This window comes from Pseudopodoces humilis, chromosome 7 (genome assembly GCF_049639895.1).
Source record: "Pseudopodoces humilis isolate 2021_Gansu_Grassland_sample_001 chromosome 7, ASM4963989v1, whole genome shotgun sequence".
NCBI classification, from domain to species: Eukaryota; Metazoa; Chordata; class Aves; order Passeriformes; family Paridae; genus Pseudopodoces; species Pseudopodoces humilis.
This window is the reverse complement of record NC_142206.1, coordinates 25,403,887-25,525,782: the sequence shown is the minus strand read 5'-3', so window position 1 is coordinate 25,525,782 and position 121,896 is coordinate 25,403,887. Positions and strand designations below refer to the sequence as shown.

At 41.5% G+C, this 121,896-nt stretch overlaps 3 protein-coding genes across 5 annotated transcripts in view; 1 reads left to right on the top strand and 2 right to left on the bottom strand.

The window, feature by feature from the left end:
* Nucleotides 1-13,085: 13,085 nt before the first annotated feature.
* Nucleotides 13,086-77,982, top strand: INO80 (INO80 complex ATPase subunit). 3 transcript variants are annotated; one of them, XM_088057674.1, is made up of 37 exons: nucleotides 14,248-14,355; nucleotides 16,403-16,557; nucleotides 20,660-20,845; nucleotides 22,112-22,278; nucleotides 22,375-22,442; nucleotides 24,539-24,700; nucleotides 26,458-26,578; nucleotides 27,814-28,028; nucleotides 29,051-29,104; nucleotides 30,572-30,775; nucleotides 32,064-32,259; nucleotides 32,441-32,508; nucleotides 32,824-33,033; nucleotides 33,617-33,697; nucleotides 34,861-34,956; nucleotides 37,541-37,600; nucleotides 38,191-38,333; nucleotides 39,411-39,495; nucleotides 39,961-40,078; nucleotides 40,446-40,531; nucleotides 41,483-41,650; nucleotides 42,104-42,237; nucleotides 43,028-43,095; nucleotides 44,235-44,328; nucleotides 45,447-45,624; nucleotides 50,967-51,107; nucleotides 55,999-56,224; nucleotides 61,408-61,535; nucleotides 65,867-65,961; nucleotides 68,204-68,276; nucleotides 69,665-69,823; nucleotides 71,090-71,192; nucleotides 71,757-71,845; nucleotides 72,629-72,784; nucleotides 73,854-74,013; nucleotides 74,813-75,022; nucleotides 75,975-77,982. In XM_088057674.1, exons 3-37 carry the CDS (start codon nucleotides 20,703-20,705, stop codon nucleotides 76,190-76,192), a joined length of 4,677 nt encoding a protein of 1,558 aa, XP_087913800.1. In that variant the 5' UTR covers nucleotides 14,248-14,355; nucleotides 16,403-16,557; nucleotides 20,660-20,702; the 3' UTR covers nucleotides 76,193-77,982. The 3 variants fall into 3 exon arrangements, with proteins under 3 accessions (XP_005522536.2, XP_087913800.1, XP_014107583.2); XM_005522479.3 differs by lacking the exons at nucleotides 14,248-14,355; nucleotides 16,403-16,557 and adding an exon at nucleotides 13,086-13,504; XM_014252108.2 differs by lacking the exon at nucleotides 14,248-14,355 and having other exon boundaries at nucleotides 16,203-16,557.
* Nucleotides 77,983-90,051: 12,069 nt separating this feature from the next.
* On the bottom strand, nucleotides 90,052-92,551 carry CHAC1 (ChaC glutathione specific gamma-glutamylcyclotransferase 1). The gene is made up of 3 exons (XM_005522588.3): nucleotides 92,262-92,551; nucleotides 92,135-92,170; nucleotides 90,052-91,873 (listed from the first exon to the last, which is right to left on the bottom strand). Exons 1-3 carry the CDS (start codon nucleotides 92,514-92,516, stop codon nucleotides 91,442-91,444), a joined length of 723 nt encoding a protein of 240 aa, XP_005522645.3. The 5' UTR covers nucleotides 92,517-92,551; the 3' UTR covers nucleotides 90,052-91,441.
* Nucleotides 92,552-119,811: 27,260 nt separating this feature from the next.
* DLL4 (delta like canonical Notch ligand 4) overlaps nucleotides 119,812-121,896 on the bottom strand; it is a 12,024-nt gene continuing 9,939 nt past the window's right edge. The window contains exon 11 of the mRNA XM_005522478.3: nucleotides 119,812-121,684. Within this exon, the coding sequence (XP_005522535.1) occupies nucleotides 121,679-121,684 (6 nt within the window). The 3' untranslated portion in view covers nucleotides 119,812-121,678. The remainder of the gene's footprint in view (nucleotides 121,685-121,896) is intronic.

Here is a 121,896-nt window from a genome sequence, read left to right as displayed (position 1 = left end):
CCAAGGCTTCTTGGAAGAACAAAGCTTCTTCCAAGGTAAAAGGTTCGTCCAAGGTATTATTTACAATTTTTCTCCCTCTCTTTTTTGTTTATTTGTTTGTTTTGGTTTTGGTTGGTTGGTTTTGGTTTTGGTTTTGGTTTTTTCTTTCCCAGTAGTATTCCTAGGTAGAAGAATTTCCTTGGTTTGTTTCCTTGTCAGCTTGTGGTTTCAGGGAGAATTTCCTATGAGCATTTCACCTGTGGTAGAACAGTTCCAGAACAATTGCACAGGGAAGTTAGAGTCATATAGATGCTCTCAAAACATTTATAAGTGTGTCTTGGGAAAGCTAGTAAAAATATATTTCAAACCCCTGCAGACCCATGCTCCTAGATGGCTTTGCTTTGAGTCTTCTCACAAGAACACATTTGAATAGTTTATTCTTCCTTATGGTCCTGTGATGTTACCATTTTTTATTATTTTGATAACTTCTGTTTGGCTACAGTAAAGTTTCAGTGATGCAACTGTTTTTTCATATTGGTGAGTTTGTATAAATTGCCCTCCAATTACAGTACCTAACTAATGAATTAAATATTATTGATTCAGGGTAAAGACTTACAGATACTTAATTTGCATGGATCTTAGGCTCCGGTTAGGTACTTCATTCTTTGTACTTTGAACTCCAGTTTACCTTAAGACTGTTGCTGATCTTTGCAGCGAACATTTGTTCAGGTTCTGCTTTCACCTTATATTTTCAGAATAAATGTGAAATTTTATCTGAGATAAGAGCTTTTTTGTGGAAAATAAGCTTATTGTTGGATAGCTTCTGGATCTTCTGTAAGAACCATGCAGGCTAAATTAAGGAGTTGCTTCATATGCAGCTGTTAATTTTCTGAACAGAGGCAGAGGTTATTGCATGAAATATTTCTCTTTCACATTTCACCAGCATGGACATTTTAATAATGTTTTGACTTCTGTGTTAGGTTTGGTCGTCTTGCTTGCTCAGGTGCACTTTAAGCTGTTGAACAAACAAGCAGAATTGTAGCCCATGGAGTTCTCCCTGTGTTTCCTTAGAGAGCCATCTCAGGGCCTCAGCCCAAAATATTCCCTCTGAGGTAATGTGGATATTAGCCAAGCAATGGACTTAGTCTTTGTCAGACAACATTTTTCCCAGAGATTCTTATCTGTTGGTTTGTCAGTATCAGAACAGGATGTATTTGAGAGAACAATGGTAACAGAAAGGTAGGTACTGAGCTTGTTATCTGCAGACATGGGAAGGAAACTGGCCTGCTTTCCAAAATGTTTATCCTGTAGCTCTTACCAACTGTAAAAGTGGCTGAGAAGCACAACTGACCTTTTGGAGAAATCAAAATACTTCAGCCAGTGAGCACTCCTCTTGGTCACTATTTTAATCTCATACTTGTTCCTGAAATGTACACGATGTGATAGATAACTCGAAGCTCAGTAAGACTATTGCTCTTTGGGTTTGTGCTGGCTCTCAGGCGCTGATATGGTTGTGTGGTTCCTACTCTGACATATATACAGGTGTATACCTATACAGGCACAGATCCAAAATCAGCTCATTCTGTTCTTAGAGAATGGTGACAACAGTGCAAGGCCTGTATAGGCTAAAGAAAAGTTAGTTGCATTTACTGGGGTAGTGGGAGAGAAAATAGAATCATAGAATGGTTTGGGTTGGAAGGTACCTTAAAGATCATCTTGTTCTAGAGAAACCTTGAATTAGACCAGGTTGCTCAGAGCCTCAGCCCAGCTTTGATTGGATAGGAATCCACGTCTCCTTTTATGTAAAATATATACTTTGGTCATTTTACAGTAGTCTGCTGTTTGTATATTCTCCACAGCTGAGATGCTAAGTGTCTCAGCTATTTCACTGTCCGTTCACTTTTATATTTAACAATTCAAATACCAAAGTACGGGAGTAAAAAAAAAAGAAAGAACAAGGGTTAGTGTGATCTGTCTGTTAGTTTTGTTTTTGCAACAATCTTTTCCCTTCCCTAGCCAAGCCTGGAAATAAGGGTGCACTCTTTTTAGTGCATGTAACATTTTAAGGTGAAACCTTTTGGTTCATTGAGCATCATAATGACAAAAAGTAGTGCTGCAGTTAACTTTTTTAAATAGACAGGTTTTTTTGTCAAATAATAGAGTTGGGGTCATGCTCTAGACTGTAGGCATTTAAATCAGACAGTTCATGCTTCAAGTCATGCATGGCTGCCACTGTGTCTCAGGCTGTCTCTTTTACTAGTACAGTGTCCTTCAGTGTCTTGGATACACAGGTAAACTTCAAAGGTATTCTGGTTGGGGACAAAAATTTAACCAAGAGAACCTTCAGGGCATTCTCTCAGAGAAGGTCAACATGACTAGAACGTGACAGTTGTTGAACCATGTAAATGTTGTGGCTTTGTTCTAGCTGGAAAGAAACTGCAGGCAAGGCTGATAGAATCTTGTGTAGACACATTTTAAAAGGTAGTTACTACCCAATAATAGCAGCAGGGTTAATGTGCTTTTTTTTTTAAAGGTGTATTAGCTGTTCTTGATCAAACTTGGAACAACCTGAGGCTACTGTGACTTAAGCAGGAGCCAGGTCAGCTTGTGCATTATGTTCTTTGTTCTTTCTGCCCCTTGCACAAGTGTAGAAATAGGTTCAAATATAGGCATCCAGCACTGGGAAACAGCTTCTGGTAAAAGCAGAGCTGAAAATGAGGGAACAGCCCAAGTTATCACAAAAATCTGATTTTGCTGGTGCTGGCCCTGGTGCTGGTTAATATGTGACTAGCAGGAGAATTAAGAGCCTTTTGAAGAGAAGAAAGCAACACAATGGCTATGATCCTTCATAATGGGCATAGATATGTTTTACATAGTTATGTATGACTTGTGCTTGCATACATGCTAACTTTTCATGTCATAGATATGACTGCCTGTAGTAACTCCTCAAAGCCTTAACCTGGACTATGTAGTAAGCTTTTTATAGCACAGGTTTCTCTCAATTACTTTCTAATCTTAGTTTGGCCTTTTGCCCTTAAAAATTATGTTATTTCATTTCAGATCAAATATCAGTCAGTGTTAAGTCTTAACTGTATGAAAAAGGTAGAGCTGAAAATTCCCACCAGCACTCCCGAAGGTACTGGCTAGAACATGTAACAGAAACAGTGGAAATAATTAACCAGAACTACCCACACTAGGCTCCAAGGTACACAGAATTGCACTCATTGTTCTGTTCTCTTGGTATGAGCTGCCATGCCTGCTTTCCTTGCACTGATAGTTCTCTAGGCTTGGAGAGTCAATTACTCTGATTCCTTGGCCTGAATCCTACTTCTAATGGAAGTAAGTGACTGACGTAGTCTGATTTTGGGTACCCTGTAGTGTACCTGATATTGTGGAATTAAACTGTCTTGTCTTCTACTCTGTACTGCTGGAAAAATAACTGTCAGGTACTTCTGAATAAATTCTCACAGATGCTTTTTGTGAAGCATTTCCCAGAGACAGCTTCTCAGTGTTGTTAAAATGGAAACAGCCTGGATGCACAAATGATAGTCTGCACAAAAAATGCAGCAGTGGAATTAAGAACTCTGGTTTACATGGAATCCTGCCTGCATAATTTGAAAAATAATATTCCTGGTTTTGGCCAGTGGCTGCAACAGTTTATTCTTACAATAAGTATACTAATATAATTAACACACCATTTAGAGTGTAGCGGTGTTCTGATGTTCACTGTCTTCCCTGCTGATGTTCTTATAATACTTTAAAAATCACCTGTTGAAGTAACTTTTAATAAAGTTTGTGGAAGTTTGATACTGTTATTTCACGTTTGACTTCCTTGGGGGCAGAGGTTGTGTACCTGTTGGGCTCTAGCAGCCTGAAGAGCTGCGCAGTGAGCAGGCAACTGGTTGTTGTTAGTGCTTACATCCCTAATCTTGCTTTCTGGGTATCCTCACACTCTGAAACTTCTGCCTATTGTAAAATGTGGGTTGCCTATCTGTGTACTACCAAAATAAATACTGCAATTCTGCCTAAAGATGTGTGCTGAAAAAAATACAGAAAATTTGACAGCTTGAGAGATACTTTCCATAAGACAGAAGTCCATGAGTCTATGAGTTAAGGTTTAACCATAAAATGTTCAAGTGATGAACTCACTGCTGCTATCTGATTCCACAGATCAATGCAAAGAGGTAAAAAGGATGAAACCAGGAATAGAAACAAGCAAACATTAGAACTGCCATGTAGTTGCTGCTGAAGGCTGTTGCCTGTTTTCCTTCTGACTCTATGTGTTGTCAAAGATGAGTCATGCTGGCAAAATCAGTTTATAGGCAAAAGGTTTATGACAACTTACCTATCCTTTCATCATATTTTCCTTTTCTAGCATCATTAGTTTAGGTTTTGGATAAAAGGTAAAACTGTAAGTATCCTGAGAAACTATCACTGTATGTTTACTCTCTCCCGATACTAAGAGTGCTGGGCTAGAAGGAGCCATAGGAGAATGCAACATAAAACTTATATAAGTCACTCTTAAAACCTAATCTGCCCTTTAACAGTTTTAAGGAGTCAGATTGCTAGCTCTGCAGCTGCATGCAATCAGAATGGTGATTAATTTGCTCATAGCATACTTCACTTCTAATGTTCAACCCCACTGTCAAACCTCCACATTCTTTGCCTTAGATTAATGGACATTGGTCATGGCATATTGATCCCTTCCATCACAGGTTGTTGATGCTCTGCAGCTGTTCAGTTTTCAGTGACAACTCGTGGCTTCCTTCTGCACCATGTCTGCACATTGCAGGTGAAGATACCTTCCAGTGGGATGCAATCCTGAAGTGCAGACAGCAGGTGACTTCAGTGAGTGATTCAATGAGGCACCTTCTGAAGACTCAGTCGTGAGCTGTCCTTTGTCCATCTTGAGATGCTTCTGTGAGGTTCTTTTTTAAGAGCAAAGCAGTAAGCAGTGCTTAAATTGCTGTAGTTAAGGATATTTTTTAACACTGCCTTGAGAGACAGGTGCAAGCGTTAGTTGGCATCAGTGCATATGCTGGTATTTCCTAATAGCTCACTTGAAATTCAGGTTTTGAAGAACCACAAAGATTGTACAATACAGGCTATATATAACTTGGGTGGAAAAATGTTCTGGGTATCTTAGTATTTTTGGCTAATTCTGAAACCTAGTTTCAACAGAACAAATTGCTTAAAATGAATCCTGGGTCAGATGGGGAAAAGGGGAACTTTTATTGACAGCACTATTAGAATGAAATAATTCTTGTGCAGCTCAGCAGCCAGTTATCATTCTCTATTTTCCTTGGTTTTGTTCATCTTTCAGATGGGAACAAGCAAGGAAAAACTTGATGGGTTAAGAACTTCTAAGATTTGGGGAACATAAGTTTGATAAAATAGATTATTTCATATGGAAGGAACTTACAATGAGCCTGTAATACAACTGCCTGACCAGTTCATGGCCGGCCACGTTAAAGTCTGGTACTAAGGTGTTGGGGGTTAGGTGTCCTTCTTTTAGTTCTGGCTTGCCTGTGGAATTTTTACCCATTAGCTGGGGGAAAACCTAACTGCGGGTACTTGGTGGGTACTTGAAGAACACGAAGAGTTTGGCTGGCCCGAGGGCTGAAGGGGGCAGGAAAAGGGGAGGGTGGGGACAGTTTGGCGGCTTCTTCAGCTTCAGAGAAGGACACTTTGGGCACAGAGCTGTTGCGGTGGGGAGAAGGGAATTTCGCCATCACCCAGACGGAGCTGCTGCTTCTTCTCCTCCTTCCCTCTTCGTTGGTGGCCTCGCACCCCCTGTCCTGCCGGGATGTGTGGCAGTGCCAGGCACCGCCGCGGAGCTGCTGATGCACCTCAGCCACCAGCCCAGGATCTCAGCTCATTCCTGCTGTTCCAGCCGACTGTACCTCAGAGCCCTGCACGAGCACCGGGACTGCCCGCCCGAGGGGGCTTGTGAAGCAAAGCCTCTCCTCCTTCCCTTCCCGTCTCGGCCGAGAAAGCTGTCACAGGGTCCCTGGTTCTGTTTTCTTGCTAACGCTGTAGTTATTGCTTGTTTGCCTTGTTATACGTATTAGTAAAGAACTGTTATTCCTATCCCCAGATCTCTGCCTGAGAGCCCCTTGATTTCAGAATCATAATAATTCGGAGGGAGGGAGTCTACATTTTTCATTCCAAGGGAGGCTCCCGCCCTCCCTAGCAGACACCTGTCTTCCAAAACCAAGACATAAGGACATTGTCCAAATGCCTCTTAAATACTTAAATACTGTCAGGCTTGGGGCATTAACCACCTCTCTAGGAAGTCTGTTCCAGTGTTTGACCACCCTCTCAGCCAAGAAATATTTCCTGATATCCAGACTAAACCTTCCCTGGTGCAGCTCTGAACCATTCCCACATGTCCTGTCACTGGATACCTGGGAGAAGAGCTCAGCACCTTCTTCTCCACTGACCAGCTGGTGATGCTGTGTTTGATGCATCCCAAGATGCCAGGGCATACTGCTGATTCCCACTAAGCCTGCTAGCAATCAGGTTCCTGTCTGCAGGGCTGCTTTCCAGCCACTCTCCCAATATATACCTGCGTCCAATCTTATTCCATCCTAAATGCAGAATTTGGCATTCCAACTTGGAAAATTTCATCCTGTTGTAGCCCAATGCTTCAATCTACATAAATCCCTCTCCAAGGCCTCTTGTCCATCAAGAGTCAGGAACATCTCCCAGTTTGGTACCATCAGCAAACTTGCTAATGCTGCACTCAATTCTTGCATCCTGATTGTTGATAAATATACTGAACAGAACAGGCTCTGGAATTGAACCACAAAGAATACCAGTGGTATCCTTCAGCTGGTGCCAGTTGCCCCCTAGACAGATGTAGCTCCATTCACTAGAACCCTTTGAGCTCTGTCCTTCAGCCAGTTTTTCACCCAGAGCACCATGAACCTGCATACCCCACAGCAGGGCAATTCTTGTCCAGAAGGATGCTCTGAGGGACAGTATTAAAAGCCTTACCAAAATCAAAAAGAATGTGACCAGCAGGACCAGGGCATTGATTGTCCCCCTGTACTCAGCACTGGTGATGTCATACCTCAAACCCTGCATTCAGTTTTGGGCTCCTCACTATAAGAACATTGAGGTGCTGCAGCAGGTCCAGAGAAGGGCAAGTGAGCTGGTGAAGGGTCTGGAGCACAAGTCTATGAGGAGCAGCTGAGGGAGCTGGAGTTGTTTAGTGTGGAGAAAAGGAAGCTCAGAGGGGACTTTATTGCTCTCTACAAGTACCTGAAAGGAGGTTGTAGTGAGGTGGGGATTGATCTCTTTACTCTGCTAACAAGCAACAGGACAAGAGGAAATGGCCTCAGGTTGTGCTAGGGGAGGATATGAGGAATGGATATGAGGAAAAGCTGCTTCACTGAAAGGGTGGTCATGATGGAACAGACTGTCTGGGAAAGTGGTATAGTCACCATTCCTAAAGGTAAAAATGTGTGGTTACTGGTGGACTTGTCAGTGATGGCTTAACAGTCAGACTTGATGATCTTTGAGGTTTTTTCCAAGCTAAATGATTCTATGATTCTATCATTTCCCGGAGCTTTTAATCACATGACCTTGCTTTTTTGTGATGGGGAGGTGTTGAAGTGGGGTGAGAAGACTTCCAAAGAAGCTATTAAATAAGGATATTAGATACTTAATGAGACCTCACCAAACAAGCAGTAGTATTGGTGTGGTCTTTTTCTGTCTGCTCAATGAAATAATCTTGTGAGGGCTTGCACTAACTGTGTAAGATATTGTTGGTATTAAATTTGGGTGAAAAGTGCGTGGTCAAACATCCTTATTCACCAGAAAGAGACCGAATTAACATGATTAAATCCTTTTAGTGCCTCAATTTTGCAATTGTAAATCTTGAAGTATTTATTAGGAAAAGAGAATGCAGCTCTATCTTCATGAAAAGAATGGTATTTTTCTTTGCCCTAGTTTAACAAAGCACTGAAGCACAGACTTGAACCCTCTGGGAATTACTTAAGGGCTCAGAGCCGTAAATCCCATTATTGAGGATTTAGGAGTAGATTAGATAACCACAAGAGGTCATAGTTGCTTCACAGATATAAGAGAGGAGGTCATATTTGAAAATATTTTCTCTTTAGAGGAAAGCTGCCAAAAAAAGAAGGTTGTTCCTACTTAGTTCATGGGGAAAAAAAATGAGCTTGACATGTAAATTTCCAATGTGAAATGCATGTGAAAGTAGGCATGACACAAGAGAAAAAAACAGTTTGTTAAAGGGAAGAGAGTACAAATTCTGCTTTTTATTAGGCTACTTGTAGAATTTTTAAAGTGGTTCTCAGCTTGCTGAAGACAATCCTTTTGTAAATCCATCTATTCCATAAGACTAGCCAAGGAATTAATTTGATCCTGGGTATTTCAAATGGTATTTTGAAAATCTATTTGATATCTCATCTGGTTGTCATACTTCCTGCATTTAAAGCAGTTGCCTTCTGAAGCAACTGCTTTAGAATCTAGTATGGGTAGTAAAAGTAGCCATTTTCACTGTCATTTCACTGTTAATAATTTTCTGCAATTTCTGTATCTTGAGTAGATTACAAAATAAGAAGTTTCTTCTACTTTATTTGAAATCTGCTTGCAATACATATTTAAACTCCAAATATGAAGTGGCAAAAAGCCATAATCACTTTCTGACTAAATGTACACAGCTCCTACTAGGGTGAGATTATCCTTGTGATCTTCAACATATTCAGGAGTTCTCGATTTCAGACTTATGCATGATTGCATGTACCTTTGTATGATTTACTAGCAACAGTAAATTATTGCCAGTAGATCACAGAAGCCAAAAGAGATAATGCAATATTCTTGTTAATGTAGAGAGTAGCTCTACATCTTGTTGATGTAGTACTAGCAGAAGAGGATGAAGAATAAAATAGAGAAAAAAAATAATGAAAATGAAGGAAATGAAGAAAAAAAGAAAGGCATCTCATCAATCCTGATGTTTTTGGAAAGGTATGGTTTCCTGTGTCATCACCTGCAAGTGGTAGTTGAGTTTTCTGAGTGGTGCATGCTCCATGCTAAGCAAGGGGTGGACGCTCGCTGACTTTTTACCCACAAACCAGATGCAAAGCAGTGACCTCTGATCCTCAATGCTTCATTATCGAAATTCTCAGCTTCCCTCTTCCGTGTCTTTCAGAAACTGATTATCTTCCTGTTGAGGGGGAGGAGTGAACACAAACTTGCCACACTGAAAGTCTTGGCAGTTCCTGCATTTTCAGTGTAACTGCCAGCAGTAATTGTTCTTCTTGTTGATGCAGACACCTAGGAGAAGTGTTCCTGTTTCTCTGCAGCTCTGTCACTAGAAAAGAGCTAGTAAAGGAGCTACACGCGCTACATTTTTAACCTCCTTGTGGATTCATATTGATGGTTGTTAGATACTTGAAAATGCAGACATGTTCTCGTGTTTAGGGCTTAGATTCAAAGAAGCAGACGCCTGGGAACCCTTCAGTCTACAGAAGCAAATATTTTCCTAGAAGTGCAGAGTCCTCTTGCTTAAGAGGTGCCAGTTCACATGCAGAGCTCTGGTACCACAGAGCCATGTGCAGCACTGTTGATATTCTGAGCGCACTCACGGTAAAGCTGCAGTAGATAAGGTGCTGTGCTGTATGTGATAGCAGGATTGTTTGTGTGCCATTGGCTAATTACAGAGGGAGCTTGTCCCTGGTTCTAACAAAACTAAGTATGCTTTTTCTTATGTATTGTTTTGATTTCTATTTTTCTTTATTATCCCACTTGCATGGAGCTGCCAGAGGAGCTGTGTCAGCTGGCAGACATGCAGAAACTGAGAAGGGAGCAAGCAAGAGAAGACTACTGAATGAATGAGAATGGTCTTTTGATCAAATAGCCATAGAATTTAATAGAGAGAAATAATCCACAGAAGGATAGAAACTACAGTGATGATGGGGATTGCTTTCCCACAAAAATTAAAAAAGCAGGGTCTCAAACCACATCCTTCAACAATCAAGGATGTACTTTATCAAAGCAGAGCTCGAAAATCAAATTTATGTGGTAAAATCTGTGGGAAGACCTTAAACTGAACTTAAGCAGACTGTATGAATTTAATTTCTGACACAGTTGATTTGACGGGCTTAGATTGGATGTTTGGAGACATCCAAGTGAAAAAAATGGGCTATTCCCCTTGCAGAGGTGTCAAACAAAAGCTCCTGACTTACAATGAATGACAGGTAATTCAACATTCCATTGTTGAATGGAAATAATGATGGTCTGTCTTTTGGAGGAAATTCCTGCTGTGTCTGACTGAGCTAAGAGTGACTTTTATTTTTCTTGCATTGTCAACAGACCACTTTCTTAAACTGTATAGGTTCTTTTGTTACCTGTTGCAGGTATATAAAATTCTCATTAGAGCAGCTTCCTGCTGGAAGTTGCAAACCACCACCACCCACCATTTTTTGCCAGTGCTGCCACCTCCAACTTATGGGTAAGGCTGTAACACCACTGTGCTGTGTGTCTATAGACAAGTGTGTGTGAAAAGCAGTTTAGGAGGTGTAGAGCAGTCCCTCCCCAAGCAAAATCAGGTTTTAAGGCAAAACTCTGCTCTACCACAGGACAAAATTAATGTAGGCTGTGCCTCAGCCTCAGAACAAGTTTTCTGACATATCGGTAAACACTGATGCATGTAGAATAGGGAAGAGTGGAAAAGGTCAAAGGTCACTGTGCCAACCAGATTGCAGTCCAAGAACAACCTAGGCATCAGGCTGCAAAGGTGGGAATAATAATGACACCAGCTTGGAAGGGATGTGACAGCTGCATGTGAGTACATGTTTGAGTTGGTTTTCTTTGGATGTAAATTGGTATGACTGTATTTCTGATGTAGCTGCACATTTTAAAAAATATTTTTAGGGGAAACGTTGGTTTTCTGGTGTGTTGTGTTTTTTTACCTCTCCCCACAAAGTACTAGATCAGCAGTATTTAAATAGGTCTTTATTTGCAACTGTAAGTCAGACTTGCTCACTTCACAGAGTGACAGAAAAACTGCCAAGGTTTTCTCTTCATCACTTAACTGAAGGAAGATTTTTCCAAGCAGTCATGGGTTACCACAGATCAGTGGGGTACAATGTGCAACATGCAGGCTCTTCTGTCAGAGAGATCAAGAGCTCTTAGGTTATATTTCCACAACCAAAATCATCTGGGTCCATCAAGTCCTATTACCAGACAGAAAATGGTGATACGTCAGGTAAGGGAAGGAGGGAGGGAAGAGAAGCTGAGAGATGAAGGCACCATGTCTGGGATATAGAACAGTGGAATGTCTCTACAGGATACAAAGTAATTGCTGAGGCTCCCCTTCTTGGTAAGAGACTGAGCTGCTTTCTCAGCCTCTTCCAAGCACGCTGAATCTCTGACTGGAACGGCATTATCACGGAATAAGGATTTCCAGAGAGAGACTTCACAGTCAAATTGCATCTGTGCCACTATAATGATGCAGGCAGCAAAACTTCCTTGAGTAAATGCAAGTATCAGTTTCCCTTTGGTTTTCTTTCGGGAACAGCATAAAGAAAATAAATAGACTGAAATGGAGTCGTCACTCAATGGTGCACAAGATTGAAAATTACTATTTTCTTAAAGAAAAAAAAAAGGAGTTAGTTTTTTAATGGTCCATCAGCCACAGTAATGCTGCTCAGTGCCAGCTCTGTTTGTCTGAGCATGGTACTAACACATAACCAAATAATGCACACTTCCTAAACAACCCTATTCCCAGCTGTACTTAGAGATACAATTAACATCACCAGTTAAGAGTAACTCTAGGGAAATTTTACTGGAGCAGTAGCAATGGTCTTATTTTTATATCCTAGCAATTGTGCCCAGCTGGCAACTAAGCCCTATGAAGCTGCTCCCTCCTGCCCTACCCCAGTGGAATGGGGCAGAGAATCAAAAGTAAAACTCCTAGCTTAAGAGTAGTTTGATAGTTGAAAACAAAGTAAAATATAGTAATAGAGTAAATAATAAGAATGATAAAAAGAGAAAGAAAACCTAGTGATGCACAGTACAATTGCTCACCCCACGCTGACCAATGCCAGATTCCCTTCCTGAATCCAGATCGGCCTCACTTCCAGGTAGCTCCCCAGAGTTATACTGAGCATGTTCTTATAGTATGGAATATCCCTCTGGTCAGTTCAGGTCAGCTGTCATGGCTGTGCACCCTCCCAAGATGTTTTTTCGTTCTCAGCAGCAGAGGATGAGATACAACAAAAAAGTCCTTGATTCAGGATAAACGCAACTTAGCAAAACTCAGAACATCAGTTTTTTTATTCTGAATGCAAAACTCAGCACTGTCCTAGCTACTGAGGAATTAACTCCATCCCAGCCAAAACCAGGACACTGGTACCTACTGAGCACTGGAGTGACACAGCTTAGTCATGAAATAGATTTTCATCGTTATGCAGTAGGTGATCTGGATTAATCATCCATTTAAGGATTTGCTCTAAGTGTACTAGTTAATGGGTTTTGGGAAGCAGCGGTGCTGAACAGCTTATGGCCACACCGTGTTTACGGTGCAAAGCATCTTCGCAATTAACCTTTCAGGCCTGTTTCGTCCAGAGCTCCTCTGATGCAACTCTTAGTGCATAACAAAGCGGTAGAAGGCACGTAACCTCACCAAATGCCCCCACGTGTTAACCCTGACGGCGCCCAGCCTTCTTGCGCCGCCAGCCCCTCACCACTCTCGTTAGTTGTGGGGGCTACCAGGCCAGCACAAGCTGCCTGGCTGCCATGGGCGGCCTCCGCGACACCCACACGCGCACGGCTCCGGCTCCCCGCCCGCTCCAGCCCCGGGGGTGACAGCGAGCGGACCCCGCAGACAGAACGGACAGGGCCCACCCCGCGCCCCCCGCGGCGCCTCAAGGGCGAGCGCGCGTCACTTCCGGGACGCACCCGCCTCCTCGCGCGAGCATCGCGAGACCCCGCCCCGCCTCGCGCGAGACTCGTTGGCTCACCCGGCCGCCTAGCCGAGTCCCTTCGGCAATTTCCGTCACCGCCAGACCCTACCAATCGGCCGCTGGAGCGCATCGATGAGCAAGGGCCCCCCGCGGGGTCCCTGCAGGGTCGAGCCCCGCGGTGCGGGCGTGGGGTTCGTGCGACGGCCACGACGGCGCGGCCGGAGCGGCGGAGCCCAAGCGCGGGACCGGAGCGGCGGGGAGGCATGCGGGGTTCGATTGATCAGGCCTGGGCATGGCGCCTCTCCTCCCCCCCGCCATGGCTCCCCGTGTCCCTGCTCCTCTACTCTCAGTGAGCGAAAGTGGCCGCCGCCGCCGTCCCAGCGCCCGCAGCCGCCGCCTCCTCCTCAGCACCAGCGCGGGCGCCATCTTGGCGAGGCAGGAGCCGGGAGCGCCCCGCGGCAGGAGACAGGCAACGCCAGCCCCGGCAACGTGGGGCGAGAGGCCGGGTGGAGCAAGCGGGGGAGCCAGCCCGGGAGACACCCCCAGCCCCCCGCCGCCGCCGCCGCGTCGCCGCCGGGCCCGCTACCTAGGTGAGCCACCGCGGCCACTGCACAAGGGCACGCCGGGCCGGGGCTACTGGAGGCGGCAGCGAGGGCACGGGCCGGGCAGGCCGCGGCTTCACCCCCCGCGCCGACCGGCGGCCGCAGCAGCCGGGCCTCTTCTTAAAGAGACAGGCCCCTCCCCCCCCCTGCCCGCGGGATGCGCCCCGCGGTACCGGCGGCGGTGCAGCCGCCGTTCCCCCCCAGCCCCCGTCCAGAGCGGCGGCCGGGCCCCGCCGGGGGGGGGTGGGGGGCAGAGGGGGAGTTGTTCGGGGGGGGCGGCGGGGGGGGCGGGGGCGGCGGCGCGCGCCCGCGGCGGCACGTGCGGGCGGTGGCGCGTGCGCGGGGTGCGGGCGGGGGCTGCGGGGGGGCGGGGGGGGGCACGCGGCGAGGGTGGCGGCGCGGCCGGGCCGGGAGCGCCGCGTCACCGGCGGGAGCGCGCGGCCGCCGCCGCCTGTGGGGGCGCACCTGCGGGGACGCGCCCGCCTTGTCCCCCCCCCCGGTGCCGTCAGAGCGCGGCCTCCGCCCCGCGGCCGCCCCGGGAGCCGCGGCAGGGCCGGGCCCGGCCTGGCCGAGCCGAGCCGAGCCGCCCCAGGGCGTGAGGCCGCGTGGCGTGGTGCTGCCCGCAGAGCCCGGCGGGGCGGGGGCCGGGGCTGCCCCAGCGTCCCCGGAATAGCCACCGGCACCTGCAGGAAGGGGCCGCCTGCCAGACTCGTGGCTTTGTTGATAGAAAGTGTCTCCCGGGTGCCCATGAAACGTAGTTCGGTGCTGTGTTCCCGCTGGTGAATGCGCAGTTGTCTAAAGCTGCGCTGTAAAGTCTGGTCCTGTTTGATTGCAAACAGGTAGCCTGGTGCAGTTTCTCTGCGTGACTCAATCCAATTTCTGTTCAAGATTTAGCGTTATGTGTTCTTAACGCTGTTGCCGGTCTTCTGTGGAAGATTTCCCCCTCTGCGGTGTTGTAGATAATAATAAATTCCTTTAGTTTATTTTCACCTTTGCGTGAAGAAAATGGTGCTAGTCAAGTTAGTTTCTTATAGTGAAATGTGTATAATTGGGATTTTAGTTTCCTCTCTTATAAACAAAACTGCACGGATTTGTACAGCCCATCTGGTCTGCCTGTATGTATGTGACCGACACATTTTTTAACTTCCACGAATCATTTGTGTTGTCACTCCTTTAGTGCATATGTACGAGTGTCGTGACACTGGTGAGATATTGAGGGAAAAGCACAAAAACAGAACTGTAACTTTAACCTTTTACCAGGGCTAAAGGATGTTGCCTGTAATTCTTGTCTATTACTCACAAGTATATTGTTAAAGTTGCTGAAAATACTCGCATCAATTCTTGTTGGTTCAAGTGAGCAACTTTCATTCCATTTGGGTATAATGTAATAAACTGTAAATTCTGTAATAAGCATGCTCTTTGACAGGATAGACAACATGCTAGAAATTGGTTTAGATGACAAGTCCTCTTACAGATTTTTTTTGGTCATAGTTCCCTTTTCGTGGTCTGGGGTGGAGGGAGTAAAAACCAGACAAAACTGAAAATATCTATGCAGTTGGTATTTTGTGTGCACAGAATGGCAAAGTGTGAGGGTAACTGTTGGTGCTGCTGAGCAGAGAGTATAAATGCATTGTCAGAGGCCTCCATAAATACTATTAATTGCTCTTTTGGGACAAGAATTACTCTTAATTGAACAATTAAATAGTTAGGTTTGTTTTTCTGCTAGTTTAAAAATGGAAGCACAGCTCTGACATGCCAACTTTTGTGTTCAGTATGTTTGAAGGTATTCTGCTGTTTACTATGTATATGCTTCTGATACACGGTGTATAGTTTTTCTTTTAAATAATAAATTAGGCCCTGTCTGTAACTGGTTTTTTTTGGGAATTGGAAAATCCAGAGCCAGTGCCCCACTGGCTCTTCACTGTATTTGAAAGTGATTAAAAGGTGGAACACAGATCACTGAAATACTGTCTCGTTCCTTGGAAAACAATATGAAACCTTATGACAAAAGCAGAACAGCAAAGTAAAGCATCTAGTTTACCTAGATTTCATTACTCAGAAAAGCAATTAAAATGGCTTTTTTAAATTTCAATCTCAAATGGTGTGAACTCAAGAATTCAGATGTATATATGTGAATTTTATTTGTTTAACTTGAGGTTAGTGGAGTGCTTTAGGTTAATATGAAATATCATTGAAAAGCCATAGTGTCTTACATATCCCAGTTATATTTAAGACACTGCCATAAAAAAACCCATATGGGAATTATGTTTTGCTTTAAAATGTGGGCTATAGCTCTGGGAAATTGTTATTAGTGTAACTGTATATTTACCAAAGCAAGCAAAAATGTCAGTGGGGAAAGGAGAGCATGTAATTCTCCTTCAAGCAAAATAGTTCTTAAAGTTTTTTTTATACCACCACAATTTTCTCTACTGGAGATCATATGCATATAAAGAAGTCTGACAAAATTCTGTCTAGCTGCTATTACTGTGCTAGTCTACATTTTCCACACAAACCTTGACTGTGTGACTCTTCTGTTTGGAGATGTATATCTATTTGTGTCAGGATTTATTCTGGAGATATTACTACTGGAAAATCTCACAGCATTAACTGTTCTGCTGCTCCAATGAGACCTGTATGTCTCAATTCTAAATTTCTTCAAGAAGGAAAAGTATTTCAGAGGTTTGCATAAGTTTAGAAAATCTGTCTCAGTAAGTTGGTGTCAAATTGCAAAGCATGAAAAACCCATGTGTGGGAAAAACTCAGAAAACTGCTAAAATTGCAAGGCAACTAAGGTGGCATAGAAGATTGTGGGTTTTGCCCAGTTTTAAATCCTGCTATGGATAAAATTTCAAATAAATGAGGAATATATATTTTCTGTGATTTCAGGTTTTTGTCCACATGGATGTTTTGTCAGTGTGCTTACAGTGATGGGATGGAGTAGAGAAAAGAAGCTACTTCTGTGGGCTGAAATACTGGAACATGTATTGGTGCTCACCTGCCAGCTGGTCACACTTCATATCCGTGCATTTAGTGTGTGGCTGGTGAGACTGAATTACTTTTACCTCCCTGATTTGCCTTGCTAGGAAGAGGTACTGTGTATCAGCTGCAATCCGGTACCTTTTACTTGCATGACAGCTTGTGTTTGTGTATGTGCCCTTAGCTAGAGGTGGAGTTGTTATCATTATTTGCTATGATGGTTGATGTTAGTCATAAAGAGTAGAAAAACTAATTCTCTGGGCCTTATCTGAGGTGTAGAGGTGGCAGCAGCTCAAGGAGAAAAAACACAAGAAGCTCATGGATGAAAAAGTACTGCTTCAAACAGCTCTACACAGCGAACCTCATTCAGCTTGCAGCTAGGCACAAGAGCCAGATTTTGCATTTATGGGGTTCCTGTTTGATACCAGTCAGAAAAGCTTGTTGGACTCCTGTTCAGAAATATGCACTAGGTATTTGTTTAAACTGGGAGAATCTGCTTTTAAAGCTAAGCTGCTTCAGGAGACCATGGTTTTGCTGTTTGGTTGGTGTAGGTCAGTGAGCATAAAATTTAGAAACCTTGTTATAAAACCTAACTGCTCTCAGAAGATGTCCTTGGAGGATTCTTCTCCAGGGTGTTTACTTATTGACTGGATGCTATAAATGGGCAGACTTGAAAAAACAAGAGGGAAGAAACCCTATACCTATATTAACATTGAACTAAGCAATGTAATTTAAAACAGGATAAGGAGGGCTCTTTCAGAACTGAACTTAGATATTAAACAAATACAATTATTATGAAAGTTATTTTCATGAAGTTATTACATTCCTTCTGATATTTTACCTGTACTTTTAATAATTTTGTGATCCATATGTTACAATTAAATGGTTTAAATGTGAACTTCTAATTAAGAATGCTAGAAGATTCAAAGTGCCAGCCTGGCAGTGCAGAAGCTATTTATTTCCAAATGCTGTTTTTCTGAACTGTTAGAACTCTAGGGGAGAGGAAGGGAGAAAGCAAATAGCTATTGAATTTGATACTGGAACTTAACATAAAGTTGGTGTATATCAGTAAGAAAGTCATGATGGCGCAAGGATTACTCTGCAGCTTTTGCTTATTGTACCCCTGTAACATGAGTATTTAACTAAATGTTACCATCAGTAATGAATTCTTTTTGAAGATCTGAGTAGGCAAAAGGATAGATTTATTTCAAAAATGTCAGAGAAAGGTGGATTGAGTATCATCACCATGTAAATCCACTGAAACAGTATGATGGTGATGTTGTAAGCAGTTATGTACAGCAGTGGATCAGGCTGTGTGCCTCTCATTTGTTTGTTCCTATCTTCTCTCACTTCAACGTTCAGTTTTTGCCATTGGAAATATTTGTTTGTTTGTTAAAACCTAGAGTGGAAATGAAAGAATGGAGAGTGAATTAACTGTCACTTAGCCTTCTGTATTACTACTTTGATCAGCAGAGAAGCACTCTGTGACTGTCAGCATATAAATAAATGAAAGGCTGAATTAAATCTCTGAGTTATTCACTATTCAGTATGCTTGTGTAACACTTACTAAATTTCTTTTGGGCATTGTAAATATGTTTTAAGGATATTGTTAAGCTCTCCCTGTGCTTATTTGTTTATTTGGTAGGCAGGATACAGGCTAGTAACTGTTTTGAGGAGAAGAGTAATTAATGCTGTATGTACAGGAGCCTTGTGGAGCAATTAAATGGGAGGACAAGCAAAAGCATGTCATTTTATATGGCTGAAATGCAGAGTAGTTATACTATGTCAGGTCAAGGAGGACTTTATTAAATGTGGAAATGCAAGGTTGAGTTTTGGGAATGTGGTTTTCTGCAAAGAGCAGACAGGTGAAAGATGCCACGTTGTTCCGAGTTAACTGTGTTAATATAATACATGCCCATTTGAAATGGAATGAGAAAAGGAATCGCCATACTTTTTTTGCTATGTTAGCAAGGAGAGATTTTTGCTCTTTTAATATATGTAATATGTAATTTTTATTGGTGCTCATAAGGCAAGGAAAACCCCTTTCACCTTCAAGGTGTTCTTTTCTACCACCTCATCAATGATCTCTTCCATTAGAGGCACAAGTTTCATGTTTCCTCTCATTTTTTTAACCCTTTTACTTAATTTCTCCAAAAAAAAAAAAGGGTTGCCAAGCATTGGAGCAGGCTGCCCAGGTAAAAGGTTGAGTCACTGTCCCTGGAGGTATTTGAAAGGTGTATGGATGTGGTATTCGGAGACATGGTTTAGTGGTGGACTTGGCAATGTTGGATTAGCAGCTGGACTTGATGGTCCTAGAGGTCTTTCTCAGCCTAAATGATTTTGTGGTTCATAGCCCTCTCTCTTGGAAGACAATTCTTGATTTTAGTTTTTTTGTTGGTTTGGTTTGGTTTCAAATGCCTGTTAAGCACTAAGATATAAGTAGATGAAAGTTGCTTGGAAAATGTACATCTTACTACCCTTATCAGAGGGAAAGCTTTCAGGTGTTCCTAAGTTCTGCTGGAAATGAGTATTTGGTGACAGAGGTCAGTCATTCAATTGCTGTCTGGTATGCAAGGACCTAATATGTAGAAAGCCTCAGTCTAAAAATATTTTTTATCACAGAGCTCTTACCTTGTCTAACAAATTCTGGTGTGTTAATGGTTATTCTCTGTGGGTAAGGATGTTAAATCAAGACCCAGTATTTATTAAGAAATAATACAATTTGCTCTTGTTCTTTGAAGTTCTGAATCTGTTCTGTAATTTTTGGAGGATAAAAGGCTTAGAGAAAGTTAGATGCTGGGTTTTGGATCTGTATGTGTGAAGGGAGAACAACTTGAAGATTAGATACTCAATCTGTATGTTCACTTACGTAAGCTTAAAATGGTTTAGTCACTGATTTAATAATTGAACAAATATAAAATGTCTTTGAATAAATTAATGTGAAGTTTGCTTCAGGTTTTGTTGTATTTTTAAGAAGTGATAGAAACCAGAAGAATCCTTCAGAAGAAAAATTAATCTGAAGTCTGACTGGTTTTAATTTGAGGAACCTGCTCTAGTGAGACATGGCCCTGCCTATGGCAGGGGTTGGAACTAGATGTTCCCTAAGGGCCTTTCCAGCCTAAACCATTCTTTGATTTTTGTTCTCTACCAAAAGCAAAAGCTTAAGATATTTATTTGTAAATATTTAAATCTTGACGGCGCTTTCACTTATACAGTAACAGCTCTAGCTTTGGAAATCATGTACCTTTCTTACTATTATACTAACAGTGATGACATCTTTTGTAGTCAAAGAAAAGTAAAATTTGAGTTGACAGAGCTATTACTGTAAGAGTTGTTATGACATCCTTTGTAGTTGAAGGAAAACTGCAGTTGACAGAGCAATAAAATTTTTTGATACCTTTGTTTCTAGAGTATGTAGTATGCAAATACTGCAGGGGGGTACATTTGGCCTTACTAAGAATCTTAAATCCAGAGAACAAATAAAATCAGATGGACAGTTTTTACTAGTTGAAAAACATAATGCTAGAATATGTTCTAAAATTGTAAATATTAAAAAGTATGTTACAAATTGCTTTGTATGTGTTACTTTTCTTTAATAAAATAACAGTTGCACTTTAGAATGAAAGGGGTTTTGGTCAAGTATTTGTAGCTTGTTTGCCAGTGGGTAACAGCTATATTTTCAGTGCTGAAAGAGTAGCATTGCTTTCAGGTAAAAGAGAAATATTACAAGTATTTGGTAGACTACAGCTGTGAACTGAATGGTAAAAACAACAGAGAATAATATTTTTAGTAGTTCTTTCTTTTTTGAGTCAGTGATTTTTAATATACATATATATATATATATATATATGCCCTCTGTTCAGGGTTAAACATGTTATCTTTAATAATGATGAAAGATTACTTTACATGCTTGAGGACTATCTTCCTAATGCTTTGAATTTCTGTGTCACCACCTGGATTATCATACTTGGTTAAAACAGTGCTTGTTCCTATCAAACAGCAACCACAAAGTCATAAACCAGAAAACTAACTTTTCTGTTTTTTTACTATACCTCTTAACTGCAACCTAAGCTTTTGCCCAGAATGGCCTTGGTAGATCTGTCTGCTCCCCAGGTTTGCTCCTTTCAGAGGAGTTGTGGTGCTGATGGCCATTGTTTCCTTTTACAGCTGTGTGTTCAGAGGCACCTGTGCATGAGGAGAAGTTTGTTCTATGGCCTCAGAGCTGGGTGACAGGGAGGATGGCAGCTGCTCAGAGCTGGCAAAACCCCTCTATCTGCAGTACCTGGAGAAAGCTCTGCAACTGGATCAGTTCTTACGACAGACGTCTGCCATCTTTAACAGGAGTATATCCAGGTACCAAAAGCTTTTCTACTTTCCATTGGAAGTGCCCAGGAAAGACGGGCATGTGTATTATATTGTTTCCAACCAACACCATATTAAGAATGTTTCAGTGACTTGTTCGTTAGAAACTCTTCTGCTTTAAAGGAGGAGAGGTCACTTGGATTGTTCAGCCTAGAGAAGAGGAAATCTAAAAAATACTTTTAAATTTAATAATAAATCTAGCATTAGCTTTGAGTTCTGAAACAAAGCCTTTCTGATTTCTTCCCTCTGGTGACCAATGACAGGATCTGAGGGAATGGCATGAAATTTTGTCAGGGAAGATTTAGGTGGGATATTAGGGAAACGTTCTTTATCCAAAGTGTGGCTGGGCACTGGAACAGGCTCCCCAGGGAAGTGCTCACAGCACCAGCCTGATAGAGTTCAAGAAACATTTAGGCATCATGCTCAAGCATATGGTGTGATCCTTGGTGATTCCCCTGTTCAGGACATGGAGTTGGACTTAAAGATTTTTGTGACTTCTTTCCAACTTGGGATATTCTATGATTGTATGAAAGATATTTGGACTCTGCTTCTCTCAGTTCATAGTGATAATACAGCGTGTTACCGGCTTGTGTACAAATTAGTACAATGTTTTAAAGCTCTCTTTTTAGGTGAGTGGCCAAAACTTTCTTTGTCTGCAAAAAGTGAGATGAGGAAGCCCTAAGTAGATTTTCAGGGATACTTACAGCCTTTAGTCATAAAGAAAATGGGAAGACTTTTGTCAGATGCAGAATTTGTGTCAGTTGTAGCAATGAGGCATCATCAGTGTGTGTTTTTGTCCGAAAACAATTACATACTTAATTTCATCAGTGTTTTGGAAATGTAGAGTTGCAGAACTGGTATCTGAATGGGCAACAGACAACAGCTATATTTACAAGCATGTAACAAGACCCACAAAAGGATTAGAAAAAGTACATCTACATTTCTCACATGTCCCAATGAGTATGACAATACTGTGCTTCGGTTTGACTTTCATAGTTCATGTTCTAAAACTAGATACCTAGTTGAAGACTGAAGGTGCAGGTTGATAGCACAGTCAGGCTGATCTCATGATTAACTGTTGCTAAGGGATTAATTGGAAATTATTAACAGCAGTATTTCGAATGTGTAAAATTACATCTGAAGCTGTCTCAGTTCTCCAACCTTTGGATGAATGCCCATATGTAAGAAAGCTGGATGGGCGTCTTCTCTTTTGAATATTTTCCTGTCATTGTCACTGTATTATGGATCTTCTTGCAGTGACGAAAGTGAAGATGGATTGGATGACAATCCTTTGCTGCCTCAGTCTGGGGATCCCCTGATTCAAGTTAAGGAAGAGCCTCCAGACTCCTTGCTTGGAGAGTCTTCTGGAGCAGGGAATTCTGGGATGTTGAACACACATTCCCTGAATGGAGTACTCCAGCCAGGTAGGCATGTAATAGGTTGAATCTCTGCTTTCTTTGGGTTAGTCTGGAAAAGCATTATTTCTTAAGAACTTTATTTTTTGTTTTTTTTCTAAACAGAACCAAAGTCTGAAAAAGGGAGTTTGTATAATTTTTCCAAACTGAAGAAAAGCAGAAAGTGGCTGAAGGTAAGAATATTAGAAAGAAATGTAGCTTTTGTGGAATCTGTGAGTAGAGTTACCCACCTAGCCCTTCTCAGTCATTTACCAGCAGTCCTGGCCAACCAGGGACGTCCCAGTTGACTGAAAGTTGTTGCAAACATGACAACCATTTACAAGAAAAGCTGACAGGACGACCTAGGAAGCTACAGAACTGTCAGCCTGTCCTTGGTGCTCATGAATGATTATGGAGCAGATCATCTTGAGTGTCATCACACAGCATGTGCAGGACAACCAGGGGATCAGGCCCAGCCAAACTAGGTTTATGAAATTCAGGTCCTGCTTGACCAACCTGATCATGTTCTGTGACGAGGTGACCTGCCTAATGGATGAAGGAAAGGCTGTGGATGTCTATCTAGACTTCAGTAAAGCCTTTGACACCATCTCCCACAGCATTTTCCTTGATGAGGTGGCTGCTCACGTTTGGGTGGGTGCATGGTTTACCTGGTGAAAAACTGTCTGGATGGCCGGGCCTAGAGAGTGGTGGAGCTGGTGGCAGCTCCAGTGGTGGTCCCCAGGGCTCAGTAGTGGGCCTGGTCCTGCTGCTTTTCTTTATCAGTGATCTGAATGAAGGGATCAAGTGCACTCTCAGTCACTTGCAGACAAGTTGGGTGGGAGTGTTGATCTGCTGGAGGGCAGGAAGGCACTGCAGAGGGATCTGGACAAGCTGGTTCATGGGCCAAGGCCAGTTGCACGAGGTTCAACGAAGTGAATGTCCTGCCCTTGGGTCACAACCACCCAACCTGCAGTGCTGCAGGCTGGAGGAAGCGTGGGTGGAAAGTTGCCCAGCAGAAAAGGACCTGGGAGTGCTGGTTGACAGCAGCTAAATGTGATCCAGCAGTGTCCTGATGGTCAAGAAGGTCAATGGCATCCTGGCCTGTATCAGCAATAGTGTGGCCAGCAGGACCAGGGCAGTGATTGTCTCCCTGTACTTGGTGTCCTGGTGAGGCCACACCTCAAACCACATGTCCAGTTTAGGCCTCTCACTATGAGAAAGACATTCAGGTGCTGGAGCATGTCCAGAGAAGGGCAACAGAGCTGGGTAAGGCTATGGAGCACAAGTCTTAGGAGAAGCAGCTGAGGGAGCTGTAGGTATTAAGCCTGAAGAAAAGGAGGTTTGAGGGGGACTCTATTGCTCTCTACAACTCCCTGAAGGGAGATTGTAGTGAGGTGAGGATGAGTCTTTTCTCCCAAGCAACAAGGAATAGGGCAAAAGAAATGGCCTCAAGTTGTGCCAGGGGAGGTTTAGATTTTATATTAGTAAAATTTTCTTCACTGGGAAGGATGGTCAGGCACTAGAACAGGATGCCCAGGGAAATGTTGGAATCACCATCCCTGGAGGTGTCCAAAAGGCATGTGGATGTGGCACATGGGAATGCAGTTTAGTGGTGGACTTGGCAGTTAGTTTACCTTTTGAATCTGAATTTTAGTACACTGTCCAAATTAAACTAATCTATTATAAAATGCGTTAAATGGAGATTTGTGACTCGACTGAAAGTTTGTTTTTAAGTTGAACTCGGTACATGGTCTCAGTGAGGATGGCAGAAGAGAGGGGAATGGTGGCTTTATGCCGTCTTTGCATTTTCACTATATTATAGCCATCTCAAGTTAGCAAAAATATTGCCAAGAGATCGAACAAGAGCCAAACTTGCAGAAACTGATGCAGGTAGAAGTGGTAGAGTAGCGGGACAAACTACAATTGGGGTGGGGAAGCACCTGAAAACCACATATCATAAAATACTTCGGCTGTTATCCTGGCTTTTCTCACTGCTGCTTTTCTGAGACCACAAACAAAGTGGACTAAAATGATTTAACTATCACAAATGAACAAAATTATTTTCCTCCAAATCAGAAAATCTGTATTGAATTCACTGCTACACAGGTCTGCTCCTCAGAAAACTATTTTCTATGAGTCATTTTAGATGGACACTGTAAGAGCTAAGTATCATTGTTGGGCTAGACCCACACCCCTTTTTTAGATAAAGGCTCAGGAGTGCTTTGCATAAATAAACAATTCAGCACAGGGATTTGAGATTATTAAATTAGTTTCCATTTATTCGTGTTAGAGTATCCTTCTGAGTGATGATTCCAGTGATACAGAATCACCAAGTGATGAGGATGGAGACGAGGAAGAAGAATTTACTCTTTCAAGGGAAGAACTTCATGATATGCTGCGATTACACAAGTATAAAAAATTGCATCAAAGTAAATATAGCAAAGACAAAGAGGTAAAAAGTCAGAATTTTTACATTTCCTTGATTTTTATTCTTTCCTTTAACTGCATTATTTTAACTGTTCTTATGTTTTCATCAAAACTCATAATTTTGTGGACTGGAAAATACACTGTTTGGTAGACAGTAACTGTCTTAACATCACTTGAGATAAGGGTTATTTAATCAGTTACATATATAGAATGAAAGATGCTGTGAATCTGTCAGTAATATATGTAACTAGTACTGGCACATGTTATATATAGCTTCCACAGTGCTCTGTCCCAATCACTAGAGCAAATATTGGGTGTTAGAGTCCAAGATTTGGATTATATATATGCAATGTATATGAAAATGGAGATGCTGTGAGTTAAATTCTAATACAGGTAGTAGCTGCTATTCGAGTGTATTTATGTCATCATTGAAGTGATGAATAGCAAGATGATGTTTACAATCTTGAAAGGGAGTGCTTATTTATTATCTTGTCATTTTCTGTCATGATTTGAGGTTTCACTTAACTATTTTTCTTTCTTTTTACCTTTTTTGTTTATTTGTTTTGGGTTTTCTTTTGATACTCTCTTTCCCTTTAGAAGAAAATAGTCTGCTGCATTTTTGCATTTTTCTTAATATGAAGCCAAATTCTATGGCTGCTTTGATTCTAGTAATGTATTTCTTCGAATCATAAGGGCTTTTGCAGAAATGTTCACTGCTGATTTGAATTGCAGCAGAAAGTCTTAGATGAAGGAGGTAATCCTGCTCTGTTATCAGAGAATGTGTCTGAAGTTTAAATTTGTCTTCCTGTTTTATATTCTTTTTGAATTTCACCAGAAGAGTGAAGAAATATTTTCCCACACAGGCCTTTGCTTCTTTCTACTTCTTTCCTTTGTTTAGTTGTAAAGCTCTGAACCAATATTGTGTTAGCTTCTTGAAATACTGCATAGCTACACAAATATTCATACACTCCATTTTTACACAGGTCATAATTTTGTTAGATTTTACACAAATACTTATTTCTAGACTAGTAAGAAATAATACCCAGTGAAAGTAACCAGTGAGTGTATTGTTAGATCAACAGTACACAGTTATAGGGGGAGGGAAACATATATCAGAAAGATTTGTGCTCACGTCTCACTTTTCAAAAATCTTCTATTAACTTCCAAGTATGCTTAGGTTTAAAATAGTTAATATCTGAGCGGTACTGCCTTTGATTTGCCCATTTATGTGTAACCTGTGATGAGTTCTTCAGTACTTCATTTGAGTAATGATGGGAATATACTGGCATTTTTCATCTTTTAGGGTAAAAATTGCTAAGGAAGCTATATTTTTACTTGATAATCTGAGTGTTCAAGTTCTTTGTGGAAATCTTTTAAATGCCTTTTCTTTAAGCTCATCCTTTTACATCCTTTGGAATGATAAAGTAGAACATGTATGTAATTTGGGAATGCAAGCAAAACAAATATTAGGTTCACAGTTGGACCTCTTCATGTAATGTGTTGCCTTGCTGGGCAGCACCTGTATGGAAAAGACAGAGCAGTATGTTTTGAAAGTGTGATCTTCACTGCCTGCTCTTCCCTCTTAGTTAACCAGGTGGGCTCAGTTCCCAGTGCAGAACTTGGAGGCTACACCTGGGAGCAGTGGTTTCACTTTGAACACTCTGATAGTTGATAACAAATGCAAGATATGGAGAAGGGCATGCTTCCTGATCTCTTCTTTATGTTCAGGATCTGAGCTTGTTTAGGGGCTGTCTCTGTTACCTGCTCATTTTCACCCTTCAGTTGCAGCAGTATCAGTACTACAGTGCGGGGCTGCTCTCTACCTACGACCCCTACTACGAGCAGCAGCGCCACCTGCTAGGGCCCAAGAAAAAGAAGTTTAAAGAAGAGAAAAAAATAAAAGGTAAAGTCACTAACCTCATGCTTTTAAATGGCTACTGTGGTTTAACTTCTTTCCTATGTTGTTTCATTTGATTAAACATAAATGTTCAAGACTTGTGGGTTTTGCAGGGAAATACCAAGTTCTGACAAACGTTTTCAGAAAATATTGTGCTTTATTGTCTGGCTTCTAGAAAGCTAGGGTGGAAAAAAGGTGTGGGACTGGAGAGTTAATGGCTTAAGATTTTCTTTGTGCACCTTATTCAGTGGTTTGGAATCCATAAACGTTGTTTCATATCATGGTCCATTCACTCAAGATTATTTTGAAAACACGGTAAGTCCTTGAACAGTATAAGAACTTACACAGTAGCTGTCACAGTTATTCCAGAATATGTAGTTTTACTGATCAGGAAGTTACAGGGAGTCAGAGTGTTTTCTGGAAAATAGAGGGAACTCAGAGCTGATGTTTGATATCAGTTAGAATAGAATTATATCTGACATAACAGTTGGAGTTCCTGAGATGCACATTTGCCAGGAAGTACAGTTTTCTTGTTTGGGCTGGCAGTTGTAAATCTGTAAGGAAGCAGAGAAGGCTATGAACTGTCAGTGTAAGGTGAATTCTCCTAGTGCAAGTACTTAAGTTCAAGCTGTGTTTTAAGGGGTTATTTCAGACTGTCTTCCTTCCTTTTGCAAGTTCTTTAACTGTGGTGGTTTTTTCTCCACTAATCTTGCAGCATCCATAAGTTTGCATACTCACAGTGAACATTTTTAATATCTGATACCAGTATCAGTTTCCTCTGAAAGGTATGACATGACAACATGCCAGTCTCTTTAAATGCAATCTTTTCTTTGCTGAGAAGTTTGCTTTGAGACTTATTGTACCAAATGATAAATGTTGTCAGCTTTAAATGTCGTATCTTTAAGTAGAATTTTGCCACAAAGCGAGAAACACTGCACCAAGTCCTAGACATTTTAATTCTCAAGGTATGTTTTCCTAGGTGGAAGTAATTGCATTTCACACCTCTATTAAACAGGAAAATCTTTCCATTATAACGTAATGAGTAAAGGATATGTGCAGTGAGAGAGATCATATCTAATAGCATAAATTAATTGTACAAGAATTGGCAGACACGGATGAGTTTGGCTTTTTTGTTGGTTCCACATATAAATTGACTAGGAGAATTTACTCGGCAAAGGTGCCTAATTAAATGTGCGCCAAGAATAGAAATTTTTATTTTTGTGATTGTTGTTGCCATGCAGGCAAGTTGAAAAAAGTAAAGAAAAAGAGAAGACGGGATGAGGAAGTCTCTTCAGAGGAGTCACCACGACGCCACCATCATCAGACCAAAGTTTTTGCCAAGTTTTCCCATGATACACCACCACCTGGGCCCAAGAAAAAGCATTTGTCTATTGAGCAACTTAATGCACGTCGGCGGAAAGTGTGGCTTAGCATTGTTAAGAAGGAGTTGCCTAAGGTGAGCTTGGCTAATGGCTGTAGATCAGTGATGATACAAGAAAGTGAAATAGAAAATTAACTTAGTGGGGACTTGACACTTAGGAAAAACAAAGTAAAGTAAGACCTGATTTTTCTGGTGGTCATTAATGACCTAACTGGAATTCTGTAATCCGTAAGCAATGTGTAGTTGAAATATCACCAGTGGTACCTAAATGGATCATGCAGTGCTTTGCCATGGCTGTTGAACCCTCGGCAATGAAAAGTGCACTAAGCTCTAGCAGGTACTCACACTGATCTACAGGATGGCAGTATAGGGCAAACCAGTGTCAAGGTTTACAATAAAGTTCAGAAAAGGGGTGTTTCAGCCACAGTGTCTGTGTTTTTCAAACCTTGCCTCAGAAACAGACTAGGGAAAAGTGTTTGTGTCATTTACAGGACAAGCTTCAGGCACATTTGAAACAGAAGTCTGGGTTCACTGTTGATAGTTTTCTGAGATGGTCAGAGTGGACCTTAGAACCTGCTTTTTGAAGTTCACAGTTAACAGACTTGGAATTCTAGGAAGTTAAAACAAGTCATGACTGTACCTTCCTTTATGAACTTAAAAGCCAAATTAAGGATATGTGCAGTGAGAGAGATCATATTTTTTCAACAGATTAATTTTGATCATGTGAAGAACATAAGATCTGCATAAATTCTTAACATCTTTGGGAAACAGTGGAAGATGTTTGTCTCAGTGATAAAAATGGAATAGGAGAACCCTGCTTTGCAACAGTAGTAATTTAAAGAAACAATTGTGAAAAAGGGGGTGTTTTGCATGCTTCTTTCAGGATTCGGAATATATTTATATATGCCTTCAGTATTTTAAGGATGAAAAGTGGTTTCAGTTAAAATGAAGAATACTTACAGTACCTATTCTCAATTATACAGTAATGTGCATGACTGAAGTTGGCACATGTACCTGCTGAAGACTAGATAGTGTTTTTTTGAAATACTGTGAAGTCATTACCCTTTAACTAATTTACAGGTTGTGCTCTTTTACAGGCATACAAACAGAAAGCTTCAGCTCGTAACCTCTTTCTAACCAACAGCAAAAAGGTAGGTGGTGTTTAGTTTCATACTGTTCCTTGTACTAGATGTAATAACCAAACTGTGACCTCTTTATGTTTCTTCTATTTCTTACAATACTGACTATAGTCGCAGGGCAGTATAGGAGAAAGCACTGTATACAAGTATATTTTTATATATTATATATAATATATATAAGGATTTTCAATTTTTAGTTGCGTAGTTTTGTCTTGTTTCATAAGCAGCAGATAAAACAAGCAACATGAGTTCCTTTCATGACATCTTTCTGGCTTTTGAAAGACTCAGTTTGTACGTTTTAAATTTACTGATCATGAATGCTGTGCCTTAGTGGCTTTGGTATGCTTCGACTTTTGAGTTGCCCATCTATCCACTACTTAAAACTTTATGATTTTAAGCATTCTGGTTGAAATCAAAGGGACTCTTGAATACTAAGTGCTTTAATTTAGATAAATATGTAGAGGACCTGAGATTAAAAATAGATCAGTTTCCAGCTTAAGTGATTGCAAAAGCAATCCATCTTCTCATCAGAGTCTTCTCTGAGAATCAGCATTGTTTCTACTTAGAGAACTTTACTTACAAACACTAAGAGCTTTCTGAGCACTTTTCAAGGGTTATGCTCAAGTGTCTCATCCATTTATATGGTTCATGATGAAAAGGTAATCAAGTATATGACTGAGAATTGTTAGAGACAAGGTGATGTAGGAAATTTCCTGTTCTGTATATACATTATCGAGAAAGGGAGCATTTTCTGTGTAAGGGATGCAGAAAATGAGACTTGGTTGTATGTTTAAGAAATTTGGCTAGTAGGATTTACATTTTTTAAAGTTCCACTTTTTTTGGCCTACATTTTGTTTTATCATTTGAAATCTGTATGTTTGAATTGTTGATGTGCAGATTTTAGTGGAAGAAAAAACTGTCACAAACTAAAAACCCAGCAATTTTGATCGTTATTACAATGACATCAAATTATTTCTACTAGAACAAAAAAATTACATTTTCCTATGCTTCATGAAACAGTATCAAAACTGTAGAATGCTCCCTCACTTTTCTGTGTATTAATGTGAACAGGATTGTGTTCAACCAATACTGCTATTGCAGTATTCTTAAGTATATTCTTATTGAAAAGTCAGAAAATAAGCTCAGAAAAGTGTCAAGAAATAGGTGAATCAGAGCTTTGAGGCAAGCCTTGAATTTTGTTCTTCTGAGTCCCTTTCAAGGACCTGTCCATCAATCTTTTAAGTAGTATGCCATACTGAAACTGTCTGCAGATTCTGTCTTCTCCACCATCTCAGAATTTTTTTGGAAAATTCCATTCTCTCATGCCATTTTAGAAGCATTGCTGCTGAGTAAAGTATCACAGATTTTTCTCTTTTGAAGTATCAGACTTGGTTATAACGAAATCTGATATTGTTTATTGCTGGCTTTGTTTACAATCTGCTCATTTTACCACTGTTCCCAAATCTTATTTCCCTCTAGCTTGCCCACCAATGCATGAGGGAAGTCCGTAGAGCTGCTATCCAAGCGCAGAAAAACTGTAAGGAAACTCTACCACGAGCGCGTCGTCTCACCAAGGAGATGCTTCTCTATTGGAAAAAGTATGAAAAGGTGGAAAAAGAGCATCGGAAACGTGCTGAGAAGGAGGCTCTGGAGCAACGCAAGCTGGATGAGGAGATGAGAGAGGTACAGCAGAATCACAGATTGCTGATACTTAATATGATGAGGAGACACAGAAGTGACTGCATAATTTGAGTTTCTAAATTCATACCATGAAATCTCTAGTTATTTGGTCTGTTCAGTGCTATTCCACATATTTCTTCTACTATCTTATTTTTCTTCACATAATTATTCTAATGTTGTTAGCAAGCGGTGATTAAAAAAAACACGTTCAAACTGCATAAATTCTTTATAATTGAGTGAAATTGAGGAAGGAATTAGAGAAGCAGTGCATGTCTCACAGGCATACACAGCTCAGTGTTGTAAGGGCCAATGTTTTGTGATGGTTTGTACATCTTTCTGGGTCCAGAATGGAAGGCACTTTCATTGACACTGAATTTTTTTCCTGTCCTCTTTTTCCCTTGCTGTAAGCTGATATTGTGATTTACTTATGGGGCACAAAATTTTTCCGTGCTTGCTTTTCTGTTGGACAACTAGCAACTTCCTGAACTCCATTACAGAGTAAAAGGGATTGAATTTAAGAAAGTTTCATTGTAAAAGCTCTCTAGTGAATCTGGGGTTGTTACTTCAGGTGTGTATACCTTATATGAGGAAAGGTTGATCTTCAGAATGCCTTATATTTAGTTTTGTGCTTAAATTAGGCTTGCATTTTTTTGTGTTCCTCTCTTTCTTGCAAATTCATAAGGATTTTGTGAAGTTTTCTGCTGACTTAGGTTTATAGGCAGATTTTAACTGTTGCATTTTTTGCCAGAGCCTAAGGGTGAACAGAGCTTCTGCAAGGTCTTGCTGAGTGCTGAGTAATGATAATATTTCAGCTATATTACCTATTGATATATTTCATGTATACTACCATAATTCCCTCTACTAATAAGTAAAAGAATGTGGGAGTGAGGTTGCCATGAGAGCGTTCGTTAACTGCTGAGTTTCTTTACTATAGACCAATAAAGTTGTGTTATTTTTACTGATCTTTTAATTTTTCAGTGTAAACAAAACTTCTAAACTTTCTTTTATTAGATTATGGTGTTTTTTGTCATGATTACTGGATTTTAAAAAACTTTTCATTTACAACAATTTTATATTTTAATATAGATATTTATGGAGTTGGTCAGTGTTCTTATGTGCAACTAATAATGTAGCACTTAGCAAAGTGATGTGCTTAACATAATCTAGATAGATTAGTTGTTGATATATTATTGAATTAATTTTTTTGTTTAATTGTATTTTTAATGCTGAACACTTGTCCTTTCTCTTTTTCCCCTTCTTTTGTTTTTGGTAAATGCTCTTCTTCTCTTAGGCTAAGAGACAGCAGCGAAAACTTAACTTCCTGATAACACAAACTGAATTATATGCCCATTTTATGAGTCGTAAACGAGATATTGGACATGATGGGATACAGGAGGAAATCCTGCGTAAACTGGAGGACAGCTCTACCCAAAGGCAGATTGATATTGGTGGAGGAGTAGTTGTCAACATCACCCAAGAGGATTATGGTAAGAGATTAATCTACATACTCTTTTGAAATTTACTGTACTCCGTGTGTTATCATACAAACTTAACAATTTAAAGCACAATATCCTTCTCTCCCAGAGGGACTACTGCAATTATTGGAATTTGTCTGTGTGTTTGGGTGGTTATTGCTGCAGAGCTCTAACATGGGTATGGTATTTTCAGATAGCAACTATTACAAGGCCCAAGCTCTGAAGAATGCTGAGGATGCTTACCAGATTCATCAAGCCCGGGTATGTATTTTTTGGATCCACGAAGTAGAAGAGCAAGCAAAGTAATTGGCAGAGACCACAGTATCAGGATCTTTCATAGCAGCCAAGTCAAATAGGTTATTCCAGGGGCCGGATTTGAATTTAATCCCATTGACATGTTTTGTGCTAAACAACTAGAAAACCAGAGTATAAAGATTTGGGCTATAGGAACAGGCTAATTTTCTCTTAGTTTCTGGTGAGTATCGTGCTTTAATGTGAATTGTAAAGCCTTTTACACTGCAGGTTCTTGATAAGTTAATGTATCCACTATCTTATGCATACCTTCTTTCTATTCAGACCAGATCATTTGATGAAGATGCAAAAGAGAGTCGGGTAGCTGCTCTACGGGCTGCTAACAAGTCCGGTACTGGGTTTGGAGAGAGCTACAGTTTAGCAAACCCATCTATCCGAGCAGGAGAAGATATTCCACAGCCTACCATTTTCAATGGAAAACTGAAAGGTTATCAACTGAAGGGCATGAATTGGCTGGCCAACCTATATGAGCAGGTACATTAGTACATCTTGCAAATTTTTATCACTTCTGGAATTATTTAAGTCATTAAAGATGGCCAAAGGAATCTGCTGTTTTTAAAAATGGACTATAGTTGATCTTTAATGTATTTGGAAAAAAGAAAAATATTAGGTAGGCCACATACCAGTGTTCTTGATTATTTAGGACATAACAACTTTGAATGGGGCACTGAGTTCAGTACACTTTATGTGGTTTATACAACTGTTTATCATTTAGATCATACATGGAGGAGGCCTTTCCTGCTTGGCATTACATACTGTTTCAGGCTTGGGTCAGCTCATAAACTGTGGGCAGTCTTGTCCTTGTGAGTGTGCCCAAGTCACAATGGGATCATGAAGTGCAGAGAAGCTTAGGGGGAACATTAGACTGAGACATCAATGAAATACAGTTGAGATCAATTATCTCTCCGGAGCAGATGTAAAAGATTATAAAGTTTCAGAGTGTCAGAGTTGTTACAGTGGGGCTGTTCTCACTCAATTCAGTAGCAACTATTCTGACAGTTCTTTGTAGATTAAAAAGTAATAAAGCAAAGGTGTTCATTTTATGGTTCTTTTGCAGGGCATCAATGGAATCCTGGCAGATGAAATGGGTCTGGGTAAAACAGTACAAAGTATTGCTCTCCTTGCACATCTGGCTGAGGTAGGTGGATTATAGCTTGTTCCTGGGTAGTATGCTTGATAGAAGATGCATATTTTTCATGTGTTGGAAATGAATTTTGGATTATAAAGCTTAAATGTCTTAAAAGGTATTTTTTACATTGTTTTCAAGTGGAGCCATTCTAATAGTTATAAATATGTATGTATGTATGTATGTATGTCAATTTTTATTTATGTAGTTTTCATTTCTTCACAGAGTAATATCTTCTCACTTGCACTGAATATAAAAGCCTCAGGAGAGAACAAGTTGTACACTTGATGGTTCAATGACTTTTACAGATCAAAGTGCTCAAATTCTGAGCTTTGTGGCAATTAGCATTAATTTCCACATTCTAGTGGGGCTTTTTAGGAAGCATAGTGATTCTTCTGTGCCAGGGCAGACAAACAAAACAGAATAAGCTACAGAAGCTTACTACTTAATACAGAAATAGATACATTTATTTCAAAAAATAAAGGGCTTGACTGCAATCCAGTCACTTGCATAAATAGGAGGAGATATCAATGGTGTGATGCTAGAAGCAAAATCAGCTGCACTAGTGACCAAGAGACAGTTGTGTACATTTCATTATGTTACTGGTACTGTTGGCTGAAATACTGGAAAGGTGTGCAGAGCTGAAGGTTCTTGAACTCATCTGTATGGAAGGAATAACAAGATAAGTTTGTCTTCCTGTGACACTGCACCTTGAGGTTTTTGGAAGGTTACACAGGGCTTTATTCTTCTGTCCCTCCCTTCTGAGGGCCAGCTTGTAACTGCTAATATATTTATGGATCAACTTAGTTATTCACCACAGAGTACTGTAATTTGTGATGTGGCAGAGCAAAGTTTTTCAATGCCACCTGAAGTTCTTTTCCTTATCAAAGTGACAGTGGCTGTTTTTAACATGAAGGTTGCAACTCTCAGAGGCAAAGGAGTTTGTTCTGGGAACAACTTTGCTGTTACGAAAGAAGTCTCGGTTAAACATGAGATCCGCTCTGTTTGATTTTGTATCACCCTGCAGAGCTGGGAGAGTATGCAACTGTGTTGCATACAGTTCTCTCTCATGTAGCCACTGTCATTTAGTAGATGTAAAGCCATATCAAATCATCTCTATATTACTTCACTTCAATGATGTTTTTTTAATTTATTTATTTTTGCATGTTTTCCAGAGAGAGAACATCTGGGGACCTTTTTTAATAATTTCACCTGCCTCTACTCTGAACAACTGGCACCAGGAGTTTGCCAGATTTGTACCTAAATTTAAGGTAATGAGCATGTCTGAGGAAGTTCATTCTGTTTTCTCGAGAGTAAACCATTGTGTTCTCCTGAGTTCAGTATCGCATCTGGATGCTTACTGACCTTGGAATATGAAACTCTGTAATGAGCCTGTTTCTGGTATTTTTTTTTCCATCATGCAGTTTCTTTCTGGAGTGCTTAGTTATCTAGGGCTTAAAAATATTCTTACTTTAATAACATGACTTTCATTTTGCATCAACTTAAAGATACCATCTCAGTAAGGAATTGTAGTAAGTCAGTAAATGGACATGTAATTTTAATGTGTGGGCCTGGCAGCAGAACCAAGAATAATATACTAAGTTTTATATAATATCTTTAGAGTTAGAGCTGTGTTTTCAGTCATTCATGTGAATTTGAGTCAGGTAAAGATTGTATGTGAACAAATGCTAAACAGGTAAGAGGGAAGCAAAATGTAGTTATTACAGAAATAGAAAAAAAACCAGGGGCATACAGGTAATAAGAAAAAGGAGAGAAGTGAAGCACAAATAGATAGGAACAAAAAGATTGGAAGAAAACAAATGAAGTTTTTCAGGTATATTGTGAATGTGAAAACATAGTAAATAGAAATAGTAAATAGTAAATTAGAAAGCAAGGAACTATCAGTTACTGATAAAACAAGCTGCTTACCTGTCCTCCAGTGGAAAACATTGGGGTGTTGCAAAGGAAGATTTGAAAAGAAATGTGTACTGCTGAAACACTGCTGCAATTTCAGAATTCAGGATAGACTAAAGTGTCAGATACTTGCAGTTACATCTGCAAAGAGGAACAGAACATAGTTTAAGTATTTGACTTGTTAACACAGTAACATTTGATATGAAGAAGTCTTGATTTTTTTTTTTTTGAAAATCAAATTTTCTTTTTACAGAAAACAGTAGAAGACACCTAGTTATGAGTGACCAGTATACCAGTAATATCAGGCTAATTGATTGAATGCCTTGGCTACTTAAAAAAGTGTGGGGGAAAGCACTTTGAATGTATTACTATAAGTGATACTTGATTTTTTTGATCTGGGCAGGGCAAAATTGAAGGACTTAGCTTTTGCCAAATAGTGTGCTTTGGAGATCCCTGATGGGACTGTACGTTGGTTGTAGTGTTGTTTAATTTGAGATATCTGTATGAGAAGTGCTAGAGCGTAGTTCAATACTGGATTATTCAAGTGACTTGTATTTTGGAATAAATTGTCATTACTGAGCCTTTAAAGCAACTAATGAAGAAATACACTTGTGTTAGTGAGGAGGTACTCAAACAAAAAGCCAACACAACCTAAAAGGAATCCAGTCATGTCTTTTCACAGTCCAAAATAATAGGGGCTCTTGATTAGAAAACTTGAGAGCTGTTGGCCATTCTGTCTGCTTTCTCTCACTTCCTTTGATCAGTTCATTGTATGGAATGGGCAAGCAACTGTTTATGCTTTCTCCTTCTCAGGAACGAAATACAGCAAATGTTTGAAAAATGCAGTCAGGATGCTTGTGACAAGATAGTTTTCTCCTTTTTGACTTAAACCCCAAACTCTTTGTATCATTGTATAGCTGTTCCTTGACATGCTGATCTTACCGCGTGCTGATGTTTACCTCATCCATGGAATGAAACGTATTTTCAAAAGATGTTTTCTAAACGTACTGTCACATGTTTACAACTTCAGTCAGTCTTTTTCAATCAGTTTTGTTTGTGCCTCTAATCATACAGAAGTGTGCGGTCTGTTCTGCTTGTAGTAAATCACAATGAATTTATATCCATGGCAGAATATGTACAATAAAAGACAAACCACTTTTTGATCGGTCTGGTTGTCTTACAAGCAATTTATTGCAGAAGAATAGGAAGAGTATTCTATTAAAGTCTTTTGGAACCTGTCAATTGAAGTTGTAAGACTTTTCACCACCTCTTCCTCCTTCCCAGACCTCCCAGTCTTAGCTGACTGTAAGTCTTTCCAGCAGGCAGGAGATGGCAGTATAGTGTTATTAACCAGTGGCAGGAGTCAGTGCTCTGCAAAGGTCTGAGTAATAGGACCTGTGCAATTTTGAACTGTATATAGTTTAACAGATTTCTCTGGCAGTAGTGCTTGCTTTTAAAGTTCTTGTATTCAGTATATCCAGGCCAGACATTTTAACTTGATCTCAGATTTTTGGGGTCAGTTGTGAAATAGAAAACCGTGGTCCAACACGACCATGGGGATTGTTAGACAAGCAACAGGCCCTCTAGTCCTGTAGGTTTAACCATAGCAGTTGAGTGCAAACCTCTTTCTGCCATAAGCAAAGTATAATTTTTAATTTTTAGAAGAACCTGACTAGAAGGTTTGTGCTAAATGCTAATGGGCATTTTTAGATTCTTAGCATAGCTTGATCAGGCCAAGTTGCTTGATACCTTTTCCTAGAATGCTCTTTTTCCAAGTATTTTTAAATGTTTTCTGATTTTTCTTGGTGGTAAAAAAGATAATTTCCCTTTTTGTTGTTTTGGAGAACGAGGTACGTCATTTTGTAGACTACAGACTATAAAATTATAGCACTGGTATAATTATTTGAAAATAATGTCTTTCTATGTTTTTTACTGTTTCAGGTACTACCTTACTGGGGTAATCCCCATGATAGAAAGGTGATCCGAAAATTCTGGAGTCAGGTAATGCCAGCATGACAGTGTGCTTTGACTGTCTTTCTTTTTGCAGAGTAAACCAGAAATAGTTTCTGCGTATCACCAGATTAAACTAATGTGTGGATTCAGAGATTCTTCATTCCTGTAGCAGCATTTTCATTAAGATAATGAGGTGGAAGACTTCTCTTGTGCTGAAGAGCAATACCGTACAGGGCAATTCAGTGCAGTGTGGAGTTCAGATGAAGAACTAGAGCTTTGTGAATAAAGCAGGAAGTTTTGGTGTCAAGGACTGTATATGCTGTTTGAGTAACCTAACTCAGGATGCTCCAATCCAGAATCCTTGCAGTTCTGTCAAGATTTTTCTTTATTTAACAATAGCATTTTGTAGGGTTCATTACCCAGATCTTGTCTTGCATGTTAAGAAGGGTCTGAAATTGGTCAAGGGCTGAAGTCCAGGTCCACTAATTGAGTAAGTGTGATAAAATTAATTTTAAAAATCAGCTGGAGGAAATGCAGTGGTAATGAGAAGATTGTAAAACAGAAGTCTGGAATTACAATGTACTCTTGACAATGTATTTACATTATGTGGACATTTGTTTCTCCTTTTGCGGTTATAGAAGACATTGTATACTCAGGATGCTCCTTTCCACGTGGTAATTACCAGTTACCAGCTGGTAGTGCAGGATGTGAAGTATTTCCAGCGAGTGAAGTGGCAGTATATGGTGCTGGATGAAGCACAAGCACTCAAGAGTAGCTCCAGGTAATAAACTAACTGGAAACAAAATATTTTCTGTGGATCAGCCTCTTGGAGAAATATCAAGAAAGCATCAAGAGATCATAAATTGATAGAAGTTAAAATTGACACACATAAGACCCCTTAAGTATCTAACCTAGTTAAATGTCTGTATAACTCTCTGACGTTGGATTGATCCATTAGGTTTTTTGCATTTAGACTTTCCAAATATGTAAAACATAATTAAAAGGCAGCTCTGGAGCAGAAACTTGTTATGGAGCACAGGACAGTTAAAAGAAACAGTAAGAAATGCTGTTTACTTTTCCTCCTGACTCCTCACAGAATTCTGCCTGGTGAATGGTTTGCAGTCTTTAACTTATATTGCTTATATTGGCTCCATTAAATTAATTATTTTGATTCCTTATTCAGTGGCACTTCCAGACATGAATGAAGGTCAGAACCCCATGAGTATTGTTGACTGCAGCAAAGCCCAATCTGTGTCATGAGACTATGCCAGAAATTTTTCTGGTTTTATGTAATGGATTTGTCTGTCTTTACTTCTGTAATTGCTTTCCCATAACCTTTGTTCAAGTTGCCACTGTACACAGTAAATGGAGGACTGCTTTATATGCAGGCTCATTCTGACCAAAGTTTGTCTCCAGAGCATTCTTGGGAAACCACCCCTCTTAAGGGGATTTTAATGTACAGCTCAGCACTCCTGCCACAACAGCCTATACACTCCTCTTGTAAAGTGTGAAGAGTACGTGACATTCTGATTCAAAGTACCTGTTTCTTTTGGAAAGTTAATTATTCTGATAATGAGATTTTATTAGTAAGCATTTGTTTTAAAAATGAGTAAAAAAGATACTTAGAAAATAAAATAAATTATGCTCTTTTTTATTTATTTTTTTTTAATTGGAAAAAGCCTACTTTTTCCTATAGTTGTTGTTTGAAAGACTGGGGAACAGCTGTAATAGTTTTGTGCAGTGACTTCTAAAGATCATTTGGGAAACTCACTGGAAGCAATTGGCCTTAAAATACTTCATGTTTCATACCATTCTACAGTTTTCTCTAGAAATTATTTTTCTTGTTTTTATTCACCAGTGTTCGTTGGAAGATCCTACTGCAGTTCCAGTGTCGAAACAGATTGTTGTTGACTGGGACCCCAATCCAGAACACAATGGCTGAGGTATAACAAGAATGCATATTAAATGTTCATGAACAGTTGAGAAACCTGTTGTATTTGTGTGATTGTGAGATCATGCTTGTAGGAAACCACTGGCAAATAAACATGGATCAGCTCTGGGAGGGAAAAATATGGAAACTTGCCACACATTCAAATAAAAGTAAAACTAAAGATATTTGAAGTAATACTTAGATTACAGGATGAAACTTAAATCTAGTGACTTTTCCTTTTGTTGGCTGCAGTAATTATGCTGTTTCTCACTGCTTTCTCATGGGGGTTTGTTGGTATCTGTGGCATTTTGGGGGATGCAGGAAGAAAATGCAGGTGGGGTTTTGTTTAATTTTACCATGTCTCATGATCTAGTAAAGTGATTTTGCTTATAAAGGGCTCAAGATTTTGGGATTCCCAATTACCTTGTCCACAGTAGGATGACTTTTGCTAATCCAGTGTTTTCTCCTCTCCTGTTAGCTGTGGGCCCTGCTGCATTTTATCATGCCAACACTGTTTGATTCCCATGAAGAGTTTAATGAGTGGTTTTCTAAGGACATAGAGAGCCATGCAGAGAACAAATCTGCTATTGATGAAAGTGAGTACAGTGTGTAACTGCTATAATTTTTTATTAAAAATCTGTTGCCTTTTTGGTCTAATAATGGCTAAACTTCCTATGAGATGTGGCGTCTGAAGCAGAGGATTGGAACATTATTGGATTGTTGTCGATAGTTTAAGTTTCTGTTTCTGACTGTAATATAGCATGTGTAAAGAATAGAAAAACAGTGTAGCACATCACTCATTTTAAAAAAGAAAAATCAACAGAGAAATATCAACTCAATGCTGTAAGAATTAACATGGGGGAAATGGCTGAACAGTAAGGGACTTAATTTGTCATAAAATACCACATAATTTTCTTCCTTGATGAAGTAATTGTTCTTTCTTTCCCCTTCCCTTCATTTCAGACCAGCTATCCCGTTTGCACATGATCCTGAAGCCTTTCATGCTGAGAAGAATCAAGAAGGATGTGGAAAATGAATTGTCAGATAAGGTGAGAAAAAGTATTTCTCTGGAATGGGTATTACAGCTGTATCGTCATAGCTCTGTTCTCTGATCTGGTTTTTGCAAACTCGTTTGTCAGTCTGCATACTTGAAATTTGACTGTAGACTTGGACCTTCACTTTCTTGCACCACATCCCAACAATGTCATTAGATGTGAATGTAACTGAGGACCCTCTAATTAACAAACTTTTTTTCTCAGGAAGCATTTTGTTACCAGTTAAAAATGAAATATCTCTAGTCCTGGTTAAGTTGACAGAAGTATCTCTAGTGGCAGTGAAGGAGATTGATACAGCAATGACTTGGTGATAAACATTTCCAATTGCCTTTGTGAAGGATTTGGCATGGGTTTAGGATTTTTTTTTTTTTTGCTTGCCTGTACAGAGGAGAAATACATAGTGGCAACATCATGCTCTTTTCTCTTGCCAGTCTCTTAATTTCATGTGGATGTTAGCAATACTAGATAATCTTGTGATCAGCAGTTCCCAGGTTTTGGCACCATTGGCTGATTGACATCTAGATTGTTCTGATGTGCTTATTGATTTCAGTGGACTTCCCACAGACACTGTTGTGGGTTCCTGACACTCCTTATCATGGCTCTAAGTGGGGAACTGTAGGATGGTAGAATTGAAGTCAGATTTTAAACTCATCAGTTACAGGTGTGATCTCAGCTTCTTAAGAATCTGTCTGTTTACTTAGTTGTGTTCATGTGCTTTTAAAGGTCTGTTTCTTACATCATTACACAAGCCTTCCTAAACACACCTATCAGTTAAGTCCTTTCCAGGTTGGATCCTGAAATGGGGATCTGAATGCAACTGCCTATAAATGTATTTTTTGAGAAGGTTATATTTTCCTCAAGGTGTATTTCAGCTTTATGTACACTGATGTCATAAACCTTCATTTTGGAGACAGAAATGGCTAAATCTTCATTATCATTTTGCAGATTGAAATTCTCATGTACTGCCAGCAGACAAGTCGACAGAAGCTCTTGTACCAAGCTCTGAAAAATAAAATCTCTATTGATGACCTCCTGCAATCATCAATGGGCACTACTCAGCAAGCACAGACCACCACTAGTAGTCTCATGAATCTAGTCATGCAATTTAGGAAGGTAAGGCTATTTTAAATAATAATTTTTGAGAAGTATGATCATTCATTAGCACAGAACTAAAATACAGCGTCTATAAAACACCACAGTAAAAAAAATCTGGCATTGGCAAGCAAGTTTGCATGCAGTTCAGTTGTGGTTTGGATGCAGTGTAGCATGATGTAGGGTGAAAAAGAGCTTTAGCCATGTGATGCATGCATCTGCTCACTGATTTGGTTACAAAAGTTGGTTTGGTTGAAGGAAGCCATTCACTTGGGAAGAAGAGGAAATAGCTGTTACGTGAATAGCATAAGGTATGATGCCATATTTAAATGTGAGAAGGTACACTAAAATAACCATGCAGTATTAGCAGTACTAAAGTTTTAGTGATCATTGGTCATGGTCGATTTGGAATGTAGATGCTGTATCAGACTAAGTTAATTCCTCCCAGCTTTTGACATGCTCTCTGTCTTACAGGTGTGCAATCACCCAGAGCTGTTTGAGCGACAAGAAACTTGGTCTCCATTTCACATCTCCCTAAAGCCATACCAGATTTCCAAGTTCATCTACCGTCATGGACAGATCAGGGTCTTCAACCACTCACGGGACAGGCAAGCCTATTCCACTTCCTATCCAGTCTGGCATATTTAGTACTGTTACTTACACTTACTTTATTTTTGTAAGTACTAATTAGCTCCCTTACCTGGTGTACTGTTGGCTGAGCAGTCCATTTCCTTTTAGTCATTCAGCTGTTAAACATCTGATATAGATGCTCTTTTTTGGTGGAATCCTAATCACAGAATATCCCTTTGACTGAGTAAGAAAGCCAGGAAAAGCAATTCAGAGTTGTTGATGATGATGTGTAGTAGAATTAAGCATTAAAAGATCCTTAAAAGAGAAAAAAAACCAACAAACCTTCCCTTCAGCAAGTTTTCACATGCAAGGAAGCTGTCAGTATCTGTCTCTTGCAACATGGTATAAAGTAAGCATTTGCTAGTGCTTTGGCAGCTTTTAATGCTCACCTAGGGTGAGGAGAATCTGCCCAAGTGCTGTTTGCTGTTTTCTCCAACCATGGCAAGTCTTGATTAATTGTGTCTGCATTCATTTATGAGAAGTGCTAAGGGAAGAGACGAGAGAGACATGTATGAAGACAAGGTCAGCTTTTCTAGAACATATGATGCAGTTCCGCAAAAATGACGTGTTCTCGATGTCAAATTAGCAGCAATGCTTGTAGACAGATGACGCTCTCCTTCTGCTGCCGTGCAATTCCAGATATTCAGAGTGCTAAAATACCATGAAGAAGTGAATGGCTACTCTGTTTCTTCTGCTGATTGTGTTATTGAACATGTTAGGTGTTAACACCTTCTTAGTGATGTTTGGTTTTGTTCCTTTCATTTTCAGGTGGTTACGGGTTTTACTTTCGCCATTTGCACCAGACCACATCCAGCAGTCTCTCTTCCACAGGAAGGGTAGGTTTACAGTCTTGGGAAGAAAGACTGGGTTGGATTTTAATATGTCTTCTTCAGGGGGAAGGACTGAGAGGTCAGGTTAATTAGTTCTCTGAGATAATCTGGTCAGAATTACTAGAATTTTGTTTGTGTTTGTACATACATTTCATTTGCTCATAGGAAAGGATGGAAAGCAGCTGGAAGAATCTGTGGATAACTTGTCATTTAGTTACTGCTTAATCCTAGTGCAGTATCTTAATTCGGTCTGTCTTGTTTTAACTTGCTTCAAGAGATTAGTGCTGCCTTTTTAGTCTAATGTGAATTTTTCACAGATTCAATTCTAACAAATCTTGGATTCATTTCAGTACATTCTGTGTTGTATCTTAAAATGCCAACTTTCTTTCAACTAGAAACTAGATGAAATGCAATTGACCCAGAATCTTTGACCCACGTCAATGAGCAAAAATCCCAGAAAAGCTGCTGATATTGACAGATACAATTTATTATAGATGATTGAATATTTTTCCTACAAGAGCTAATTAGATCACTTAGCTACTGGGATGGGAAAATCTTCAGAAGTCTAAAGCACGAGAGATACTGGCTGCATTACTATGCTGAAATCTGTTAGCGTGGACCTTTCCAGCTGGTGTTGGGGCTATGCAATGCACATGGATGGGCCTGCAAGGCTTCCCTACCAATTCCTGCATCTCCTTCTAACCCATTTGATTTTCTGGATGAGAGGGAGCATGTGAGACAGGCATCCTGAGGTATGCATGTTCTGGTCAGCTGTCTGGAAGATATTTGTTCAAATTTGCAAACATGCACACTGCCTATTGATTCATAATAAGTGAAACTAATGTCCTTACTGGCTGCACTGGGACACAGAATGTATTACTCTCTGTTGGTAAGTGCCCTTCTCTTGCCCACACTGGAAAATGAACTGGAATGTGGAGTCAGGCAGCAGAGATTCAAATTGAATTTTCAGTATTTCTAAAAGGTCGAGGTTAAATTAGGATCTCCTGTCTACTCATCTAGATTTGTCATGTGTCATAGAATTAGTATCCTGAATCATAGTATCCTGAATTGATGAAGTAAATTTATTTTTCAGCTATGAGTATCTGTGAACAGGTTGGTCTAACTTCAGTATTTCTATGACCTAGGCATCAATGAAGAAAGCTGTTTTTCTTTCCTCCGGTTTATTGCTGTCTCTCCAGCAGAAATGGCAAACCTTATGAATCAGGGACATTTAGCCAGGTGAGGACAACCTTGTTTTTTTGTTTGTTTGTTTGTTTTCCTCTTTTAGTAATTACAGGAAAAGTACAGATGATGTCAGTCATTCCTCTCAAAACCTGCATTTTCTATGCCTCCTAATATTATAATTTCTCTATCATTATCTAATACTAGAACAACTTTTAGAGTGTTCCTCCAGGTATAGGGCACTATTATGCAACACAGTTTTTATGCCCCTGTCACAAGAAACCCTGTGTTACAAAGAATTGACTTTGTAAATGCACAAGATGGTCAAAGGGCAAAAGAAGAGTTTGCTTAGGGTCACGCTGCAGGTTGCTGGTGCACAAAATCCAGACTTTGGAAGGCCAGTTCAGTGCAATTCTTACCAGTTGCACTTGAGCATATGTTTTAAACACACGTGGAATAAACTTGTGCTGTGGTAATTGCTCCTGAGCCATACTGCCTACTTTCCACATGTCTTGTTTCTAATATGGAATGGAATTCTGAAGCATAGGCTTAGATTTATAGTGTCAGCTGTATAATCTTGAAAGGAAAGGTAATCTTTTTAAGTTACAGTGTACTCTCTAAAGGACTCCGAGTCAAGTTAATAGTGACTATAAGAAATTTTAGACTAAAAGTAATTCTTTATTAATAAATAGAGATGTTCTGCTTTAGGATTTTGTAAGTGGATTATTGTTTTTTTGTTCTGGTTATTTTGAATTACTGTTTGAATGACTGCACTTCAGTAACGTAATTCAGATTTCTCTTGATGTGTCTCAATGGTATTCATGATAAAGTCTGCATTCATTATACAGGTTGTTATAATTCGTATGTAGAGTAATTTACAAATAAGTGCAATTTTATATAGTAATGGCTAACTGGGGCTTAATCATTTTAGATTAAGTGCTTCAAAGTATATCCTGACATAATCACTTAGATTGAGTTAAGCCACCTTAGAAAAGATTGAAATAAGAATAATTTGAAGGTGTCTAGCAGAAATTATTTTCTTTAAGCCAGGATGCTGTAAGCCTGATAGTCTAAAAAAATTCCCCAGTTCTGTCAAATACAGTTGTGTTGTAAATATATTCAAGCCTTTCTTTCACAAAGCAGTAAATAAATGCATCTCCTGTGTTTTGTTTCAGATGGTTAGCTCTTTTCCTGTCTCTGAAAGCATCCTACAGGCTCCATCACATGCGCTCCTGGATGGAGACTGAGGAGGACAAAGAGCAGGGGTCATGTTTTCTGACAAACAGGGATTTCTTGCTTGATGTAAATTTCCCGCTGTCTTTCCCTAACTTGCACAGCTGCACTTTGCTGCAGGTAAGCAAAAATTCTGTGATCTGGAGACAGTAGCAATTCCTCATGAGTGAGAAATGGTGAAAGCCACCTTATGAAACAGGGAAAATATACTTGGAAATGGGATGATGATACTGTCTTTTTTAGATACACTACTGGCTTTTTTAGATACAGTTAAGAGACTTTAGAGTGCTGAACAGAAAAATAGTTTAACCCCTGTCTCCTTCCCATGTGGCATTACATTTCAAAACTTGCTATAATGAATAAATCAGCTGATTTAGAAGACTTCAGATATTACTGGAGCACCAAAAGCAGCTACAGGAGCAACAGAACTAGACTCACGATTTGTCAGGGATAGACTCTATATGGAAGCTTAAGAGTTTCATGTTTTTTATCTGTAAAATACTCATTTTCTGGCTGAGACTATTATTTTCTTCTAAAATTCAATACATTCTTGCAGCAGGTGGGGAAAACAGAGACCAGCCTGACAGTGTTTTATAGTTGGTGGACAAGAATTTTCAGTGGTGTGTTTCTACTCTGAAATTTGTTTCTGCTGCTGTCTGGTAGATCCAGATGTATTCAAAGTACTGTGTAATGCAAGATCATTTTTGTTAATCTTTGACCTAGGATATGTGTGAAGATTTTGCCTTTTTATGACTAAATTGCTGTTGATTTCCTGAGTTAGATTAAGGCTCCATTGATTCGGTTCACTGGGAAATAAGTTCACAGAAGTGCTAGCATGGAGTCAGGAAAGCATCTAGGACAGTTAGCAGATATGCAGTAAAAAAAATCTTTTCTGAAACAGTGAGACTGTGCCAAGTTTCTCTAGGGAATATTGCTTCTGCTCCTGAGTCTGGAAGGGGAAAGGAGATAGCCAGAATTCAATTGAATATTGTGTAGAGGAGGTTGAAATTGAAGACGCGTAAGCAGTAGGAAACCAACCTTGGACTTGATGTCATGTTTTGCAGCGTTAACAGCAAAGCCAAGAAAATGAGTCCTCCTAGTTATCAAACAAAGAGTCAGCCAAGTGAATGTGTGCCTGTTAACTCTGTCTGTGCTGGTATTTCAATAGCCTGTGTTTCTGTGTCTAGCTTGCTAAAATATCTGTGCTATACAAATTTGATTTCAGTTAGGTTTTTTTGAGATGACAGTCAGGTGTTTCTGTAGTGACTGCAGTGCTTATCTCTGAGACTGTACTGTAGCTCTGTCCTCTTGTTGGTATGGTTAAGGAGAAGTTGTGTGGTGTTGTAATTGTGGCAGTAAAGAAGATGATATCAGAAGCTGTGTGCACTTAGAGAAGGTAGCATTCATTTTTACATATGTACAAAGACAATCTAAGTCCTTTTATAGCCCTTGGTTTAGTATGTATGAATATCAAAATGAAAATCATTAAGTTTTCTGAAGGACAGAAGATGAATTAAGAGTATAGCTTTTAAATATAACATGTGGAATATGCATGTGTAGGTTTTAATATTAACAATTAAATGTAAAGCATTTGGATAGGCTATAGACCCACCTGTACCACAGTCCAGCAAGGTTTAAACATGAATTTGGTTTCTCCAAATAATTTCTATTCTTTGAGGATGTCAGTGCTTGTGTCCTAGGGGCTCCCAGGGCTGTTGACTGTGTGTAACTAGTGATTGTTGCAAGTAATACGTTCAATACAAAAACCAGCCAACTGAGGAGCAGAGTTCATCAGTGTGTGCAATACAGTGCATTTGTGATAACCAGAGTAAATCTAAAGGAAGAATAGCCCTGCAGTTATGACACATATTTTAAAGCTGTTTTCTAACCTGCCTGTTAGACAAATTATCACCTGAAGTAACTTAAAGTAAGCTGTATTTACAGAATTTTGTTTGCAGATCTTACATTTAGAACACCTTAAAAAAAAAAAAAAAGGATTGTTGGGGAGTGCAAACTTTTTCCTTAGCCCAAACTGAAGAAGCTTTTAAAGTAACATTCCCCAAGGCTTCCTCTTGGGCTTCATAAGATAGTAACATAGGGAGTGAGGAGAGCGAGAAAAAGGAGAAAGGAATATTGGGAGTGAGGAAGGTGAGAAAAGAGGAAAAAGGAAATGGTAAAAATCTGGAAAGGCTTTTCTTAACTGCTCAGATCAGCATTTCTGATGTAGGAGACCAAGTATGAAAATAAGTCAGTAGAAAAAGAAACACATTTATTTTTAATGGATATTTCTGAAATTGAAGTGACATCTGTCTAAAGATAGTATGTGTTTCATCACGTAAATACAGAAATTGCTTGCAGAGTGTGAGGTCTCTTCATTGCCCCTGCTCAACGCCTCCACATGTATTAGTTTGTATGCATTGAATTAATATAAAATCTGCTGTTTACATGAACCCTTTTCTCCTTTCCTTTCCTAATTTTATTTCTGTTAAAAAAATTATGAGTGTTAATGAGCTTAAAATGCTGGTAGCAATCACCCCTATTTATGTGCAACTCCATTTGCAGTATAGGAGAGCTTCTTTCAAGACTTACTTTGGATTGCATAGTTGTAGTAGATGTGTACATTCATGGGTTTTAACAATCTTCCTCTTTGGTTTTTGGTTTTGTTGTACTAAAGTATGTGAGCCATTTCAGGCTGTGTTCAGTTCTGTAACTTTACCCAGTCTTTTCCATGTGTGTGGTTGATGGGAAGCTGATGGGTTGATGGATTTCCACTGTCCCTGTTACATCTGGTGACTGCTCCATTCATGAATACTTAACAGCTGCATATGTCAGAATTCAGAGGGATGTTTCTTAATGTGACCTGCTCATAGTTTGTACACAGGAATCTAGCACTCAAAGGCAGATTAATGCCTGGGTACAAATATTTTTCTCTTATTTTGAATTCCTTCTTGAAACTTTATTTATGTTTCCTCCTAGGTACTTCAATTGCCCTAAAGTCATCTTAAATGGATCCTTGATATTGTTTTCCAAAAGAGAATTAAGTAACAAACTTGCATAGGTTTGGAATTAGTTAACTTCCTCTCTATCCATTTCTTGTATTCTGACTTTCCAGGAAATAATTACCAAACTCCTGTATTGACCAGGGCCACGATCAGTATGTCAGTGCTTGCTGTCGTAAGACTTACTGGAAAGCTCTTGTGACTGCCTGCCATGATGATTCTTCTTCATAAAATCAGCTGTACTCCCAGGGGTGGGGAAGAGAGAGGCTTTAACCTAAAGCAGTTGTTCACTCTTCCCCCTTTAACTCTTGTTGTCCTTTCTTTACTCTCAGCTGCAGAACCCTGCGTCTGCTGATGCAGGCATACCTCAGCACATCCTTCTATGAGCTAGCTGCAGAATACCTTGTATTTTCATGGCTGTTGAATTTTTTGTTTGATCAGATATGTAGCCAAAGAGGCTTCTGGAGAGGAGAGAGAACTAGCCCAGGAAGTGGTACAAATATATAATGAAAAAGGACTCGCACTTTTCAGCAGCAATGTTGGTGCTCTGTTGCCACTGTTTCTGGTTCTCAGATGAGTAAGGCAGCACTCATATCCATTGTCCACAGGCATGTATTCCCAGCCCTGTGATTCCCACACTGCTGTTTTACCAGGTGGTGAAGCATGTCACAAAACTTACTTGGAGCAGCAGGGCAAGGGTTTGTTTTCATCTTGATCAGCGTCTTAATGAATACAGACAGCTAGGCCAGCAAGAAGAGGCTCTGTGGGGACTGGAGTAAACATGTGAAGCAGTTGTTGCTTAAGCCAGCATTACTGATTAAGAATTGTCAGCTGAGTAAGAGCCTGTTTTTGGGATCACTTCACATTATCCAGTGTGGGCCAAGCTTTTGCCTGTGCTTTTTAGCTCTGCTGAGTGTCAGTGAAAGACTATTGTCAGCTTTTGGCTCTCACCTTTTATGTATAGAGGAGGAAATGTTCAGTCAGAGTATGAACTTTATTTTTGCCAGCTCCTGCCCATGAGTCTTGCTGGCAGCCCAAAGACATGCCTGGGGGTAGGGTTGAGTGCAGGTAGTGCTAGTATGTGTGTACAGTCAGACTGTTTTCCCCTCTTGTCAGCAGGTTCCAAATGATATGTGCTTACCATCTGTGGAAATAAAAAGGCCCAGAATGCATGATCCATAATAGACTCCTCTGTGGGTGTTTTCCAGCATTTTTTGACATACACAGAATGCATGTATCCAGTGTATGACATGCTATACAGGGTGTCTGCTTCTCACATGCTCTTTGGATGTTTACAGCTTCAGATACTGGGATTTCAGAAAATTGTGAGGCTCTGTAAATTAAAAGTAGCATCCTATTAATTCTGGTGCATTAGGAACCAGGGCAGAAAAATATAAAAACTTGAGATCCTGTTTACCTTTTACTTAAGTGAACTTAAGTGCTGGAATTGCCAGGAGGGCACATCCTGTGGTCCTATGGCACTGAGAAGTATACCTCCTAATGCTTCTAAAATTATTGCTAGCTTCCTATTGTGAGCAGAATAATGCTCTGCATACTACAGGAAACAAATATAATATGGAACTATTGATCTCTATGGATATAGAAGAGTCAGAATTAAAGCTAAGTGGCAGAAGTGGCTTAGTCTATAAGAAGTTTATTTCATTGTTTGCAGATACTGCAGATATTTACAATAAAAAATAAACTATAACTGATGCAAACAAAGAAAATCTAATTTTTTATTTTTGTGTAGAGCTGAACATCTTCAATGAGCTTTCCTTTCTTTAAAATGTACTGCTATCTGACTGTCCCTGCTTCTGAGTCAGTATGTTTTTCTGTATCAAAAGGACATTGTGGACAAAGGACAAAATTCCAGGTTTTAAACATGGGTTTGTTCATGTGTGTAACCCTGCTAGCACTTCTAAAAGTCTTCAGGATAAAATCATCAGGATAAAATTTAGAGCCCTTTAGCACAGGAAAGAAGAAAAAGGTTGGAAAAGATGCAAGTCTAAAAATACCAATCCAGCCTTTTTTCAATTCTTAATTTTTTTTCTCTCTGCAAAATTTCATGTGAATTCAGAGTAGATACATGAGTAGCTAGAAAGTTTTTAGCTAGTAGCTAAAACACGGTGAGGGTCAGATGTACTGGAATAGTACTTCCTTCATTAGAAAAGCTAAAGTCAAAAGGTTCAAAGGCAGAAAAACTTGTTTGTGGTTCCAGCTGAGCATCAAGACAAGTATTGATATGATCTCTTCTGATTGCAGCCATTTCTGTATTTGAATGTTCTGATAATTACACAAAGATTCTTCACATACTCACTGCAGAAGATGTATATAGTTTTCCTTATTCTAAGAGAAATACATATGGAATGTACTTTGTCTATCCTCCTCATGGGTGGATATAAGATTTGAGAGAAGTATTTCTTGACAGACATAGTAACTTCTTAATTTTCATTTTGTTTTCAGAACCTCGTGTTCAGCAGCCACTGTAAAGCAGTTACTGGCTATTCAGACCATGTCATATATAGAAGGAGATCAGCTACCTCATGTGTACGATGCTGCCAGGTGACGGAGCTGCCGTCCTTCCTGTGCATAGCCAGTCCACGGGTAAGTCCAAGTGAAGTTGTAAATTATGTATTTTCTATTGTGTTTTAAACCTTGACAGAACTGTGCCTTAGGAACACAATGATACATGACTTTCTTTTGATTGGGTAAAACTGTTGTAAGGATATCCTTTTGCTACGGTATTCAATAGTGGGTTTTTCATAGGGGAAGTGACTGCAATGTGTACTGAGGGGAAAAGGAAAGTTGTAAGATGCAGCCACGAGGAGTTGGTCTGAGATTTCACTTTCTCTCTTAATACCTAAAGCAATTATAGAAGAGATATTAAAATAAATTGCTAATTGATAATCCAAGGGGGAGATTCAGGTATAATATGAACAGAATGAGCTGATTGTTTGGTCAACTCTGATAACAAAAAAAGGGCTGGGAAGCTATGCTTTTTTGAAAAGGATGTTTGTTTTGTCTCTTACACTCCAGAGGGGAAACACCAAATTGCAGTACATAAGGATTACTCAAGTTGGCATTTACTAGGTCTTTTGGATGTTAAGTGCTACTGCATTGGGTTGTCCATCATATATTAAATGAATTTTGAAATTAATTTAGTTAAGTATCCTGGGCTGACACAAGAGACCTTCATTAGGTCAGTGGTTACTGCATTCCATGTTGTTGGATCTTGACAAAACTGGATACAATTTTATTACCAGACCATCCAGATGCTATAGTCTTTAGTCACTGTTGAAATTTTTGCTGTAGGCCTCATCAGATGAAGTGCAATTATACTTTTGCATCTGGAGAAGGGTGGATGGCAAGCAGGACCTCACAAATGCAAGGTCATTACCTACCTGCTGCTGCTTAAGCTGAATTTATCTGTGTCAGCAGCTCTAGGGGCTGGGAATCCAGCTGAATTGCTCAAAGTCACATGTTACCTCCCCATTACAGTGTACTGCCTTGCTGGAGAACCAAAGGTTATTCTGAGAGTAAATTGTGAAAATCACTTGGCCTTCAGATTCCTTTGATTTCTCCCTCTTTGTACCTAAAGTTGCACCATGGATGAAGAATATGCTGAATTGCTCCCCTACAGGAGAAAGGGTGGAGAGTGGCATAGAAGGCTACAAATGAAGGGAAAGGCAAAAGGAAATAGTATCTGACATTTATTCTAGTGAATAAAAGTTATTTGATTTGCTTTGGCTGGGATATAAAACTGATGAAGTGTGGACATGGCTTTTTGTTTCTAGGAGTACAAAGACTTAATTTTATGCTTGTTAGAAGCTTCTTGCAGGAGTGTAGAAGACCTGAAAGAGTACATATGTTCCCAGAAACTATAGCTTTCTGTTGTTTTTTGACCTGTGATGAATTTTGAGAAGTCAGTGGAGCAAATGATAGAAATAGGAGTGTATGTTTATGAAGCATTTGAGGGAGGGAGTCAGTCTTTCTATGCAGGTAGTTTTCAAGAGTACAGTCAGGTCTCAATCATAAAAGGTGTAGCTTGAAGGATGGATGTTGCGTTGCCATTAAGAAGCTAATTAATTAAATTTTGAGTAATACTGTTTGGTTTAATTTCCAGACTGGAATATTGTGTGAAGCAACTTTGGTAATCTCACAATGTCTGAAAGGTTAACTTTGCATGGAGATAAATGCAGGAAGCATGTCACAATTGCCTTAGCTAAACTAAGTTGTTTAATTTAGGGGGGAAATGCATTCATACATCCCTATCACTGTATTTTTGATGTATTTCTGAACCATGGCTCTTACAATCAATCAGTTTGACAGTAATGTGTTGACAGAGGAGGGTTTAGTTCTAAGGACTGCTGTTTTGTTATGAGTAAAACCACAAAAACAAACCTGTGAGGAAAAAAAACTGAAAAAAATGCACCATGACGAAATAAAGAGGAGAGTGAAGAAACTTGAATGAAAGATTTTTTTTGGGGGGCGTGGATCTGTTTCAGAAAAGTGTTATTTTCTTTTGTAAGGGCATGTGAAAGATTCAGGACTTTAACCTAGAAATATGTGTCTGCATTCTAAAAAAACAAAAGGAACTGATGGTAAAGGTAGTCTTTGGTCCTCAAAGGTCAGTGAGTTTTGCACAGGATATGTAGGAAGACTAGTTCTCGTTAATTTAGAAATAGCACTGAGGCATACAGAGTTTGTCTCAAGATTGTCTCCTCTTAGTTCTTCCTTTGGTTGAGGCGTTAAATGAAACATGGCTTATAGAATCTTCTGACTTTGTTTATCTTGTAAAAAGCCTGGGGTGGTACATATCTGTGTATTCTTTTCAGTAGATAAAATGTGTTTATGTGTCAGAAGTTAGTCTGTTCTGTTTTGTGTGTAGTGGCTGCCTGTCCTAGGAGAGGAAAATCTAGGTCTTGGAAATCAGTATGGCAGGTTGTCTGTGCTTGAAAAGAGTATTTGTTCCAGTTTGTTCGGTGTAGAAATGTGAACTGAAATGTGATGGTGAATAGTGTCTCTTAAACAACCTAAGTCTGTATCATCATTTGTGGTTTATAGCAGTGTTCAGGTGACAGAACTTGCTTGCATTTTGAATTTTTTGTATTTTGAAAGAGGTTTTGCCCTTTCTCTCAAAGGTCAAACACATGCTTGGACTGCAGGTGGCAGTACAGGATAGCAGCAACTCTAGGAACACTTTTTAGGTAGAGGAAATGTGTTTAAAGTCTTAACACAGCCCATTTCACTTTGCAATGTTTTGTGTGACTGTGTGTAAGACCCATAGACAGGTTTTAAAATAGCTCTTTGCATCCTGAGATACAGTGGCTTTACCATTATTGCAAAGATTGTGTGTGCTTTTTTGGTTTTTGTTGGTTGTTTTTTTTTTTTTTTGTACTACAGCTGTGGTCATTAATCTGGTTAAACATTTGTTTGCCCATTGTAAAGAGAAGTCACTGAGATCAATTTATTCCTATGAGAAGAGCTCCTGTAAGACTGGTATGGGCCACAGTTCCAGCTAGGAAACCTTGCTTAATACCTCTTACTTTGAGTTAGCTGACAAATATTCAGAGAGGTACAGCCAACATCTAAGATACCAGGTAGTCCTGAGGTATGGGTTGCTCTCTTTACCTTACAGTTCTAAAGTACAGTGTTTAAAACTGGTGATAATTAAACTATCTATTGCTTATCATTTAGATAAGCTGTTAAAATATTTTCATTTGCATGATACAAGGTTGTATATATTATTCTCAATACATAGCAGTTTCATCACACTAGAGTGACCTGGAACAAAAATTTAAACCCCCTTCAAATTCAGAAGCTTTTCATCCCCAAAACAAAGATGGTTTTTCTATTGTGTTTAATGTTTCAGATGTCCCATTATCACCCTAATTCCCACCCCATCTCAATTTTGCAGGACGTCCACTGCTTACTGTTCACCATGAAAACCTATAGGCTCCTGTACTGTTTCTTCCCATGCAACCCCACTTACCTCTTTTAGATGTGAAAACTCTCACAATCTGGATTTTCTCTGTTGTTCATTCTTGTTACATCGCTTTTCATATACCTGAAGGAAATGTAATTTTGCACACTGTTAGGATTCATGACAATGTTTTTAACTGTACATGGGGGATTTTTTTGATTGTACTTCTGAAATAAAAGCAGTGACGTCTAAATTAATTATGCATTTGCTTCTTATATTGGTGAGGAAATTGTCTGGCATTTCAAATTTCTGTTACTAGCCTGTACTGTAAGGTTGTCTTAATAGGAATTTTTTTTTTCATTTCTATGTGAGTTTATAACACATTATTAAGTCTTTAGATAGTCTGCAAAAGCTTCTACTAGCTTTCTTTTGTAAACTTGGTTATAAATAGATTTTGTAAACACCCCAGAATGTTTTCCCAAAACAGATTTACATTCAAAAAAGGTAGAAAGAAGTTGGTAATCTTCTTTCCTTTTTTTCTTTTTTTCTTTTTTTCTTTTTTTTTTAATTTTTGTGCTAGACAGTGAACTGTTTTGCATTCATATTTGTGTTAATGTTGTAATTGTGTTTACTTTGGATCATGGTATTTAACTCTTGGTGAAGTATCTGAAGTTAAATCCAGCAGAGCAATCTGTCCTGCTGTGTACCATGGCTCAGTGCTGCTTTTGGTTGTTGTCCTTTACCGTTGTGAGGGAGAGATAAGAGAAAGCTGCAGATTTTACAAAATCCAGCCTTGGCTGCTGGAGCAGAGTTTTTCTTGTGCACCTTACAGCCATTGGCATTCAGCTGTTTGGCTCGTGTGCACCTTCCACTCTGTACAGATTTGAGTGGATGGGGCAGAAGAGGGGGGAGTTAAACTGATGGAGCTGTTCCAGAACAGCTCACATGGCATGAAATCGCACTTCCCGTGTTTGCAACACTGCTCTGTCCAGCTGGGTTGTATATGCTGAAACAGGTAATAGGGCATAGGATTCATAGAATGCCACAAGAAAAAGAGCACCAGTTCTGTGGTCCACTTTGTTCAAAGCAGTTGTAAAGCCCAAGAAATAGGCTGTTCTTTTTTTATCCCTTTCTAATTTAAGAATCTCTCTAGTTTTGAACTATCACATGAATTTCTGTTAAGGACAATATGTGTAATTTCTGCTAATGAGATAAATACTTGATTATGAAGGGTGGAACTAAACATAAATAAATAAAATGTTGGCAAAAGGAGAGATAGAGCAAGGATAGTACTCTTCTAGCTTTGCTATCATTGTGTAGCAGTTTGCACGAAGCATAGTTTATCAAAAGGCAGGTTTTCTGTGCCTGATGATTCATATGGTGTTTTTTGTGGTGTGGAGAGATGTTGCATCCTTGCTTTGTTTAAGCCCAACCAAAGATTGTTTTCTGTTTCTACATTTCATAATGACTTGACTTTTAAAATTTGATCCCGTGGTAAGGTACTTGAACTGGCGATTTGGTGACAGGGAGAAATGTGAACAATAATATTGATTATTATTATTTTACTTGTAGGTAACAGCTGTGCCACTGGAATTCTACTGCAATGACAGAAGTGCAGAATACGAGCGCAGGGCACTAAGGGAAGGAGGAAGTGTTGAAGCAAAGCAGTGTGTACTCCATGGATCTCCTGAGCTAGCAGCTGACTGGCTGAAACAGTGCTCTCAGTTCTTCCCAGAGCATCCAGGAGGACTGTTAGGGATCAGGCCTCAGAATGGCTGGTCTTTTATCAGGATACCAGGTAGGTTTGGAAGTTGTATTGGAATGGAGATGAGATAAATAAGGACATATGTTATTTGGTGGTAATTTATGCTTGGTTGTGGGCTTTTTGAAGGGTTGGGTGTAGTTGTGTGCTTGTTTTTCCTTCTGAGTGGAAGTTAACCCTGGTACCTTAAAATACCATGATCTTGCATACTCTGTCTGAAGTAAATCTTTGATGGCTACCAAAGAACTATAATACAGGTTTTTCTAATGCTTATAAACCTCTCTTTGCATGTCAGTCCTCCAAAGGATTGTAAAGAGGTAGACTTGCTTACTAGAGCAGTCTGCTCTCACAACCAAATACCATTTTGAGGTTGGAGATAGGAAGATTGCATGAAAAGTTAAGAGACATACCTTGCCTCCTAAGGTGTTGGAAGAGCTTCATATTGTCATAGAAGATCTTTTATTGGTCTTCCTAGTAAAAAGGTTAAAATTACTTGTAGCCATCTACCATGAGAAGGATTGGTTTGAGGACCAAGTTTTAGAGGAAATTGTCCTGGAAAATAAGGTATGAGGCATTTACTGTATTTTGATTGAAATAAAGACTTATTCATATTTCCTTATAAAGTGGGAAAAGAGTACCAGTGTGCCAGTAAAATAAATGCACTTTGTATTTTCTTGGAATTAGACTAAAGTAATCCAAGATCTCATAGGGTTTGATTGCCAGTACTGTGGTGACTTTCATGGGCCAGACATGCTCTAGCTGTCAGAACACAGTCCTGAGCAGCAAGCAGAAAGTTCTAGAGATCTGATAGATAGCCAAGAGGAAAAACAGCTTACACTGCCAGATGCAAAGTTATTCCCAGACCCTTTTGGGTCAAGGATGTTTGGCAGGGGAAGTTAGTACTGTAAAGGGAAAATGGCCTTTTGCTTGCTACAGTCTGGTTTAAGAAGGTACCTTTTGAAGTGTTTGGAGTCATTTGAAACACATGCACATCTGTACCTGAGTAATGGAGAAACCATTTTTCATGAGCTTGCACTGGATTAATAGTCATAGTTGATGATTTTATAATTTCTTAAGGAATTCTCTTAATTGTTTGCCAGTTATTTGGAAAAAGAAAATTAATATCTGTAGCAGAAAAGTGGGAAGTATTGAAGAGAGAAATTAAATTAAGATAGAAGACATGGATAGAGAAATGCAGAAAAGTAGCCAGGGCTGCATTCTCTTGAAAGACTTCCATTTTAAGCTGGGGATTTTATCAGCAAAAAAATTTAGAGGAATAAAGGTAGGGTACAAGAAGCTTTCAGGAGTGAAAGAATAGGTGCAAGGTTAGGGACATTGTTGTCAAAGCGCAACAGAATTTGGTTGAGAAGGAGGTTGGAATGAGTGTGTTACATAAAGCTGGCTTAATTTAGGAAGAGTTGGACCTAGAAGTGGAGTAAAATAGTAGTTTTGTACAGCTGTGTTTTAAGTGGAAAATAGCAGTCAAACCTAAACTTACTTGAAGAGGAGAGGGCACACACCACAACAGAACAGCTGTGTTCATAGGTGCAGAAGCAGGCACAGTGCCTTACAGAAAGTGAGTGATGTGCTGAAGGAGCCATTTGCAAGGCTAAAGTCTAGCAACTGTCAAATGGAATAGTTGCTGTGAAGGTCTGTAGCAAATGGGTGACAAGAAGGAAAGGGGGACACCTCTCTCTCCTAAACCCTGATCTATCCTCTCCCAGACTCAGCGTTCCCAGTACCCTGGCAGCAGGCTCAGCTGTGATCACTGTGGGAATCTCTTGAGGTTTTTCCTGTTCTTTGAAAGAAAAATGGTCCTGGATTAAATGGCAGGAAGTGTCTGAGTCCTTTTAGTATCGATAAAAAGCACTGGCCTCACTGGCTGTTTACTGTGAGAGCCAGCTAGCTCCTCACTGACCCCATTGTGCCGTCAGGAGGGGAACCAGGGGTGTCAACTGGAACCCAGGCTTTATCTCTCTTTCCTCTGCTTTTTGCATGTCCAGAGGCACTTTTTCTCATTCTCCAGAGAGCGCTGAGCCCAGCTACAGTCATCAGCCAGAGCTCCTGACAAAGGTTATTCTGAGTCATAATCATTTGTAACTATTCTTCCCAGGCCCACTGTATCCCCTTGTAGATAATTTATGTCCATATCCTAGCATGGCTGGAGGCAGTTGGGTTTGGGTTTTTTTCAGACTGAAAGCCATTTGGTCTGGTTCCTTTTTCTTGTTTATTTCATACAGCGCTGAAGGACCTAAAAATTGTGTCCTAGGGAGAGCTTTTTGACAGTGTAGTACAGAACCCCTATCTCCTGACTGAGTTACAGTTTTAAAAGTTCCTTTAAAAAAAACTCAAAACCCAAAGAATTTGTCATTTGAAGTTGTTGCTGATCTTTAAAAGTAAAGAACTGCAAATATTGGAAATCCCCTTTAAAAAAGTAATATATAATAAATAATACTTCTCCTAGGTAAGAGAAAATTAGAAACAGAAGTGAGAGAAACTATTGAGAGGTGGAAAGACACAGGGTTTTTTCTCTCTTGAATAATTTTGGTGTTTTCTGAAGATAGCATAAGTAAAGTAAATTTTCTGTTACCATTTTCCAGAATTTGTTGTTTGAAGCACTAGGTGGCAGACTTTCAGCATGGAAAAATACTTGATCTTGGAAAATACAATGGCATCAGGATAACATGCTTAAAGGTGCCAGGTTAAGGACAAATTATTTTCTCTTCCAGAGATGATAAATCTTTTTTTTTGTAGTGCTGATTTGCTCTCCTAAAAAAAACTCAAACTTTCTCACCGGTGCAGTCTGCTCTGCTGCTAGATATTGGATGGTTTATGAAGTGTTAACAAGTTGCTAACTTTTCATATCATCTGCAAATAAATTCTTTACTTGTAATTTGCATTTCAGTGCGATTTAAAAATAGTAACTTACACAATGGAAACCTCAGAAGCCAGCAGCAAAGGACATGCATCATTTCCAGTTAGCAAAGCTTAATTCTACCTATTCATGCCTTTGTGAGAAAGACAGTATTTTGCTTTTGGAAACTCGCTAATATGTTAATCTGATCCTGTCAACACTGACTTTTGAACAGACCCTGTTGGCTCTCTGAGTTTTCTTCTAGTTAGATAGCTTTTGGTTAATAATCGTGTTAGTTTGTCATGTATATCTAGACTTTTCATGTAGCTTCACTCAGTGTAATTTGTTCTGAAATAGCAAGCTGACCAGTTAGAATAAAAGCAGAATGTCATGGCTGTATTTATAATTAAAGGAAATAATAACATTTTGTATAAAGAGTAAACACTGCTGTTGTACAGGGGTTTTGACTTCCATAGGTGTATTTGAAAACCAACTAGCTGTAAGTCATTTATTTCCATTTTGCTTAATTGCCTAAGTTGAAAATTTGGTTTTCCTTAGAAGAACACATGAAGCTATTAATGATTTATATGTAATTGAGACTGAATGCTGTTCTAGAGATGAATGTATCATACATTATGTTGCACTTAGAACAAATACCAGCCTGATGTGTGGACTTGAGTTTTCCTTACAGTATTTCCTTGGCTCAGCTCTCCAGTTAATGGATTCCCTAAGGTAGTTGCTAACAGTTCAAGCAGTGATGTGGTACTTGCTCCAAGCAGAGCAAGATCATCACTGCCAAAAGGAAGAGCAAAAGGGGGGAAAAACAGTTGCTGTCTAGATAGGCAGACAAGCAAGAAAGAGCAGACCTGCCTTGTCTTGGGTTCTCAGCTAGTGAATTGCAGGTGCATGGCTCTAAAATTACCATAGGAGAGAACATTCACAGCACTGATTTACAGAGGAAGTGGAATAGCTAATTATTTTAAACCATATGGAAACTCACAATTTTTTGAATTTCAGAAAGGAGACAGTTGGTTGCATATTCTGATGTAGATTCCAGCATCAAGTCCATTATTTATATTTAAGCTAAAGATATTTTTGAAAGAGAGCAAATGCATTTGTGCTTTTCTCAGCAAGCCCGTAGTGTACTTGCAGGAATCACTTACTGCTCTGTCACATCACTGCACACCTACCACATCACTTCGGTACTCATGGACTGTGTTTCCTGCTCTGCTTGTAAGATCTTTTTAGGAGTGCTGTTATGTGATCTGTGCTCCTCTCTTCAACAAGTATGAACCTGCTTTTGGTTATATTAAAATGCATGGGGTCAGATGAAAGATTTAATTTTGTATATAACTTTTTTTTTTTAATTGGGAAGTTGGGCAAGACAGTTAACTGCCTTACAGAAAGCTGAATTTTCTTCTGCCCATGAGTTAATTCATTCTATGAAGCAGGAAATGAGTAAAAGTGTTACCTGCTAGATATTAGAGAACATTACCTGCTTGGCATGTTGAAAATACTTGGGTTCTGTACTAGCCTACACCATCTGCAGTTGTCAGCTTTCCGTTTTGGCTGTAAACCTAAGACGTCCAGAAGAATAGAGAATCATCAATGGCCTTTCCAACAGATAATTTTTTGGAAGAAAATTTCTCTTCATCCTCTTTCAACAGTAATGTATTGTTTACTGAAGTTTATGTACAGAATGTACAAACAGGAAGATCTCCTTCCTGAAAAATACTTCATGAGCAGTGCTGAAATAGAGAGGACATGAAGTATAAAATCTGAAGTGACTGAAAAGATTGCCATCTGGAAACATTTCTTAAACAAAACAAAAGGGGAAAAAAAGGAGAGGGCAGGGAAGAACAAGGCACTGCTGTGAGGGGATTGTTGTTTTACAATGACCTAGACAGCTGTTCTTCTTTTCTGGAAAGGTGAGGGGTTTGATCTGCAGAGGATAAGTCTAAAGCTCAGCAGCAGGTAGCAGCAAATGTGCAAAGGACAGCATTTTTGTGTGTGAAATGGAAAATATTTCTTCAAATGTCAAGGTATATAGTGCTTGTTGATCTGGTCGGAATAAAACCTTAGCTGAGGGATATGGCTGTCCAAAAAAAGGATTGAGCCTGTACTTGAGATCAGTCTGTAATGAGATTTTGCCACATAGAGCATATACATATGCTCCTATCCCTGCAAACAAAACTTATTATGATTTTAAGTGTCAGCCAGAAGTGATGTTGCAGTTCCTTCCCTCACACCTCCTTACTTCAGAGATTATAATGCTATGAAGTGCTAGGAGAACTTAGAAGATAACTTGTTGCATGTATCTGGGTTTGCTTTATTAGTTACCTGCTTTTCTTCTATTTCCTTTCAGACAAAGAGAGTCTGATCACTGACAGTGGAAAACTTCATGCGCTTGATCTTCTGTTGACACGGCTGAAATCTCAAGGACACAGAGTTCTCATTTACTCCCAGATGACGCGGATGATTGACTTACTGGAGGTAGGACAGCTATAGCTGACAGAAGACAAATTATGAAGATGGAGATTTAGCAACACTGTTTTGGAGAAAGTACAGTAATTTGGATGCAGCAAACCTGACATAAAGTTACTATACCAGAGTATATGCATTAATATGTGAATGTAAGAGCTGCCATACAAAGTTAGATCTAAGGTCCAACCTAGTGTTTTGCTGATACCAGTGTATAACAGCAGGTGGTGTGGGGAAAATCTATAAGAATAGTGATAATTCACTGTTACTCACTCAATTTCCAGCAGTTTGCAGTTCTAGGGGTTTCTGAACCATGTGTGCCTCCTATATACTCATTAGTCCAACATGCATTCTTCTTCCATGAAGTTGTTCATTTGCATCTTGACACCTTGGTAGGTGTTCGCATTTGCACTGCCCTGTGGCAAGGGGTTGCATGGCCTAATTATCCTCTTTTGCTGGTTTGAACTGCTTCCTTCTTTTTCATTTGATGCCTACATGCTCTTTTATTGGAAAGAAGAGGGAGAACAGTGGTAAATTTTGTGGTCTTTATGTTGCTTGTAATTTCACAGACTATTACCATTTCCCTCTAATATCCGATTCCTCTTCAGAAGTTTTGTAGGCATTAAAAGCTTCTCTGGCATATGGGATAGGAAAGAAGTAAGGAATGAAGTCAAAATTTAAAAACAGACATTCTGCCTCTGAAGAAAAAAACACCTCTTTGTTTGATGAGCAGCTGTGCCATCAGAGAACTAGGATACTGTCTTCTCTACAATAAACTGAAGAGAAAAAGTGAGAAGCCTGAATCAGTAGCTGCCTAAGTCATGAGTTCTGTATGAACAGGAGAGTATTTTAAGGTCAGCAGTTAATAGTTCAATAACAAATCACAAGCTGAATTTTGTTTTTGCTGCTGTGAGGAAAAACAGAACTTGCATGGTTGCAATTCTGTATTTTGGCACTTTGCCTGGCATTGATTTGTATGGCTCTGTTTTTGGCAAACATTGGACATGGTGTACATTTGTTGATACCGTGCATTACACCATGAAGCTTATAAAGCTGTGTTGAGTGCTTCTGTCTTTTCTCTTAGCATTCCATTTGAAAGGCTTGTGAGCACACCATTTTGCTATTCCATCTCTTGAATGTACAACTACACTTGTGTTTTATTATCAAAATAAGCCACCTACTAAGTCCTCTGTTTTTCTTTCTCCCCACCCAATTAACAGAAGCTGAAGTTAAGCAAACTAAAAATCAAGGACTCAGTTAATAAGAAAGTCCTTACAAAAGCTGTGTATCTGTAGATATTTAATTTTTCCTGATCTGTCAAAATATATCTGCCTGCTTGAATATGAAAAAACACAGGATGTCTTTTATAACAGTATTTGGACTATATTGCACTAACCTAATCTATGCAGGGCAGAGAGTACAAAGCACATTGTTTACAAAGTTATAAAACCATGTTTGTTTTATGTAGCTTCAGCTGAAGAGCTGCAGCATAGTTCAGCCATTTTAAAATGGCAGATATAAATACAAAGAGGAAAATGGTTTTCTTTCAACAGAAGATGATAAATTATAATTCTAGTATTGTTTTTTCATGAAAATGTGTATTTCATACTTTTTAAGATTTTGTTTTTCTCCATGTGATTGCTTTCTTCTGTAAAGAAGAGAAATTACTGTAAGAGTAATTGTCCATGGTTTCAGTGGGAATCAGACTGTATTCATTAGATGAGGAGTCAAATTATGTTCTGCATGAAGTAAAATGTCTTTGTTGTACTCTACCAAAAGTTAATGAGTTGTGTGAAAACATAAGATTACTCAATTTAGACTGTAAAATAAAATGAAGGGAAAACATTTTCCTGAGAAAGTATCAATGTGGAAACCCATAAGAGCGCTGGCTTTAGCAGCACTGCATTCTTACCATACTCAGGTCATCATGTGGTGTTAGTTTCCTGTGTAGGTGCTCTGTTGCAAGGGTTTCATTTGTTGCCCTAGACTGATGCTTCTGATGGCTTGGTGACCCGTTACACTAAACAAGACTGGCAGGTAGATTTTTCAAGCAGGTCTAATACAAGGGTCTCTGTAAAACTGAAGCCTCCCTGTGAGGCTTCACCCACCCCAATCCATCATTCCTTGTGGGGAACTAGAAAAATGGACAGTCCTCCTATGCCTTCCACAGTTGCAGTAGAGACCAGGTATATTTCCTTCTAAATATCTTTGCCATCAGGGTCTCTCTTCAGCTAAAGGCATGCCATTTCTATAAGTGATCAGAACACTGAACTGCTGAGAAGTGTAGTATGAATTGCAAAGTGGAAGTTTTTTTACTTTTTTTTTCTGAATTGAAAGGGTATACTGTTAATATTTGGGAAAGTACTGCACAAAACCAGTTCATGGCAAAAGTGAACAGTTGATATGAGCACTGTGTGATATGAGCACTACTGTGAAGTATCCACCTTGATCAGAGCAAGGTGATGGAGGCAGATCAGAACCTGTTAGATGATTAGCTAAGGGCTAATGTACAAAGCTAATTTGCAGACCTGAGGGAATAAATGCTGGTACTGCAGGTGTAGAATAAGTTGTTCTTTTGTACTTTGTGCCTTTATGAAAATGTCAGTAGCCTGGAATAAGGATAAATGCACCTGATGGAATGAAAGAAGTTGTTTTCTGTTTGTGCTGAAGTTTGTTTAGAGGACAGATAATGAAAAAGTGGTTGAGAGATGAGGGAAGACTAAATCAAGATAAAAAGGGTGAAAGGAGAAGGTTCTTGTGATAATAGTAAAAAAATTGATCAAATCTGGAGAAAAGCTGGCATAGTGCCTAACTGACAACTCTGTATCTCTGGTTTTAGTTGGTGACACAAACCTGTCATAGAAATTGAATAAATTAATAGTTAATTAGGATTTGTTTGCCTGTGTGGTGAAGCAGCTGTTCTTTGCTTTGAACTTGTATTGTACTCCAGAAATCCTACTAACCATGAGCTCTTTTTCATACAGGTAATCCAAGTGTGGATCTCATAATTTCCACACTGTTTTATTTACCTAATTTTCTCTTTCATCTGCCTCATGTTGCAGCTTGCTTCCTCTGCATCTGGAAGCATCATTTTTTCCCCCACTTTGCTCTCAGAACCAGTCTTAAAGGTCCAGAACTTAATATCCAGCATAAACAGAACAGACAATTGGGGATACAAGTATCATAAAGTCACACAGGACATTCAGTCTTTTTCTCAGTTTCCTTATAATATGGCAGATCTTTCACTATTTCTGCAGAACACAAAGGGCTCAGGAGCTCTGAAGGAGAGGTGAAAAAGAGAACTGGGCATGGTACTGTCAGAAGGTTCATTAGAGTGCAAGAATTTCCATGTCTTCTCACAGCACACCAGTTCTGTGTCTGCTGAGCACTGTTTGGAGCAAGATGAATCCAATAGTTCTTGCTGCTAGAGCACTATCTGTTCCTTTCTGTCTTCATTTGCACTCACAGCATCTCAAAAAGACTCATGCACCAGCATGGGTAGATCTAACTCGTGTAACCAGTAGGTGCTGTATCTTGTCAGCCAAGCAAGGATCCTATTGTTTAAGCATCCCAGAGAATATCTTTCTAGAGAAACTCTGTGGTTATTTGAGCTTTGTATGCAATTTGGATTTTATTGACAATTGCACAGGTATCAAAAAATGCTGAGAACCTTAGAGCGTGAAAAATGTGTCTCAGTGGAAAAAGCCTTTGCTTACAGCATTCCTAGCTGATGCCATTTGATTTGTGTCTCAGGCAATGGTTTCAGTTCCACTGCTTGGCAGGAACTGTGGACTGACACACCAGTGAAATGTTCAGTGTTCTCCTTTGGAAGGGATTCACAGGCTCTTCACTGCTGAGATAAAGCCTGGACAGACACACAGCACCAGGTTTTTAAAACCACCAGTCAAATGGTATAAAATCAACAGGGAGCAGGTGCAGTTGGTTTGTTTGGAAAGATTTGCTTGTGCAGTAAAAACTTGGGATTTAGTAAAAATTTAAAATCTGTAAAAACAAACTTCCCATTTTAGTGATTTTTGTTTACTTATTATTTATAGGAAAAGGCATGTACCAGCTCTGCAGTGCAGCAGACGTATCCCCAACTCTGAACTAACATTGTCATTTATCTCTTACATGAAATGCAGAAGCCAACATATGATTGAGTAGCTTTAATTTCTGGATTGTATTATTATCACGTGTTGCTTACAGAACATTTGTTGATGATCTTTAAGGAACCTTGTTGTAATTGGCAATCCTGCTTTTATTGTGTGTAGGGGGGTTCTGAAAGAATCAAGACTGAGCAGTTTCAAGAACAACTGTGTTTTTTTGGTGTGTGTTCTTTGCAGGAATACATGGTTTATAGGAAACACACCTACATGAGATTGGATGGCTCTTCAAAGATTTCTGAACGAAGGGACATGGTAGCAGATTTTCAGAACAGGTAATATGTTTTGCAGGATGTGTTTGTGCTAAAATGCATGTACCTGGGAAACTGGTGTAAGATGTAATGGAAATAAATGAAATCTGCACTTATCTTTCCTTATATCAAATTGACCTCATTTATCTGAAACAGTTTCTTGGTGGTTTGCTGACCACAATAGCCACCTCTTGTACTTCTTGCCAATCCAAATAAGCTGTTGCTTAGAAAGAAGCTCAGTAGAAAAGCAGCAAATGTCCAATGGTTATTAAATGCTATGACAATTGGCACTGTAAAGATGAGATTGAAAATCTTACATATGCTAGAGTATTGAAAGTGACCTAGTTTTCTGCAAAACAAAGCATTTAACCATATTTTACTAAGAAACCTTAAACTAGTATACAAAAGATAAGATGTGGGTTTTATTAGGTAGAAAGGAAGGGTAACTCTCCTCATTTCATTCATTTGGTTCAGTAAACCAGAATGGATCCTGACAATTTTAATTAGCGAATCAGGGCACATTACTTAAAATGATTGAGTTTATGGTTATTAAATTTTCTTTTAATCATAAGATATGGCTTGATGTCATTTTGGTACGGTAGTTCACAGTGAGGTTATCCTTCCTGTGTGTTGATGTGAGCTTGTAAGAAGGTCACTTTCCTATTTCAGTGGAGTTAGGTTCATAGATAGATGTTTATTGCAGGGTGAAAGCAACATTCTAGACTTGAGAAAATTCTTTGTTAGCGGTCCCAAAATATCATAGCTGAAGATAGGAGTCAAGGCCTTTCAGGTCACTGGTTCACAAGGCTCACGGCCCTGAAGGACTGTGTTGCAATGATGAGTCTTCTAGTGAACTTGAACATGCACAGAAGTGAGAGGATCATGTAGTACCTTTCTTTCTGCCTGTTTCCAGGTGTCAGAAACAAGTTCCTTGCAGATTATGATGTCCTCCTGGTATCCTGACACTTCCTTCTGTTGTAAGGTCCTTTAACCAAAAGAAGTGAAAAAAATGGTTTTATTAATGAACAGAATTTGCTTTTAATAACAAATAAAACCACTGAAGAAAAATAATAATTTCAGGAGGAAATCCCTTTGAAATGTAGGTCAGCCAGTCTAAACAAGAATTCCTATAAAAATGTTAGTTGAGTTCCTTTTATACATGATTTACTTATGAGAAATATTTCCAGGGAAAAAAGCATGACTGAGACTAAACTATTCTGCAGGATATCCTTGCAAGGTGCAGAAAATATATAGCTATGGGGTGATAACTTGATCACGTAGTCTGTGGCTCTGTCTGCTTTCCTTCCCATATGGCATATCCAGAAGCATTTCACAGCTGGATAACTGTCTATTCACACATCCCACTGTTGTTACAAGAGAGCAGATTACCTGGCCAAGGATTACCTTCAGAGCAAACAGGCACTTGTTGACTCCTTTGGCTTTGTTACCAGCAGGATAAAGTCCAAAGATTGACAGCTTGGTTTTAGTTCCTTCTTGTTCATTCAGCAAGAATTTCTGGTACTTTACTGATTTTACATTTGCCAAGTTGTTCAGTAGTACCAAAAGGATGTGGCATTCCAGACTGTCTTCTCTTAAGCAGAGAAGGACAATGTGTCAATGTCTTTGGAGTCCTTACTAGTGTACTGTCTGCTTTGTGTGTGTCAGCCTGCTCATAGATCCATAAGGTGTCCACTTCTAAATACTCCTGACCCTGCAAATACACCAGTGCAGTTCAGAACCTTAGCAGAAACTTTGATTTTGCTGTTAGCACTTGAGTTTTCATCAGTACTTGGTCATGCTACATATAGGCTTGTCTCCTTGTTTGTTCTCTTCAAAGCACCAAATTTAGAACAAAACATGCATCTACACAGTTTTGACTTTTATTTTTATCAGCTGAGTATCATTAAGACAAGATTTCTTTAACATCGGGTCAGTTCTGTGAAACAATAGATTGTTCTTTGTCTATATGAAATCTTAATTTCCAGTGTGGACAAGATAAACAGGCCCTGGTTTGTTCTGATACAGATTAATAAACTGCTATTGTGAATTGAATGTTTACATGTTCAGACAGTCCTCTTTTGTAGATTACCTTCTTTCACTCTTTCATAGTGTTTATTTTCCTTGACTGTGAATGAGCGGCACAAAGTGTTCTGAACTGTTTGAGTAAAAGAAATAGCCCTGATCGCTTCATATGGGTAAAAAAATTGCATCTGTGATTATTCCTTGTTCATGCACAAAATAAGGGTTTAATCTCTTTCCTTTACAGGAATGATATTTTTGTGTTCCTGTTAAGTACAAGAGCTGGTGGCTTGGGCATTAACCTTACAGCTGCAGATACGGTAGGTGAAATTTGCTATTTATGTGGGAAAATCGGTCATTCTGTGTGAAAGTTGGCACTCTGTTGCCCATACTGATCAATATTTTCAGTACTGCCCTTCACATTGTGAAATTGCATAGCCTGTTTACTTTTTTATTTGCAATGTAATATTATCTTGATGATAAAGTTGTAGAATAATGGACATTTGGGTACAGAGATTTTGGTTATAGTTGGAAATTTATTCCCGCTGCACACATATTTCAGTACCAGATTCCAGAAAGGAGTTGGATTACTTAAGGGGTTTACAGGTGCAAATGACACTTAGATGGAACAGCATTCACTGTATGAATGACCCTTTGCTCCTAAGGTTCAGTTCCAAAGGAACCAATGGAATAGTTACTCTTTCTTCTGTGCCCATAAGAATGAAACAATGCCTATAAAAGTAGGAAACCATTTGTAGTTGAGCATCAGCTACTCTGGAAGGATAAATTTCTTCCTCTGAGGTGTAAAGACAAGATTGATTTAGGTGAATTGCAAGGATTTGCACTCTGGAGCAGCTGCCACTAATCACTAGGGAGGGAATACTGATGAACCATTCATCTTTTCATTAACAGCTATTCTTGTGCTTCTGACCTGCACCTGGTGTGCTTGCAGATTTGACCTCAAGTCTTTAGCTACACAAACCCAAAGATCTCTGAATCAAAAAAAAAAATCTTGCTGGGAGTTGCAAGAAATCAGATGAAAACAAGTATCCATAGGATTTTCAGGGTTTAAAAGAAGAAATAAACAGATGGAAGCTCAGGCAGGGTCCTTGCATGAGCACTTTTAGGTCTGTGTTTTTCTGTGTAACTTTAACACTTTACTTGGCTGTCTAAATTTTTTTAACATGCTTTTAGTTTCTGTGCTTATTGTGCATAATGTCATATTAGAGTGATAGTGCAATATGGATTTAATGTGGCATTTCAGTTTTTGTAGTCCAAGTACTAGAAATGTTAAACTTTATCTAGGTTTTGAATAAAAATCGGAGTATTACTTTTTGCATGAAATTCTGATATGACAGTAAGTAACACTAAAATGTGTCCATGATGTGCTTAGTCTATAATTGATTGCACAACAGTGATATAATGGGATAACAAACTTGGGAATTTTGTGCCTCCCAGTCAGGTCTGTTTAAGAAGATACTAAAGATGTTCTGTGGAAGTTGAAACATTCACAGTGCCAGTTAGTTTGAATTCACCTGAAATGCAATGGAAGAGACTTCATAGGACTGGGCAAGGCTAATTCAACACAGCCGACAGTGGGGCTGTAATTCTGTGAAACATAATTGAACTTTTTTTGTTATCAGTATATTGGATTTCTGTTTGTTTAATCACCAGGTGCTCTAAACATGTTTTCATTTAATCCTTGCAGGTAATTTTCTATGACAGCGATTGGAACCCAACAGTAGACCAGCAAGCCATGGACCGGGCCCACAGGCTGGGTCAGACCAAACAAGTCACCGTGTACCGCTTGATTTGTAAAGGCACCATTGAGGAACGCATCCTACAGCGGGCAAAGGAAAAGAGTGAGGTAGGAATAAGGAGCTCACCTGGAACAAGAAGTTACAGGAATGGTATCATAATGCACATATCAATCAATATGAGTAAAGAGAAGAAAAAGTGTCTGCAGGGAGACAGAAGAGAAGGCAAAAGGAAGTGTCTTTGTTCAAATATGTGTCTAACACAGCAGCAGTCCAGTGACATTATATGAACTGGAAAGAAGTTAATTGTTTACAGTAAGACTTCATGAAAGCTATTTCTTATGTTGCAGTGAAACTACTCAGGCTTCTTTAAGACTAGGGCTTCTGTCTTTGCTGTGTCAGAGTTACTGATTCCTCTTGTGTTACACAACAGCAGATTTTTTTTAAAAGACATTTGGAAGGTAATCAAGTGGAAATTATTTGAGGTGTGAGGGTTGCCAGAAAAGCTCAATGTCCTTTAGCATCAAGCAGTAAGTGTACTAGGAACTTTAAACCTCGGGATACTTTATTGGCAAGAAAATAAGTAAGGAGATTAATGTTTTTTTGGTAGCAGTAGGTACACTATATACAACATTCAAATGTTTTGTGTACTTGGAGTTTCTTCTGGCTTTTGTCTTACTTGGATGCTGCTCAAGATGTTGCAGCAACTGAATGCATTCACATTTCCCTTGTTGAAACCATTTTTTTTGAGATACTGCACTAGAGTTACCTGAAGTCAGCCTGAAAATTAAGTGTAGTCTTCTGCTGGTGATCCAAATCATTGAAATTGTCTTATGTTAAAACTTGTTCTCTTCTGTTAAGTTACAACTCTTCTAAGTTGGGTTTTTTAAAATGCAGTTGTAGTAACAAGAGGCTGAGTGAATTGCTTAAACTGCAACACTGTCTCATGATGGAGATACGGTTTTCAGTTAAGGAGACTAAAAACGTTGCACGCTTTAAGAAGTGATCTTCATGATCCTCTGTGCAGTTACTTGAAAATTTGAATGGGTAAATGATACTTGAGAGGGCTTTTGCTGTATTTTTGTTTTGTTTTATTCAGCAGTGTATTACTTAATACTATTATAATTTGTAGTTTGTTACATAGTACTTCAGAAAAAAATGTAGCTTTCTATAAGGGATGGTAATTTTCTGCTATCTCAGTTGCTTCTTGTATTTCATACTCTGAAATACTTTGGTATGATAGAGAAATTGGTTAAGTCTGACTTAGATGTACTTGCATGATTTTTGCAGCTGGCTTTCAGTGGTGGGTAATGAGAAATGTTTCATGGCTGCTTTGACTAATTTTTGCTTTTCTTCACTTGTTTCTTTCCTTCTAGATTCAACGAATGGTAATTTCAGGTGGCAATTTCAAACCTGACACCTTGAAGCCAAAAGAGGTGGTCAGCCTTCTGCTGGATGATGAGGAACTAGAAAAGAAATGTATGTGAAATTGGTGTTTCAGCAATATCCCCGTTTTCACTTCATTACCTTATGAAATCTTTGTTTTTATCTCTACAAACACATGTATTGCTGATAAGAACTTCTGTTTCCTGTCTCTTTGTATTGCCAACTCTTGTTAGTACAAGCTGGTTTGATATCACTGCTGAGCTGAATGAAGTTGTGCAAAATGAGACATGATGATGTGATTAAGTTTTTATTGGCACGCACTCAGGATCATTACATTGTTCCTGAATGACAGAGCTTTGACAAGAACTATGTAGGTCATGACAAGAAAAGTATTAGTAAAAGTGCTGTATTTCATCATCTTTTTGAAGTTAGAGAGGCATACTCTTTCATGTTGCTTGAAAGAAGAATTTCCGTGTAAGACTTTCTAGTGACTTGGAAACAAATAGTTTTAATAGAGTAATGCTTTCAGTGTGTTTTAGTTTCAGTACAACTGAGTTTTCTTCACAGTTCTGTTAGAATTAGAACTTCTTGTAAGATTCATAAAAGAATAGGAAATATCTTTCCAATGGTGACAGTTTTGTGTTTCTTTTCCAACAGTGCGTCAGCGTCAAGAAGAGAAGCGACAGCAAGAGGAAACAAATCGTGTGAAGGAACGTAAACGTAAAAGGGAAAAATATGCTGAGAAGGTACTTGGATACAGAGAAGTTGCCTGTGTTAGTGACAGAGCCAGAAGAGCTTCAGAATCACTTAGGGAATGTGGAAACATTTTATGCCAAGGCAGCCTTAATGATTTAACCTTCTTGCCTTTGCTGTTGAAAATCAGTCTGTGGCAGTTCCTTACACAGAAGAGGGATGTTACAAAATAAGTAATGCACAGTGACCTGTATTTTAGTCATTAGCAGCTTCAAAAACAGGGAAGTACTGCCTATCCAAACAAACCTGATAATCAACTGATCATTAAATTGGTGACTTTATCAAGGTTTTGTTCTGCAAGGACAAAAGAGAAATATAAAGGAAATACCAAACACAGATAAAACCCATATAGGTATGAGGCTTCTGTGAAACTAGGGAAGATCAGTTTGTTTAAAAAGCATCATTAAAATCAGTTTATGAGGATTCTGAGGTTTTAAGACAGGGAGGCTTTGTGTTAATTAATTGGAATTTTGTGTAATGGTAAAGAATTTCAAGTTCACTCCAAAAGGTACAAGAAATCAAAGTAATTTTGTAAGAGTAATACTTCATCATTCCAGCTATTTTATGAAGAAAAACAAATAAAACCCTTCTGAAATCTAAAGAAGGAGCATTTAAGGGATCTGTTACCATATCCTTTAGAAACTTGTTTTGAGAAATTCTTCATTTGGCATTCCTTAACTTAAAATACTGCAGTAGACTTTGTGATTTTGGGTTGCTTGTTCCAATACTTCTGTTTTATTGCCTTTTCATTCCTGGTATTACTTCATTTATTTCAGAAGAAGAAGGAAGATGAATTGGATGGGAAGAGAAAGAAAGAGAACATGAACCTTGTGATCCCATTTGTTCCCTCAGCTGATAACTCCAACCTGTCTGCTGATGGGGATGACTCTTTCATTAGTGTAGACTCTGCCATGCCCAGTCCTTTCAGTGAGGTAAGACTCATTGCTGCTTTAACCCACATACTGTTTCAGCTGTGGCCCTACATCTAGTAGGATTCTTGCTGTCTGTTACTTTAGCTCTTGTAGAGCTTTGAGTATGTGGGGAAGTGACATGTCTTAAAGGTGAGCCATGCAAGTGAAAATAGTTTACTGAAAGTGCAACAGCTGCTAATAAGCTGCCTTACAGCTCCTCATGTTACTTGACATTCCATTATTCCTCTCTTCCTTCACTCTCTGCCTCCCTTTTCTTACAGTGAATTTATGCCCTGACTTCCCTCCCTTCCAGTCCATGAAATTTTTCCACTCTTACCTGGAGTCCCACTTACTTTCTTCCTATTTTCTTGTCCCTTTTTCCTGTCTTTCTCATGCTCACATTTATAGCCATCTGCCCTCTCCCATACCAATATCTTCCCTAGCAAGAACACTGCTCCTGAGCCAAACAGTATCCCTCAAATAGCTCCTTGACTTTCAGTATCTTTGTAAGTACCGTACCCTCACTAGCCTCATCTGTCTCCATCTCTGCTTCCTTGCTTGCATCAGGTTCTGAATTATTGTGTTTTTTCTCCTCTGGAATTTAAATTAAAAATTCTCAGTGGCACACAGCTTCTTTTCCTTATCTGTGTGTGAAGAATTGCAAATTGGTTTTAGCAACAAATGTATTTTGTTCTGTGCCATGTCAATTAAGGTTTTCATATTGTACCATTCCTTTATTGATCAAGATTTTTATTAGCAGTAGTAGTGGGTTAAGAATCCTATTTTGTCTTTTGCAGTTGCAAATGCACTTAAATCTCTGTGAGCTCATTAGTCTTTTGCTTCATAACTTAACATGTATTTTCATGAATTGAAATTAAATAGCGAGTGGAGATCATTCCTGCTGCTCTGCATGTAAATAAAGTGTGGTGTGATCAGGCAGATGAGGTATCATGCTCAGGCTGCTATTGTAGAGAAAATGGGAAAGAACAAGTACCAATTACTTGTGATTGTATAGGTTTTGAATATCTTACTATTTTTGTACCCTTTCCTAACCTGAGAAGCTAATGGCTTTGTTCTCCATCACATTTAGATATCCATCAGCAGTGAATTACATATGGGCTCTATCCCTCCTGATGAGAGCAGTAATGATATGCTTGTGATTGTGGATGATCCAGCTTCTTCAGCACCTCAGTCAAGGGCAACAAACTCTCCTGCTTCCATTACTGGCTCGGTTTCAGACACCGTGAATGGTCAGTACTCTTGCCTTGATTTATTATTAACATTTATTAAACCTCAACCTTGCATGGTTAAGTGATAGGTTTTCTGCATTTTACCCAGGATATATGAATGGTTGGCAAGATTTGGGGGGACAGTAATTGCCTTTTCATTGCAAAGTTACTTCTGATTTGATAGGAAATCTGTTTATAGTCATTCACCACACTTACCTCTTTTCTGTGTTAGTTACTTCAAAACTTTGCTTCAATGTTATGGAGGGCTCTCCTTCCCGTAAGCTTGCTACCAAATTACAGACAACCACAGAACTATTAATCTCTAAGCTTTTCCTTTAATTTGGTGTTGAGTTAATAATTAGTTCTCTATCTCCAGTGGGTGGTTGGAGCAAATTTTTTCAAGTGCATTGTAATTTTAAATAATGTCAAGTGGTTTTAATTACTGTAGTTTTCCACAGTGAAATAAGTAGAATCATAGTTCTTGACGAGTTTCTTCAGAGATAGTAGATGGAAAATAACTGCATCTCCATCTTCAAATAAGAAAATGCATCATCCTGAAGTAGAATCCTCCACCTCTTTGTGGGTTCCATTCATAATAATACAAGTAGTTGCAGTTAATAAGAAACTGTTGCTGAAGAGTGAAGTTCTGTACATAATTTCTTTTCATGAGACTGCTGCTTGCTAACAGTGTTCCTGTTACTGTAAATGCCACATAGGAGCAGTATTAATGTAACTGGTTGGCAGCTTTGATGCTGGACTCACTTGTGAGGCACAGGAAACACTGCACGAGTCCCTGTTTTAACATTCTTTCCTTGTTCAGGCGTTTCAATGCAAGATTCATCTCTCGCTGCCAGAGGCCAGTCAAGTCGAAGCCGGGGTCGTCCCAAGAGCGGCTCCAAAGGTGGCACTGGGAAAGGCAGGAGTCGGAAGTCGATAGCGGGGAGCGCAGCGGCGATGGCAGGGGCCAAGGCCGGGGCAGCGGCGGCCTCTGCGGCGGCGTACGCAGCCTACGGGTACAACGTCTCCAAAGGTACGTGGGGCAGGGCACGCACCCGGCTGCCCACAGCACAGCCAACGTGAGCTTGCGTGATGGCTGCTTGCAGCCTGTCAGGAGATGGGTTCAAAGTGTTGTGTTGTCGGTCTTGTCCATTGTATTCTGAGATCCAGGCAGTACAAAGTGTGACATGGTGACAGGATAGCCAGTTTTACCTCAGATGACCTTGAGTTGTGACTGCCCTTTGAATTATCTCATACCAAATGTTTTTCCTCCTGGTGTTTTTTTTTTTGTTGGTTGTGCGTGGATACTAAATGCAAAAAGCAAGCAGAGAACAGAGCCTGTGTGAAACTAAGTCACATGGGCTTCTCAGTCTGGCCTGAGAAGGCATAAGAAAGAATCCAGTCAGTCCTTGGTAAAGGACAACAATCTTTGCAGGTGGTGTTTAGGAAAACAGTCAAGGGGTGTTAACTTAACCAATGATGGTGATGTGTTGCTTTAATGACTAATGAGAGTTTTACCTCTTGGACCTTCTCAAACATGTGTATAAAAGAAGATTAAGAATAATAAACTTTTGCTTTCTTGGACAATGCAGCTAAGAGAGTCATGTCATACTGCTTTGCTGTTCCTAACACAGTGCGACAGTTGTGAGGATTTTTTTATGTGTCGTTCAGACAGATCAGATAGAGTTGTTTATGCTATGGCTGTGCCTGTGGTTTTCCTGCATTGCATCATGTTTGAAGTTACAGTATCACATTCCAAAACCTGCTAAACTGATGGTGGTTGAGCTGCACCTTCACACCACCTGAAGATAGCCAAGGGTATAATTGTAAGATGTTTTGTATCTTAGAGAAATCCCTCTTGATTAAACTGTCATAAGTAATGAATACAGACTTAGGACTGATTGTTAATACATTGTCTGCTGTTGAAGAACCACAAGTTCTAATAATATGCTCATGTAGAATTTGGTTCTCTTTTCTATTGCTAGGCATGTCTGCAAGTAGCCCTCTACAAACAGCAATCCTTCGACCTTCCGGACTTGCAGATTTTGGACCTTCAAGCGCCTCTTCTCCTTTGAGCTCCCCTTTGAGCAAAGGAAACAGTGTTTGTGGGACCCCCAAAAGTTTAAATCTGACCAGCAGTCTCATATCAGAAACTTCAATTCGGAAGCAAAGCAAAGGTGCCCACACCTCAGGTGGTCGGTAGTATATTGAACCCCCAAAGCTTGTCTGAACTGTGTTGGCTTTCAGAGTAGACCACCCTGCCAGTCGAAGGCATGCTAACAATGCCTTGCTGCTGTCCAGCACATGTGTGGAAAGAAAATCAAAGCACAATGGGAGTGGGTGGTATATGTGAGCACTTTGATTATGTGTATTCCAAAAAACTATCTTTGCAGACACTGCAAGAAGGAGGGAAGGGAGTCTGGGGTAAGAAAGCATCCAACTACTCCATGCAATATCCTGCAGCTGTGTATGCTTGAAGTCACACCAGTATACTTCCTCTCTTATAGCCTGAGTTGGAACCCAGCATTAATTTTGTTCTGTGAAATCAGTATCTGAACCCCAGGAGAATCCTGTAGAGTCACAAGACATTTCTGTCCTGGCAGCTGGTCAATGAACATGCAGGAGTAATTGGGGGCTATGCTGAAGATGCTGTGTGATAAAAAAAATTCTTGGATTCTTCTGGTGTGGGTCTCTGGGTTCTTTAAAGACTTGAAATTCAAAGGAAGGTGTCTCAGGTGGTTTCCAGGGAGTGGACTCTTTACAGCATCATTGGTCAGGAAGCTGTTCAGAGCTGCAGAATACAGGGAGCGCTGTCAGGCCTCATGAGAGCAGCAGCACAGCCTCTGCTTCACGCAGTGGAAGAAACCACAGGCTAGTGATTGGTTTGCATTTCAGAGTTCTCATCAGCATGAACACTTACCGTGTTCAGAATGATTTCTCTCATTTTTGTGGTGCGCAGAATTCTTAAAAGCTTAGAAACAAAATAATGCTCTATTTGTACAAATCTGGAGAAGGAGGAAAACTGAAGTGCTGAGGAGGCATTTGTGCTGCTTCTCTCACCATGCCATAGCAGAGCATGGATCTGCAGCTTACAGTGCTGTGAGAGGAGCAATGAAAAACAATCCTGAGAGAGAACTGTGCCATTCCCCCTTCCAGCCAAATCCTGGGGAAAAAATTGTCTCATATCCCAGCCATCCCATTGACTGTTCTTGCAATGTGTTTTCCCTTCATCTTTGTGATCATCACACATACTGGCGTGGTTGAGTTCACTGCAGTGTGCGGGCAGTAGCCGTGTCCCACGAGGCTGGTAGAAGGCAGTGCTGCCAGCACCCATCCATGTTCTTGTTCCCTGGTTGCTCCTTCCCCGTTCTTGATGCACAAACCCTGTCCGTAGCCCCTTGCTTTGCTGTAAGCGTTGTCTGCATTGCACTGAGATTTAGGTGTGGGACAGTTGTTCTGTCTCACACATTGAATTAAGAGGCTGTTCTGCCGGGGCACTTTCATCCCTTGAGAGAAGCAAGTTGAGTTGCAGGTCTGGGCTGTGACAGTGGAAGATGATTTCTTTTTTTATTATTATAATTTTTTTCTGACCCCAAATCCTTTGCCTGGCGTCCTACAGTGTAGAGCGAGTGCTTCCTGTTGGTTCTGCCTCTAATTTGCACACCTGAAAATAGCAGAACTGAGCTTAGTTAGATTGATTTTTGAACAGATTTGCAGGGGATAATTGAGGGGGAGGTGATGTTTAATTAACTCACGAAGACTTCCCCCATCCCCTTCTATTCACATGTATATATGATATTTAGAGGGAATCAGACAAATGCCAAGCCTTTTTTTCTCTTTGAATGTGCTGTCTATTTTTGTAACTGAACTTGTACATATGTATAAAGAGAGACACATCTTTCTTTTACTAACTGGAGGAGAAAATCTTAAATAAAATGGAGTGAGATAATTTTATGTAAATCAGTGTCTTTGTGGTTTTTATGCATGTAGCTGTATGAATGAGAGGATTAGGGAAGAGAGAGCATGGAGGGGTGTGCATCTGGAAGTGCTTCTGGAGACAAACGCTGCTCAATGTAAAGCTCTAGAGTGTCTGTGCTCTGCCAAGTATCATGTTTGTAACCTTCTTCAGTTACAACTGTACCCTTACCCATGTCTGTATTCACTGATTACCTCATAATCTATTTTGGAGTAAGTGTGCAGAAGGTCGCAAGAAAACAGAAACTACTAAAATATATGTAATTTCACAGAACCTGAACTTCAGTGGTTGAATTCAATACAGTTGATTGTTGGGAAATCATTCTCTTATAGCTATTTCTTGCTTTTTTCCTTTTTTTTCTTTCCAGTGGGAGTTAAAAGGACTTTTTTATGCACAGTCTTGATCTCCAAACTGCTAGACAGTTGCATTAATTTATAGTCCAAAGTGGAGAGAAAAAATAAAAATTAGAAAAGCTTGCAAAAATATAATATGTACTGTCACATCCTATACTTTTGGAAGGTTAAATTACTGATATTTAAAACACTGAGAAATATAAAAAATGTGTATTTGAGAGTATAAATATATTTAGAATGTACTTATAAAATAAATTATTGCATATATTTAACATAACGTAAATAAAAATACTTAAAATCATTTAATCTTCAAGAGAAACACCAAATGACATCACAAGTTGTGGCAAAAGCGGTGGCAGTCCATCTGCTTGCACAGTTTGTGTCAGGCCGAGAAGTTCAGGAAGATCTAACATATTTGTAAAATAAATGAACTGCTAGATCACGTTCAGTCACATTTCTGTAAGACATTAAAGGTCAACATTCTTGGTATTATGCATCATAGGAGAAAAGATTCTGTGATAGTAATCAAGGAATTGGGAAAAAAGTCATGTGATGGCTGTCCTGGTCTAATTTCTTGGTTTGAGGAAGGAAGTAGTGCTATAAAGACAAAGACTAGGAATTTTTTAAGAAGGTGGGGGTAGTTTTCTAATCAATACCTGGGGAACACTTCTGTTGAAGAGAGCAAATGGATGTGCACACTGAAGCTTTGTTCTTTGTAATTTTGTCTGAGCGTCTTTGCACTCCAGTTGTGTGTTATGCACTTATATGGATTAATGGCAGAGAAAGTCACTTTACTCCAGGAGATCAAGCTATTTGCTAAAGGTGAGCACAATGATTGAATGAGCTGAGTTTGTGTATTGAGCTGGAATGGTCAAATAGCAGTCAGTATGGTTTGGGGGATGTTGGGAGTGCTGTGTATTCATCATGCTAGTTTATTATAGCATTTTACTCACTGATTACTACAAAACTGTTAAATACAGTTCACTGATCAATGCTACTAGTGAAGATATTTAAAGGTGATAATTTTTTTTAGGTGCTGAGAAGTAATTATTTAAATTAAAAGTGCTGTAGTGTCCCAGCCTCACACACATTTTTGTAGTTTAGCCTACAAGGGTTGTCTAGTATAGAAGGGTCCCCAGAACACCCTTTGTCCCTCAGCCTGCATTTTCTCTTTCCTATTATGGCTCAAGTCTGCTGTCCTTTCCATTTAGCCTAAATTCCCTTTCCTTATTCTGCAAAGATATGAACAGGTTACTGCAGGATGGTTTGAACCAGGAACTGCTTTAATTCTTCACTTCAGGATATTATTGCTGCACTGTCCAAATGTAGTGTTATTTCTGTGCCTTCTCCCCTCTCTGTCGCATGCTTTCCTCACCACAATGTCCCTGCTCTTTGCTGTCCTGTGTCCCATTTGTAGAAAGCTGCCTGTCTCCCTAGAGCTGTATCTTGCTTTATTTCCATATCCCCAAAGTATTTCCTTCAGCAGCATTTCCCAGTGGGGGAGGCATACAAAGCTCAGTGGGAAAAGCTCTATGCAGCAGGAATAGGGATCTGCACTACTTTGATTGTAGCTCAGGAACAGCCAAAGTTGCAGCTGAGAGGAGGAAGAGCACAATAGATAAAATCACTCTGGGGCAGGATGTGGATCAGTGTAATTTGGGAAGTGCTGCCCTGTGACCACTGCACTGCATGTCCTGTCCTTGTCTCAGTGGAGCGTGCTGGCCTGCTTCTGCTCCCAGATAGACTTACAGGCTCCTCAGCTTCTCACTTCTGCCTCCATCTTTCTTTTTTTGTTGACACTCTAGTCTGAAACACACACTATAACACTCAGGGAGCCTTACAGGCATGCCTTGTGCTCCCCTTCCTGCTCGAGGAGGGATGGTGGCACACGCCCTGCTGTCCTCTGGAAATTTCTGTTGGGTGGCTGGAAAACAATTTGTAGCTCATTACCCAAAGGGATGCTGCTTGCATGTGAAGTATAACTGAGACATACGTACTAAAATAAAGGTAATAATATCTTACACTCCTAGAATTGTGAAGGATTTATTTTTTATTTGCAGCCTGCACCAGTTGCATAGCAGTGAATGAGAGGGGAAGGGATGATTCAGCCTCTCTCTCAGGAGCATCTATTAGGACAATACAGATGGCCCAGCTCTCAGATTCAACCAGCAGATCTCTAGAGTAAACAAGTTGTTCTAGTAGCACTCACATTAGCATGTGCTCCTCTGAAAAGCATCCAACAAATGCCTCTTGAAATGGAGGAGTGCATGATGAGTTGGGTTTCCTCCAGCTTCAGCCTCCTCTTCGCTCCTGCCTAACCCTTCAGAAAAGTGAAGTTACTCCAAAGCTAATAGGTCTTCCAGGCATTTTGTACTGTACTCTATTTATAGAATGTTCTTCTAGGGGCATATGAGGGAATTATTTTGCATCCTAAGCATGAGGAAATGTTTCAGTACTCAGGTATGAAACAATGACTCCTTCCTTCCTCAGCTGATGAGCATCCCTGATAGAATGAGGGATGAAAACATTGGAACATGGAGGGGAAGAAAACATTGGAACACCACTTTTGTGTCTTCTTGAGTTTCCTGTGGAGTGTCTCTTCCTTCTTTGTTAGTATTGCTGGTTCCATTAGGTCTGCTGTACTTGGCAGGTGACCATGTGAGCTTTTAAACATCCAAACACTACAGTATCCCTTGTCATCTCTGACTTCTTTTTGCAAGCAATTGGGGTTTTTTCCTTCCCTGTCCTCAACCTTATCCAAATCCTTTTAAGGCCCAAGTGTTGACTTCAGTGCTTTTGGTTGGTAGGGGAAATGCTTCTGTCTAAAGTGTTAACTTTCAAATGTGTGACCCTTATGCCTTGTACCTCCTGTTGTGAGGATTATGAATTAAGATAAAGCTAATCATACAAGAACTCTTACTGTTGCTCAGAGATTAGAACTTACTTGAAAATTTACTACTCCTTTGGATTGTCTCACAAAACTGATTTTTTTGACTATTTGTTAAAATTATTCAAATTTTCTTATTAATAACAAGAAACTAGAAGCTTTCTTCTCAAGATGTGTTTAAGAAATGCTCTCCTATTTGGTGAAACAAATCCTGTTAATCTTACCTCTCATCTATTCCTGTAGTTCCTTTGATGTATCCCTACATCTTAACTTCCCAACTGGGTCTTCCTCTAGGAAGAAATACATCACAGGTGGGAGCCCTCCCTCCATACCATGGTAAGATGTCATCTGTCTTTCAGGTGGTTGTCCTTCAGGTATCTTTTCAAGTGTGGTGTTACAGTTTCCCTTGATGTTACAGTAGAGTGCAAACACAGAAATTCTTATTTTTATTCCGTGTAGTGAGTACCTTTTAGAGTTTTGCAGCTACTGCATAGACAAATGGTTTTATGGTACTTGTTCTTCAACATTGTTCCTAAAGAACTCCCCTCCCAGGTAAGCTCTTTGCTGAGGAAGAACATTTGTGTTTGCTAGGAACAACTATTCTCTAATTCACAGCCTTCTGTAATTCAAGTAACTTTCCTCCACGGACAAGTCAAAACTTATATCAGGATTGGTCTAAACCCATCTGAGTTCCTCAGAGTCACCTTTGGCAGCCCTTGTCCTCCCTGCAGTCAGTCAGAAGAGGCGGCGCAGAGTGCCTGTCTGTATTTCACTCAGCCCATGGAAGGCTGATGGGGTTTTTTTAAGAATAGGAGAGTCAGCAAATTTCACACTTAGCTGGCTGAATGTTGCTTTGTTTTTTTTTTAAACTACATTAAGCGTTTGGCGTGTGACTGCAATTAACTACGTGCTGCTGCACAGTAAATGCAATGGCACGTGGCCTGACACACCCTTGAGTGACACTTCATTGTCTGTGACAAAGCTCCCAGGTTTTCCTTTGCAAGCAGGGGAAACAGAAGAGATGTTCTGGCTATATGAACCTTCAGAGGATTTTGAAAACCAACAGCCAAAAACCTGTTTTGGGGGTGTTACTCCATGCATCTGGTGGATGCTAATGGGAGGCCCCTTCTGAGTCTTATTTTTCTTGCTGCTCCTGGTCTTTCCATGGAGTTCATGTGAACACTTTTTTGAACAATGTCTGCATTCTTGCAGACCTCCCTCTTGCCATTTAATCTAGATTTTTCTTTGATTTAATCTTATTTACAATCATAGTACTATGGTATTTCATAGAACTATAGAATGGTTTTGGTTGGAAGGGACCTTGAAGATCTAGTTCCAAACCCCCTGCCATGGGCAGGGCACCATTTTTGTTGAAGAGGATCTCAAAATAGCTCTAAAGGTATATAATGGGACATTCCAGTCTCTGGATTTCAAGGGCCCCTGACACAGTAATTCAGCTTCATAATGTCTGTTTGTCCAGATGACTGCAGTTTTTCATCATCCTCTGCATGTTCAGAGTTTGGAAGAAATTACTGTAACTAACTTGCAGGCATAATTTTATTGAGATATTTATTTAATCTGGTTAGCACACAAATTATTTTTTTCTTACTATTTTAGTAATTTGACACTCAGATCAATTTCAATTGGCTAATTAGAAGCTTGCTGACATTGTGATGCTGAATCTGTGATGCACAAGGAGGTTTCTAAAACAGTGTTGACTTGGGACTGGAAGTCCTGATAATTCCTGTTATTGGCTGCTTCAAAGTGCTTTATATTATTTTGAAACAACCAGTCATGAGCTTTGCAGCTTCCCTGGCTTTGATAACTTGCTGTTAGCATATGCAATCAGGGATATATATCGTATAATTAATGTAATTTGCAGTTTGCTGTCCTTTGTATCATTGTGTCTGTCTGGAATCAAGTAACTAAATACTGAATGAGAACTGGTTTGGTAGAGTATTCACAGACAGATTAGAGAAGCCCAGCTCTGCCTTGCAGTGATATAATTGATAGCATATGGGAAAAGTAATGTTGTTTGAATTTTTAATTTAGACCAGATCTCATGTTTTGAGATGTTACAGGAATTAACACAAGTGAGCAGTTTGGAACTGTTAGCAGGTAAAAGAACTTGAGATACTGCAACAAATTTGAGTGATGCCTATAAAGCAAAAACACCCCAAGCTATATAAAAATGTTTCTCTGCTCAGCCTAAATTTTAGTTGCTTTGCTATGTGAAAGTTTAAGAGTACTGAGAGCAAATCACTAAACTTGCAACACACATCCTCACTGAACAACCGCAAATATTAAGAGTATCCATGAAAATATGGATTGATGACTCTTGCATGTTTGCCTCAGGATGTAGTGCTGATTACAGGAGCACACACTATCTCTTTTCCAGTATGGTATCACTGAACACCCAACGTACAGTTCCGACTACTCTGAAAAACGTCATCCCTTAGTATTTCACAATGTGCTTTGAAAGTCACTGTACGCTTCTAAAATCTTATTCTTGATGTCTCGGCTCCCCATCTGCACAACAGAAATTACACCTCTTCACAAAGGTCTCATGAAGAGGAATTTAAGCTTACCACAGTGCCACAGTGATAGGCAGATGTTGCTATAGTGATTTGCCAGAGAAAAGTCAAAGTGGGGAACAGTCCCTCTGCATTTGTGTGCATCAAGGCATAAACAAATACAGGACCATTGCAAGAGAAAAAGGAATTGATCTGCTGCTTATTTTTAACATCCTCACATCAAATGAAATGAGGCAGCAATCCTCTGGGGAAAAAATAGTGGATACTTACTCTGAATAAGCCTAGTCCCACAGTTACTTTTTCCCTCAGTCCTGAGCTCAGCTGCCCTCAAGTTATAGGATGTATTCCCAGGAATAGATTCAATATATATGTAGTTTAGAGACAAAAATGCTGCAAGAATCCACTGTGCTTTGGAGCAGCAAGAGAAACTTTCATCTGGCTCCTGCCTAACGTGTCCAGAGGTAATTGAGTCTCTTAACAGTTGCTGTCAAAGGAATGATGAAAAGCAGCATCTACCATAGCTGTGAGGAGCTGGGCACTCCTGCACCTTTCCCTCTCTAAAAATGGGATTGTGTGTTTGTGGAGAGAAACAACTTGAAGTAAAACACACTCCTATAAAGCAGACCAACGAATGAATGTATGCATAATCTAAAATGAATTTATGTATAATCAAAGAACCTGCTAGCTGTTTGAAATGTACTTTTGGCTCAATTTTACTTAAAGAAATGAGTACTTCACTGGAAAACAAGAATAAGTGAGAGATTTCAGCCCATGACACCGGTAGAAGCTCTGAGGACAGAGCTGCTGACCCCAGCTGTCTGTAACAGGATCCCCCACCCCTGTGCACCTCCAGCACATCCAACAAAGTCACCAGCTGCAGTCCTGGGAGGTCACTTGCGGCGCTGGCTGTCACTTGGTGCTGTGACACATGGAAGCCCACGTGGCAGCACTGGCCAGAGGTGGGCAGCTCCTGCCTGTCCTGCCAGCCCCGGGGCCCAGGCAGCGCTGCTCCCTGCCACAGCATCATGAGCTTCCTCCATGCCGACTTGGAGTTTGGCAAGGCTGCTACGCCGTCTAGACGAGGAGGGGATAAAAAGCTGCTTTTGAAAGTTTGTTTTCTAAATGTTTTCAAATGTCACATATGCTTTGTGTAGACAGAGTTTAATATCAGCAAGCTGGCTGTGGTTGTCCCCCAGGCGGTTCCTTTGTAGACGAGGTTATAATTGCTGTAAGTGGGCTGGGTGTGTGTCTGTGAAATGACTTCCATATTGTCTGTGCTGTCGCTGTCCCTCAGTCCACAGCCTCGGTTTAAGGCAAAGCAGACAGCTGAGGCCAGAAAGCAGTGAAACCCAGTGCTCACGCCATTCCCTAGCCTGCCTTCGGCTGTGAATGAGGGCAGTGGGGCGGGTGTGGTGCCGTGCCAAGGAGCACATGGTGTGTGCACATGGCTGGGATGCCCCGGTCTGCGGAGACGCGCGGCTGGGAAGTGCGGAGTGTGGGCAGGTGTGCCAGAGCTCTCTGCTTGCAGGGCACAGGTGAGCTGCACGTAGCCAGCATGTGCCCAGCCAGCTCAGGTGTGTGTTCATCGTGTTTCTGAAGGTCAGGCTTGCTAACCAGCAAGGGTACATGAAACCTCTCCTTTCCAAACTCTCCGAAAGTCACCCTCTGAGTTGCCTTTCCGTGAGTGAAACTCCTAGAGATTTCCAGGTGCCTCAGTAGCTGATACCTGCTTGTGGACAAAGCAACACTCTGGGGCTTGCTCCTGCTATGTGATTGAGCAGGATTGGGGTAGTGGGATAAAAACCTCCCCTTTCCTTTGGTGGCAGGAGTTTTAAGTTATGGTAGCTATTGAGTTTCTTCAGTTGTCAGGCTTAGGCCAAATTGATCCCTGGTGGTTTTAATTGAAGCTTCATGGAAATGAGTCTTTTAAAAACAGTGAGGTGAGGGAGGCAAAAAAACAGCGTAAACAGGAGGACATAAGAGAGAAGTCTTTGTTCTTGTGTTCCCAGAGCAGCCCAGCATGGTCTGGGAACAGTGTGGTGTCCCCAGCTAGGAAAACAGCACCTCTGTCTTTGAACTTCCCTGACCTTTTACGTTATTTCAGTCTCATTCTCTAGATTTCAAGGTACTGGCTGTGCTTCAGGAATTCACAAGCATAAACACTCATCAGTGTGGCTGGCACTACGATGAGATGAAAAGGGAGTTGAGAAGGGATAAAACACATCCAAAAGCCAAACAAAAAGTGTACAGGGTTTGTAAACAAAGCATGTAGAGCTTCCCCAGTGCTGCCCAGAATGCCCACTTCCTTCCGTCCTCCCTCCCCTCCAGGCCTCAAGGCTCCTTCAAAGCCACAAGGGGCTTCTCTCGTAATTTTAATACAGCATATAAATCAGGGAGGTTTTCACCTAAGGCAAAGCAACTAGTAGTTGCCTTAGGAAGAAATTCCTAAGGACTTTGAGCAGCAGATAGTTTTTCTGCAAGTGTAGTTTTTCCACAGCCTGACTGTAAATCAGTTTTGTTAATCCCTTCCTGTTCCTCCCATGCACAGGGACTGATTCTGTACTGAGCTGGCCTGAGTGCCGGTGGCACATGATTGCTCAGTCGTGCACTGGGACTGCACTTTTTTATGCTGCATCAGTCCTTGAGTTCTAAAAAACAATTGCATTTGGTGCTGCTGAAATCTGGGCCCTGTCATGAAAACTGGCAGCATCAAAGTGAGAAAGAAGTCTGACTCGGGGAACAACTACCATCCAAATTCTGCTCATTTGTTTTCCCTTCTGCCTTTGGGCTGAAACTACTGCACTGAATGTGATAAAACCTGATTTAAAGTTTCAGCCCTAGAGTGACTCCCAGGTTTTGGGCCATGTCAGCTGTGCCCCCTTTCTGGCACTGAACTGTCTGGAATGTGTTACATGGAGAAGTGTCAAAGCACACAGGTGACAATGTCTGGATACTTCATGCCAAGTCTATCTCCCTGGTCCTGGTGCAGCTGTACACCCAGTCGACCTTTCTTTCCTCTGCCTTCTTCTCCCTCTAAGCTTTCCTGGTAGCAGGAGCAGAAGAAGAGGCTGTTACCAAGCCAGATGTGGTTTCTGGGCATACCCCCCCTGTGTTCAGTGTGCACAAAGTGTCTCTGCTGCAAGGCCAGTGCGGGCCAGCACAGCCTCTGCAGGCTCCGTCACACAGAGCCCCGGCCGCTCTCGCTTTCCTGGCTGCAGGGGCCGACCTGGAGCAGTGATAAACCTTCTTTGGGGTTTTATCTTTTGCTATTCCTCTGCCTGTGAAACATCTGTAATTAATTAAATCCATATTTCAGCCTGTCTCTTGAGCAGCAAGCTGACACATATGGAATAACATGTGCTATGTACAACCAGCTGCAGTTCCTGTAACAGATGCTAAGTCCAGCGTGTGCCATTCCCTGTGACTGGCAGGCCACCTGCGAGACTCTCCCTGTCACACATGGCAGAGCCCCAGGGAGCCTCTCAAGCCCCTGGGCGTGCATGCAAAAGTTCCACCTTCCCCCTTCAGTTCTTCCTGGGACTGAGATCCTGGGCTGGCTCCTCAGTAGCCTTCAAAGTTTGTGCTGGCCACACTTTTGGGATACTCAAATGTACATTTTCCTCAGGTAGACTTGACCAAGCCATTGGCTTCTTTCACACCCATTTGAGGAAATTGGTTTGTTCCCTCTCCTCTCCGCTCTCCTACCATCTCCTTCCCTTGCCACATTGCATGTATTTATTGTCATCAGCCACAAATACGAGTTTGGTCTTATAAATTTTCTGATCTGGAGAAGTACATGAAGCACAGGTAAGTTCACACCTTGGAGATGCTATATTTAAACTACATTTTTACTAAAGCTGGAATCACATTTACCTGTGTGGTCTCCTCTGTTCTGGACACTCCACCTTGAAACTGTGATGACACTGTAGCATCTAAAAACCAGAGACTTTTCCTCTTGGTTTGGCCTTCTCTGAGTCCTTTAACATTACTGAGTTTGCTTATCCTTTTCCCTGCCTTTTAAGGACTGTTTGCCCTCAGGAGTGCTTTAACATATGAAGGCTGGGTCTGGATTAACTGTTGTCATCTACTTTATTTAGTTGGCCTGTGACACTGCAAAGCAGCCGGGTAGGTCCTGTCTTAATATACTCAAGGAAATGGTGACTCAGGCCCATGTTCTAAGACTGTGTGGGAACTGCTGGGCAGGAAAATGGAAAAGGCTGAAGAAGGAACTGAAATCGTATTAATTGTGCTGGTTTTAGACTTGGAAATATACAACAGATAGAGCCTGTAAATGTGTTTCCATTGCAACTGGTTTCTAATGTGAGGTGACCTGATAGGCACAAGTTTGTAATAGTGAAGTCAGAGAAAATTGCACATGCATGAGGAAGCTGCTGGATAGGGAAGCATCTCCAGAAGTGCCTGGCAGCACTGGTTGTCCCACCCTCTGACAATGGCGAGTGTTTTTTCCCAGGCCAGTTGTCAGTGGCAGAGCTGCCGGAAGCTGGAACTGCACCCACAGCCAGTTGCTTCTCTTGGGCTGGCAAGTCATGGCATGGGGAGAGGAAACCTGTAGTGAAATACATCTGGGGTAGGACACTGTCCTTGTGTGTTACCATCCGCCTGGCACTCCCAAGTGACTGCCTCCAGGCAGCAATTATATTCCTCCCCACCTGGCTCATCAGAGGCAAGCAGCCCCCACTTTTGTGTAGCAGTACAAGGTCTGGGCACGCAGCAAATGTTGCAGGGTGCAATCTCTCCTCACTCACATGGCCAAGGCTCAAATCTGGCATTTTAACCTTTTAAATTCATCAACTCACCGAAACATGACCAGTTCCCAGACTCACAGGACACAGTAAAAGCCATGGGAGAAAAAAGTTACCTGATTACCTCAGGGTCTGACTTGGAGATGTAGTGCAGGGTGACAGCAGCAAGCTGCCATATTCACCACTTCTGATGAGAAAATGGGGTCCTGTTTTTGGAAGCCCACTACAAAGAACTCCTTGGGAAGAAAATGGTAGTTCAGTGGAGCAGTGTACCTGTGCTTAAAACAGTGAAGTTTTTCAGGGAAGAAGAGCAGCAAAGGAACATTCCTTGTGCAGCTGCCTTGCTCACAAGCATTCACTGCTTGTCTGTTACCAGGCATGGAAGATCATGGGGCCACAAGGCAAGGCAGGACCAGGCAAGGGCAATGGCAATGCAGGGTGCTCAGTGCACATCTGATATTAATCCCTGTCAGTGGCACCTTTGTGCCTGTGAAGATTTGAAAGGTGTGTAAGATGGTTTTGTTTCCTCTGGAGTTATTCTGGAATCTGACCCCAGCCTTGTTCTAGTGAGGGAGTGTTTCTCTGCAGGTAAGTTCAATCTTTAACCCTCTGATTTTCCAGCTGGAAGATTGTCATGGGGTGGCAATTTTTTAAGTAATGTTTTTAGTTACTGCTTTAAAACCACGACAAAGATACCCTAGCCTCCCATGGTGCAGCTGCTCAGCTGAAGTAAGAGCCTTCACAGGACAATGAAAGCATACTTTTCTCTAGTCTGTTTTCCCTGAAACATGCAACTGCCTTCAATTAGTGGTATATTCAGTTGTTTCCATTAGTTTTGACTCCATCAGTCAAGTCTTGAGGCAGGTTATACTGGTAGGAACAGTGATTTGCAGGTGCTGAGGGAGCTGGTAACTAGAGGAGTGGGAATGTGCACATTACCCCTGTACACACCACGTGGGGCACAAGGCAGAAGAAAAACAACAGACTCCCTTACTGGAGCCAGCAGATCTGGCTGCAGCTGCAGTTTCTTGTCTGTCCACTATTACTTCTTGGAAACAGCAATGCCAAATTGCTCTCAGAATGAAAATCCTTTGACCTGCGCCAAGGAAGAATTACATTTCTGTGTCTGCCCTGCAGAGTTTGGAAGGCTGGCTTGTGTCTGTTGTCAGTACCAACACTCCACAATCAACAAGAGCTGGAAAGAGAAAGTCACTGAATCCCCTTTTCTCAAAGGAAAAGAGTCAGTCGGGTTCTTCCACTAGATCTGGCAGAGGCATGCTACTCAGCAGCATGATGATTTAAAAAAACCAAAACAAAACCACAAAAAATCCATAGGAACTTCAGCAGTGTTTGCAGTTAAGGCTTTGTTTGAAAAAAAAACCAACAAAACCACCATTAAGAAAAACAGAAAAACAAACCAACCAAACAAAAACAAACAAGAAAACCCAAAACAAAACAAAAAAACCTCAACAAACCCCAAGACTTCTTAGTTTGAACTCCAAGTCCATAACAGAAAAAAAAAAAACAGAAAAAAAGGCCAACACCAAAGTACATGAGACTGACTTTGTCAGTTTGTTTTATTACTGGGCACAGCACCATACCACTTCATATGCATACAAGCCACAGTAATACAAACAGTCCCTAGCCTTTTTTATAATTAAAAAAAAACACATGGTATTTGGGAGGAGCCAACAGTCCCAGGGGTCAGCTCTCAAGAGCTGTTTTGCTGCAGTTGCAGTAGCAGCAGTTTTCTCACAAAATACTGTGGGTTTTCATGCTGCTAATATGTGAAGCTGAAAAGCCAGAGCTCACAGCGGTGCCTCTGCTTAATGTGATCAAGGCGGGCTTTTCAGCAGCTCGCAGACTTACAAGTATGCTCAGTCATGGTCCTCTGCAGTGAAATGAAAGTGTGCCAGAGACACCCCTGTATGAAACTAGAACCCCTCAAATGATTCTACAGAAACCCACGTCATCCTCAAGCACCAGAGGTTTATCCAGTACAGGGCTAGTTAAAACTCTCCTGAATCCTGACAGCTTTCCTGCAGGCAGCACAGGCTTCCCACACAGGCAGGAGCATTTCTTACAGAGTCAGTTACGTCTGGAGCAGCACAAGGACAGTGAAGCTTGGAAAAAAGCTTGTCATGAAAGGAGGCTTAGCTCCTCAGAAAACAGATTTGAAACTAGAAGGCACAAATGCAAGGCTGAGTGTGGGCTGCGTACCACTGCGGCATGCGAGTAGTTTAGATACCCCTCCTAAGATGAAATATAACACATAATAAATACGGCATGACATTTTAGAAAATAAGTGCATTACTGTGATCCTTCACAACATAAGTAGGACCCACAAGAGCACAAAGAGGCCTGTTCATTTTATATTGCACAAACGTTCTAAAATTTAGTGTCAGGTCACTGTACTGGAGGTGGGACAAGGCAGGGGGAAAAAAAATATTTTATTTGGCAGAATCTGCCAAAGTCTCCACCACCACCACACAAATAGCTTTTTGCCAATCTGAGGTAGAATTACATATATACTGCTTAAACCCAGTCAAGTCCTGCTCAACTAGTCTTCAAAGAAAAAAGAAAGAAAAAAAAGAGAAAGTGCAACACTTTAGAATAGATGAGCCTCTTTCTCTAAAGAAAATAAATGCCTCAGGTTTGATTCCCAGAAGCAAGTCTTGCAGCAGAGTTCCAGTGAAGATCCCAGCTCTTCATCTGGAAGGCAGTGATGGGTATTGTGATGCTACAGATAAGGAGTGTAACAGGTACTAATTGCAAGTCCTATAGCAAGCATTTTGCTCTCCACTTCCTCCCTCCCCAACTACTTGCTAATTGTCCCTTTGTTCACTCAGTCCAGTATATTTCATCAGTTAAGATTGTCCCCACTGCTTTCTTCTCCCTTATGTCCCTTCTATTGAGCCCTGCAAAAAAATTTTCCTATTTCAACCCTTAGTCTTCTGAGGTACACTTGCAGTTTCTTCTAGAGACTCCTCTGTGTAGTATAGACACGGAAGGATGGAAACGAGAGCCTCTTCGATGGAGAAGAGATGTTTGTCCTCTGCTTGAGGACAGAAGTAGCGCATAAAGTCTGCCAGTCTCAGCAAGTACTCAATGTTATGGCCAGCACAACCACTTGAGACAATGATTTGTGCTGCAATGTCTTCTTCAGACGCTGGGCCAAGGTAAGAAGGGTTCTGGGGCGTTGCAATGTAAACAAGAGCCAGGATGGGTTCTTCTGTATCTTTCTCCTGAGGGTGGAACTTCACCAGCTTGGTGTCGTATCCTCCCAGGACAGCTTCTCGCATGTTGAGATACTCGAGCGATGCAGCGATTTGTTCCCCACGGACTTCATAGGCTACACCCCACGTGCATGCCTAAAAGTGAAAGAGCGGGGTGGTTACGGGATGCTGTACCTGCAATGGCCTGTCCAGCCCCCCGCGGATGTTTCAAATCAAGGCTCCCTTACTCCGGGGGATCTCCGCACAAGTGATAAGACAGCAGAGAAGGGTATCGCACCGCACCATCCCCCGCCATCCCGGCGGGGCTCAAGAGCACTCGGCAGCCCGCCACACCTTTCCAGGTGGTGGCGCGGGCACCCCCCCGGCCAGGCCAGCTCCCGGGGCCCCGGTACTCACCCCGCAGTCCTCCAGCAGCGTCACCACCCGGCCGGGCTGTGGGCAGAGCAAAGGCAGCGCTGTTAGAGCCGAGCCGCGACCCCGGTGCCCCCGCCCCCCCCCGCCGCCGGCTGCCGCCGCCCCTTACCATCTTCTCGCTGCCGCGGTGGAAGGTGTCCCCCTGCCAGAAGCGGCGGCTGTACCCGCGGATGAAGCCCACCTTGCGCGACGTGAACTCGAAGCCCGGCCTCCACACCAGCGAGCCGTACCCGAAGATCCACACCGGCGCCGCCAGCTCCGCGCCCTCCGCCTGCCCCGAGGGCGAGGAGGAGGAGGAGAGGGAGAGGAGCGGGTGTGGCGGCGGCTCCGGGCGCTCCTCCGGGAGCTGCGGGTCGCGCTTCATGTCGGGCTGCGGCTGCGGGCACGGCTCGGAGCGCTGCTCGGAGCGCTGCTGGGGCGGCTCGGCCGCCGCGGCGCTTTAAAGGCGGCCGGGCCCCCGCCCCGCCCCGCCCGGGTGATGCAACGAGGGCGGGAGGTTTCGCGGCGCTCGTGTGGGGCAAAGCGGGGCGCGGGTTGCGTCAGGCGGGGTGTCCGGCCCGGGGTCGGCGTGTCCGGCGGTGCTGGGTGCGAGATTCCCGCCGGGGGATGCCAGCGGATCGGCCGCTGCCGGAACCCAGGGGCCGCCGTGCCCAAAAGGCAGAAGCTGGAGTGGAATGAGCGGGCCAGCTCTCCTCAGCCTGCCCCACGCTCCCGCTTTGGCTTTATCCCAGAACCTGAGGTGCTGCGTTGGGAAACCAAGCAGTTAATATTTAACAGGGTGAAGCGACGGCTCCTGACATCAACAGGGCCAAAGCGTAAGGCACATACATTTGAAACAGAATAATAACATCTGCACTAATGCAAGGACATACGTGGTGCTGAATCCGACTACTTGCGTGCGTTTTCCCTAGTGCTATATCCAGGCTGGAGTGTTGGCTTGTAATACATAACATTTGTTACGTGGAGGTGTGCAAGTGCCGTCTGTCTATGGGATGGACACCCAGCTGTCAACCAGCTTTAGGCAGGTTGTGACAGCTAAAGGGGTGGACTTTTACATCACAAAGTTACTCACTTTGGTGAGAGAGGAGGAGAAAGAATGAAGAAGCAAAACTGCCAGTGTTTCTCGTTGTTCTTGTCCTTTGCGCTTAATCAATCTAAACAGTCTAGTTACAGTCTTTTATTTAGTTTCCTGTTGGTCCCCATCCAACTGGCACCCACCTTTCCACTCAACAGGGTGTTGCAGCTGCAACACCTACAGTCTGTGGTGGGTGCTCCTGGCACTGTGGTGTGTTCATCATGGGTGACAAGAGTCTGCACAGCTCTCACATCTTTCCCCCTGCTCCTGCCTTACACAGCTCATCCTTTTCCCCTGCCCTGCACGACTGACTCTCTGACTTGTCACCATGGATGGCCCTTCACAAGGTCAGCCTTGTAACGGAGCCCAAAGCTCCTTCATTTTCCTCTCCACTTGCGCTTTTCCCAGTCACCTTCTCTGTCTTACTCAGGCTCAAAGGTATGGGGTTAGCATGGCATGCTCCCAGCCCTTCACACCACACACCCGTGCTGGCACAGGCTTAAAGCCTCTTAATCCTTTTCTGATGGTCCCTTCCATAGGCAGAAGGTGAATCTGTCACCTGTTTGTACAGCTGCTCTATTCAGGGTCCTTAGTCAGACCAGAAAAAGCTCCAGAAACTGTTCTTATCAGCTGTCTGTATCAAAGCTCCGTTTGGCAAAACAAGAAATGAATCTCTAGTCTTACATTTTTTCAATCTTGTGGTTCCTGTCCCCTAACATACAAGACTCCTGCCTTAGCAGGAGTTTGTCAAAGCTAAAATGATGTGGCCTTTCAGTCAAATGAAATCAGTGTCCTCTGGGAATTAAACTAGTCTTCTGTGTCCTGTTGTATATGTAGAACAAGTGTATATTTTTCATATTTAGTTCTTTATTTTTTGTTTCCTGCTAAAATCAAGGAAATTTGAGCAACCTCCCCCCAGTGCGTAGTTAACAAAAGCATTAAAACACTTGTCTGTAGGTGAATCCTCATTATTAAGAGCATAAAAAGCAACAAATCAGTCTAAAAGATAAGATGAAGAAGGTCTTGCTAGGTTCTGGTCTAAGTAACACTGGTAAAAAAAATCTGACCTCTTTCTTCAGCTTTCCCCAGGATGTGAATTTTATCCATTTTCTTGGTTTGTTCAGTCTGGGAGGGGAGACCTCATTGTGGTCTTCAACATCCTCATGAAGGGAAGCAAAGGGGCAAGCGCTGACTTCTTCCCTCTCGTGACCAGGGACAGGACTTGAGGATCAACACCATGAAGCTGAGTCAGGGGAGATTTAGGTTGGATATCAGGAAAAAGTTTCTCATCCAAAAGTGGCTGAGCACTGAAACAGGCTTCCCAAGGAAGTGGTCACAGCACCAAGCCTGTCTGGGTTCAAGAAGCATTTGAATAACTCTCAGGCACATGGTGTGATTCTTGGGGTCATGGCCAGGAGCTGGACTCGATGATCTTGATGGGACCTTTCCAACTCAGCATCTTCTGTGATTCTGTGATCTGAGAAATGCACTGAATTATGCATGTGTGACAAACAAAGCTCCAGGTATCTTATCTGCTGGTACTAAGCTAAGGAAAATTGGACCAAGAAATTAAAAATTATATCATTGGGAAGTGATTGCATGCTTGCTGGTGAGGGAGAAAAATTGCTCCTTTCCTTTGCAGAGCTGTCATTTGTGTGTGTGCCTTCAGCAAAAGGCTCTGCTGCATGGCCAAGCCAGATTTGCAATGGAGAGCCAATGTGTACAGCAAAAGCCTCAGGGGACCAGCATCAGATCCCACACCAGTTAAACACTACAGGTCTCTGCTCCCTGCAGTGCTGTACAACCAGATCAATGAGGTTAGAAACTCCTTCTGAAGTCCCTGATTTTCTTGTATAAATTGGGGTACTGCTCCATCATTAGGAACACAGCCTGAGGGAATATTGTAACTGAGTTTGTTGCATATACAGCAAGAGGTTAAGAATTTTCTTCTGTTGTTTCAAGCTTTCTTTCATTCATTTCTTATCTTGACTGTAATTTCACTTTACTTTGGTTAAATAAACTGAGGGTCTGCTCAGGCAAATGCCTGAGCAGAAAAGGTGTCCTGCAGGCAGTTATAGGTGCAGCTATGTATGTGAAGCAGGTGGGTGTGAAAGAGGGGGTTGAGTGTCTCTTGGTATGGTTGGAGATTGTGTTCAAAAGGCCAAGGGAGCAGCTCGCCAAATTGAACCACAGTAATGTTCAAACAGGTGTGAGAGAGGATGTGGAGCAGCAGTGGAGTTAGCTGTTGGGGAATATGGTGTAGATTTTGTAGTACAACAAAAGGAGATGGAAAAAAAACATAGAATTTCAGCAGTTTAAAAGTGCCTTAGGGAAAAATAAATTGAATATAATTGTCAACTTCTGTTAATATAATAATAATTTTTTTAAAAAAACTTTAACAGCAGTAAGAATGTTTGCTTTTCCCTGGAACCATTGGGAAAGAGAAAAAGGCAATCATAGCTTTGTTACTCCTGAAACAAGTCTTTCCATGTTTCAGGAAAAGAAGGAGCTAGTTTCCCTTCAGCAGTATGTGCTGTGCTTCCCCAGAGCAGGCATTCCCATGTTAGTGTAGGGTGACCAGCAGTGCCAGGGCCGCCTGTTTTTCAGGATAGTAGTGAATCACCTTAGAGCCAGAGGAACCAACAACAGGGCTGGCATGACACATAGCAGTGGCTTCTGTGTCAGGCTCTTATTTACTTCAGTAAACTGAGAGCACATACTGGGTCTTGCCAAAAGATGTTCTGTTCAGAAAATATCAGCTGGGGATAGTAGGATTGCCTGATCATTTCCAGATATCACACATCTTCCATCAGCTTGGCACTGCTTTCCTCTCTACAATGAGTAGACAGGAGAATCTAAAAACGAATTGTCCTCTTTTCCTGAAGGCTTCAGTAAAGATTAAAAGTACTGGAACTGAAGTTCAAACAATGCCACAAACTTTATAAAGTGATGTAAATCAGTGCTATTCACCTGATATTCACAAAGCCACATCCACATGCATCACCAGGGGTCTTACTCACTTCTGTTTGAGGAATACAATTCTTATGGCATTTACAAATCCCCTCCAGATGTGAACACTTACCGTAGAAACATGCAGTTAGCCTTGTTTCAAACATGGAAATGCAGAAGCCACATTGTCAAAGCTTCTGTATTAAAACTTGGGGATCAGGAAAGACGTATAGAACAGTAGGAAATAGGCGTATTTGAATTTGTTTGCTGCCTCCAAAGGGAACACACTTCCATTATTAAAGACATTAACTCATGGGGTTAAATACAGTCCTGAGCAAGGAGAACTAAAAATGGCAAAGGACATACTAGTATGTTAAAGAGAACAACTCTAAAATCTGGGGGGGGGAAGTATTGTAAGGACATCAGACTGAAAAACAAGTCTTGGACAAGGTGGTAGTTTGGGTGATTCTTCTGCAGGACAGAACTTAAGCTGATGCTGACCTACTCCACATTCAGTCTGTTCACCCCATGACTGCTACAGCTCTGACTGTTGTCAGCTGTGTTGGGAGATTTTGCAGTGTGCCCAATTCACAGATGAGAATGACAAACGCTATGGAGACATTACAAACTTCATTTGTATTTGAATTAGTTATATGAGGGGAAAAAAAGAAATCCATATATCTAATGAGTGTTTTAACATGATATCAGTACCCTACAAGTGGCCTGGTAGTTGTCTGAGGGGTTCTTAAAAGCCAAAATGATAGTGCTGGGTTTTCTTAGAGTTGTACACCAGAGTGATCTGCTGCACAATGGGTTTTCCCGAGTTCCCCCACCCCACTTCAAGCTGGTGGGCAGTTCTGACTCCCCTAGCAGGAGCTGGACTTGATTGCTCTGGTCATCCTGTCCCTCTCTCATATTCCATGTTGCTAACAAAGTCCCTCCCAGCACTAGTACATAAAAAAATTCTCTATAAGGAATCAAAACTACCATTTCAGATTTTTTTTTTTACTGCTTAAAAGTAGATAAAGTGAGCAGAGACTGAGGAAACTAGTAGTAGTAGTAGAAACTAGTAGTACAACTAGTGTAGAGTTGTAGCAGGAGCTCAGGGAATTTTGTCTTTCCCCCCTTCAGGGTAGGAAAGCAGCTCAAACACTTCCTACTAGCTTAGCTTGAGGGATGAACAAATTGGATGCTGAATTTAAAATCTGAGTACAGACTTGTGGAAACTCCTTTTGCTGGAGCCCACGGCATCCCAAACCTAGGAGCTCATCTGAGTGCCAGGCTGTGAGTCACAGACTAGATTGGTTCATCTTTTGGTACAGTATTACACCTTGCTCTTTGATCCCCATGCTCTCACTCTGCTGCCCAAACACTGGAGGGGCATTTTGAGGAGTCCTGTGGATGTCCACATGGGCAGCTTTAAGGCAAGACACAGGTGGAGGAGGCATGGGCTCACAAGGCCAGGGTTGGGAACCTCAGCCCTGGCTGTAAAAGTCAGCATCGTATCTGGGCTGAGGTAATTTCATTTAGTTTCACTTCAGGAAGTGATTTAGTTTCAGTTCCAGTATAAAAAGAAGAAAAATGGGTTTATAGCTAAAATTTTAAACATGCCTGAGGGAAAACCTGAAGGAACTGGTTGATACAAGCAGTATAGAGTGAAGAGTCCAAAGACAGAAATGTGGAAGAACAACAGAAATTTTAATTCAAAGGTAGAAAGCAAAATCTATGATTTGCTTCCTAGAGTAGGGAAGGATAACTGTTTAGGGAAGTAACCAGCTGATTTCAAGAACAGTTTAAGAAATAATAGGGAACTCATACAGGATAGAAAAGGAATAATGCAATAGAGAAACTTCTGTTTTGGCACTTAGCTATATAATGAAGAACTGCAGAAGTTTGGGCCAATTTGCACATTTGTAAAGAGTTTAAAACCCAGTAAGAAGATTTCTAATCAAATAAAAAGAGGATCAAGATTGAAGAGAGATTACAGGCAGGGATATCACTGTCAACACCAAAGATAGCTTGGATGCAAATCAATAAAAGACAGGATGGTGATTGCTGTGAGTCCTTTAAAAAAAATTACCACATCTGAAGGAAAAGAAGCACTGTTCTTAGAACTCCTGGAGCTTGTGACAAGGGAGGTGAAAAAAAGAGACACAAACCAAAAGTATATTGGAAAATTATGTACATATATAAGTGGGGCAGGTACCACAACTGGAAAATAGGAAGTGGTTCCTATATTTGAAACATGAAAAATAAATGGCAATTGAGCAAACAAAAGCCCTGTTATTGAAACTGAATTCACACAAAGGGATATGAGTATTAACTGGGCATGGGTGGTTTAGCTTGAAGATTAAGAAGAATATTCTAACCTGCAGAGCAACAAGTTTTTAAATCTGCACTTCACCCCCACTCCTCCATATGAAGGGCCAATAATAGAAAAATAAGTTCTATATGTAGATTTAACTGCAGCAGAGATTATGTGGTATCATTACCTCTATTACCTACTGCCTTTCTATCCAGTGCTCTTGTTTGATGAGCAGAAAGTTTTCATTTCAGGAGTATCACAGGAAGCAGCTGGAGTATAGCCAAGCACCAGAATTTCCACAGATTTGTAGTGTTGGAGAGGCTTCATCAGTTTGCAGTGATAAGGTTTTGTCCTGACGCGCTTGCAGCTGTTCTTACCCAGATTGTCACTGTGTCTTCCTAACAAGCATTGCTCCTCTGTGGCTTAGACGCTATGGATTCATTTTATACAGCACAGCTAGCTGGAATATGACCACAGAGCCCTAAACAAGCACAAGCTGAGAGTTCTGAAATATCTGACTGATATACTAATGGTAATAAGCAAGGGCTGCAGAACAAATGCAAACCCTGGATCACCATCTCATCCCTTGACTACTGAGGAACCTCAGATAAAGGAACATTACAGTATCATCTGGAATTCTGAAGGGTAGAAGGAAGTTGAAATTCATGTTCTACTTAGCAGCAGAGAAGTGAGCTGTAAAGTCAGCCACCAAGCTTTAAAAAAGGACCAGGAGTAGCCAGCATGCTTTTCAAAGAGAGGAAGCAGCAAGCTGCCAAGTGTAATAAAGACACAAGAGGTTTCTCCTTGGGAACAAAGCCCATAAAACACACAGCTAAAGAGATGAGAGAGAGGCCTATAAAGAAAGAGTAAGGGCAAAGTCTGCAACAAGACCAAACAGAACAAAGAGGAACAAAGTCCTCCCTCTACCAGGCATCTGGTAATGCTGACATACCCCACTGTAAGGAGAGAGCCAGCCTCCTAGCAGCCCTGCCCCTCTTTGCAATGGCCAGAGGGATGGATTTGCACCTGAATAGTCACTAATAGTCTTCATCTGAGAGAGGAAGAAAACCCACCTGCTACCCACTCATACAAGTCCTTATCAAGACAAAAAAGAGAGTAGGAATAGTGCTTTTGTTTAGACTCTTGATTGCTCCAGGGCAGGAAGATGTGTGTGTTGACTGTGCAATCAAAGCAATAACCCAGCCCCTCAATGTGTGGGACTTATGAATCAGTGTGGAGAAAGAGTGATAAGTAGCTATCTCGTTAAGAACTTCCTCCTTCATTTCATCCCTTCTCCTTTACGGTTTAAAATGTGTGTGACTCACTTACTTTGTATTTCACTCTTTTGAACATTTGAGTTGCAAGCAAATGATCTACCTAATGTGATGCTTAATGCAGAGGAAGACAGATGCTTTATGCTGTTGTATCAGTAAAAGAGATTGTTTATTTCTAGAATGACCAAAAATCTCGTTGTTGGGACCAAAAACCCAACGAGTCCTGAGATTGTAGCTCATAGCAAGCAGATTGTTGTTGGTGACAAGTACTGAAAGATTTTGCTTTAAATGTGGCCATGCTGGGCAGAATTTTGTGTTCCAATGTAAAGACTACATCTCTATCTGCAGGAAATTTGCAGTCCTGCTGAAAATATTTTGCCTTTCTATTTTAGTATCTCTGGCACATATGTTGAAAACTGTGGTTTGAAAAATAGGTGTAGATGTGTTGTATGTGATCTAGCATGTTTGGTTTTGTGGCCAAACGGGATGGAGTCTGTCTCAACAGTAGCTCCATTCTTTTCATGATTTCCTAAGTCATGTCCACTTAGGTTTTGGGCACTTAAGTTTTTGGCTATCTCAAAATAAAACCCTACTTTCTTTGCACTCTAATTTGGTAACCTAGGTCTGCAGTTTTCTTTTCTGGATCTTCCTGTGATTAGCCCAGCAGATCCAATGACCTGTTCTTCCTAATTACAGGTGCTCTTCACAAAGATGAGGAGCAGAATGTGCCAGTGATCACCACCTCCCTTAAAGCCCAATGCTTTTTATTTAGAACAAAATGTTATGGAAAAAAGCTACTTAATAAGCCAAGAAATGACTCACACACCTGCTAAGTGTTGCCTGTCTTCCTTGTGGTGCCCTGGCAAATATGATAAGCAAGATCTGCCAGCTCTTTAATTCAGAGAGAGCATCTGTGTATCAGCTCGTGCTGTCTCTGCCCCAGAAGACAAAAATGAGTGCCAGGATAACAGGCATGAGAACTTGTGTGAAGACACGCAGGTTCCACAGAAACACTTCTCATTCAGCCTGGAGCACAAATGTATAAAGTAACATGTGCTGCCCAGCAGTCGGTCCACACCATCCTTCCCATCCTGTGGGCCAGCAGTCAGTTCTGCAAAGCTGGGTAGACTCCTGCCTGTAACCAGTCATGCTGCTCTCTGAAGTCAAGGGCCTGCCACCTTCTTGCATGTGGGAACAGCAAAAACTTGCGTGGTTGGCAGCTGAGAATACTCAAAAGTAATCAGTAGCTGTTGGATTTTCTGTATGGCCAACGATGGGCATTATCCTCCAGTGCTCAGCCATGTGCAAGATCAAAACAGGAGAAGCATCTGCCTGGGCAGAGCTGTTGTGTGTGTTGGTTGTGGCCAGTCCTGGGTTGTCCTGGTGCATTCCATGCTTCATAACCTTTGTGGCAATTTGCTGTAGCAGCGTTTGAAAGCTTGGTGTTACCATTTCCATCATGGGGAAATCATCATGACCCTCAAATACTTTAAAACCATTGCAGATTATGAAGATAAAATTTTTTCAGCATTAAAGCTCCTTCAGTTGAGTTTTTAGCAGATATGATGCTTCCAAGCCCTCTGGAATGAGAGGTCAGAAAGTGCAGCTGTAGCCCATGTGAGAACAGAATTTTTCTAGTGAAATAAGATTAATCATGCCTTGAAGAGTAGTTATGATTTTTGTGGTCTTGTTACCAGAGAGGCAATGGCTCTGGTCACAGCCTCTTTGAAATCTGGTTTGGCTTTACAAAAACCCCAGTGATATGTGTGTCTTATTGCGCTCTTTTTGGGGAGGGAAGGTTTCCTTTCTGCCCCGTATGGAACCCCAGGGCCATGTAGCAGACAGGTTGTGCTCTCCTGCACTACGAAGGAAACAGAAAGCTTCTGAGAACATATCCTATCAAGTCATAGGCTGTGGTGGTAACAGAAGGTAGGTAGGAGGAGCACCAGTGTCCAGGCCTCAGGCACTTGACTGCCTGGCCAAGACTGCTGTTGTAGTGGCAAAGAGAGGAGCTGATCAACAGGGTGAGTCAGAGCACTAGCGTAAGTTGAGGTGAATTCCCTGTGGCTGCCCTGTGTGTAAGGGGGTGTGTTTGGGGGAAGCTGACTCCAGGCACGTATAAGACTGGGAGCTACTGGACTGATTCACCTGTGCTCCCTGTGACACACAGCACTGTCAGTGCAGAGCACTGGGCTGCCCGGCTCTAGCACCGGCCTTGCAGTGACCACTGGTGTTTCTGCCTCAGCTTTGTGTCACCTAGACATGCCCATGCCTGCAGACAGTGCCTTCACCTCCCTCCTCCAGGCAGAAACCAGAAGTCCCTGCCCAGAAGCTGTGTCTTTGCTTGTGTTCTCTGGGCATAAGTCACAGGCGCGCTTTGTGTGCAGTGGCAGCTCTGTTGCTGTGCTGTGTCAGAACGCCTGAGCAAGCAGGGCTCCTGCAGCCCTGAGCAGCCTCTCCATGAACTAATTATGGCTTCCCTGCTCCCAGGGAAGCATGTGTGAGAAGGCTTCTGCCAGCTTTTTGGTGGAATGCGTGGCAAGGAAGGGTAACTCACCAGTTTCTCTAGGTGCAGAGAAGATGTTTCTGCCGCACCTTCTCGCCGTGTAAGCAGCGTGTGGGAAGCGTTGACAGTGCAGTTCTGCGGGCCATGCTCCTAATTGGGAGGCAACAGGAAAGTGACTCATGGGACATTGCATCCTCTTCTGTGCAGGCAACACGGTGACTTGAAGAACAGGCACTGGACCACACAGAAGCTGTGGGATTGACAGCAAAATGTAATAGGCTGACAGTGACCAAGCTCTTGGCTGGTTAAGATCACGACTGAAGTAATCTGAGCTCCTCTTAGGAGTTCCTCAGCTATCAATGACCTGTGGGCACCAGCAAATAGAGTTCTGCTCCATCCAGAGCTGTCATACTTTGCCAGGGTTTTAATAGCTGTGGCTGAAAACAGCATCCAGTGTTGACAGAACAAGGTATTTACTGTTAACCTGTCTGCTTGCGTAACTTCTCTGTGCATGTAACTGCAGTGTCAGTCTGAACTTTTTCCTGTACTCACCATGTCCTGACATCACTGCTCTTTTGGCTGACCCTGACCTATCAATATTCCCTGTGAGATTGCTCTTCTATGTCTGGCCTGATTCTGCTATTGATCCTGTTCTGGCATTAACCTTTTCCAGCTCTGCCATGACACGTCTCCATTGCAGGTTTTAATTCTACTCGTGTTCCTAACCTTGTCTTACCTGAAACCCTGCTACCTGCTGAGTTTTTTGGAGCTGATGTGAGAGCAGAAGCTCAGGTGAGCTATGCTGAATTCAGTAGATTCATCTCTTTATGTCAAGGCTAGAAATTTCCTTGTAATTCTTCCTATTCTAATGTCATCTCTCAACAGCTCTTCAGTAGTTTGAGGCGTTATTGTATCTTCCCAATGCCAAATACCCTGCCTCGTTACGTCTGTCTGGATGTGGAGACAGTAACAATGTCACCAAAGCGGAATGTAAGTGCAGTTTTTCTGCCTTGTCTGGGGTAAAGGATGGTGTAAGGTGCAGTACTGCCTGCATCTGGGCACATTTGGCTCTTAAAAAATAATTTTAAGACTTTTTTGAGAGGAGGTGGAAAAGAGGGAGAAGTGCGATTGATTTGGCTTATGTGCTTTTTTAGAAGTAATCTACTTAAATTAATCCAATCTGATTTCTACCTGCATCCCTGTAACAACATTTGTAGAACTAGTTTCTCCAAAGCTAATTGTAACATCAGAGAGTAAGGGCGATGTAGTTTGGTTGAATTTGAATCCAGATTTTACCAGGGCACCCTCCCTGTTTAATGTCCAGTGTGAAATCTGGCAGTGAGTGGTACAGTACAGACCATGGGGAACCTTCTCCTGAGACAGACTAAACCTGCAGACACTCTGGTCGCATGGACACTGGAAGCTGATGACTGGTGTGTCAATGGAATATCAAAATCATAGCTTGAGTGGTTGGTATGTTATGTAATGATTGGACTGGAATGTTGTACACAAGCAGGGGCACCGTCACCACCTGTTTACTAACTCTGATGTTACACGTAGCCTGAGGTTACATCAGGATAAAGAGCACACAGACAGATTCTCATGAGGTGGGAACACCAGACTGGTGCCAGGACAACAGCTGACAATGTCAGCTCTTTTTGAGAGGTATGTCCCTCCCCTCATTTCAAGGAAAAGCCTCGAAATGTTCCCTTGATGGTATCCTCAGTATAAGATTTCAGGACTCTCAGCTGACACATATATTTCAAATCCTCAGAGATGTGTGAATACCACCTTGATACAGATTGCACTGTTGAGGAAAGACTGTCCTGTTATCTGTGTGTTTTGGATAGAAACAGTTCCTTGAGTACATCTTTTCAGTACAAAAATAAGTACAGTATTACCCCAGAGCCTCCAACTGTAGAGTTGCTTGTGTTCCAGTTTCTGATGAGTGTGGCATTGCTAACAGCAGTGCTGGGACATGTACAGCCTATTCTTAATTTTACACATACATGTCATGTTGCGGAACAGTGACTGGTTTCCAACGTATTTTAATCTGTTCTAGTTGTACTCCCATTTTAAGAAATCTGTGCCAGCTAAAATAGGAAGGCTGTTGCCTTACAGGCTTTGAAAGGTTAATGATTCTTCAGGATAACAATTTTCTCTTTTTAAAATTGCCCTCTAATCTCAACCTCCAATCCCACAGCATTTGGCTATAATCTGCCAAGACCCCAGCCTAGCAGCAGGTAGCTTGCAGCATCAGCTGGAGCACCTGGGCACTGTCTGGAGGAGAGAGGCTTCATGCAGCTGTGGATGCAGGGTGAAAGGACAGTAATGTTCTCTCTAGGATCTTGGTTGGCAGAAGCTTATTCCTAAAGTCTGTCACTGCAGGCTAATGCCAAAGCCTTTAGCTTTATTCCATGTCACAGTGCCTCGAACATGGAATGTGCGGTCACAATGCTGCCCTCTCACAGACTGACCATCTGCGTGTATAATGTTAAGATCAGACCCTGCTATGTTTTAAAACTCAGACAAGAAAAGAAGGATCAGAGGTTCCCGATTGAAGATTGATAAGAACGTGTTTAAATCACTTGATGCTGAACTTTATAATGTGCTTAAGATTAAGCAGTTAGTGATTCCTTTAATTTGAGTCTGAGCCTAAGCATAAGAGAAGTCTTTAGAGTCAGAGGTAGAAGGAATCTGTCCAAATCTGCCAGTGCCCTTTCTCTCCAATCCTGAAGACAGCTATGGTGATCACACTGTTTCCCAAGGATTGTTTCATGCTGCATCTCCAGCTGAATCAACATCACCTATTATTCTCCTATCCCCCACTCCATTACCTTCTGTGCTGAAATGGGAGCCTCTAACACGAAGTTTCCTCTAAGGAAGGCTGTGGATGGCTGTTCTCTTCTAGATCCAGATGGTGGGAAAGCCCCAGCTTTTCTTTTTGCTTCTCCAGACCTGCTGACAGAGCTGTGTGTATATGTTTTATCCTAAATGAGCAGGACAAGCAGACTGCTCTTCAGCAGCTTAAGATAATATCTGATGACACAGTAGCTTACAGTGCACCTCCGAGCATTCCTCTTTTCCCTTAACTGCCTCATTAAACTGGCTTTACAAGATTTTCCCTTCCCTCTACTGCAGAGCATTACAGCAGAGCCTTAGGATTTCTTAGCCCTTGGATTTCCATGGATGAGCAGACAAATGGAAGGGGAGCAGACAACTATTGTGTGTCAAGGGCTTGGCTGTGAAAGAGCAGTTGTGGGTGGGTGCATGGATAGGCAGGTTAAATGCAGCAGCAGAAAGGATTTAGATTTCGCTGCAAGGTGATGGAATGGCACCAAGCTGTGATGGTGCAGCGGAAGAGGGCTCCGCTCATCTAACAAAGCCCATGTGCTGCACTTCTTTTCAGTCAATACAAATATGGGAGACCAAATCTAAGCTAAGAACTGTCTCTTATCTTCCTCCCTTCTAGCCAGGGTGACTTGGTGCATGTTGAACATAAATATAGTTTTGCCATGTGCCTTCTCTCAAAGATCAGCAGGTGTGAGGTCTTCTAGTTCTGTCGTGACATTTGGTTATACACCAAAGAAAAGTCAGAGCTAAATTCCATAGCATCCTCTGTGGAGCCTTGAGCCTGAGAGGTAACCCCTCAGACAAATTTCATCCACTTTCCTGTAACAGAGCTGGCCTATTTTCTTTGAGCTATTTTTGGCTATTCTTTAGAGATATATGTGGTAGAGGAAGCTAATGAGAGCAATTAAAGAGGAATTTCAAGGTGCTGTGCTGGAGGTAATGGAAAGAAGGTGTCATGGTATGATTGTGCAATAGCCTCACGTTTTAGGTATTGCTCACGGTGGAACGTGCCCTGAGAGGACTCAGTACCTGAGTAGAAGGGTCATTGTGGCATATTACAGCATCCATGATATATGTAGCAAAGATTGCATCATAAGGCTGAGCATTAGCATTAAAGAGCATCCAAAGAGCCTTTGAGTGGGAGAAATCCATGTGGGAAGGCCAGCTGGTGGCTACATGTGGCTTTTCCCAGAAGATATCAGATCAAAATAGCTGCAAGCTGAATCCCCCAGCTTTTCTGTGTGTTTGTTGGGAACATAGTGCCCTGGATTTGAAAACAATTGATTTCATGCTTTGTGACCAGGCTAGTCAAAAAACAGCAGCAAGTGGGAAATGGGGAAACAAAGGCAGGGCAGGAAACAGAACTGAGCTCTTAATATGACCCTTTAAATTGAAAAAGCTATAAAAGGCTGGCATAGATTTCATAAACAAGGGAGTTGGGGAACAACAGAGTTTGAAAGCATCATTGTTTTTTGTCAAATTTTTATTGACAAATCTTTTTCCTGGTGTGTTGCCTCTGTATGAAAGAAATTAAAGCAACCGCTCAGATACCATTATTTGACAAATATTGTACCAACGGATCCTCTTAAGAAAACTGAGCAGGCAAATTCCTCTTGTCCCATGCAGGCTTTTTTCCTCTGCTGATCTCTCATTCTCCTCATTTCCAAGGGCCCTAAGCAGGACCACTCAGAATCACAGAATATTCGGGTTTGGAAGGAACCCACAGGATCATCCGAGTTGAACTCCTGGCCCTGCACAGGACAGCCTCAAGAGTCACATCATGTGCCTCTTAGCAAGCTCTAATCTGCATATGGAGAGGTGATGTGAAAGAAAGATGCTGATGACCATGACATCTGAAATTATTTTATGGCTTTAGCAGACCACAATTTATCATCAAAGTTTGTGTTGACTTTGCTCTATTCAGTCTGAGCATACCTCTTGCCTGAGCAGGCTCACATGTTGCATCAGTGTCTTCTAGTAACAGGCAGGACTCTTTTTACACCGGTTAATTGGGTCTAACTATCCCTCTTGGCAGATGAGTGAGTACCAGCCCCACTTTACACCTAGGAAGAGTGGGAGGGGAAAGTGGCTTGACCCAAGTTTAATTGGCAGCCAGTGTGAGCAATGTCAAATACCCTGTTAGCCCGCACCCCAGCCCTGTGCATGCAGAAGTGGTGAAGTTCCTTGCAGAACATGGGAGAGGAGTTAAGTGTTGGGCTAACACTCTGTGTTAGATATTATATCGCTTGTTGGGTGCTAGGTAACTGTTGGGTGTTGAGAAATGCACGAGGGGAGTGGGCTGAGGGGCACAAGCTGCACTGCCAAGCAGAATAACAGGGACATGGTAGTCAGGCAACAGGCATGCACTGGCCTGCTGAGCGCTGGCAGGAGGACAGCCTGGGTAGTCTGATGGCAAAAGGGATGCTGGCCTCATTTCAACCGCTCAGTCTGGCTGCATCAGTGCCCTGGTTGGTATTTCCTTCCTTCTCCTCTAAAGAAAAGACAAGATAATTTGAAGCAAAAAGCCAAGACTTTGCCCTCTGGAGGGATTCCAGGGTTGCAGATGGACCGGGCTGTTCGCAGTGCTGCTGGAAAGCAATTACATTTGCAGCTCAGGGGAAGGGAAGAGGAGGAGGGAGAGTCACTGAACTGACAGCAGGGATAAGAAGGTAGCTCATTAGCACATCATCTTTTCTGCACCCTTCTGTGTGGGAGCAGATCTCCATATGATGACATTCAGAGTCTGGCAGTAATGTCATCCTGGAACTAGGAGGAATTTTTCTGCAAGAAAGTGTGTGCAAGTAGGTTTAAAGAGATCAAAAGTGAGTTCCTCTGTGGTCCAAAGAGCATAAGGGTTCATCCTTCAAGCTTGTTCTCAGACTTCATCACCAGCTAATGACCTGACAAATGTGGCTAATGAAGACAAAATGTGGAAATAATGAGGTATTCATTAAAATGAAACAAAAAAACCCAAAACCAAACAAAACCCCAAACAAACCCCCCCCAAGACAGAAAAACCCCAAACCAACCAACCAAAACAGAACTAAAACCTCACCCCTTCTGCTTTTCTCGGTCCAGCCTTGGAGTGCATGCCAAGGAATACCTATCTATTGCACTGTATCTATGGTAAATCATAGCTGGAAAAGATAATATCTCCCTTTATAAACATCCTTTATGGTGGATGAATTTTTAGCTGAACATTAGAATTAGCTGATCATGTGCTGAGCAGTTACTTGAGCTTGTAGAATTCCAGCAGGAGCCATGCAAAAACCCTTCTCTTTATGGCATTCATAACAATTTTGAGAGCTAAGTCCTGTGTCAGTGACAGTGGCCTGTTGGAAACCCCACAGTACAGCGGTAATAAAGATATAATACGCTTAATTATGATCTAAAGGGTGAATTCCTTATGGGCTTATTCAAAAATCTCATGTGACTGCTTAACAACGCTCCCGTCCCCTGAGAAGTCCTCATGGTCCCACAGGAAAATATCAGAAAAAGCATACCTTAACTGTTCCCCAAATGAACAGTTGAGAATGGGAAATGTGTGTGTCTCACATCAGGCAAGTAAAAAGTCTGTGCACTGAGACGGTCCTCAGCGGCAGAGCTGCTCTCCTTTTTATGAAGATTTCTGTTTGCGTGTGAAACTATCGGTGCGGGGATCCTCAGTCCTTTCGTTGAGACACGGATAAAGAGGCAGAGAATAAACTCATACCGAAAACTTCTGAACCCAGTGAAGCACCAGGTAAAGACCAACCCTTCTTATTTTCTCTTAATTCTTGTGTCTCCGCAGTATAAAGCCTGTGGAGCTCAGGGGGCAGGAACAGGAGTGCCCACAGGACCCACAGCGCCGTGCTGTGGTAACACCTCTGTTGGGACAAGCAGCTCGAGTAGTTCTGGGTTTGCAGCCAAAAGGAATTTCTTCAGGATTGCCTCCTCAGGATTCAGGTTGTGTCACAGTGTAGGAGCTATGCCATTTTCTTGGGCACATCCCATAGAGGGCTAAGTGGCAGCAAGGTGGAGGGCAGGACTGCAGAGAGGTGTTTGTCCTTCGTGTTCACTCTGCCTTCATGGACAGAGGATCTCCAATCTCTGTTCAAACCTGCTGTAACCTACAGTGGATAGACGATTCCTGAGGGAGAACGTGGTGGACAGAGAAACGGGGGATTCTGCAGAGGGCAGCTGCAGAGACTGCACAGCAGGAGCTGGGAGAGAAGGGAGGGAATGGATCCCTAACCCTGAATCCTTCTCATCCTGGTTTACACAAATGTAACTGTTGGAGTCAGTGCAATTACATTTGTAGGAAAGCTAGCTGAGAAATAAAGAAATTAGCTTCATGTCTTTTCACCGGTTGTTCTTTGTGGTACTGGCAAAGCTTTCTTCACCCTCCAGAACACACTCCATCCAGCTTACAGGAAATTACATGCCACAACTGTTTAGCAATGCTCTTTATATAAAATTAAAGCAGAGGACAAAAGGAGAACACAAGATGTGTGCACCGAATTCTGCATGGGTTAATGCAAAGGCATTTTGGACCTAATCATTCAGCTCTGCAAAATTACAGGTGAGGCTGCTCAGCACCCTGAAGGCAGATGTGTGCCTGCATGAAGAGGGGTTCTCCTTCATTTGGCAACTGCAACCCTGTGGCATTAGCTGCCTCAGGACACAGGAGGATGGCTGGACTAGCAGCGTTAAAACAAAGGTGGTGTTTATGGAAGTCAACAACTACACTTAAAAAGATAGAGAGAATGGCATCCACCCTTCTGGGAAATGGCTGGTCTCTGCAGGTCTGGGGTGGTGTCTTCTCCTGAGGTATCTATCCTGTGTGGCTGCCTAGCAGCACCTTGTGTCTCTGCCTCTCTGGAACATGACTCAAAAAGGTTGGAGAGCTGCAGTTAGTTACTCAGGAAGGAGGGAACAGGGTCTGAAGCAAAGAAACAAAAGTGAAAGAGCAGCAGAGGTAGACAGTGAGAAATCCTTTCCAAAGTAAATGTACACAGTGCAGCTATTTGCTATGACATTCTGATGCCTTTCCATAGAATCTCAGAGTGTTTGAGTTGGAAGGGACCCTAAAGACCATCTAGTTCCAATTGTCCTGCTATGAACAGGGACACCTTCCACTAGACCAGGTTGCCCAAAGCCCCATCCAGCATGGCCCCAAACACCTCCTGAGATGGGGCATCCATTTTGGGTCAGGTTCTGCAGCTGCCCACTGCAGAGTTGACCCTCTTTCTCTGTCTCTCACATTCCCTTCAGGTATTGTTATCTAATTCTGGAGTAGGCTTACAAATACCCCTTATCCTGTTCTAACTGCCCTTTCACTAGTATAATTCCAGCATGTGTGTGAGCCTGAGAAAAGGAAAACAAAAGCTAAGCAGCCACACCCAGACATCAGCGCTGCAGAAGTGACTGACTGTGCTGGACCCCGAGGGGTTCTGGTGACATCTTTAACCACACGTAAAAAAGCACAGGGTCTGCTCTTCCCACGTGCCTCCAGGCTGCCATGGGGGTCAGCCTTTCTGAGCCTGCAGTCCCACTGACAGGAGCGCTGCTTCTCCTGCCAACCTTTGGAAGGCCTGAGCTCCATGGGCTCTCTCCCTCTTTGCCTTAGAGGCACCGATTAAATATCTGTATGTTAACGAGCCTCTGACGAGAAATACAGTGCTGCATGTACAGGCTGTTGCTTGGACATCTGGAGCTGTTTCCTGCTCCTCCGAGGGCTCCAGTGCTGCCAAGGAGGTGTGCAGGTGTCCCCTAAAGCAAAGGGACAACTGAGAAAAGCAGAAAGCTTTTCTGTGCCTTCAAAGCACCAGCTGGAGGGTGGCTGCTCTGCAGCCTCCTGATTCAGCTATTTTCAGTCAGTTTTGTGATAGTGGGCTGGGGAGAGATGCAAGTGCTGTCTCCCACACACTGTTAGCCTGTCTTTTGTCACTGAGGAAGCCCTCGTGGTGCCACAGCTGCAGCCCACCAATCCAGCTTGTGGCCAGGGAGCACACCTGGTCCTGGGGTGGGAATCTGGTATGAGGGGAAGCGATGCTGTTTGTTTTCTCCCTGTGCCTGCTGCTCTGCAGTAATGCTCCCCATCTGGAGCTGCAGGCTGAAGCTGAAACGTGAGCAGAGACTTTCAGAGAGATGCCCTTCCTGGCTCTGCATGCTGGCACTGAATTAATGTGTGTTACCTGACATGCTGCATCATGTGCCATGCAGAAATTAGTCACTGGAGGTCAGAGTATAAAACTTCCCTGGTCCCTGTGGGTTTTTTCTCAGAGGGTAGGGTTTGGTTTGTCTCTTATAGCTTAGAGAGGGTGTTAACATTGAGTCTCACTGAAAATGCCCGAGATGCCTTCCCTTGGCTGCTGCAGAACATTCTGATAATTTGTACTGTGATGTGGGTTTGGGTGCCACACACCCTCCTCCTGTGGCTGCAGCCTGAGCCTTGAAGGCAGTACTTTGCAATGCTTCAGTTCACTTTCCATGGTCACTTGTGACCTTGCAATTGGAGTTTCAGAGCTGTGCAAAACCTTTAAACTATGCTAAAAAACCCATTTTGGCCAGACATTTGCAAACTGTGACCATGCAATGATGCACCTGTACTCCCAATATCAGTAAGGGATCCCTGCAGCCACAAATGTTGCTCGCAATGTTTACCCCCTGTTAGCCCCACTGTTCTGCTCCCCAATAAGCAGAGGGACAGAGCTCTGGTGTGCCTTCAGTTCCAAGAGACACACAGTTGTGCTCAGTTAAGGTGCCTTGTGACAGGAAGGTGTAGTCTGCCACCTCCCCTGAGCGCTCACAGCCCGCAGCTGCAGGCTCAGGCTGTGCCGGCTCTACAGACCTCTGCTGGCTGGACAGGGCTGCTCAGGGATGCTGTGCTGCTGCCTCCTCAGGGACTGCAGGACTTGTGGAACTGCTGCAAACACTTGCTCCCTTTTCCTGCTGCTCTCCCCGCTCTCTGGTACAGATGAACATACTCAGCTTTCCAGAGATGAAATCTGAGTGTACCTGAAATCTGAGTGAAACCTTGTACATGGTGAAGGGCTCCTTCCACACCAGCACTGTCTCCACTCTCAGATGCTGCCAGTTTGGACTCACCTGGCACCATCCATTCCTCTCCAGCCTGTTTCCAGCAGTGTGCCCTACAGTTACTCATGGTGGAACAGTCTATTCTCAATATAATGTACAGAAAGTGCCCTGCTACTGTTGCCTGCTCAGATTTCTCATAAGAACACTCAAATGGAATGGTCATGAAGTTTTATACTGCAAGGGGACCACTTGTAGTAGTACAGCCATATTGCCAGGTGTTCTAGTAAGAAAACACCTCGTACAAACATGCACATTGTGCTCATTCAGGGTCAGCTAGGGAAATCAGCTTTTGTTTTTTATGTTATGGATCAGTTACTGCTGCTTCCATGTCTTCACTCTGCAGTTTAGAATGCCCAGAGTCTTTCCTGTGTTGCATCTGTGAAACCTCTGAATATTACAAAAGCTGGAGCAAAGGACAGGTCCTTCCTCAAATGCTTTACCATTTAAACAGTCTGGACAGGCAAAAGGTGAAGGAACAGGGAACAGCCATGTTGCTTTTTGTGGTTTGTTTTAGTTTTTTTTTGCTTAATGTAGGTGAGATGTATGGAAATAAAAGTACCAGCTTAAAAGTGCCATACCTCTGGTGTATGTCTGCAAAGGCTATTTCTTTTTCTTCATATCTGAAAAGTGGTGACACAGCACAATAAGTAACTGGCAATATGTATTAGCTGGGTCAGGCTCTGAACTGGGTACTGGAGGGGTAGTGACACCTACTAAGGGCCCTAAGGGCCATGAGTTCCTTGGGTGCTTAAACAAGGGTGCAAAGAGTTGTAGGAGGAAGGTTTTCCTCCCGCCTGAGCCGGGGACCTCACCTCAGCTTTAGAGACTGTGACATTCAAGGAGAGACTGAAAGGGCTCAGCTGCCTCAGGTACCAAAACAAGAACACCACTTTATTATAAGTAATGAGAAAATACCACATGCTAATAAGCCCTAAAGAGACTGGAGAAAGGCATAACCAGAAGTGTCTGGATGCTGGACCAACTTCAGCTATGGAAGTGGAAGCATTTCTGCCATGGGGGTGATGAGGCACTGGGACTAGCTGCTGGAGACCACATTAATCCCTCGTACTCTGATGCCTTCATGTGATTTCCCACAGTGTTTAGGCAGCTCAGTGCCAGGTCTCTGAGTGAGGCCCAGTGACACAGGGGGTCTGTAGAGATGTGCCCCATGGGTCCCTCATATCACCACCTTCTTGTCCAGTGGACTCATGGTCTGCAGGGTACCTTGCTGCCTTCTGCTGGCTTGCAATAAAACCCTGGGAATTACCAGCACCTCGTTTTGCTCTCTCGCACTCTATGGAATGTGTGAGACTCATTTCTTTAGCTTGGGACTGGGCACCCAAGTGGGCAGGGAGGGGGAGGGTGACAGTGTGGGGAGAGGGCTGTACTTCACATGGCAGCCAGGAGCACCCTCTGCCACCAGCACAGTGTCTGTGACGGTGTTTTTGTCTGGGTCAAAATGAGGGTGCTGGGAATCTGGTTCAGGCCTGGGAAAAACAGTTGGCATGGCCATAATCAGGCAGGAAACGGGAAATGGTGTTGTGAGGCAACAAAGAGGAAGCGATGATGGCAGTACAGCACGGCCCAGTTTGGGCTCAAACTCAAGAAGAACGCTGCTCTGCTGAGGAGAGGCGGCAGCAGCAGCAGCAGTGTCTGCTCTGCACAGCTCTGTAGCACGGCTCAGGGTACCCAGAGGCTGTTTATCCTTGGCAGCTACTTAAACAAGGAGATGAAACCGGTAAAGGCTTATTTGCACTTCCGCAGCCACGAGGAGACTGAAGGATAAGAACGAGCACTTACAACATCCTTCAGAGTCACATTAGCACTAACAATTCCACTTCATATGTCAGGAGAGAGGAATGGCCAGCCACAGAAACAGAGACCTCCTCAAGGACATGTAGGGGTTAAGTGTCTGCATCCCACTCCCTTCAGAGAAGCACTGCCTGCTCCTCAAATTCACGCTTAAGGATGCTTCTCCAGCAACTCAAACCATCTGAAAAGTACTTGTCAGGTTTCAGTTCACACACTGACCCTTCCAAGCATCATCCTTCACCCCCAGTTATTTCAGACGCCTCTCCAGGAGCAAACACTGGAAGGATCTACCTTTCTCCGTGAACCCTAGATAAGTCACACGGTTGGCTTAAACTAGACGCTTCACGCTTGGATGGCTGCAGTGAGGTGAGATGAATCTGCATCTGCTGGAGATGACTGTGAGCAGATTGTGCAGCAGCTGCCAAAAAGGCAAGGAAATTCTTCCTCCTCATGTTTGAAAAATGTGTATATGATGCAAGGGTTCCTCAACATTACTGTCTCCATGAAAAATTTTTGCAATTATAAGCACACAGGTATTTCTACCTATTCCTAGGATGTAGGTGAACTCTATCTCCAGAAACCTGGACAGGCATTGTGAATTGTATCTAGAGTTTTGAAGAACTTCAAAAACCTCCTCCTAAGCAACTTATGACAAACATAAATACCATTAACAGCATGAAAATCAGTGTAATCTTCATGAAGGGAGAGGGTTGGGAGGAAGAAAAGCCTCTGTACTATAAGAAGACATGAGAGAATGGGAAGCTTTTGATGAAGAAACTAACACCGGGACCTGGTAGGCTGAATTGAAAGAGAGGATTAGAACAGGGCCATTCCTTTTTTAATTACCATGCTTTTATCTCTTGTGGGTTTTTACCCCCCAGATACATTTTGTTCAGACTGTCTTTTGTTTCTTTGTTGACAATCTTCCAGACAACAAATGAGTTTATGATCAAGAACAAAACGCTTTGGCAATGCTTTGGCATTTTCTGCCAAATCAGAAAATGTAAGGCAGATATTAAACAGTGTTAATAGAGAAGTAATTTCAAATGCACAGTGATTCATATCTGCACCAGGAATTTCAGCCCTGCTCACAAACCTGCATGGGAGCCATGTGCCCCAGTACAGGGATCATCAGAGTTCTTGCATGGTGCCAGGAATGGCCAGATCCTGTTCTGTCTGGTGAAGGCCTCTCCAGCTATGAACCTAACTCTCAACAGATCTGTTTGGATGTTAAATATAACTTAGTTCAATTTCATTTATGAAAACAAACATGGTGCCTCTGTGACCTTCTAGGCAGTTAGTTAAAAATACAATCCCCAAAACCACTGTGAAGCCAGCAACAATTCAACAAATAAGCTATAAAGTGCAGCTAAAAGATGTCATCATCAAACAGCCTCTCCTCAAACTGCATGTTTTCCTCCATTAAATGTGTATTTGCAAAACATGACTATGAGCAAGGTGCTCCTTTTGAACTTGGGACTCTCCCTGGGGATGACCTGATCTTCATGCTGAGCAGCTGGCAGGGTGGGTTGGCTGCAGGGATAGATGGAGTCTGAGCACTGTCTCCAGCTTGGCTGGCAAGAGGAAAGACAGAATGCTTGCAGAGGAAATGGAGAAGGATTAAGCTCTTCCATGGTGGTTATGTGCTACGCTGCTATCTCTGTGAGAGGCAAGTCCATCACTATTCTACAGTCTATGGAAGAGATAAAGTAATGATGGGATCATCTGTGTTACGCAGATCACACAAGACCCAGGGCTATGTTATCTCCAGGTGTAAACCCCTCTACATGCCCTAGCTGTAGATGTCCCCTCTCATGTGACATGTCAGCCAGAAGTGACCCAGTCAGAGGGGAGGATGGCGAGACGGAGAGTTGGGCAGCAGGAGCTGTTTTCCAGCCTGTTCCATGCCCTGCACTTTTAAACTTGACCTACTCTTCCTGTCCAGGGGAGCACTCCAGCAGTGTGGGGAGCTGCACAGAGCCTGTCACCACTGAGTTCCTCAGGGACATGTGTGGAGTGCTGCTGGAAGGCAGTGAAGACCTCTGGGTGGCAGTGACTGCTGGGTGAGCTTCCTAAGCAGATCAATGTTCTCCTTCCCCTTGCATCTCCCGAGGGCTGAAAAGCTCGTTGGAGGGGACCACTGATGTATCTGAGAATGGAGCACCTCTGGGAAGGTGATGGTCTGTCACCAAGATTTAAAAGGGAGGAAACAAAGGTACATTCCACGTACAAAGGTCCTTGGAATCCAATGCTGTGAGTGGAACAATTGCTTTGGCATCTGAAATGATTGCTGTATGCACAATCAATTACCTGATGGACCAGAGAGTTCCATCCTAACCCTGAAGCATGATAGACCACTGTGCTGCAGAAATATGCCCAAGAACTGCACAGGGGAAGAGGAGCAAGGATGGCAGCGGTAATGTTCAGCAGAGGCAGGAGAAAGAGAAGGGGTAGTTTTATGGTGCTGGCTCACACTGTTTCCCAGAGAAGGTCTAAGAGCAGAGTAGGATAGTTTAGAGCAGATACAAGAGCGATCAAGGAGAAATCTCACTGCTTTGGCTGTCACTGAGCTGGCAAAACTTAAAATGAGAGAGCAGGACTTAGGGGAGGAGAGGCACAATGAGGGAGGGGAATCTTGACGGAGAGGGAGTAAAACTGAAGTTGTGAAAATGGTGGTGTGGCAGAGGGCCACTGAGTGACATCAATTCTCCACAACTGGAGTTTGGATTGAGAGCAAAATGTGCTGGGAGTGTCATATTTGCTGCGTAAAACCGATGTGTATTTATGGGTCGGGTATGGAGATAAGGGAATGACAGGCAAACACAGAGAGGTAACTGTCACTTAAGCTGCTGCAGTGAAGGTTTGTTAGTGACCTACAGTGCCTTTCTCATTTTAGCACAAATTAGTGACAGAAAAGACTGAGAAGCAATGAAAATACCTATTATGTTATTTTACAGAGATAGTTTCATCTGTTGGACTAGGTGGCTGCAATTGCACAGTAACTAATTTACTCTTCCTCAGCAGCTCTTTCAAGGCTGAAAACTATTGCTGGTCAAGTCTTGTGTATGTCCTGTATTGACCCTAATTTCTACAAGCACCCCTCACCTACAGTAGCTAAAGTAAACTCTGTGCCCTGTGCTGCATCCTGCTGCATGTTGTCTCAGCACCAGTGGGTGCTATAGCTACGGGTATATCCCAGCATCTGCCTCCCTTCATTGGAGTTGTCAAAGAGGAAAGTGATGTAGGGCTGCAACCAAACTGAAACAACTCAGGCAAAGCACTGCCCCAGGCAGTACCCCTCTCACTCATTCCAGCTCCAAAATCACTTAGACTGAAGGGCTCTGCGTTGCTGTGGAATCGTTTTTAACAGGTGCTAATACAAGGAAACCTGAAAGAATTTCTCAGAAGCAGAGTCCATTCTTAAAATTGTTGTTTTGTCACATGGCTTTCAAGTGAATTCGTGCAGTCTTTTAAAACTGAATGCCGAGTTTACCTGCAGTCCTTGAGCTAAATCCATAATCTTATCATAGTTACTGCAAATTATGCTGAAAGCAATAAATTGTACAGTTTGGTCTAAGAAGTCTGTACGCTTGTTAAGAGCTTGTTAAGAGAAAAAGCACTGCTTAGTGCGATATTTTGGTCCTGTCGTGGTCTGTGGTCCTCAGGAGGAATCTCTGAAACTGAGGTTGAGGAGTCTTTACAGCCGAAGGATCTCAGCTCCTCCTAGTGAATTCACAGCCCGTGGCTCAGAGATGTACTCACCTGGGGGGAGCCAGGCTGCTGAGCAGAGCACAGCAGCCCTCACTGAGGAAGGATTTGGCCAAAGATGTAGGTTAAAACCTTAGGTCTTGTTATGTGTTCAGCTAATTTGCTTGTAGTTTCTTTGGCAAGGACTTGGGGATGTGCACACGTGCACAGATTCACATATGCTTTCCATCTCCCCCTGTGTGGAAGCAGGCACCGCTCCTGTTTTTCCTGTGTAGGATCTGTGATCTATTCCGGTAGCTGCATCGTGCAGTGCTGCCTCCAGTAAATATTCACAGATTTCCTTGCAAGATGATGCTTTTTTCTTTTTTCCTCTCTCCTGTGTGGATACACAAAGGCATGTGTTGTACCTGCTTTACCCCATGGGATCTACATAATCAGGTCCATGGGTTTTAATGGATTTCAACCCCCTTCTGTCTATGGGTACAGTTTCCTGTCATGTTTGGAGCAGGAAGAGCCGAATCTTTTTTGGTCTTAGCATTCCTGCTTGCCTAGGCATTGGGAAGAGTTCTCTGGCTATTTTCCTGTTTGATTTTTGTGTGTGTTTTGTTTTAAGCAGGACAGAGTGCATGTGTGTATGTAATCCATGTGCTCAATTAAGAGAGGCATCTGTTGGGTTTATTTCACATTGCCGAGGAAGGACTGCAAGCAGGGAGCATCTGCTCAGCTTTTTGTCAATGGCTTGTTTTTCATAATTTGCTCTACAGGGTGAATGTTTGGGGAGGGGGAGGTGGCTTTTTATATCTGAGTTTCATCTTAAATTTATTTCTTATGGTAGCTGGGGAAATTAGCTGGGATTTGAAAGTTAATTTCGCTGTGAAAAGGTCTAAAGAGGGAGAAACAAAACCTTCCCAAGTAAACAGTACTTATGTAACCTTAATAATACACTCAGAAGGACCCTTATGAATCATTATTTGCAGTATTTTAATGACAAAGTAAAAAGAATTTTTTATGGTGTTTTTTAAATGTCGCAGGGGGTTTTAGTTTTTCATTTTTTGAAAAAAATAGCAAATTTTGCTTAGATTTTATTTTGGGGAAAGATAGGAAAGGCATCCAATATTCAGATGATTTTTTGGCACTTTGTCAACAACAACAAAAACCTCTGATTTTAAAATAGAGCAGCAGTAGTTTCCTGTTCTTATAGTTTAGCTTTTGTGCATTCAGATGTTAGCTGTATTGCACCTAGCTGGTTTAGTGAGAGACTTAATTGCCTGTAAATGTCTGTGCTTCAAAGGCTACTAAACCTGCTGGGAGTGTTTATACAAGGGTGCTTTTTACACTTTTTTTTGTGGAAATGTCCTCCAAGAGGGCTGTGGAGGATAATGACTTCGTGATGCCCTGGGAGGACACAGCTGCTGAGGTAGTGTAGGGAACTCAGGAGGAGAAAGCCTGAAACTCGCCCTAATCCCACAAGTGAAAGACAGATCTTACCCCTTGCAATCAAAGAAACAAGGATACAATCTTACATGTGTAGATGGAGATGCTGGGCCAGAGTAACCTGTGGACAAGATTTGGATCTTATTAAAAGTGTTTAAAGAAATAGGATTAAAAAGATAGTAATAGTGTTTTGCTCTGTAAGTGAACCCCAAGATAAGGCATTTATGAAGCCACTTTGAAATGGTATTAAATCTGCATCTTTGGTGTCATGAGTTGTCAGGGGAGAGGAAGAGTGAAGCATTAATAAAAATAACTTTCCTGACAGTTCAGTCCCACACCATAGCAAGTATATATATATATACATATACACACACACACACATATACACACATATATATGTATGTGTATATATAATTTAAATATTATCACAATATAAATATGTATAACATTTCAAAATGTCAGATGAATGTCACTCAGCTGAACAACTTTGTTGACATGTGCTAACACTGTAACTTTTTTTTATAAAAAGCAGCTGATACCAGTTGGTGAGCAAAATGTAAATGCAGGACTGTGGGGACCAGGCAGGTGAGGCTACTTTTGGGGGGTTTTGCTAACCTGGGCTGTCACAGAATAACATGTGTAAAAGGACAAACCACAACAAACTTTGTAGTAGCAGGAAAGTATTTTCATTGCTTGAAAAAAAAATAAAATTCAAACTTTGTCATCACATTAAAAACATTACATGAGAAGTAATAAACATATTTACACTTCTGTTTTGATTATAAATATACATTATATACAAAATAATGTTATAAAACGTAGAAAGTTCAGTGCTTCTGATTTTTTTTTAAATTACTGAAATACTAGGCTTCAAAATAAACTACAAACAGACAAACTAAAACCCATATTATTGATTTCTGAAGGTCATCTTCAAAATGGTCCTATGTGGTCGGAGCAGAAGGTCAGTAGTGGACAATATGAAGGGGTCTTGTCTGCACAGTTCAAGGGAGTAGATGGGCTAGTCCAACAACAGGCTTTACAAGGGCAGGAATATCGCTGTCAGAGAGATAGCACAGTCTGGGTTTCTTCTAAGAGATCTTGTTTCTCCCTCCTCATTCTGCCCCATGCCCTGGTCTCATTCATGAGTGTCACGGCACTTTCCACTGGGGTGTCTGGTATTATTGCTGTAAATATGTATAGAAGAAAGGAGCTCCTGCCCGCCTCTGGTTTCCAGGGACAGACACAGCACATTTTCCATGTAGCAGTAGGTCGGCAAGAAAGAAACAGGATGAGCCTAAAGCCTTCTAACTCTAATCTCCACCTATCTTGGCAGAGGGCATCTCAGTGGGTGCTTCACCACTGGGCATTTAGAACCGGAATGAAGAACAGGAGCTGGAGTTTTGCAACCAGATGGAGAAATGGGGGGGGTAAGTGGGTTTTGTCACACTGCTGCTGCTTCTTCAGAAAGTAAAACAGCTGCAATTTTGGGACTATTTGCAGTAAAAGGTGGCACCTAATTCAGAAACACGACATAAACCCCCGAGTTTGTGTCAAAATAGGGCAGGGAGAAGAGAATGAGGAAGGAGAAGAAAAGAAGTAATGTCTATTCACAATCACTGGTAGTGCAAAGGGCATGAAAACAGCTGAGACAGCTCAGCACATAAAGGTTCTAGGAGCTGATTGATTTTAAACGCATTCGTAAGGCTTTATATAGAGCTGGGATCACACTTCCTCCCTATCAATGGGGACGAGGCAGTACACATTCCTTAGCACAGCTTCCACAAAAATCATGTTCCACATCGTGGCTTGAGACAATCAGTTCTCCAAAGCATCACCAAATGAGATGACATGTAAATTCGGTTTTCTTCTTTCCTCCTCCTCTCACCCCTTACACAGTCTCCAGTACATGCAGCAGGAGAGAGGAGATGCAAATGGATGTGTAGCAGGAAGTATCAACCACCTCTGCCCAGTACTGTTCAGGTAACTGCAAAAAGAGCAGTCAAGTTTCTGTTTGGGCTTGTTAGATTCTCTTGACACACTATAGGCACTTTTAAACCCAGAAAAAATTGAGACCTCATTTATACTGTATCCATTATCTGCATAGCAATGTGTCTTGCTTCGCACCTTCCATGGCAACATCTGTGACAATTACGTGCCTCCTTATCTACCAGCACCTCCCATAACCAGAGTTCTGGAAAGCCAGGGGTCTGTCCATGAGGAACTGGCCTCAGCATCTTTTAAAACACCAACATTTTTAACCTCTCTCTTCCCTCTGCCTCCCCTTTTCAATAGCAAATAAGATTTCTGGTATCAAACATCAAACAAGGGCAGTAAGAATAAAAAGGTGTATTGCATCTTTCAGTAAATTCACAGTCTGTCCAGTTCACTCAGTTCCATCCTCCGCCTGAGAGCAGCAAGTTGCATGTAATTAAAAACAGTCCAATCCAGTTCTGAATTGTAAACAATGCAGCAGGAACGTCCATCTACTGGCATCACCAAATCTGAGGTGCAAATGGGCCGATCTTCAATCTTATACCTGTCAGGATATAAAATAACACCAGGAATGAGAAGGAATCACAGCACACAGAGTAGTACAGAACTAACAAACTATAATTCAGCTATGTCTAACCAAAGCAATTTAAGCCAAACATTACTGCAGTTTAACTCTTAGTGCTCAATGTTTTCAGCTGGGCCCAGGGGCAAAGAGTCACCAGCAAAAAAAAAATAGTCATCTGTGTGATGAGTGGC

Bases quoted from the DNA above. Each gene is read 5' to 3' on its own strand.
- CHAC1 (XM_005522588.3), bottom strand. From the start codon at position 92,516: ATGAAGCGCGACCCGCAGCTCCCGGAGGAGCGCCCGGAGCCGCCGCCA. The intron at 92,171-92,261 runs GTAAGGGGCGGC...CTCTGCCCACAG, and splicing joins ACCGCGGCAGCGAGAAGATG to CCCGGCCGGGTGGTGACGCT. The intron at 91,874-92,134 runs GTGAGTACCGGG...TTTCACTTTTAG, and splicing joins CGCTGCTGGAGGACTGCGGG to GCATGCACGTGGGGTGTAGC.
- INO80 (XM_005522479.3), top strand. From the start codon at position 20,703: ATGGCCTCAGAGCTGGGTGACAGGGAGGATGGCAGCTGCTCAGAGCTG. The intron at 33,034-33,616 runs GTACATTAGTAC...GTTCTTTTGCAG, and splicing joins TGGCCAACCTATATGAGCAG to GGCATCAATGGAATCCTGGC. The intron at 56,225-61,407 runs GTAGGTTTGGAA...ATTTCCTTTCAG, and splicing joins GTCTTTTATCAGGATACCAG to ACAAAGAGAGTCTGATCACT.